This window comes from Dendrobates tinctorius, unplaced genomic scaffold (genome assembly GCF_039654945.1).
Source record: "Dendrobates tinctorius isolate UK_male_01 unplaced genomic scaffold, ASM3965494v1 ptg000005l, whole genome shotgun sequence".
Classification (NCBI taxonomy): domain Eukaryota; kingdom Metazoa; phylum Chordata; class Amphibia; order Anura; family Dendrobatidae; genus Dendrobates; species Dendrobates tinctorius.
In genome coordinates this window covers 27706885-27828780 of record NW_027361673.1, presented here as the reverse complement: position 1 = coordinate 27828780, position 121896 = coordinate 27706885, and the positions used below count along the sequence as shown (strand labels likewise).

The 121896-nt window shown below is 44.3% G+C and overlaps 1 protein-coding gene and 1 long non-coding RNA gene across 6 annotated transcripts; one reads left to right on the top strand and one right to left on the bottom strand.

Moving 5' to 3' along the window:
* The first annotated feature begins 11540 nt into the window (after positions 1-11540).
* ABHD5 (abhydrolase domain containing 5, lysophosphatidic acid acyltransferase) lies at positions 11541-113452 on the top strand. 5 transcript variants are annotated; one of them, XM_073568973.1, is made up of 8 exons: positions 11566-11584; positions 14466-14666; positions 89559-89644; positions 96067-96439; positions 99910-100064; positions 101536-101647; positions 102224-102410; positions 106875-113452. In XM_073568973.1, the coding sequence occupies exons 3-8, from the start codon at positions 89635-89637 to the stop codon at positions 106962-106964; spliced, it is 927 nt and encodes a 308-aa protein (XP_073425074.1). In that variant the 5' UTR covers positions 11566-11584; positions 14466-14666; positions 89559-89634; the 3' UTR covers positions 106965-113452. The 5 variants fall into 5 exon arrangements, with proteins under 5 accessions (XP_073425092.1, XP_073425074.1, XP_073425084.1 ...); XM_073568991.1 differs by lacking the exon at positions 14466-14666 and having other exon boundaries at positions 11541-11584; XM_073568983.1 differs by lacking the exons at positions 11566-11584; positions 14466-14666 and adding an exon at positions 11654-11824.
* Positions 57134-64661, bottom strand: LOC141084328 (uncharacterized). Its single transcript, XR_012230979.1, has 2 exons — positions 64375-64661; positions 57134-58139 (listed from the first exon to the last, which is right to left on the bottom strand). It is a non-coding gene; the product is annotated as an uncharacterized lncRNA (long non-coding RNA).
* Positions 113453-121896: the final 8444 nt, after the last annotated feature.

Genomic DNA, 121896 nt, shown 5'->3' with positions numbered 1-121896 from the left:
ATTTGAATGGGTCTTTCCAATCTAACTGTCCTTAATCCTAATTTAAGAACCAGTCCAGAATCAATGAAATTGGCAGCAGATCCACAGTCAATGAAAGCAAGAGCAGATAACCCCAGGTTGTGAAAACAAAGTTCCACGTTAAGCAATACCTTAGCTGAGGAGTAAAAGGGTACCTGGAAGTCTGGTTGACCTCCTCCAATATCACCCAGACTTAGATGTTTCCCAACAGCTTGCTGGCTTGAGAGCGAATGGAGCAGTCTTTGAGGAAATGTCCAGCACAACCACAATAAATGCAAAGTCCAATATCACGCTGATGCCTCCTCTCCACGACCAGAGAGCGGGGATGTTCCAACCTCCATTGGTTCCCTCTCAGGCAAGTGAACAGACTTGGGCATGACAACTGAAACCCACTGTCGTTCACTGTGTCTCTCACAAATTGGCAATCCATTCGAATGGCCTGGGTCATGGTCTCCTCCAGGGAACAGGGTGGAGTATGCAAAGCCAGAGCGTCCTTTAGAGTATCAGAAAGGCCAGTGTGAAACTGACACCTGAGAGCTGCATCAGTCCACAAAACCTCAGCGGACCATTGCCGGAACTCAAAGCTATAGTCCTCTGCGATGCAGCCCCCCTGCATCACGTTCATGATCTTAGCTTCTGCGACCTGGGCCCTGTCAAGTTCGTCATAGATCAACCCTAAGGCGTAAAATAAAAAAACATCTACAGAAGACAGTTCTGTGGCTAGTGGGGACAAAGAAAATGCCCAAGTCTGAAGACCCCCTCACAATAGGGACATGATTATTCCCACCCGCAGGGACTCATCTCTTGAAGACCGGGGTCGCAAGGTAAAAAATAGATTGCAGCTCTCCCTAAACTGATCCTTCTCCCCCGAGAATTTGTCAGGAAGTGCAACTACAGTTTCAGGAGAGACCAACTGCAAGTCAGAAGGTAAATGAGTCGTTATCACAGTTGATGGTGAAGAGCTTTGGGAAGCATCCATAGTTCTATAAAACTGACCCTGCAGCTGGGACTGTGTAGACTCTAGTTTCTGGTGTTCTCTTGTGAGATCCTAAACCACCTGGGTCAGATTCACCACCTGATCACAGAGTGCACAAATAGGATCCATTGGTGAAGGAAAAAAAAAAGTACTTTTGTGGCCAGTCAAAATGTGACGCTAGTCACAACCCATGGCTATGCCATGAATCAGCACAGTCAGACGTTCCGGGGTCAATACCAAAAGATGACATAGTAAACAAGGGAAAATATAAAGTAGTAAGTTAGGTCATATTCCAGCGTCAGAATACCAGAGAAATAGCAGATAAGCAAAGGGGCAATAACAAACAGGTAGTCTGAACACAGTCCAAAGGTCAGCAGCAGAATATCAGATGCAAAGGGGCAAATAACAAATGCCTAGTCTGACCATGGTTAAAAGGTCAGCAGTAGAAGAAGATCAGAATTTACAGCACAGGGTACAGGCGAACACACCTGAGAGCACAAGCTTAGAACATGCTTTTGACAGTGATTGTCCAATAGTGGGTCAGAGATTGACCAAGAGTGAGACAGAGGCTGCAAGGATCTAGACAGAGTTGACAGGAAGAACCGAGTTTGCCCGGACGGCAGGGAAAGGTAAGAAGATGTCTCTGTGTTTGAACTGTGCTGTCTGTGAGATGAATATGCTGCAGTTTAGTAAAGTTCAACAGATGGAAATAGAACACGTCTCTGAAGTGAATTGCGGAGCTCATGAATGAGGAGCCGACATGACAGCAGCCGAGAGGCCTCTGACAATAACCGTAAGTGTGTTGTTGCACATGCAGTACAAAAGACATTGTATTTCATCTGTAGGGCGCCAGGGTGTGGGGACCCTACAGCCTGTTGCCACGACTACGACCCTGCCCGCCTTACACCTGTACTTTGCTCTGCCCTCAAAAGGACAGATAAGAACGTCTGCGCAGAAGCGCGATGCCCAGGAGACTATGTAGATGATGCAGGTATGTGTCATCCACACGAAGCAAGCAGGAGGGTGGCATCGCAAGCAGATGGGAAGCATCGCTAGCAGATGGGAGGCGCCAGACCAGGAAGAGTGACACTCCTCGAACCGGACTGCCCCGCAGGTGAGTATAATAAAAGTTATTTTTCTTCTCTTCCAGGTCGGGTTGGGGGCAGCATTATAGAATGATGTACTGTATATCAGCCCTGAAAAATGATAGCCTTAATTCATATCGGCCAAAACTGCTGACAGGTTCCTTTTTAAAGCAATTAAATGTATTTAGTTTTGAGAAGAGAAGTCTAAGTGTGATATAATTAACTTGTTCAATTAGATAAATGGCCAATACAGAAAGTATGATCAAAAGTTGTTTAATGAAAAATCTTGTCAACAGACAAGGGGGCATTTCTTGTGTGCAGAAAGAAAGGTTCAACTTTCAGAGAAGACACAGCTTCCTTACCAATATACGGTAACTATTAATCTGTGGAACAGGCTGCCTCAAGAGCTGGCCGCAGTGGTGATCACTGTTGGTTTAAAAAAAGTGCTTAGGTGCTTTTTTTTTTTTTTTAAAGAAAATAAATGCTTATGTAAATATTTAATCTTATTTTCTGAATGTTTGGTGCAGTCAATCAACAATTTGGATCATGAGGGAAAGCTTATATTTTTGGGGGATGACTGGATCATGCATTGTGATTGTGTTTGTACCCCTTCCCCTTGTCATTTCCTATTCTCTTCATGGTCATTTGTTTTTTTTCAACCGTGTCAACAATTGAAATATCTTTGATTTTGAGCAAAATTCATAAGCCAATGTCTGCCATTTTGAAGAATTTGGTGCAAAAACGGGAATGAATACAACATGGCAGATTAGAAAGGTCACTTAGAAAAATGCAAATGATGAATCAGGGCCTAATGACTTGTACAGTATGCAATCCGTACTCCACTCTGTACCCTGTGTCGAGTACTCCGCTGTGTAGGCTTTCTAGTGAATCCGTAGTCTGTTTTGTTTTCTCGCTCTGGTAAGATCTGTGCTTTCCTTCATCCTGACTGCTACACTTCTCAGGAATTATTTGAGTAATTGGTGGGGTTTCAGGATCCAGATCCCATTGAGCAGTAGGTAATTAAAAGACCCCAAAAATGCTAAAAAAAAATAAGTCAAATAATCAGTTAATATATACATTTTTGCATTGAAGAAAATCTGGGACACTTTTTGATTATATAACATACATAGGCTATAGCACCTTTGTTGCCTATTCTTCCGAATGACTGATCCACAGTAATAGCATCTTTATGTCAACTGCAATATCTCAGTGAAATATAATGAAAATGCATCAAACTAATCTAAAAAAAAGCCAAACATTGGTTTTAGAAAATAAATGTGTGGTATCTTCCAGTAAGGGAAGTTTACCATTTCTGATCTCTGCTTGAAATTATCAAGCTTTATCAGTGAATTGTTAGCAGTTTCTATGTGGATTGCAAATGTGTCCAAGATGTTCTGATTTAATGACCTCACAATTATGTCTGAAATGAGCATTCGGTGCCAACTGAAATGACTCATTTTCAACCATCAGCTAAAAAAACTGACGCAGCACTTCTGCCAGATAAATGTAGTCTGTTACTAAGGGCCTAAAATAGAGACCGTCCAATTCATCAGTGGCTGGAATCATACCAAAAATCAGCACAACCTGCCTTGTAGCTCTCATTCCTCAAATGCTCTTTAGGCTGAAAGAATCGTGCCTCAATTTTGGAACAAGGTTTACAATCTGAATGCCATATGCTATGAGATTGCTAATAAATCGTTAATATATTTATCAATATCCCTTTTTCATTCAAAAGCAGACGAAATATGAAAAACATATACACACATGGGCAAAATTGTTGGTACCTTTCTGTTAAAGTAAGAAAAACCCACAATGGTCACTGAAATAACTCGAAACTGACAAAAGTAATTTCAGTTTAGATTTACTGACTATCAACCAATGACAATTAGACAATACTACTGAATTTTGGTTTAATAAAACATTTTAAAATACAAACTAAAGAAAATGGATTAGACAAAAATGATACGTCTACAAGAATTAGAGGAAGAGTATAATAGAAACACGTCACTGTGGCGCCCCGGAGGGTTCAGTCGCCACAGAGGTACTGCACCTCCTCCTGAGGTGTGGTACCCCACCATTCAGGTAAGGTGGAGACACCTGACCACACTCCAACACCTGCATCCCACACCACAAAGTAGTGTAGCAAAGCACCTTCGGCGGCTCCCTGCTTGGAGTGTAGCATAGCACCCATTGGTGGCTCCCTGCTTGGAACACGATACGTCCTGGGAGGTGGGTGGAGTTAGTTCACATAAAAGAGTGGGAAGAGTTGAGTCAGTCAGTCAGTCAGTCTTTCATTCAGTCAGTGAGTGAGGATGTAGAAGGACAGAGAGGAGAAAGAGAAGATCCCCAGGAGAGGGATGGAAGAAGGAAGTGCTGCAGCAGGCCACAGTGATCTGGGTCTGCTGGCACAGGAAAGAGACAGAGAAAGGAAGCTTGATTCTCCATTGGGAAGGATTAGCACGGAACGTAAGGAGAATAAGAGAACAAAGACCAGGGTTAGAGGAGAACCCTTTTCAAGGTCTAAGCGCAAGGCCGGGGTCCGGTCCCCGAGGTTGTACGGATACTAATGGTCCTGCAGCAGACACCGGAGGAATAGAAGTAGTGACCACTTTATTCCCACTCAAGACTTGGGGGCACAACAGCAACATATTAGTGAGCCGGGACTTAGTAGCAAGGAGTCCCCGAAGCAGGCTACAGCTGTCTGCCGTACAAGTAGAGTTCATAGGAACATCTGACAGGAGGAACTCCAGTGTAACTCAGTACTAGGAGTACTTCATTCAAAGGCGCTATAAGAGGAGACGTTCAGAAAAGGCACATATGTTGGCGGAGTGTTGGAAAGGAGTACTTCATCTTGCCTGGAAGTTGGCTGAGCTCCTGACCCGGAGGACACGGCACGAACGCGGGCACCTGTACCTGCAACAGACTGTGAGTAAAGCTTTGCAACTACATGCCCTGGTGTCCTCCACTTATTCCTGGGCTAACCTGTCCAGCACAGCTACATCCCTTGTGCCTGACACTTCACCATCTAAGTGTCACTTCACCTACACTGCCCTGGGACTACAGCCCTGCCTGTGGAGGGCTATAACATCACTGCTGCACCACACCATCTGTCCCAGAGGATCTGTCTGCAGCGTCGGCTTACATCTCTATTGCCGAACACCACAGGTGGCGTCTCGAATCACTCATCATAAACACACTGAACATTTTCCTTTTACAATGGGTGCCCAGGGCCACGGGCCAGGTCCCAGCTGCCGTGACATCTCCCATTGAAGCTCATCGGGCCCGGTACCGAGTTCCCCACAGCCCTGAGTGTGAGGGCGACCCATTTTTGGCGTCACGAACAGGATGACGAAGCCCGATGCCACCGGGTTCTGTGTGCCTACGATTTATTGGACTTAAAAGTTTGTGGAAATGTGCAGAACACCTAATTTGATAGACTGTAAAATGAATGCTAAAAATGGCCGCCAGCGTGGAGAAGAAGGGCGTGATAATATGGGTGGTCCTAAGAAAAGAGCGCGAACTGTCCTGGGCCTCCCCTGTCTGAACTTCTATGCGACAGCAACATGGCCCACCCCCCGAGGGGTTTGTATACTGGCCTGGTATGGAGGAGTAGGAAGAAGACGCCACCCTCAGAAGGAGGGGCGGGAGCCAGTGGCTGGAAAAGAGTCGAGACAGATAGAAGAAGGAGAGAACGCCATGATGGAAGGAGAGAGGAGGCCTGAAGAGCGAAGGGAGGTTAAGCTGAATCTCCCCGGCGCGATGGCTGAAGGCTCCGATCTGGCTTCCGGCATGAACCGTCAGCAGCTGGAGGAGGAAATAGCCCAGCTGACTACCCATCTACAATTGAGGCAGGAGGCGTTATGGAAGTTAAACTGGCAGCACACCCCGGAAGGGCCTACATCATCGGCACCTCTAGTCCCGGTACCTTCTCCCTTGGTACCCACTGCCGCTGCTGCCATACTGGCATCTTCACCGGCGGTACCCACCACCGCCACAGTGGACTTTTCTCGGGCAGCGCCAGTTTACATCTCTACGCTGTCAGTACAGTTGGTCGCGGCCTGTCCGGAAGAGCCACCAGAGGGCCTGGCAGCCGAGGCAGTGCTCCTGCCTGGACCTGACGCGGCTGCGCAGGTCCCACCGAAGACTCCTGCTGACCCGGAGCCGCAATCTGCTCCACCACCGCCGACGTCCAGACAGACTACCCCTGTGGACATCCCTGCAGCTGCCCACCGTCTCAAGCCTGCACCGGGGCCGGAACACCGCCAGGAGGCCTCAGGTACGTCTGCTGTCCATACACCTGGGAAGGCTCTGGGGTACGCCCGTGGCAGCGTCAGGACAGGTCGTGCTGGATCTTGTATGGGACCGGGACTCTGATCCCTGGGGGGGAACGCCTGAACCCATAGCGGTGGTACCCTTGTCCACAGTGGGAAAAAGCAGGTCCCGGGAGGAGGAAGAACCTTACTACCAACAGACCCTCCGCAAGCTGGCAACGGAACAGAGGGAGAGGGAGCAGCGGAGACTGGCGGTGCTAGGCCCTGCTCTGGACCGGTGTGACGTTCTGGAGTGGATAACGCCCGAGAGTGGACCCTCTGGGTCGCAGAACCGGAGACCCTGGGTCGAGCGCGCCATGTGATGACCGACCCCTATACAGGGACCGTTAGGGGCAGGACCGCAGAGGACGGAACCATGACAGCCGGTACCGAGAGGGACGGCTCAAAGGACTAAGTAGGCCCCAGGAAACTATAGAGTACCTGAGCGGGGTAGCGGGTGAGGAAGAAGCGAGGCAGCAGCCACTAGTTGGGACAGCAGGAGTGGCCTCCGGAGAAGAGGGTGTGCAAACGTGGTGACCCCAGCAGGAGATATAAGGACAGACTGGTAAGGGGCAGGGGAGCCAGGGGACAGGAAACGGAACAGGTAGACAGAATACCAACGGACCGGCTATGGGAGCGAGGAGAGGAATAAGAGGCAGGACGAGGCGGAGGCAAACTGAGGAGAACAGGAAGGAAGACAAACCAGAGAAACTATAGAGTAGCTATAGCGGCCTGAATAACGAGTGAGTATCACACAATCACCTTAAAATACCTTAGGGCCAGGAAGTGATCAGCCAGCACCGCCCCTAGTGACGCCCACCGCCAGCAGAAGAGGCAGAACGGGCAAGCGCCCGCGGCCTAAGGACAACGCGCAGGGAGGCAGCAGAGCGGGAGACCGGGTGAGAGGACGCGCACACAGAGACGCGCGGGCGGAAGGAGGCAGCAGCGGGTGCCGCCGCAGGCGAGGTAACGGCGGGCACCGCCGCCGATGTTACAACTGGAAGGAGAAGGTCCGTGCTGGTCACTACGGTCCCCGGGACTCAGCTGGATGGGGACAGGTCCTCAATGTAAATCAAGAGAGAGGATTCGGGGTCATTGCAGACCCCAAGAGGATTAGTGACTTGTTCTTCAGCAGGAGGGATGTCGAGTCATACCCGATGAAGGGTCACCCTGCTAGAGATCTGCAACCAGGGGAGGGGGAGTATGTGACCTTCACCCGGCATGAGGGGTTAAGAGGTTGGTACGCCATGAACATCCGCTGCATCCCTGAGGAATTTATTGCGGTCTATAAAAAGGAGAATGCGTATGTACCACAGCGGGAATACCCCTACGGTGGTGATCACCCCTGCCAAAGTACCTCAGGCAGCAATCCACCCAGCTGTCACCATCTCGTCCTATGTGAATCCGTCTGCAGGAAGAGGATGTCAAGAAATTCTTCCATGGAAGCAGCAGCCCAAGTCAACAGCTTCCAAAACCCCAGGAGGGGACAACTAGCCCTAATAACTAACTTTGCTACCCTGGAGGGTATTTGCATCGTTGTGCCTTTTTTTCTATTGTTTTTGTTCATCATGCTTTTGTTTTTCCAGTTGTTGCCCAGTTTTATTGGCAGCGTTTTTCATGCTTGAACTGTGGAGATCATGAACACTGAATGATCCAGAACTGTGTTTGTAAATAGTTTGCACCTCCTTAGGTGCCCTTTCTTGGTTTTACATAGGTCTTTTATGAATAAGAACTACATCATCGTGGAGCATGGCTCCTACCTAAGGACACTGCAAGAGATCCCGGCTGGGAGCGGTGTCCAGCACTTACAAGAATTATTGTGAAGTATTTTATAATGTGCCTTATGACAGTATTAGTAGAGAATAGCTTTTATCAATGACAGATAGGAATGTTTTAATAAAGAGATTTGAATAAAGATGAAGATTTGGAAGATGCAGGTGACGAACCAGGTATCCATGGTTGTCACTTAGGGTTAATAAAAGAAAGTAGAAAATGTGAAAGAAGGAGTGACGAAGAAATGTGTTGGTGATAATGCTTGAAATAGCACTTTAAATTAGGTAGCATAATTTTAAAGATAGTTAGTTAAAATTGTTTGCAACGTTCAAGAATGAGTGCCTCTCATATTGAGAAGAATAGATAAGAACTGTTTATTAGCATTACTAAAGTTTTGTATGTTCCTGTATTTGTCAACTTTTGTTTTCTTGCAGCCCGCGGACGTGCTGTTTTTAACGGGGGGTATGTGGTGCCCCTGAGGGTTCAGTCGCCACAGAGGTACTGCACCTCCTCCTGAGGTGTGGTACCCCACCATTCAGGTAAGGTGGAGACACCTGACCACACTCCAACACCTGCATCCCACACCACAAAGTAGTGTAGCAAAGCACCTTTGGCAGCTCCCTGCTTGGAGTGTAGCATAGCACCCCTTGGTGGCTCCCTGCTTGGAACACGAAACGTGCTGGGAGGTGGGTGGAGTTAGTTCACATAAAAGAGCGGGAAGAGTTGAGTCAGTCAGTCTTTCATTCAGTCAGTGAGTGAGGATGTAGAAGGACAGAGAGGAGAAAGAGAAGATCCCCAGGAGAGGGATGGAAGAAGGAACTGCTGCAGCAGGCCACAGTGATCTGGGTCTGCTGGCACAGGAAAGAGACAGAGAAAGGAAGCTTGATTCTCCATTGGGAAGGATTACCGTGTTTCCCCGAAAGTAGGACCCCCCCGAAAGTAAGACAGGGTGGGGGTTACGGGGGGTCCTTCAATGTAAGGCCTCCCCCGAATGTAAGGCAGGGTTGGGGGCCGCTGTGAAATGTAAGGCCCTTACCTTTGGGCCGCCGCTGTCCCCCATTGGGTCCCCAGGCTCCAGAGGTGTCCTCAGGTGCAGCTGGGTGGGTCCAGCGCTCATGGGGTTAACTCGCCGTGTTAACCCCGCAATCCGCCCAGCTCAACAGCTCATTGGCCGCCCCTGTTCCCCACGTCACCGCCGGCCCCCGGCTCGAGCACTGATTGGTCCAGCAGCTCGGGCTGTAATTGGCCGCCCCAGCCCCACGTCACCGCTGTTTCCCTGCTGATTGGCACAGCGTTCCCTGCAGCACAGGCCTTCCGCACCCACAGCCGCACCGCAGAGGAAAACGTCCAGCATTTAAAAACCAAGTAGGGAAACATGTACTGTATAGGGTATGGGGCTGTGTGCAGTGGGATACGGCACTGTTATGGGGTGTGGGGCTGTGTGCAGTGGGATACGGCACTGTTATGGGGTGTGGGGCTGTGTGCAGTGGGATACGGCACTGTTATGGGATGTGGGGCTGTGTGCAGTGGGATACGGCACTGTTATGGGGTGTGGGGCTGTGTGCAGTGGGATACGGCACTGTTATGGGGTGTGGGGCTGTGTGCAGTGGGATACGGCACTGTTATGGGGTGTGGGGCTGTGTGCAGTGGGATACGGCACTGTTATGGGGTATAACAGCATGTTAATAAATGTTAATTTATTGGTTAAAAAGAAATTGTCATTTTTTTTCGGCTAATGTAAGACCTCCCCCGAAAGTAAGACAGGGTGGGACTTTTTGGGGTAAAATTAATGTAAGACAGGGTCTTACTTTCGGGGAAACACGGTAGCATGGAACGTAAGGAGAATAAGAGAACAAGGACCAGGGTTAGAGGAGAACCCTTTTTTAAGTTCTAAGCGCAAGGCCGGGGTCCGGTCCCCGAGGTTGTACGGATACTAATGGTCCTGCAGCAGACACCAGAGGAATAGAAGTAGTGACCACTTTATTCCCACTCAAGACTTGGGGGCACAACAGCAACATATTAGTGAGCCGGGACTTAGTAGCAAGGAGTCCCCGAAGCAGGCTACAGCTGTCTGCCGTACAAGTAGAGTTCATAGGAACATCTGACAGGAGGAACTCCAGTGTAACTCAGTACTAGGCGTACTTCATTCAAAGGCGCTATAAGAGGAGACGTTCAGAAAAGGCACATATGCTGGAGAGTTGGAAAGGAGTACTTCATCTTGCCTGGAAGTTGGCTGAGCTCCTGACCCGGAGGACACGGCACGGACGCGGGCACCTGTACCTGCAACAGACTGTGAGTAAAGCTTTGGAACTACATGCCCTGGTGTCCTCCACTTATTCCTGCGCCAACCTGTCCAGCACGACTACATCCCTTGCGCCTGACACTACACCATCTAAGTGTCACTTCACCTACACTGCCCTGGGACTACAGCCCTGCCTGTGGAGGGCTATAACATCACTTCTGCACCACACCATCTGTCCCAGAGGATCTGTCTGCAGCGTCGGCTTACATCTACATTGCCGAACACCACAGGTGTCGTCACGAATCACTTATAAACTTTCCCCTTTTTACAATGGGCGCCCAGGGCCACGGGCCGGGTCCCAGCTGCCGTGACATCTGACATCTCCCATTGAAGCTCATCGGGCCCGGTACCGAGTATCCCACAGCCCTGGGTGTGAGGGCGACCCATCACCACTTCTGTATTTATCACCCACTCCTGGCTTTGGCTCACAAATACTGCAATAAAACTGACCAAATGCTGAACATGTGAACTTTGCCTAATATGGGTATATTCACATGGAGTAGTAATCGTGCTGCAGACTTCTTAGTGCATGTTTTTTTTTTTATGTTCTTTGACTCCCTGTGACAAGAACCCCCTTTAGACCTTTCAGTGGAGTTAATGTATAAGTAAATCCGAATTAATAATAATAATAATTGGGTATATATTTTCTGTTACATCTGAATTTCGATATTTTCAAGGCCAGAAAAGCTCATTTAAACAGTGATAATAACACCTATTAACTAACTTTGACGTTAGTTTGCCAGCTTACGTATTATGGCCATAATATCAATCAGTACCTTACATATATTGATATGTTTTTGTGCACTTTTTATCTTTTCAGGGTGCAGTTGGGCCCAAATGGTTCTGCTTACTGTGGCCTCTGTTCACACGGGATGCATTATAGTTGGCACTGGGCAGCCCCCCTATATGGTGTTACTAAGAGGCTGTGAACCAGAAGCTCTGCATTCCCTGTGTGAACACTGCCATATGCGGATTATTTGTTTGCACTGGTGTGCCACACGCCCAATCCCTGATTGTAGGCTGGCTGTCTCATTAGGTATTATTGCACCTGTGCAGTTGCCATTTTACTTGGGTCCGCTGCACCCTGATAGTGCATTTGTATTGAGGCCTGTCTATACAGGTAAGCATCTCTGCCTTTTTTTGTTTTTTTTCTCAAATATTGGAGGATTTTTTCCACTGTTCTGTGGTTTTCATAATAACACCTATGGCTAGGCTATGTGAGTCTTCGTAACAATGAAAGCAAAGGATTCTCTTGATCCATAAAGTTATCTGTATTCTTCTGCAGATAATATAGGGAAAGCATTTACAGACGTAGCTTGTCCCTTTGGTAGTACCCGACTAAAAATACTTCAGTCAAAAAGTAAGTATATGATTTGCAAGTAATCAAAAGAATGTACAAACCTTTCCATAGCAGTATTGTGAAAGAAACGTTGGCAATTTTTAGCTAACATTCATTGAGCCTCTGTGGTAAGCGCCAATATTTCCATGTTTCTTGTATTTAGTGGCAACTAAGACAAATTTAAAAAAAATATCATCCAAGTGCTGCAGAAAAATAAATTTGCACTGAAATTGAAATTGAGAGGTGAGGAAGTTGATTTATAAGGGAATGCGTCAACAGGGTTTTATTACCTAATCTAGGAGCAACATACTCCGTTCCAGTTATGTGTCACTTACTGGGTTGCTTGCTGTCATTTTGATAAAATCACTGTTCAGTCAGCAGGAGATTATCACTAGAGAACTAGTAAAGCTGCTGCTAAATGCACACAGAACTCAACCAATCTGTGGTGTGGGTGGAGTTATACAGAGCTCAGCAATCAGAGAACTGTTCGATCTGCAGCAGATAAAACTGTGCTTGTGTCAAAACTGCAGCAAGAAGTCCAGTAAGTGAAATATCACTGGATCCAGAGTCTCTGCCCCCATATCACCTCTGCTCTCAGATTACATAAAAACCTGGAGACAGATTCCCTTTAAATCCACAGCAAGTCAATTTATGCTGTGGATCAGGAACAGCTGCATATTTTCCTCAATGAGTTCAATGGAAAGCCTCATTTGTTACAGATTTTGATGAATATCCGTGTATCCACAGCAGAATCTAAAAGTCCTAAAAAAGATTTTTAAATATAAAAGTTTGAAAATAAGAAGCAAAAAAACCCCCTACAATACTATACTCACTACTCATCCCTATTAGTAACGATAGCCTGGTTTTCTGTCGGTCGCTGTACAATCCAAACTTCCCCTGATGATGTCTTGTTATATCTGACAGATGTTGCCTATTGTTCTGGCGCTAAGCTGTACGGTACTTAGAATTCGGTACTGTATGGTATGATCATTTCTATATTGTGTGCCCTAAATGGAGGATGCCAATAAAATGTATCCCACAGGTCGCCAACCACCCAAATATTGTCATCACATCCTGTTCGCACCCCCACCGATCAGACATTGATAGCCTATCCTGAGGATAGGCCATCAATACTAAAGTCCCAGACAACCCCTTTAATGTAAAATGTCATGCTGGTATATTATGTGACGCTTCTATTTACTGTTACTTTTTGCTGTTTCCGCGCTACTTGCTCGTTTTACCTTTTAAGTGTTTATACAGGTTATACCCTGTTAATAGAACGGTAGAAAATGAAAAACAGAGCCTATAAAAGAAATGGCAATTTTCTATTTCAATAAGTTATTATGTCATCCACTTCTTAGTATTCTTTCTAGGAAACTTTTTATTTATTAATAAAAAATATTTTCCTAAACATATTTTTTAGTTTGTTTTGTTTTTTTCATATAATTTTTGAAGAATGTCTGTCATAGCTAATGAAATATTTTACATTTTTTTTCTGAGTACTTATCTTACCGGAATCTCTCTTTGCATTTTCCATGTTCACATAGTTTTGCATTGTTGAGTGAAATTATAGCTGTCAGAGTAGGTGCTTGTTCCAATACTGCCAGATGAAATGCACTTACTCAAACAGGAGCAAGTTTTACATCAAACACGTAAAAAAAAAAAAATGAGAAAATGAAAATGTCTGGAACTCACTCACATAATGAGATTCAAATACAGGTTATGTCATTTAAGTAGCTCCTATTACTCCTATAGGACTTCAGTACTGATATTATTCTTAGAAAAAAAAAGTTTCTACTGGGAACATTGACTTTTCTCGTTTTATAAAACTTTGCTTTCAATAAATGTATCTTGCTTAGACACAGAAAGTATATTATTATTAACCCCTTCCTGACACCTTCCTTTTTTTTTCGGTTTCAGTTTTTCTTCCATTTCTTACAAAAGCCATAACTGTTATGATGGTTTTTTTTTGTGGGATGAGTTGTACTTTTGAAGGACACCAACCGTATTACCGCACAGTGTACTGGAAAATAGGGTAAAAAATTCCAAGTGTGGTGATATTACAAGAAAAAAACAAACCCTCAATTCTGACATTTGTTTTTTTGTGAATTGTTTTTACAGCATACATTTTGTGGTAAAAATGACCCTGCAGTATGACTGTCCTCATCAGTACGATTACGGTGATACCAAACTCGTCCATTTTTTTAAAATATTGTTTTTGTAGAGTAAAAAATCGAGAATTTGTTAACTAAAAAAAGTTTTGATTGTGTACCAATTTTCCTAGACCCGTTACGTTTGAATTTTTCATTAGATGCAGCGGTGTGTGGGCTTATTTTTTGTGGGGGAAGTCAATGTTTTTATTGATACCATGTGGGGTAGATTTGACATTTTGATAGCTTCTTATAGTTTTTTTTTTTTTTTTTTTTTTAAGCTGTTATGGTCACCATAGCACCCGCAATTTTGGCGCTTTTAATTTTTTTCTGTTTATGGTGTTTACCGATTGGGTTAATTATTTTTAGATTTTGATAGATCAGGTCTTTTTGGATGTGGTGATATCACATACAGTTGAAACCAGAAGTTTCCATACACTATATAAAAAGACACATATGCATGTTTTTCTCAATATCTGACATGAAATCAGAATAAACCTTTTCCGTTTTAGGTCAATTAGGATTACCATAATTATTAATATTTGTCAAATGCCAGAATGATGAGAGAGAAAATGATTTAAGGCATTTTTAGAGTCAAACGTTTATATACACTAAGATTACTGCGCCTTTAAATACTTCTGGACTACTTATTGAGAAAGCCAGTGGGCGAAATGTACGTTGGAGTCACAGGAGCCACGGGTTGCTTACTACAGGTATATTTTATTTAATCCCTTGTTCATATGCTCTTTATGCACTTTCAGACATGTTTGTCTTCTAGACTTTTGCACAATACTGATGGGATTTTTCCTATACCTGAATCATGTTATTTTTGTCAGTATTCCCATGTATAATATTTTCACTTGCTGTGGTTTATGCTCTTGTTTTTTGGTTACCCCTATCCACTATATGTTTTTAAATATTATGATTCACTAAAATGTATATATTTTATTATATATTCTCTGGGCTGTTCACTTTATTTTGAGGAGGATTTACTGTAGGTTACGTCTGGACTGCCCATATGATGATGTTGTGTATTTGGAAGCTTCTGGTGTTTTTTGGCAACATCTGTATTAATTAGAGACACAACTGTGGATGTATTTTAATGCACACTTGAAACACACTGCTTCTTTGTGTAGCATTATGGGGAAGTCTCAAGAAATCAGCCAAGATATCAGGAAGAGAATTGTGGACTTGCAGAAGTCTGGCTCATCCTTGGGTACAATTTCAAGATACCGTAGGTGCCTTGTTCATCTGTACCAACAATTATATGCAAGTACAAACAAGATGGGGATGTCCAGCCATCATACCGCTCAGTAAGGAGATGGGTTTTGTGTCCCAGAGATTAATGTGCTTTGGTCCGACATGTACATACCAACCCAAGGACAAAATCAAAAGACCTTGTGAAGATGATGTCGAAAGCTGGTAAGATTGTGTCAATATTCACAATAAAACGAGTACAGTATCAACATGGGTTGAAAGGTCACTGTGCCAGGAAGAAGCCATTACTCCAAAAGAAACATAAAAAAGACATATTAATGTCTGCAAATGTACACAGGAACAAATACCTTAATTTTTGGACACACGTCCTGTGTTCTGATGAAACTAAAATTGAACTTTTGGGGCATAATGACCATCGTTACGTTTGGAGAAAAAAGGGAGAAGCTTGGAAGCCTAAGAACACCATCCCAACTGTGAAACACGGGGAAGTCAACATCATGTTGTGGGGTTGTTTTGCTGCAGGAGGGACTGGTGCACTTCACAAAATAGATGGCATCATGAGAAAGGAAGATTATGTGGCAATACTGAAGCAACATCTTAAGACATCAGCCAGGCAGTTAAAGCTTGGGCAGAAATGGGTCTCCCAAATGGACAATGACCCAAAGCACACTGCCAAAATGGTAATAATGTGGCTTAAGAATAACAAAGTCAATGTTTTGGAATGGCCATCACAAAGCCCTGATCTCAATCCTACTGAAAATTTATGGGCAAAACTGAAAAGGCAGGTGTGAGCAAGGTGACCTACAAACCTGGATCAGTTACACCAATTTTGTCAGGAGGAATGGGCCCAAATTTCAACCAACTATTGTGAGAGGCTTGTGGAAGGTTATCCCAAATGTATGACCCAAGTCATTCAGTTTAAGGGAAACGGTACCAAATACTAACAAAATGTATGCAAGCTTTTGACTTTGCTGTAAATAATAAAAATTATTATTTTTATTATTATTCTGGCATTTGGCAAATATTAATAATTATGGTAATCCTAACTGACCTAAAACGGGAAAGGTTTATTCTGATTTCATGTCAAATATTGAGAAAAAACATGCATATGTCTTTTTATATAGTGTATGTAAACTTCTGGTTTTAACTGTATGTCTATTTTTTATTATCTCTACTTTTAATGAGGGAAAAGTAGGGTGATTTTAAATTGTATGCTTTTTTCATTTTTTTTGTTTTTGTTTTAATCTTTTACTGTATTACTAGTCCCCTTAGGGGATGGAAACCTGTGATCATCTGATTGCTTTTACTATACACAACAATACCATAGAATCATTTGAAAATCATAGTCTCTTTTGAAACCTAGCCACATGCTGGGTTTCAAAGGAACTCCGTGATGGCAGGTACGGTGATCTTCAGCCAATCCTGGCTGTCATAGCAATCTATCGGCGCCCCACATTCCTGTGGCAGGGGTGGCGATGGGCACAGAGAATGACACACTCCCATGCTGGGTGCTGTTAATGCTACAGTCATAGATTCACAGCAGCATATAATAGGTAGGCTATGTGCACACGTTGCAGATTTAGATGCAGATCTGCAGCATTTTTGGCCGCACGGATTCGCACCAAATCCGCAGTGTAGTGCACAACACAGAAATGTAAGAATAAACAAGGGAAAGGAAACAAACACACGATATTTGTATATAATTCAATAATCTCAACAGAGTATATAATAATAAAAATATCAAGAGTGTGATAGAACCAATCCCCTAAACAAAGGATGGCAGACCATCCGGATATAAATAAGAAAAATTCAAAGATGGATTGAAATAAAGAATCCACAGGATAAAAAAGGTGTAACAATGATGGTAAAAAATAATAACAATAATAATAATAATAAATAACACAATCTGTTAAAAATAAAAATGCCTTTATTGAAATATTGGCACAACAATTGAGTGCATTAAAAATATATATATGTATATAATAAAATATATAAGCAATATATTTATGGACAATGGAAAAACCAATCCGTAACAAAAGGCTTAATTAATAATCCAGGTACAAAAAGTGCATGAATAAAGTGACACAAAATATCTAATAAATGTGCCCAAAGTGCAAAAAGTGCTGTTGTGCAAAAAAATTATATATACGAATCGCCATGAGGCGTGTGCAAGAGACGCCCTTGGGGGCGCGTTCTTATACAACCCATATAGCGCCAATTGGCTTACAGGTATTTTATATTTTGTGTCTTGCACACGCCTCATGGCGATTCGTATATACTGTATAATTTTTTTGCACAACAGCACTTTTTGCACTTTGGGCACATTTATTAGATATTTTGTGTCACTTTATTCATGCACTTTTTGTACCTGGATTATTAATTAAGCCTTTTGTTACGGATTGGTTTTTCCATTGTCCATAAATATATTGCTTATGTGGTTGTATATTTTATTATATACATATATATACTTTTAATGCACTCAATTGTTGTGCCAATATTTCAATAAAGGGATTTTTATTTTTAACAGATTGTGTTATTTATTACTATTGTTATTATTTTATTACCATCATTGTTACACCTTTTTTATCCTGTGGATTCTTTATTTCAATCCATCTTTGAATTTTTCTTAGTGTAGTGCACAGCCTATGTAAACCTATGGGAAATGGAGATTTGTTGTGCTCATGCTGTGGAAAAATCTGCGCAGAAATGCAGTGTTTTTTTTCCGCAGTATGTCAATAATTTTTGCATATCTGCAGCGTTTCTGCACCCATTGACTTCCATTGAGGCACATCTGCATCAAAAATGCAGTTGTAAAAAAGATCTGGGGATTTGCTGCGGATGTGGGTGCTAGAAACGCTGCACATCGGGAGGAGGGAAGTGTGTGGGTGGAGACTGTGTGCGTGTCTGTGTGCGGGGTGGGGTCTGCGTGTCTGTGTATGTTTGTGTGTCTGTGTGTGTCCCTATGTATGTGCATGTCTGCTTTGTAAACAGCCATTGTCTGATGGGACTACTGCATTGCCTGTGATGGGAAAGTAGTCCCATCAGACAATGCATGTCAAGTGTAATGAAAAAATACATCACATACAGTACATATACACATACATTACACAGTACATATAACATAGAGTACATACTCACCAATCACCTAGTCCCCGAAGCCCTCGATCTCCTAATAAAAATAATAAACCAACCTATGCTTACCTTTCTGCCATAGTCCAGTTAATAACGAGTGTCCCACGACGATCTCCTGTGTAGAACACAGACATCAGGTGATGTCAGTGCTCTACAGGGGCTCCCGTGATGAACTGACAGGCGGAGGTAATCCTCCGCAATGTATCCATTCGCCGCCGGGAAAGAGGTCCCGTAACCCAGACCCTAACCCTAATTCTCACGCAGCATTGCTGCAAAGTGAGAGCCTGAACTCAGGTAACCTCAATGATGCACTGCAGGAACCATTGTCTCCTGTCAGTGTGACACTGGAGGCCCTGTAGAGAGGTCACATCTCCTGATGTGACAGCTCTATAAGGGAGATCGTCATGGGACACTCTTTATTAAATGGATTATGTCAGAACAGGGAGTATTTGTTTTTTTCAGGAGGTCGAGGGCGTCGCATGGATTAGGCGTACAATAAAATGGGAAAACTGTGTAGTGTTTTATTTCATTAAAAGACTTTTTTTCTGGCTGTGTGTGTGTTTATTTAACCCTTAACAACTATAGAATTAGTAATGGAGAGGTGTCTTATTGACACCTCTCCATTACTAACCAGGCTTAGGGTACCGTTACACTAAGCGATGCACCAGCGATCCTGACAACGATATGGATCGCTGGTGCATCGCTAAGTGGTCGCTAGTGAGCTGCCACACAGGCAGATCTCACCAGCGACATAGCAGCGGTCGGGGGTCGCTACTTACCTGTCAGACGCGGCGATCCTGACGTCCTCCCGCCCACGTCCACGCGTCACTCGTCGGCACCACAGAAAGCCCAGCAGGAAGCGCCTGACGAGAAATGATCCAGGACCTTCTCGTGCGATCAGCGATAACCAGCGGGGGAGCCGGTCGCGGGTAAGTATCAGACATAGCGATATCGCTGCTGCGTCACAAAGCCAGTGACGTTTCAGCGATAAATTGCTAGCGATCTCGTTGTGTGTAACGGGGGCTTTAATGTCACCTTACAATACAAAGGTGATATTAACCCATTATTACCCCATATGCCACCACTACAGGGCAGTGGAAAGAGAGAGGCTAAGTGCCGGAATTGACGCATCTTACAGTTGCGCCATTTCTGGGGTGGCTGGGGGCAGATGTTTGTAGCCAGGGGGGCCAATAACCATATGAATATCTGCCCCAGTCGCTGGCTTTCCCTCTCTGGTGCAGAAAATTGCACGGGAGCCCATGCCATTTTTTTCCGTTTTTTTTTTTTAAATTAAACATATTGTTAATTAATAAATATTGGTCTTGCTATTATATATCTATCTGTAGCTATATCTATAGATGGATGGATATATCTATCCATATATCTATCTATCCATATATCTATCCATAGATATAGATAGATATATTGATAGATATATCTAATATCTATAGATACATAGATATATCTATACATACAATCTATGTATCTATAGATATCTATATCGATCTATGGATAGATATAGATACACTACCATTCCAGATTTTGGAGTCACCCAAACAATTTTGTGTTTTCCATGAAAACTCATACTTTCATTAATCAAATGAGTTGCCAAATGAATTTAAAATCTAGTCCAGACATTGACAAGGTTCGAAAAAAAGATTTTTATTTGAAATAATAATTTTCTCCTTCAAACTTTGCTTTCGTCAAAGAATGCTCCCTTTGCAGCAATTACAGCATTGCAGACCTTTGGCATTCTAGCAGTTAAATTGCTGAGGTAATCTAGAGAAATTTCACCCCATGCTTCCAGAAGCCCCTCCCACAAGTTGGTTTGGCTTGATGGGCACTTTATGCGTACCATATGGTCAAGCTGCTCCCACAACAGCTCAATGGGGTTGAGATCTGGTGACTGTGCTGGCCACTCCATTACAGATAGAATACCAGCTGCCTGCTTCTTCCCTAAATAGTTCTTGCATAATTTGGAGGTGTGCTTTGGGTCATTGTCCTGTTGTAGGATGAAATTGGCTCCAATCAAGCGCTGTCCACAGGGTATGGCATGGCGATGCAAAATGGAGTGATAGCCTTGCTTATTCAAAATCCCTTTTACTTTGTACAAATCTTCCACTTTACCAGCACCAAAGCAATCCCAGACCATCACATTACCTCCACCATGCTTGACAGATGGCGTCAGGCACTCTTGCAGCATCTTTTCAGTTGTTCTGCGTCTCACAAATGTTCTTCTGTGTGATCCAAACACCTCAAACTTGGATTTGTCTGTCCATAACACTTTTTTCCAATCTTCCTGTGTCCAATGTCTGTGTTCTTTTGCCCATATTAATCTTTTCCTTTTATTGGCCAGTCTCAGATATGGCTTTTCCTTTGCCACTCTATCCTGAAGGCCAGCCTCCCGGAGTCGCCTCTTCACTGTAGATGTTGACACTGGCGTTTTGCGTGTACTATTTAATGAAGCTGCCAGTTGAGGACCTGTGAGGCGCAGCGGGGCCTCCCACTTCGGGACTAAAAAATAATGTACAAAATAAAAATCTTTCCAAAGTATGAAGAAATGTAAAACTTTCCCATTCTCCCATTAGAATTAAAGAAAGGTGGAAAAAATTAAAAATAGAAACATATTTAGTATCACTGCTTTCATAGATGTACAATCTATTGAAATATAGAATTAATTAACCAAATGTAACGGGGTTACAAGAAGAAAAATCAAACATTGCCTTTTTTGGGGGTTTTCTCACCTCACTAACAAACTGTAATAATAAGCAAAGTATCTTATGTACAAAAATAGTAGTATCAATGAAGCAAACAGCTCTCCAAGCAAAAAAAAAAGCTCTAACAGCCCCAGCCACAGAAAAATAAAAATGTTACGGGTCTCTAAAAATAGCGAGACAAATTTAACCCCTTCACTACCAAGGGTGGTTTGCACGTTAACTACCGGGCCAATTTTTACAATTCTGACCACTGTCCCTTTATGAGGTAATAACTCTGAAACGCTTCCATGGATCCCGGTGATTCTGACATTGTTTTCTCGTGACATATTGTACTTCATGCTAGTGGTAAAATTTCATTCATATAACTAGCGTTTATTTGTGAGAAAAACAGAAATTTGGCGAAAATTTTGAAAATTCCGCAATTTTCCAACTTTGAATTTTTATGCCCTTAAATCACAGAGATATGGCACACAAAAAGTTAATAAGTAACATTTGCCACATGTTTACTTTACATCAGCACAATTTTGGAACCAAAATTTTTATTTGTTTGTAAGATATAAGGGTTAAAAGTTGACCAGCGATCTCTCATTTTTGCAACACCATTTTATTTTTACGGACCACATCACATTTGAAGCCACTTTGAGGGGTCTATATGATAGAAAATACCCAAAAGTGACACCATTCTAAAAACTGCACCCCTTAAGGTGCATAAAACCACATTCAAGGAGTTTATTAACCCTTCAGGTGCGTCACAGGAATTTTTTGAATATTTAAAAAAAATTAACATTTAACTTTTTTTCACAAAAAAAATTACTTCAGGTTCAATTTTTTTTATTTTACCAAGTGTAACAGGAGAAATTGGACAGCAAAAATTATTGTGCAATTTGTCCTGAGCACGGTGATACCTGATATGTGGGGGGGAACCACTGTTACGGCGCATGGCAGAGCTCAGAATGGAAGGAGCGCCGTTTGACTTTTTCAATGCAAAATTGGCTGGAATTCTGATCGGACGCCATGTCGCGTTTGGAGAGCCCCTAATGTACCTAAACAGTTGATAACCCCCCACAAGTGACCCCATTTTTGAAACTAGACCCCCTAAGGAACTTATCTAGATATGTGGTGAGAACTTTGAACCCACAAGGGCTTCACATAAGTTTATAATGTACAGCGGTACAATTAAAAAATCATATTTTTTCCACAAAATGATCTTTTCACCCCCAATTTTTATTTTCCCAAGGGTTACAGGACCCTAAAAATTATTGTGCAATTTGTCCTGAGTACGCTGATACCCCATATGTGGGTGTAAATGACTATTTGGGCACATGGCAGAGCTCGGAAGGCAAGCAGCGCCATTTGACTTTTTTGGCTGGAATTGAGATCGGACACCATGTCACGTTTGGAAAGCCCCTGATGTACCAAAACAGTGGAAACCCCCCACAAATGACCCCATTTTGGAAACTAGACCCCCCAAGGAACTTATCTAGATGTGTGGTGAGAACTTTGAATCCCCAAGTGCTTCACAGAAGTTTATAACGCCCAGGCGTGAAAATAACAAAAAATTTTTTTTCCACAAAAATGACATTTTTGCCCCAAAATTTTTATTTTCCTAAGGGCAACAGGAGAAATAGGACCCCAAAAGTTGTTTTGCAAATTGTCCTGAGTAGGCTGATACCCCATATGAGGGGGTAAAACACTGTTTGGGTGCATGGCAGAGCTTGGAAGGGAAGGAGCACCATTTGACTTTTTCAACGCAGAATTGGCTGGAATTGAGATCAGACGCCATGTTGCGTTTGGAGAGCACCTGATGTGCGCAAATAGTAGAAACCCCCAATTCTAACCCTAGACCTAACCCTAATGGGAAAATGGAAATAAATAAATTTTTTTAATTTTATTATTTTTCCCTAACTAAGGGGGTGATAACGGGGGGTTTGATTTACTATTTATGGCGGTTTTTATGTTTGGCAGCTGTCGCACGCTAAAAGACGCTTTTTATTGTAAAAATAGTTTTTGCATCACCACATATTGAGAGCTATAATTTTTCCATATTTTGACCCACCGAGTCATGTGAGGTCTTATTTTTTGCGGGACGAGTTGACGCTTTTATTGGTATCATGTTCGGGCATGTGACATTTTTTTGATCGCTTTTTATTTCGTTTTTTGGGACGCAGAATTTACAAAAACCAGCATTTCATGAATTTCTTTTGGGTGGTGCGTTTACGCCGTACCGGGTGCGGTAAAATTTATAAGGCGGTTTTATTCTTCGGGTCAGTACAGCTACAGCGATACCTCATTTAGGTCGTTTTTTTATGTTTTGGCGCTTTTATGCAATGAAAACAATTTTATATAAAAAATAATTATTTTTGCATCACTTTATTCTGCGAGCTATAACTTTTTTATTTTTTCGCTGATGATGCTGTATGGTGGCTCATTTTGATGACGTTTTCAGCGGTACCATGGATATTTATATGCGTCTTTTTGATCGCGCGTTATTGCACTTTTTGTTCGGCGGTATGATAATAAATCATTATTTTTTGCTTCGTTTTTTATTTTTATTTTTTAAGGGGTTCACTTAAGGGGTTAACTATTGGGACAGTTTTATAGGGCGGGTCGTTACGGACACGGCGATACCAAATATGTGTACTTTTATTGTTTGGTTTTTTTTCTTATTTCCAAAAAATGAATTTATTGGGGAATATTTTTTTTTTTTTTTTTAATTTATTTGGCGATTTTTTTTTTTTTTTTTTTTTTAATTATTTTTACACTTTTTTTTAATTTTTTTTTTTACTTTATTACAATGTCCCAGGGGGGACATCACTGTCCTGTGACAGATCAGCGATCTGTCACATCACAGATCACTGTGACAGATCAGCGATCTGTCACAGGCACTGCACAGGCTTCCTCATGCCTGCGCTTTGCAGGCACTGAGGAAGCCAGCTTCCTGCAGGCCCCCGGAGGTCCCCGTCGCCATATTAGATCCGGGGACCTGCAGGAAAGGAGTCCCCCGCAGCAGCGCTGCACATTGCGCTGCCGTGGGGGGCTCAGGGAAGCAAGGAGGGAGCCCCCTCCCTGCCGATGCTTCCCTTTAACCCCCGGTACACCGCGATCGTGTTTGATCGTGGTGTGCAAGGGGTTAACGTGTCGGGGGCAGTCCGTGACCGCCCCTGACACATTGTGCCGGGTGTCAGCTATGATAATTAGCTGACACTCGGCCGCGATCAGCGGCGCTCACCACGTGGGCGCCGCTGATCGCGATGACGTAATATTCCGTCCATGGTAATTAGGTCCATGGTCACATGGACGGAATAATACGTCAATTGTAGGTAAGGGGTTAAAGCTTTATTTACTGTACAATATCCTGAATTTATATAAATTCATCTTTTTTTTTAAATATTTATTTAAAAATTATTAATACATTCAATTTAAATTAATCATTTAACTAGAAAGCAAATGATGGATGTTTGGTATTACCATAATTGTACTGACCTGGGCAATGATGTTTCCACATAAGAATAAAAAAAAGTAGGAATTAGGAAATAAGCCTCACTGTGTGATGTATAGTTGGTTGTTTCTCAATAGTGCAGCTAGGATCCAAGTCCGTTGACCATCGGATACATTTTTAAAAAAAGGAGAGGAAAAAGGATCCATAGATTGGCTATAAATAAAATTCGTTTTTCATTTTATTCCATTAAAAAGGAAAAAGGTGTTGTCCAGACAGATTAACCCCTTCCTGACATGAGACGTACTATCCCGTCCACGGTACCCGGGCCCGTATGACCGGGGACGGGATAGTACGTCTACCGCGATCAGCGGCGCCCACGTGGTGAGCGCCGCTGATCGCGGCCGGGTGTCACCTGATTATCACAGCTGACACCCGGCACTACGTGTCAGGGGCGGTCACGGACCGCCCCCGACACGTTAACCCCTTGCACACCGCGATCAAACATGATCGCGGTGTACCGGGGGTTAAAGGGAAGCATCGGCAGGGAGGGGGCTCCCTCCGTGCTTCCCTGAGCCCCCCACGGCAGCGCAATGTGCAGCGCTGCTGCGGGGGGCTCCTTTCCTCCAGGCCCCCGAATCCAAGATGGCGACGGGGGCCTTCGGGGGCCTGGGGAAGCTGGCTTCCTCAGTGCCTGCAAAGCGCAGGCATGAGGAAGCCTTGTGCACTGCCTGTGACAGATTGCTGATCTGTCACAGTGATCTGTGATGTGACAGATCAGCGATCTGTCACAGGACAGTGATGTCCCACCTGGGACTATGTAATAAAGTAAAAAAAAAATTAAAAAGTGTAAAAATAAATTTAAAAAAATCGCCAAATAAATTAGTAAAAAAAAAAAAAAAATATTCCCCAATAAATTCATTTTTTGAAAATAATAAAAAAAAAAACAATAAAAGTACACATATTAGGTATCGCCGCGTCCGTAACGACCTGCCCTATAAAACTGTCCCATTAGTTAACCCCTTTAGCGAACCCCTTAAAAAATAAAAATAAAAAACGAAGCAAAAAATAATGATTTATTATCATACCGCCAAACAAAAAGTGCAATAACGCGCGATCAAAAAGACGCATATAAATATCCATGGTACCGCTGAAAACGTCATCTTGTCCCGCAAAAAACAAGCCGCCACACAGCATCAGCGAAAAAATAAAAAAGTTATAACTCGCAGAATAAAGCGATGCAAAAATTAATTATTTTTTATATAAAATAGTTTTCATTGCATAAAACCGACAAAAACATAAAAAAACGACCTAAATGAGGTATCGCTGTAACCGTACTGACCCGAAGAATAAAACCGCTTTATCAATTTTACCGCACGCGGAACGGTGTAAACGCACCCCCCCCAAAAGAAATTCATGAAACGCTGGTTTTTGTTCATTCTGCGTCCCAAAAATCGGAATAAAAAGCGATCAAAAAATTTCACGTGCCCGAAAATGGTACCAATAAAAACGTCAACTCGTCCCGCAAAAAATAAGACCTCACATGACTCGGTGGGTCAAAATACGGAAAAATTATAGCTCTCAATATGTGGTGATGCAAAAACTATTTTTACAATAAAAAGCGTCTTTTAGCGTGCGACAGCCGCCAAACATAAAAACCGCCATAAATAGTAAATCAAACCCCCCGTTATCACCCCCTTAGTTAGGGAAAAATAATAAAATAAAAAAAATGTATTTATTTCCATTTTTCCATTAGGGTTAGGGCTAGGGGTGTGTTGGGGTAGGGTTGGGGTAGGGCTAGGGTTAGGGCTAGGGTTAGGGCTAGGGTTAGGGGCGTGTTGGGGTTCGGGTTGGAGTTAGAATTGGGGGTTTCCACTGTTTGGGCACATCAGGGGCTCTCCAAATGCAACATGGCGTCTGATCTCAATTCCAGCCAATTCTGAGTTGAAAAAGTCAAATGGTGCTCCTTCCCTTCCAAGCTCTGCTATGCGCCCAAACAGTGTTTTACCCCCACATGTAGGGTAGCAGCCTACTCAGGACAAATTGCAAAACAATTTTTGGGGTCCAATTTCTCCTGTTACCCTTAGGAAAATAAAAAATTGGGGGCAAAAATATCATTTTTGTGGAAAAAAATGATTTTTTTATTTTCACATCCGAGTGTTATAAACTTCTGTGAAGCACTTGGGGGTTCAAAGTGCTCACCACACATCTAGATAAGTTCCGTGGGGGGTCTAGTGTCCAAAATGGGGTCACTTGTGGGGAGTTTCAATAGTTTAGGTACATCAGGGGCTCTCCAAACGCACATGACACCCGCAGACCATTCCATCAAAGTCTGCATTCCAAAACGTCACTGCTTCCCTTCCGAGCCCCGACGTGTGTCCATACAGTAGTTTTCTCCCACATATGGGGTGTCAGCGTACTCAGGACAAATTGGACAACAACTTTTGGGGTCCAATTTCTCCTGGTACCCTTGGGAAAATAAAAAAATGGTGACTAAAAGATCATGTTTGTGGAAAAAATACGAATTTTTTATTTTCACGCCCGGGCGTTGTAAACTTCTGTGAAGCACTGGGGGGGTCAAAGTGCTCACCACACATCTAGATAAGTTCCTTGGGGGGTCTAGTTTACAAAATGGTGTCATTTGTGGGGGGTTTCCACTGTTTAGGTACATTAGGGGCTCTCCAAAGGCAACATGACACCCGCAGACCATTCCATCAAAGTCTGCATTCCAAAACGTCACTACTTCCCTTCCGAGCCCTGACGTGTGCCCATACAGTAGTTTTCTCCCACATATGGGGTATCAGCATACTCAGGACAAATTGGACAACAACTTTTGGGGTCCAATTTCTCCTGGTACCCTTGGGAAAATATAAAAATGGTGACTAAAAGATCATGTTTGTGGAAAAAATATGAATTTTTTTATTTTCACGCCCGGGCGTTGTAAACTTCTGTGAAGCACTGGGGGGGTCAAAGTGCTCACCACACATCTAGATAAGTTCCTTAGGGGGTCTATTTTCCAAAATGGTGTCATTTGTGGGGGGGTTCCACTGTTTTGGTACATCAGGAGTTTTCCAAACGCGACATGGTGTCCGATCTCAATTCCAGCCAAAAACGTCAAATGGCGCTGCTTCCCTTCCGAGCTCTGCCATGCGCCCAAATAGTGGTTTACCCCCACATGTGGGGTATCAGCGTACTCAGGACAAATTGCACAATAACTTTTAGGGTCCTGCTACCCTTGGGAAAATAAAAATTGGGGTGAAAAGATCATTTTTGTGGAAAAAATATGATTTTTTAATTGTACCGCTGTACGTTATAAACTTCTGTAAAGCCCTTGTGGGTTCAAAGTTCTCACCACATATCTAGATAAGTTCCTTGGGGGGTCTAGTTTCCAAAATGGGGTCACTTATAGGGGGTTTCCACTGTTTAGGTACATCAGGGACTCTCCAAACGTGACATGGCGTCCAATCTGAATTCCAGCCAATTTTGCATTGAAAAAGTCAAACGGCGCTCCTTCCATTCTGAGCTCTGCCATGCGCCGAAAGTCGTTCCCCCCCACATATCAGGTATCTGCGTACTCAGGACAAATTGCACAATAACTTTTGCAGTTCAATTTCTCCTGTTACCCTTGGTAAAATAAAAAAAATTGAACCTGAAGTATTTTTTTTATGAAAAAAAGTTAGATGTTCATTTTTTTTTAAATATTCAAAAAAATTCCTGTGACGCACCTAAAGGGTTAATAAACTTCTTGAATGTGGTTTTGAGCACCTTAAGGGGTGCAGTTTTTAGAATGGTGTCACTTTTGGGTATTTTCTATCATATAGACCCCTCAAAGTGGCTTCAAATGTGATGTGGTCCTAAAAATAAAATGGTGTTGTAAAAATGAGAAATCGCTGGTCAACTTTTAACCCTTATAACTTCCTAACAAAAAAAAATTTTGGTTCCAAAATTGTGCTGATGTAAAGTAAACATGTGGGAAATGTTAGTTATCAAGTTTTTTGTGTGCCGTATCTCTGTGATTTAAGGGCATAAAAATTCAAAGTTGGAAAATTGCGAAATTTTCGCGAAATTTCCGTTTTTCTCACAAATAAACGCAAGTTATTTGAACGAAATGTTACCACAAACATGAAGTACAATATGTCACGAGAAAACAATGTCAGAATCACCGGTATCCATGGAAGCGTTCGAGAGTTATGACCTCATAAAGGTACAGTGGTCAGAATTGTAAAAATTGGCCCGGTCATGAACGTGCAAACCACCCTTGGGGGTGAAGGGGTTAAAAAGAATCCAACATGCTAACGCGTTTCTATCAATATTCTGTGACTAAGGTTTAAGGCCAGAAATGCGTTAGAATGTTGGATTCTTTTTAATCTGTCTTTTTTATTCCTTTTTTAATGGAATAAAATAACAATTTTTTTTTATTTATATCCACTATATCGACCTTTTTTCCTCTCCTCCTTTTTTCTAGATGTTTCCACATAATTTTTACTGCACAATGAACGCCGTATAAACAATCCCTAAAAAGAAATAGCGTAATTGCATTTTTTTTCACCATTTCACCCCACTAGGATTTTTTTCCATTTTCTTGAAGTACATTATATGGTAAAATTGAAGCATTCAAAACTACAACTCTTGCAAAAAATATGCCCTCATACATCTATGAAACAAAAAAGTTATGGCTCTTGGAAGGGGAAGAAGAAACAAAAGCGCAAAAACGAAAAACTCCTTGGCCCTTAAGGAGTTTACAGGGAAATTAATAGGAGAAGCTTTGCCATTTAATTTATTTATTTATCCATGCGTTAAACATCACTGATGAAACACTGATGGAACAAATCGACAACTGACCAAACACTGATAATACCGGATCCGAAATAGTGATGAAAAATCACTGATATCTGAATGAGGCCTTAATGAAAGGAATAATAAAGAGTGCCTGGTCTTTGCCAAAAGTTGTAAATGCAAGCCACAATCCTCCTAGAAAAATATTTTATAGACAGATGAAAGCAGAATTCTTTGGTAATGCATACCAGCATTATCTTTATGGACAGCAAAATGAAACCAATAAAGAAAAGGGCTCCCTGTCGAACGTGAAGCATGGTGGAGGGTCTATAATGTTGTGGGACTGGTTTCTTGCCTCTGAGATTGTAAGCATTGAATATAGAAATATGAGATCAATGGATTATCAGAGCATTTTAAATACCGTAATTTTCAGTTACAAAATGGCATTGGGAGTCACATCTGATCCACTGACATTGACAGCAGGCCCTGACTAAAAGGGACTCATTGTTCCTCATTCTTGGAACCCTACATCTGATGTAATCTGTTACTGTTAGTTAATCATTTCCTGTCTTGTTTCACAAGTGTTCGTTCTTTTCCATGCTATGAACAAATAGCAATGTACAGAAAACTAGCTTACCAATATACAATATGATTACGCTCTAAATTATTGGTTTTTAAAGGGGTTATTCACCTTTTGGGGACAAATTTCTTTATCACTTAAATGCGTTTAATTGGAACTATGAATATTTTTTGGCAAATGGGTTTCATTAAAAATGTTGCTTCTCAAAGTCTCTATGTTGCACTGCCTATTGCGGGCTCCAGATTGTGATACTCTGACAGGCAGTTTGTAACACTTTTTTCTGTCTTTTGTTAGCAAAATATGCAAAAAAAAACAACAAAAAACAACAAATAGCCTGTAAATCAAAATGGTGCAACATTTTTAAATGAAACTCAGTTGCAAAAATTATTTTTAGAAATACATGCATTTGCTTAAAAAAAATTGTTCTGAAAGATGGCCAACCACAAATTAAAATCTCGTCATAACTCATGTTTACAGATAGGTATACCTTCTCAGTAATCCCAAGAATAGCAAGCAACAGAACCGCGGGTTATATACAACATGATTCAGTTTGATATTAACATTACATTACAGGGGTTGTCCACTTAATTTTTAATTTAACAGATGTGTTCTGGTCTTAGTTTTGTGGCACTTACTAATGTAAAGTATTACATGTTCTCCTACTGCACTTGTTGGGGCAGTTTTCTTCACAGACTGCAGACATTTCCTTTTCTCAAAATGGAAGTACAGGGAGGAGCATGTCACCAGATACTGCACATTACAATGAAACTGTACTTTGAACAAACATTGCATAAATAAATAATCCAGGCGATTATAAGAAACATTGCAGTGTATCTTATCAGAGAAATTAGCTTCTTTTCACTCTTATTAGACATTTCTTACTCCTCCCTCACGCTTCCTCCTGAACTCACCATCCACTGTGAGAAATTACAATATTTTTCTTACTACAAGATGCGCCGGACCATAAGACGCACCCCAAATTTTGGGGAGGAAAATAGGAAAAATAAGATTTTTTTTTTATAAGATTGGGGGTCTTTCTTATGGTCCGAATTTAAGATATTTTACTTGGGGGACGGCAACGGTGGAGCGGGGTCACAGGAGGCATAGTCTCTTGCTCAGGAAGCTGGCAGCAGAAGTGGAGCAATGCTGCAGGCCCTGGGTGGGAGAAATGGGTGCCCCGGTGGTGTGATGCTGCAGGCTGGTGTCAACGGTGAGGCCGAGCGGAGTGCATTGCTTTCCCAAGCTGGCTTTTTCCTGAAGCCATGTGCCGCTGGAGGCCAGAGCCCCAATTTTTTTTTATTTTCACAAGGGTAACAGGAAAAATGAACCACAAAATTTGTTGTGCAATTTCTCCTGAGTATGCCGATTCCCCATATGTGTGGAAAAACTACTGTTTGGGCGCACGGCAGAGCTTGGAAGGGAAGGAGCATCGTTTGACATGTTGAAGTCAAAATTGTCTGTAATCGAGATCAGACGCCATGTCGAGTTTGGAGAGCCCCTCATATGCCTCAACAGTGGAAACCCTCCACAAGTGACTCCATTTATGGAAACTACACCCCAAGGAATTTATCTAGTGGCATAGTTATAGTAATGATAATAATGCTTTTGGTTTTACTGGTGTATGAAGTGGTAGTATGTGTAAAATGCGCAGAGTACATCAGTTTATAAAAGTGTGAAGTGTCAACAGGGTAAAACAAATTTTATTAGTTTATAGACATGTGGTACGCTTTGAAGCAATCCTTAATGCAAAGACCAGGTTTCTTAGGGCAGGTTTCACTATGGTAAATTGTGTCCTTTCATTTACCCCTCTTGGAGCATACTCTGCACCTTTTTTGCGTTCTTCCCTTGTTCGCTGTTTGGAGAACGTCACTGGGCAGAACCTCACCAGGAAAATATTGACCTGCTACAATACTGGCACCATCAATTTTAGAAGTACTGGGACCCTCACCTTCCTGAATGCCAAACATTAGGGCCTTAATGACTACTTGCACACCGAAATGGCACAAAAGTGGATCGCCCGCCAGGGCAGTGGGGATACTCGGTACCGAGCCGCTTCTTAAAAGGGATGTGTCACAGCATCAGTGACCCGGTCCGTGGCCCTGGGTGTCCAATTAAAGGGGATATTTGCAAGGGATAAGAGTTTATAAACTTTATTACAGAGTGTTCGTGATGCCACCTGTGGTTTCTGGTCACAGGTGACCAGTGCTGCAGTGCAGATCCGCTGGGACAGGTGGTGCTGCAGCAGAGTTGGTATAGCTGCCCACAGGTGGAGCTGACTCCCAGGGCAGATGTAGTATATTCAAGGGACGTCCAGGGTTCTCCTCCAGCTCACACTCACAGGTAATTAACCCTTTATTTGTTAACCTGCCCTGCGGTTAACACTGTCAGGGCATCTATATGAGAAGGGATTGGTACTATTATGGATTGGTATATGTTGGTCATAGACAATGATATCCATTATATATACACCAATTGGTGTGCATTCTTGTCCCTTTTTCATTATATCTTTGGGTGCACTTAAATGTTTTAAACAAATTGCTGTGTAAGGACTTTCCATGGACTTTTTTAGTCCCTTTGTCATTTGTTTGAAACCTTTCTTATTGCACCTTCTTTTTTTATGTTTTGTATAAATAAACTGTGTTTTTAATTATAAGCCATTGTGTGGTGCCAAATTCCTTTTTCTACTTTTTTGGTTACCATAGAGTGATTAAGATAGTAATGATGTAGTATTTGGCAAGGGATGTAGCAGTGCTGAGTGGGTGTTGCAGGAAGAACTTGAAATGACAGTCAGGTGCAGTTTCCAACGTTTTACTCACAGTTCTGCAGGTAATGTGTCCAGGGCACTGGCTACAGATGGTGCTGGACAGAGGCGTATCTAGGCTTTTTAGCACCCGGGGCAAGAATTCGGTTCGGCGCCTCCCCCTCCAAATCCCACCACACATTAACCCAATCCCCACTCATCAACCCCCATCACCACTCAAAATCCCCCCACACATTAAATAACCCCCATCCCCACTCCAAATACCCCCACACATTAACCCCATCCCCACTCATTAACCCCCAGACACATTAACCCCATCCCCATTCATTAATCCCCCCACACCTTACCCCTTATCCCCACTCATTAGCCCCCCCACACATTAACCCCCCACACATTAACCCCCATCCCCACTCATTAACGCCTCCACACATTAACCCCATCCCAATTCATTAACCCCATCCCCATTCATTAACCCCCCCACATATTAACCCCATCCCCATTCATTAACCCCCATGCCCTCTACAAATCCCCCCACACATTAATCCCCATCCCCCCATCTCCCATCTTCGGTGGTTCTTCAGCTCCACAGTGGAGCACACTTACCACCAGGGTTCTCTCTGGGCGCCGGGGAGTGATGTCAGCAGCGTGACAATTTCACTGGCATCTATACAGACGCCAGTACAATTGCTCTGTGGGAGCCGGCACGCGCTCCTTCTCTGCGCCGGCTGTCAGCTTGACAGCTGACACAGAGAACCGCCGACTCCCAGGCCAGGGGGGTGGCGGAACACAGCCGCCAGGGAGGACACTGCGGACCACTGCATTAGGCGGCCCAACTGCGCCCCCCCTGCTGGCTGCACCCGGGGCAAATGCCCCGGCTGCCCCCCCCTAGATACGCCACTGGTTGCTGTAGATCCGATTGTCTGGAAACAATTTGGATTTCACCTTGCCGGGAGGATTTAGAGGTCTTCCTGCAGCGCTCTCTGTTTCTGGCCTCTCCTGCTTAAAGCTAAGCTGCAGCCCTCTTCTCTGTGTTGTTTTTCCAAACTGTATAGCAGGCAGAGTGAGCCTATCAAGGGCTCTGTCCCTTCTCACTGGAAGCCCTGGCTCTTGTGTTACTGCTGTGCTGGCAGGTGTCAGTGTGAACAGAGAACTTGCAATTCTCTGTTCTCCAGATACGACTGTCAGGCTTGAAGTCGCCAACTGGTACAGGACTCTGGCATCCTCTTTTATCAAAGCTCTGCTCTGTGTGAGCTATAGCATACAGCTCCTCTCCCACGAGCTTCTCTCCACACATCCTCTCTCCTCCCTGTCTACAGACAGACTCTCTAACTCCTCCCCAAGCCAGAATATTCTAAGGATGCTCACCTGAAATCGGGTGTTAGAGTGCCCTCTTCAGGTCTGGAGTGGGAAAAGTGTTGCATGCCGTGTGTTACCTGACAAGGGGTCTCCTCTTTGTTTCCAGGCATGGCATCACCCCCTGTGAAGGAAGCAACGTCACTGTGGCAACCGGACTCCTGGGGTGCCATACTCCCCCCCCCCCCCCCCCCCTAGTTAAATTCAGTGCTCCTGGACTGAGGAAACACAAAAGAAACATTTTAACAAGCAAACATCCAAAACAAGCAAAACTATTTACAAGATCTTAACATCAATTTAGTGAAGTTCTGAAATGGGGTGTCCTTTTTCACCATTCATAGTACAATATGGGGGACCCATCTCAAACCCCCACCGTAAGCCCTGGGTGTGACTACAAGGCATTAGTAGTCTCCAGGTTGGGCTACTTCGGTCACGACAGAACGTTTTTTTTTTCTGTAGCCATCGGTGCTAACTATTTATAATCATTGTCCTGGTCACTACGAGTCCAGTGACCCAATCGTCAATAAGAATGCTCAAAAGTTCATACAGTAGTCTCTGTAGGCTCATATGCTTAGTAGTTGGAGTTATAAACATTACTAAACTATTTACATTTTAGATTTACATACTGTTTGCACTTTAGTCCCTATACCGAGCTGCAATCTGACCTCTTGTACTATGGGTAGATCTACGCAGCATGGGTACCTCTAATGGCCTACTTTGGTCTAGTGTGCCTGTTGTTGTTGGTAAACTGGGCAACTGTCTGCGAACTCTGGGACTCATCATGGGTCTGACAGATTCACCGTTAGCAGGGGGAAGATTTTCGCGTTCCTCTGCTGATGTGGCATCTGTTACTGGAGCTGACAAGTCTTGAGTCTCTGCTACTTCAGGTGCAGTATGCTGGGGAAAGATTAGGACAGGAACTACGATGGCTTGATTCACCTTTGTCCAATTTGAAGGGAACTCACCAAGTACGGTGCTGATCTTTTCTTCCACTTTTTCTATTGACTGAGGAACGTCTTTGTCTTCAATCCTTTCCTTCAGTTGGTCAGGTCATGGTTTTAGGTGATCCCTATATTGTTCAGCTTCCCACTGATCATCAAGTTTGTGTACTTGTCTCTTTCTTTTGAGTACCTGTTCTCCAGGTGACAAGGGAAATGCAGGCGCGTGCTGATTATAGTTTCTTTCTTGCTTGAGACGAGCTTCGTTCTACACACTCTTGCACTTTGCGGTATTGTTGCTGCCACTCTGTATCCCAGTCTGCGTCTGGTGATGTCACCTCAGGTGTCAGGACTCCCATGTCCAAGTCAATGGGCAACTGGTCAGGTCTTGCTCTCATTAGGTATGCTGGTGTACAGTTGGTGGAGTTCACCAGAATGTGGTTGTAGCGATCCACCAGATCTGGCAGTTTTTCTGGCCACATGTTCCTCTCTTCCAGGGCCAAGGTCTTCAACAGGTCAATTACCACCTGGTTCATTTTCTCACATATTCCATTTGTCTGTGGATGGTAGGGTGTAGTCCTGATCTTCTTACAACCACACAGGTTACAGAACTACTGGAACACTTCTGCGTCAAAAGCTGGGCCTTGGTCAGTCAGCACTCAGTCAGGGTAACCATGTGGCCTACAAAAGTGTTCTTGGAACGCCTTGGCTGCTGTCTTCACTGTTTGTTCCTTAACAGGCACAACTACCAAGAACCTGGAGTAGTGGTCAACTATGGTGAGGGCGTAGACATAGCCTGAACGGCTTGGGGTCAGCTTCACATGGTCCAAACCTACCAGTTCAAGTGGCTGCTTGGTGATTATTGGCTGTAACGGGGCTCGCTGGCTGTTACGGTCTTTCCTGCGCAGGTTACACGGTCCACACTCTCGGCACCAGTCCTCAATGGCTTTCCTCATGCCAATCCAGTAGAACCTCATTCGAAGTAGGACCTCCAATTTCTTCCATCCAAAGTGTCCTGCTCCATCGTGGTACACTTCCGGGACCATTGGTGCATCCCACCTCGGGCCTAGTACCTGCCATACCAATTTGTGGGTTTGGGAATTGATACTTCTCCGACACAGCTTCCCCTCATAGATGAATAGCTTGCCCTTCTCTTTCCACAACTGTTGGGTCTCTTGTGGGGCATCTGGGCCAGGACATGAGTCAGCTTGCGTTAGCAGTTCTTTTACAGTCGGACCGCTGGGTTGCTATCCTACGTCTCTGTCCATCCATGGTGGGGCAATGATTGAATATGGCTTCCCGCTTGACATAGCGCCTGTCCCTTACACAGTGGGAGCACTGGGATGCTCCAGGGCGGTGGAAGGCAGGTAACGCTATCTCTTTCAGCTCTTCCAGATCTTCTCCCCCTTCTTGTAAGTTGGGCATCCAGGACAGTGCGTCAGCATTCGCGTTCTTGTGCCCTGCTCGGTACTTGATGGTAAACTCACAGCTAGACAGCCGAGCCATCCATCGCTGCTCCAGTGCACTGAGCCTTGCAGTTTCCAAGTGAGTCAGCGGATTGTTGTCCATGAAGATGGTAAATTTTGCTGAAGCCAGGTAGTGTATGAAGCGCTCTGTTACCGCCTAGACTATGGCGAGGAACTCCAGTTTGAAGGAGCTATAGTTGGCAGGATTCCTTTTAGTGGGACGAAGCTTCCTGCTGGCGTAGGCACTCTTTCTTTGCCTTTCAGCACTTGTAACAGCACAGCTCCCAATCCCACATTGCTGGCGTCAGTATACAGTATGAATGGTTGGTCGTAGTCTGGGTAGGCCAGTACTTCATCTCCTGTAAGGGCCAACTTCAATCGTTTGAAGGACCTTTCCAGTTCGTCATTCCAGTCAAAAGAAGGACTCTTCTTTTTGGCCTTCTTGGGTTGGCCCACAAGAAGTTTTTGCAGGGGCGTGGCTATTTCAGTGATGCCTTTGATGCACCTTCTGTAGTATCCTACCAACCCGAGGAACTGCCGCACTTCATGAATGTTGTTGGGCTTTTGCCAGTCCCGGATAACAGTGACTTTGTCGGGGTCTGGTGCTATGCCTTCTGCGCTCACTGTGTGGCCTAGGTACTGCACCTTGGGCTTTAGAAGGTGGCATTTGGATGGTTTTGCCTTCAGGCCAAAGTAGGAGAGGGCCTCGAACATCTCAGCCAGGTGCTTCAGGTGGTCTTCATAGGTCTTGGAGAAGACAATGATGTTATTAAGGTACAACAGAACTGTCTCGAAATTCTTGTGCCCAAGGCAACACTGAATTAACCTCTGGAACGTCCCTTGTGCATTGTAAAGCCCAAACGGCATGTAGTTGAACTCTGAGAGGCCCATTGGTGTTGCGAAGGTGGTCTTCTCCTTGTCCGCCTCTGCCACGGGGACCTGCCAATACCCACTGGTGAGATCTAAGGTAGAGAAATAGTCAGTGGTTCTCAGTGCAGCTAGTGATTCCTCTATCCTGGGTAATGAATAGGTGTCCTTGTGGGTAATGCTGTTAATTCGACTGTAGTTAACACACATCCTCATTGTACCATGTTTCTTTCTAATGAGGACTAACGGAGCTGCCCAGGGGCTACAACTGTCTCTGATCACCTTAGCCTTCTTCATGTCTCATAACATACTCTAGGCACATTGATAGTGAGCTGGGGGTACAGGCCAGGACCTCTCTTTAATGGCGGATGATTTCCAGTGGGGATATGATGTTGGACCCCTTTTTCCTGCGCAAAGTCGTAAATGGTGTTTGCTGAATACCCGTTCAAACTTTTGGGCTAATTGGTAAACCCCATTCCTTTGGTGTGAAGGGATGGAGTCAGTGCCTATGTGCAGCTTCTGACACCAATCCTCTACCTGTCCTCTGCCTGGTCAGAAGAGACCAAGGGTTCTGCTTTCTGAATTGCGTTGTGATTGACAGTGAACAGCTTAGCAACGGTGGCATACTGAGGTAGTTTGGCCTCCTGCTCCCCCCAATTTAAGATGCGTACAGGTACCCTCCCCTTGCGGACATCGATTAGCCCCCTGGCTGTCAGGACAGGCAGGCCTGCGATCAGAGTACACTGGTTCTACCAGGGCCTGGTAATCTTTACCTCTGATGCCTATGGCTGCCCGACACCAAATTAACATTTCACTCCTCGGGGGTATGACAATGGGGAACAGATCACTCACTCTGACACTGCCAACTTCTCCGCCAAACAGCTCTACCTGTTGTCTTTGCATCAGGGCTTTAATCTCCTTTTGCATGACCCGTTGCTCACTGGAACCAGCAGTTTCGGCCACCTGTTGCAACAAAACAATAACCTAGGCAAGACAATTTTCTATTACATTAGTACCTAAGGTCATTATTGGATTACATTCCCGTCGATCAATGTCTACAATTATCAAACCTTGGGCTTTTAATTCTACTCTCCCCACTTTAATGGTCACCTTCTTGTACCTCACCTGTGGCAAAGCCTGACCATGGCTGGTGACTACAGTCAGCGTATCATCTGGGGCATGGGTAATATCAGAGTCAGCCCAATATCGTTTGTAAAGAATGTACAGCATAGTTGTTACCTGAGAGACAGTGTCCAGCAAAGCGTTCATTGGATGCCATCAATCACAACTGGGAGGACCGGTCGTCCTGCATCGTATTTGGCTTGCCAGCTCTGTGGGCCTGGTCATCCTACTCCTGGGTGTTGGCTCTCTGCCCCAGGGGTTGCTCGTTTAAATTGCAGAATCTTGTGATGTGTCCCGCTTTGCTGTAGCAGCGGCAAATGGGTCGTCCGTTCTAGTCGTAGCAATCGTTATCTCTCCCTCTGGTTGGTGGGATCCTCTTCTGCCATCACCATGGGACGTCATCTGAACTGAAAGCCAACTGAATCTTTTCCTTTGGGGACACTTGCATGGACTGCACGGTTTTGGCTAGGGCAGCCACACTTTTGGTCAGCTTCTGGACCTGAAGACTTAGTTCTGCAGATGGATCATTATCCAGAGTCTGTCCGTCGCCCTCAACGGGGGCCTGAAGGAAGGATGCCACCTCCTGGTGGTGCGTAATTGCTGGGCACCTAGGTGGCACTGTGCGGCTAACATTTGGTTCATGCAGCACCCGTATGACCCTGTCTTTAAAGTCTGCAAAGTTCAGGTCAGGGTTTTGTAGAGCCATGATGCGCAGCTGTGTCCTATGAGTGCTGGACAAGAGTCCCTCAATAAATTGCTCCTTTAACAGTCTGTCTCCACCCTGCACGCTGTCTGGGTCAATCTGCTTTATGGCCCGCAGCGCTTCTTGGAGATTAAGGGCTGTGGTGTAGTGACCACTGTGTCCACTAGGGGCCGCTGTATGGATGTCCCAGGAGAGTGGATGAATGGCAAGATACTGAATGACCGTTATGTATCTCAAGGTGGGTGGCCTTGAGATGGAGATTTATGTGTGTTAATCAGCAGTGATACTGCTGAGGTGCTGGTTCAATGTGTCAGGGATTAGTTACCTACAAACCCACCCAGGGGGTGTGTTTAATAACGCTATTGTAAAGTGTATATGTGTGTGTGAAGGACCTGTGATGAGGTCATAGTCATGTGACCCAGTGGGCGTGGCTAGGAACCATGTAATGTGGCCAGGGTAGGTCACATGTGGTGAATGCTTGGACCCGGTTGGTCCAGTGTGGAAGGTCCCGCTGAGATGGGGCTTCCTGCCTGACAGCACGTGTGGACGCTGTGAGTAATGGCTGCAAGTGCCTGAGAGTTCCCTGGAGGGAATGAATGTCTGCAATATGGAGAAGCAGCAATGAGAGAACCCTGACAGGGTGAGATATAACTGTGAGGCTGAAAAGCCTGCGTATTGGACATTGCTAACAGAGTGAAGCTCTGTCATGGACACTATGCCGTTTATATATTGCTGGTCATGGTTTATGATGTTTAATAAACCGCATGGACTATACTGGTTTATGGAAAACCTGTGCCGGATCTCATTTTGTGGCTGCCAAGCGAGTGATCCCCTACTTAAATGACAGTGCTACCTCACAGGGCATAGTCCCATATACTGTCCTGCACCCTTTGTTTGCACCCAATGAATCTCATTTTTATCTCTGCTGCAGTGCGGGTGTCAAAGGTGTCCTTCAACTTAGCCAGGATTTGCTTAACAGTCTCTTTATCAGTGTCCTGTCAGGTCTTTTCTTTCTTTTGGTCCGCACCAGTTAACTGTCCCATGAGAATGCTGACTTTTTGGCTTTCAGTAAGGGGGTACACATCAAACAAACTACAGTCTCTCCTTCAAATCACTCAGGGTGTGCAACTCCCCTGAGTATAATCTTAGCCAGGCTCTAAGGTTCTGCTGGCCTACCAGTTCGTCGCTCCATCGGCAGGATGGATTGCGCACACCCCGGAATTCCAGGCCTCAGCTCCCGATTTTCTGCAAGCTGAGAGCAGAGCGCGTGCAGAACTTCTCTTTTCTCGCTTTTACTCAGGTTCCGCCCTTGACGGCATGCCTCCTCTACTTCCCGCGCGCTATGTGGAGTTGTAATGGCAGCAATTTTATAACTTTAGCAATGTCTCTGGTACACAGGACCCGGTGATACCGGGCTTCGATATCCTGTTTGTGACACCAAGATGGATCACCCGCCAGGGCAGTGGGGATACTTGGTACCGGGCCGCTTCTTAAAGGGGATTTGTCACAGCAGCAATGACCCTGTCCGTGGCCCTGGGTGTCCAATTAAGGGGATATTTACAAGGGATAAGAGTTTGTAATAAAGTTTATAAAATGTTCATGACGCCACCTGTGGTTTCTGGTCAGAGGTGACCAGTGCTGCAGTGCAGATCAGCTGGGACAGGTGGTGATGCAGCAGAGTTGGTATAGTTCCCCACAGGTGGAGCTGACTCCCAGGGCAGATGTAGTATATTCACGATAGTAATGATGTACTATTTGGTAAGAAATGTAGCAGTGCTGAGTGGGTGTTGCAGGAAAAACTTGAAAGGACACAGGTAGTTTCCAACGTTTTACTCACAGTTCTGCAGGTAATGTGTCCAGGGCACTGGCTACAGATGGTGCTGGAGATCCGATTGCCTGGAAACAATTTGGATTCCACCTTGCCAGGAGGATTTAGAGGCCTTCCTGCTGTGCTCTCTGTTTCTGGCCTCTCCTGCTTATAGCTAAGCTGCGGCTCTCTTCTCTGTGTTGTTTTTCCAACCTGTAGAGCAGGCAGAGTGAGCCTATCAGGGGCTCTGTCCCTTTCTCACTGGAAGCCCTGGCTCTTGTTTTACTGCTGTCCTGGCAGGTGTCAGTGTGAAAAGAGAACTTGCAATTCTCTGCTCTCCAGATACGACTGTCGGGTTTGAAGTCCCCAACTGGTACAGGACTCTGGCGTCCTCTTTTATCAGAGCTCTGCTCTGGGTGAGCTATAGCATACAGCTCCTCTCCCACGAGCTTCTCCCCACATGTCCTCTCTCGTCCCTGTCTACAGACAGACTCTCTAACTCCTCCCCAAGTCAGAATATTCTAAGGACGCTCCCCTGAAATCAGGTGTTAGAGCTCCCCCTTCAGGTCTGGAGTAGAAAAGTGTTGCATGCTGTGTGTTACCTGACAAGGGGTCTCCTCTTTGTTTCCAGGCATGGCATCACCCCCTGTGAAGGAAGCAAGGTCACTGTGGCAACCGGACTCCTGGGGTGCCACAAAAGTATTGTACTGTGCCAACTGCACAATGGGTATGGTCAACTTTTTGTACCATACTTTAGCTTTTTGCATAGCCTAGTATGGTTTGAGTACCTGATCTGAGAGATCTACAACCCCCATGAAGTAATTATAATGCAGGATACAATCTGGCTTTGGGATTTCTGTTGTGGTACCTTGGAGAGTGACAAAGGAGCTATTGTCATGATGTATGGTGGTCAAGATAAGGACATCCATCTTGTCCTTATACTTGACAACCAGCATGTTGTCGCTGCATTGGACTCTGCTGTCGCCCTTTCTCAGCAGTTGCCCAATTAGCAGCTTAGGGAGGCCTGTCTGATTTGTTCACATGATGCCGCATGTAACTGTACCTCTGATAGAGGGTCTTGAAGAGTAGGACGATGGTGTAATAGTTATCTACGTAGAGGAGAGGTGAGGTCATAACCGATATCCAGCAGTGGGTGCAGCAATTTGCACATAATTTTTCAAGTCACCCCCAGGACAGGGGGGTATTGAGGGGGATCAATTTGGGTGTCCTTCCCTTCATAGACCCTAAACTCGTTGGTGTACCCTGAGGTTACATAGGTTGAAAAAACACCTAGGTCCACCAAGTTCAACCTTTCTCCACCAATTCTTCATTTTGTCACTAAATTAACTATAATCCAGAATGTTATGTGTACTGAGGAAATCATCCATCCCTTTTTTAAAAGCTGTTATAGTGTTTGCCATTACTACCTCTTGTGGTCGGCATTCCACATTCTGACTGCTCTTACTGTAAATAACCCTTTCCTTATTTAGCTACCAGAATCACATTTCTTCCACTGGCAATGAGTGCCCCCTGGGCCTTTGTATGGTCTTTGGAAGGAATCAGTCATGTGCCAGTCTTTTGTATTGACCACACAATAATCTAAGAAGATGAGATGCATTGGAACAGCACTGGGAAGACCCCTGGAAGCATCTCTGAATCCCAGGTCGCTGCTAGGAAAAATGGTGTCATAGTATTACACCACTTTAACCCCTTCATGACCAGAGGTATTTTCGGTTTTGCGTTTTCTTTTTTTGCTTCCTTTCATCCCAGAGCCATAATTTTTTTAAATTTTCTGTCAATATGGGCGTTTGAGGGCTTTTTTGTTTTGCGGAACGAGTTGTACTTTTGAATGACACCATTGGTTTTTACCTTGTCATGTACTAGAAAATGGGAAAAAAAAATTCCAAGTGTGGTGAAATTGCAAAAAAAGTGCAACCCCACACTTGTTTTGCTTTTTTATAAGGATCGCTAAATGCTAAAACTTACCTGTCATTATGATTCTCCAGGTCATTACGAGTTCATAGACACCCAACATGTATAGGTTCTATTTTATCTAGGTGGTGAAAATTTTTTCCAAACTTTGTTAAAAAAAAAAAAAAAGAATTGCACCATTTTCCGATACTCGTAGCATCTCCATTTTTTGTGATCTCGGGTTGTGTGAAGGCTTATTTTTTGTGTGCTGAGCTGACGTTTTTAATGCTACAATCTTAGTGCAGATACGATCTTTTGATTGCTCGTTATTGCATTTTAATGCAATGTCACAGTGACCAAAAAAAGTAATTCTGGTGTTTTGACTTTTTTCTCGCAACACCGTTTAGGCCTGTTTCACACTTCCGTTTTTTCAAATCCGTCAAAATCCGTTGTTTTCCGTAAAAAAACGGATCCGCCATTTTTTGCAGGATCCGTTTTTTTTGTCCCATAGACTTCCATTACGGTTACCGCGGATCCGTCAAAAAAACGGATCCGTTTTTAAAAAAACGGATCCGTTTGCATCAGTTTCCGTCAAAAAAACGGAAACGGATCCGTTTGGCGGACACAAAAACGGAAGTGTGAAACAGGCCTTAGCGATCAGGTTAATCCTTTTTTAGTTTATTGATTGGGCGATTCTGAACGCAGCAATACCAAATATGTGCATGTTTGATTTTTTTTATTGTTTTATTTTGAATGGGACGAAAGGGGGGTGATGTAAACGTTTACATTTTTTAATTTTTTTTAAAAACATTTTTTTTAACTTTTGGCATGCTTCAATAATCTCCATGGGAGACTAGAAGCTGCCATAACCCGATCGGCTCTACTACATACAGGCGATGATCAGATCACCTGTATGTAGCTGAATTACTCACTTGCTATGAGTGCCAACCACCGGGCGGCCCTCCCAGCAAGCCGGCAGCCGGCAGTAACAATCATAGGTTCTTCAGGAGACCTTTGGTTTTCATGCCAACCCATTGGTGACCCGTGATCATATGATGGGGGTCACTGGTGGGTGGATTTCCGGCATGATTGCCGGAAGTGCATGTTAACGCTGTCAGCGTTTGACAGCAGCATTTAACAGGTTTTCCACCTGCGGCTGTTCTGGCACATGTCAGCTGTTCAAAACAGCTATCATGTCCTGGGAAAGATGTGTGCTTAGCACCGGAGCCGACATCAAAGGGAGGGAGTCCGACATCGGCGTACTATTTTGCCCGATGTCGGAAAGAGGTTAAAATAAAACAGACAATACCACACTTAAAATGAATTTGACTGGAAAAAGTCAGTAGCTGACACTCACCGGCGCCTGCGCATAAGTTCAATGCAGACACTGCCCTTAGTAGGGCTGACAGGGTTCGCCTAACCGCGTGCGTACATAGCGCATGCGCGGGATTACAGCACCAAATAGGTCAGTGTGACGCTGATGAGAGGGGGTACAATTATAATGAATCCATGCAAAGAGAAAAGGTCGCACTCATCGAGATGGAAGTTTCACTGATTTATTGACATATCATAAACATGTCAAGTCGGGGGAGTGACATAAGGAGTGCAAGAAAGGCTGACCACGGCCGTTTCGCGCTGCTCGAGCGCTTCAACGGATCCGTTGTCAGCCTTTCTTGCACTCCTTATGTCACTCCCCCGACTTGACATGTTTATGATATGTCAATAAATCAGTGAAACTTCCATCTCGATGAGTGCGACCTTTTCTATTTGCATGGATTCCCAGGATTGACTGTTTCCAGGTCTGGCACCCGAGATTCCCAGCTGCTGGGCTTCTGTATGCCGCACATCATTTGAAGTCATACGGTAACAGCGGTGCCGTCCGCTTTTTATCTTGAGTTTTGTGACAATTATAATGAAGTCAGGAGGCAGTTATTTCTTCCAGGCACCGCATGCCTCGGAGCCCGGAATAAATCATTAGCATATAATATAAATGAATTTCTTAAGATTTACACTGCAGCTATGAGGCATACAGGTAAGACTGGCTTAACCATTCTATTACCTATATGCCCATAGCAATAGATCAAAATTGTTCAGTGGGTGACAGATTCCCTTCTATGTGTTGAAATCAGCTTTCCTTAAGTTCCAGGTTTTTGCATTTCCCCTTTGAAATGTTTTATTGAATATTACATTGAAACTTACCTTATTATGGTCGCTGCTTCCCAAATGCTGCCTGACCTGTAGATCTGAAAATTGTATCTGGTCTATTTGACAGAACCAGATCAGTAGATCACCTCCCCTGGTCGGTTCATCTACCAACTGAGAGAGGTAATTGTCCTCAACTGTGGATAATAACTTGCAGCTTTTAGCACAACCAGAAGATTCTATGTCCCACTGAGTGTCTGGATAGTTAAAATCCCCCATAATAAAGACCCTAATATTATTTGCTGCCTTTTTAATTTGTTGCATTTCCTCCTCTACCTGTTTAGCTATATTAGGAGGCTTGTAGAAAATTCAAAAGCATTATTGCCATTCTCATGTATATTTATCCATACTGACTACACTGTCACAGGTCCTAAGTTGGATTTAGCAAAAATACACACCCTCCACCTTTTTTGTCTTTCCTGTCCTATCTAAACAGGGCCAGTGTCAGCACCCGAGTAAGTGCCAGGACCCTGGACAAAGGTGGGGGACCTACTTGCTGTCGGGGACACCACCCCGTCATCCATTTTTCAGTCCAAGGGCAAGCTTGGGCAGGGGGCAGAGGGCATGGCCTATCCTCCAGCAGCTGTGCAGGGCTGCCTGTTGTGAGTTCATTTTTCCTTTCACCATTGAGGTCTGATGAACTCTCTCCTCTGGTGAAGGAAGGTAGTGAGACTGATTACCAAACACCTGGGCAGCTAGATGATAACTGGGTGGCTGGAATTGAGGACTGGATATAAGGCTACCAACGCCCTTCTTCCTGGGTGGTGATTTTCCTGCTGGATTCTTGGAGACTGTATAATGCAAATTAAGGTGCCAAAAAAAACATATAGTGATTGTGCCGTGCAAACGTGCCCATAAAAACAAATTATAATGAGACGCCTCCTATTGTCCAAATATGAGCGGATTGTTATCCTCTTTAGTGTCTAAATATGGCCAGGTATTAATAATACCAAACACTAGCCATAGAACATCTCAGTATATGCAGCGACACACTTTTTTTAGAGGTTTTCTTAGGTAACTAAACCATTATTATAATTCCTGTTCTCATTTCCATCATTGTGAACAATTATCATTAGAAAGCGAATCATAAAAAAAATATCTATTTCTCCAAAATCAGATATCCATTACATTGGCATATTTTACAGGTCAAAATGAACAATATATAGCATCTATGGAGTCCAGTATAGTGTAGTGCCTATATTCCACAAAAATACTGAGTATTAAATACTCTCATGATGCGTTATTAATATGTCCTTATACTCATCTCATGTGTATTGGTCCTATACACTGATGCCTGTAAATGCGCTCTTGTGAGAAAGGCCCCCAGTTTTAAAAGAACTTCATATCTGCATTCATCTGGACAGCCTTAGTCCAACACCGTTCTCCCAACGCGTTTCATCTAATCAGGACTCATCAGGGGAGTTTATGGAGTTCAATTAGACACATGGCGCGCAAATATCGCCTTTCTTTTATATAACTAAGCACCACATTGTATCCTATCCATTTCCGGACGCCGGGTACCTCATTTCCGGTCCCACCATATGTAATGGCCCATCTCCATCTACATGCCCCACTTCCTGGGCTCGGCTTACGGCCATTTACATCACATCCGGTCTCGGAGGTACAGCGTCATCACAGCACCGTTCACATGACCCATAGTGTCCATGGTAACCCGACGCTGCATATCCTTCATCTGGTCGCGCTCTCTACCGCTATCTCCCAATTGTATCAATAAGCTTATTGATCAATCATATTAGAAGCGGCTACATCCAGATTATATATAATAATTTATTCAGACTTTTTCAATTTGCTGAATACCCTATTAATGGACACTTTGCATGGATTCCATAACCATCTTTTCATTCACATTTAAAATAGATAAGGGAAAAAACAGGACGTATCTACAGTATCCCTAACCCAGAGACAAATAATATAATATGAGGAAATCAAATACGGGGAGTCATATATTCAAATGGTATATTGTTACATAATATGGGGGTCAATTAGTAGTCTGATATAATGTTGCATGCTAAACATGGGACACCACGGATCTTCTTGTTATTAGAAGTATAGAGAGGGTGCTCACTAGGGCTCTCCCTGATAAACCCTCTCTACCCATTCCCTACCTCACGCGGAGGTTGGCACCCTAATATCCTGCGCAAGTGGCGCCCCCACTCAACGGCGGCTCTCCCTAATATACCTCACCCTATTACTCCCTCCCTACAAGAAGGAAGAAAAGGAGAGTATATCGTTTAATCCTTTAGGGTGCACTGTCTGTAGGGTAAATATCCAGAAAGTTTCTCTTTGGAGGATGTATTTGTCCCAATCACCTCCTCTCTGATTTCTGGGTACCTTTTCAATACCTATAAAGCTAGCCATCTTGAGATCTCCCTTATGAAACTGATTAATATGATTGGCTACCGGGGTATCACGTTTATTGATAGTATCCCTATGATGCTCTCCTACCCTTACCCTAAGCTCTCTTTGTTTTGCCAACATATTCTAAACCGCATCTGCACGTCATCTTATAAATAACCCCTACGGATCTGCAGTTAATAAATTGGTGTATGGTGTATATTTTTCTTGTATTGTTACTGCAGAATTCGTTGTTTTTTTCAATTGAAGTGCAATATTTGCAGCAACCACATTTAAAGCATCCTTTTGGTTGGGTGCCCAGCCATGTGGCGCTGTCAGCACTTTTTGGGTAAAATGGCTACGGACTAGCCTATCCTTTAAGGAACGGCCCTTCTTGTATGTAATCTGTGGGTGACTAGAAATAACTCTTGTGAGGTCCTGATCCATACACAGAATCGGCCAATGTCGGTCTATTATTTCTTTAATATCCTTGGCTCCGTTACAATATTTTGTGATGAATCTTATAGTTCCATCCTCCTCGGATTTTTGCCCGGGAGTGAGTAGGTCCTTCCTATCCCTAGCCAGGGATGTCCTATAAGCATTCCTTAGGATCCCATCCGGGTATCCCCGTTCTAAGAAACGGGATCTCAAATCATCGGCTTGCGTCTTATAGGTAACCTGATCCGAACAGTTCCTTCTCATTCGAAGGTACTGCCCCTTAGGGATGCCTTTTTTCAAGGGAACTGGATGGTTAGATTCCCATCTCAGAAGTGAATTAGAAGATGTAGGTTTTCTATATGTCTTAGTAAAAAGGCGTCCATTTTCACCCCGTTCAATCAGAACATCCAAAAACGGTAAACTACAAGCATTGACTTCACAAGTAAAGCTAAGGCCCAGATCATTCTTATTAAGGCCTTTTACAAAGTTACAAAAACCATTCTCATCCCCCTTCCAGATTACAAAAACATCGTCCATGTAGCGAAGCCACAGGACAATGTTTTCTTCCGCCACTTCTGAGTGCTCTCCAAAGATGGCATTTTCCTCCCACCAGCCCAGGAGCAAATTTGCATAAGATGGTGCACAAGGGCTACCCATCGCGGTGCCCCTGAGCTGGTGGAAGTACTTGCCATCAAATAGAAAAAAGTTCTTTGTTAAACAGAATTCAAGGGCCCTCATCACAAATGAATTGTGTTCCACATATTGTAAACCTCTCGTTCTTAGATAGTAGTCCAAAGCCATTAATCCCTTCTCATGGGGAATCGATGAGTACAAAGCCTCCACATCGATTGAACCCAATATCATATTGGTGTCCAACTCGATGTTATCCAGTTTCAATAAAAGATCAGTGGTGTCCCGTGTGTATGAACTCAGAGAGACCACAAAGGGTCTCAATATTTTATCAACATATAACCCTAAATTTTGGGTTAGACTCCCAATTCCAGAAACTATAGGTCTTCCTTTTAATGGTACCAGGCCCTTATGAACCTTTGGCAGGGCATAAAAAGTCGCCACTACCGGATGTGTAGGGATAAGAAAATCTTGTTCATTTTTATCAATCAATTTTGATTGAAAGGCCCCATTAACCAAAATTTTTAGTTCCTTTAAATATATTTCTGTAGGGTTACGTTCAAGTATCTCGTACCCCATGGATTTCTGCAATAGAGAGTAACACAGAGTTCTATATTGGGCGACATCCATCACCACTGTGTTACCACCTTTATCCGATGGTTTAATTATCCTGGTGGTATCCCTCTCTAATTCAAGCAGACCATCCATCTCAATTTTGGTAAGATTACGGGGTCTTCGTTTTTGAGATTTTTCTAAATCCATCAGGTCCCTAGATACCAGATTAGAGAAAACATCTATGGCACTTATATCATTATTGATTGGTGGCATACGTTTGCTTTTGTTCTTAAAGTCCGTAAAAGGACCTTCGCCATATTCATTGGGGTCCACATCCCCCAGATGATACAGAAACCTGACATCACCCAATAGATCCTCATCAATACCTAATTCAGTGCAGCTTTTTTTGTCTGCGTTAATAAAGTATTTCTTCCATTTAAGTTTACGTATGAACACTCAGAAGTGGCGGAAGAAAACATTGTCCTGTGGCTTCGCTACATGGACGATGTTTTTGTAATCTGGAAGGGGGATGAGAATGGTTTTTGTAACTTTGTAAAAGGCCTTAATAAGAATGATCTGGGCCTTAGCTTTACTTGTGAAGTCAATGCTTGTAGTTTACCGTTTTTGGATGTTCTGATTGAACGGGGTGGAAATGGACGCCTTTTTACTAAGACATATAGAAAACCTACATCTTCTAATTCACTTCTGAGATGGGAATCTAACCATCCAGTTCCCTTGAAAAAAGGCATCCCTAAGGGGCAGTACCTTCGAATGAGAAGGAACTGTTCGGATCAGGTTACCTATAAGACGCAAGCCGATGATTTGAGATCCCGTTTCTTAGAACGGGGATACCCGGATGGGATCCTAAGGAATGCTTATAGGACATCCCTGGCTAGGGATAGGAAGGACATACTCACTCCCGGGCAAAAATCCGAGGAGGATGGAACTATAAGATTCATCACAAAATATTGTAACGGAGCCAAGGATATTAAAGAAATAATAGACCGACATTGGCCGATTCTGTGTATGGATCAGGACCTCACAAGAGTTATTTCTAGTCACCCACAGATTACATACAAGAAGGGCCGTTCCTTAAAGGATAGGCTAGTCCGTAGCCATTTTACCCCAAAAAGTGCTGACAGCGCCACATGGCTGGGCACCCAACCAAAAGGATGCTTTAAATGTGGTTGCTGCAAATATTGCACTTCAATTGAAAAAAACAACGAATTCTGCAGTAACAATACAAGAAAAATATACACCATACACCAATTTATTAACTGCAGATCCGTAGGGGTTATTTATAAGATGACGTGCAGATGCGGTTTAGAATATGTTGGCAAAACAAAGAGAGCTTAGGGTAAGGGTAGGAGAGCATCATAGGGATACTATCAATAAACGTGATACCCCGGTAGCCAATCATATTAATCAGTTTCATAAGGGAGATCTCAAGATGGCTAGCTTTATAGGTATTGAAAAGGTACCCAGAAATCAGAGAGGAGGTGATTGGGACAAATACATCCTCCAAAGAGAAACTTTCTGGATATTTACCCTACAGACAGTGCACCCTAAAGGATTAAACGATATACTCTCCTTTTCTTCCTTCTTGTAGGGAGGGAGTAATAGGGTGAGGTATATTAGGGAGAGCCGCCGTTGAGTGGGGGCGCCACTTGCGCAGGATATTAGGGTGCCAACCTCCGCGTGAGGTAGGGAATGGGTAGAGAGGGTTTATCAGGGAGAGCCCTAGTGAGCACCCTCTCTATACTTCTAATAACAAGAAGATCCGTGGTGTCCCATGTTTAGCATGCAACATTATATCAGACTACTAATTGACCCCCATATTATGTAACAATATACCATTTGAATATATGACTCCCCGTATTTGATTTCCTCATATTATATTATTTGTCTCTGGGTTAGAGATACTGTAGATACGTCCTGTTTTTTCCCTTATCTATTTTAAATGTGAATGAAAAGATGGTTATGGAATCCATGCAAAGTGTCCATTAATAGGGTATTCAGCAAATTGAAAAAGTCTGAATAAATTATTATATATAATCTGGATGTAGCCGCTTATAATATGATTGATCAATAAGCTTATTGATACAATTGGGAGATAGCGGTAGAGAGCGCGACCAGATGAAGGATATGCAGCGTCGGGTTACCATGGACACTATGGGTCATGTGAACGGTGCTGTGATGACGCTGTACCTCCGAGACCGGATGTGATGTAAATGGCCGTAAGCCGAGCCCAGGAAGTGGGGCATGTAGATGGAGATGGGCCATTACATATGGTGGGACCGGAAATTAGGTACCCGGCGTCCGGAAATGGATAGGATACAATGTGGTGCTTAGTTATATAAAAGAAAGGCGATATTTGCGCGCCATGTGTCTAATTGAACTCCATAAACTCCCCTGATGAGTCCTGATTAGATGAAACGCGTTGGGAGAACGGTGTTGGACTAAGGCTGTCCAGATGAATGCAGATATGAAGTTCTTTTAAAACTGGGGGCCTTTCTCACAAGAGCGCATTTACAGGCATCAGTGTATAGGACCAATACACATGAGATGAGTATAAGGACATATTAATAACGCATCATGAGAGTATTTAATACTCTATTTTTGTGGAATATAGGCACTACACTATACTGGACTCCATAGATGCTATATATTGTTCATTTTGACCTGTAAAATATGCCAATGTAATGGATATCTGATTTTGGAGAAATAGATATTTTTTTTATGATTCGCTTTCTAATGATAATTGTTCACAATGATGGAAATGAGAACAGGAATTATAATAATGGTTTAGTTACCTAAGAAAACCTCTAAAAAAAGTGTGTCGTTGCATATACTGAGATGTTCTATGGCTAGTGTTTGGTATTATTAATACCTGGCCATATTTAGACACTAAAGAGGATAACAATCCGCTCATATTCGGACAATAGGAGGCGTCTCATTATAATTTGTTTTTATGGGCACGTTTGCACGGCACAATCACTATATGTTTTTTTTGGCACCTTAATTTGCATTATACAGTTTTTAATTTAAGATTAAAAGTTAAGTTTTAAAACAAACATACAATTATTTCCATACCAATTTGCTATATACATTTTTTGATCGGTATTGGTAAAGTAGACCCCCGCTTATATTATATGGATTCTTGGAGACCAGTCTGATTCCTGCGTCTCAAAGCTAAGTTTTTCTGCTCTTCTTTGTACTCTTCAGTTTTGTTTTTGTTTTGCCTTGTTTTTTGGGAGTTCTGCCATCCCCGGCCGGGGGTGAGCTGAATTCCATTTTTGTCTCTGATCTGTTGATCTTTTGCTCTGTCTTCAGAATATACCTGAGTGCTGATATAGTCTTTTGAAGCCTAGCGACTTCAGGGCCTGTTTTTCCTATCAGTCGGTTGGCTCATTTTGATAGGGTTTTTGTGGATGGCAGACAGCAGCTTTCCTATCCTGTCCTATGTAGTTAGCTTGGGCCCCATCATTTGCTCAACCTATCTTTCTATCTGTGTTAGTGTTTTCATCTTGCTTCACCGTCATTATATGTTGGGGGCTGCCTATTGCTTTGGGGTCTGCTCTGGGGCAGTTTAGTTTTTCCCCTTTCTGTCTTTAGGCTATGTAGCTCTCCGGCTGTGATCGAGGGGTCTAGGGCACCGTAGGAACCCCCCACGGCTACTGCTAGTTGTTGTGGATAGGTTCAGGGGTCTGCAATCCGATAGCTGCCAACCTCTCTGTTTTTTCTGGACTTAGCTGGTATTTTGTTTTTTTCCTCCTTCGGTGACTCATCATAACAGCTGCCTGTTTCTTATTCTACGCTGCTTGATGGCCGTCACTTACACAGACATGGATGCCCACAGTGCACTGTGCGACTGTGAGCCATGTTTGTAAAAGTGACGGCCATCAAGCAACGTGCCCTCCACAGCCACATGCCAGAGGAGATGGATGCGAGACAAGCGAGGCTTACTGCCGGCTTCCCCATATTAAAAATATTTCTAATGTGTCTGTATGTCTGTCTGTGTGCATGTATGATGTGTATAGCTATGTATGTCAGTCTGAACGACTTTATATATTTGTCTGTTTATATGTACAGTATTTTTGTGAATTTGTCTTTAAATAAGTATATTTACGTATGTCTGTATGTGTACATGTCTGTGTATATGTTTGTTTATGTGCGTATCTGCATATTGTATGCATGCAAATCTGCATACCATGTGCATGTATGTGTGCATGTCTGCGTGTGTTCACATGTCTGCGTACTGTATGTGTGCATGTCTCTGTACTGTGTGCGCATGTCTGTGTACTGTATGTGTGTGTGCATGTCTGCATACTGCACTGTATGTATGTGCGTGTCTGCATACTGTGTGTGCGTGTCTGCATACTGTATGTGTGTGCATAGTGTGTGTGTGCACTTCTGCGTAGTGTGTGCGTGTGCGTCTGCATATTGTGTGTGTGCGCATGTCTGCGTATTGTAAGTGTGCATGTCTGCATACTGTATGTGTCCCTGTGTTGTATACCTTATGGTGTAGTGACCACTGTGTCCGCTAGGGGGCGCTGTGTGGGTGACCCAGGAGAGAGGATGAGTGGCAGGATGCTGAATGATCGTTATGTATCCCAAGGTAGGTGGCCTTGGGATGGAAGCTTGAATATGTGTGTTGATCAGCAGAGGTACTGCTGAGCTTTCGTTACACTGTGTCAGGAAGAGCTTTCCAGGTAGCTGGTGAGACGGGCGGACCAGCTACCTACAAACCCACCTAGGGGCGGGTATCTAGAATGCCATAGTAATGTATGTGTGTGAATGATTGAAGGACCTGTGATGAGGTGATAGCCATGTGATCCGGTGGGCGTGGCTACGGACCATATAAGTTGGCCAGGGTAGGTCACATGAGTGAATGCTTGGACCCGGTTGGTCCGTTTGGAAGGTCTCGCTGGAAGATGTCTGCCTTCCTGAAGTGCCTGTGTGTAATGGCTGCACGTGTCTGAGAGTTCTGAGAGGAGGGAACGGACGTCTGCAGCGTGATGAAGCAACCATGAGGTAACCCTGACAGGGGATATAACTGTGAGGCTAGAGAGCCTGTGTGCCTGACATTTCACTACCTGTGTGACCACAGGGTTACCAGAGTGAAGCTCTGTCATGGACACTATGCTATTTATATAAACTTTCTGTTGCTTTGGTTTATGCTGCATAATAATGGACTGAGTTATGTTAAGAAACCTATGCAGGACGTGATTTATCGGCTGCCTAGCGAGTATCCCTTATCTGAATAACAAGCGCTACCTTACAACCTATATTTCTCCTCTGTATCTGTGCATCATGAATTGTGGTGTGTTAAAGGGGCCCATTTAGACTGTTTCACCCAATGCCGGCGAAAACCTGGAGCTGGCCCTGTTTCTACGTGTAGTGTAACCCTCTATGTTTGTCACCCAGTCATTGCTTTCATCAAGCCAGATTTCTGTAATGCCCCTCACATCGTATTTAATTCCTACTCTCCTCTCTAATTTTCTTACATATCCCAGTCTCCCTAAATCCTCATTGACCCCCTACTGTCTCACTCTCTGTCTACTTTATCTATACCCTTATTTGCACATCCACCCTCCCTCCCAAACAGATCATAGTTTAAAAGCTGCTCCTCCGTCTGTTTTACCATTTTTTCCCCCCAACCATAGCTGCAACCTCCCCACTGAGGTGCAGCCCGTCCCTACCTGTAGCAAAGAAGTTGACCCAGTTCTTCATGAACCCAAACCCTTCCTTCCTGCACCAATTTCTAAGCCACTTATTTATCCCCCTAAGTTCCTGCTGCCTTTCTAATGATGCCTGTGGTACTGGTAGTATCTCTGAAAATACCACCTTGGAGGTCATGGCCTTCAGCTTCTCTTCTAGTTCCTTGTTAGAATTTTTAAGGACCTTCAACCTCCCTCTAAATTTTTAATTGGCTCAGATGTCTACCATGACCACTGGGTTTTCCTCAGCTCCATCCAGCAATCTATTTGATCCTCAGTATAAAAAAAACACCCGAGCACCCGGCAGACTACACACCGTTCGGCATTCATGGTCTCTGCAGCAGATGACCCTGTTTGTGCGCCTAATTAAAGAGTCCCTTACCACCAACTTCTGTCTGGCCTTTGCTGCTGTAACAATTACGTGGGTACTATGGAATCTGATTACGTGGGATAAAACGAGTCTGAGGGTACTGATACACATAGCGATGCACCAGCGATCCCGACAACGATATGGATCGCTGGTGCATCGCTAAGTGGTCGCTAGTGAGCTGCCACGCAGGCAGATCTCACCAGCGACATCGCAGGGGTCGGGAGTCGTTACTTACCTGTCAGACGCGGCGATCCTGACGTCCTCCCGCCCGCGTCCACGCGTCGCTCGTCGGCGCCACAGGAAGCCCAGCAGGAAGCTGACGGCGAGAAATGGTCCAGGACCTACTCGCGCGATCAGCGATAACCAGCGGGGGAGCCGGTTGCAGGTATCACATGTAGCGATATCGCTAGCAATATCGCTGCTACGTCACAAAATCTGTGACTTTACAGCAATATTGCTAGCGATATCGCTATGTGTAACGGGGGCTTGAGACTATAGCTGACGCAAATAAGTGTATTTAGCTAAGCAAGAAGTAGAACGTGAACTAGCAGACACTTTCCTGCAATTGTAATGAAGTGACAGCAGTAATATGTAGCAAGAGTACGAGCGGCACTTATACGTGGAAGTCCAACAGTAGTATGCAATCAAGAGTGCAACCCGCACTTATACATGGAAGTCCCCCAGTACTATGCAAACAAGAGTGCGATGGGCATTTGTACATGGAAGTCCAGAATTATGCAGATAGAGGAGATGACACCTTTCATGGAAGTCCAGAAATACATAGGTGGAGCCTAACAGGGAATAGGTCCTTAAATGTACCTTTTGGGCTGAAAAGTCCCTCTCAAGTCCCACAAAGCAGCCCACAACAGAGCAGAGTCTCAGAAGTCAGGACAGCAGGTAACCCCAGCCAGGATCCGGAAGAAGCTTAAAAGACTGAAGGAAACTGGAAGTGATGAGACAGAGCACCGAGTAATGAACAGCAGCAGGAACTCCAGAGGCAAGCCAGTAGGAAGCTCAGAAGTAAACAGCAACAAAATACTCAGGCAAGGAGGATCTCCTGACCTGGACTTAAATAGCAGGGCAGACAGGAAGTTCCAAGATAGGGCGAAGTACCAGACTCCATCTTGGACAAGGGCAAAACAGGCTCCAAGGAAACATCCAGACTCCTTACAGCTGCACTCCTATCTCCCTTCTTCCTTCAGCTGTCATTTTCCTGGTTCCTAGATAAGAAGTTACCCGGCACTAGCAATTTTTTTTGCAAAAGAAAGATGAATGTCACTAACACTGGGATGTGCGCTCTTCTAATGTACTACCTATAAAGTAGTTTGGCTCTATTTTTTGGGGGGAAAATAAAAATGGACATAACTAGCACTGTGATGTTCGCTCCCCTAATGCACTAGCTAAGAAACTCGGCACATGTACGGCGGTTTGCGGGAACTGACTTCCCCCCCCCCCCCCCCCCCCAGCGTGGTACATGAACAGCACATGTCGTGAAGAGGTTAAAGCGGTTTTCAAATTGGAGAATGATGGACATGATGGTCACATGCTCCTCCATAATCGGATTTTTGAGAACTATGATGAAGACTGCTTTAACAAGCTGATGGCTCATAACAAAGAAGACTATTGTTATTATTTTTATCTCAGCAGTGTAAAAAAAATCATGTCACCAAGACATTTACAATAAAGTGGACAAGTCCTTTAAGAAATTGATAATAATGCTATCCTGTAATATACGTTTTAAAGCGTTTCCAAAGTGGAGCCTTAGTACGAGAATACGCATGTTAAGTGTTGTAGGCTAGCATTTATATACTTTAGTAATTGTAGTTGTCTCTGTGTGCTGACCCATCTAAATAAGGTGAGCTCACTGAACAGTATCACTGAGTAAGGATAATCTACTTGACTTGTTTATTTCAGTACGCCCGCAGCTGTGTGGATTTATTTACCTTGTGAAGAACAAATTGGACTTCCAGTTGAGTGAGTTCTGACATACAGTGACAGATCATATCTAAGAGGGACTTGAGAAGCATTGTACGAAGGCTGGGCACGTTTTTTTCAAGCTGTTGCGCTTCATTGGCTCTTTCTAGTAGTTACAACTAATGAGAACAGAGTTTCAGAATCAAGCATTATTCATATTTGACAATCGTTTAATGAGGCCATTTTTTACATAAGGTACTCGGTATTTAAAGTTATAATTAAATACGAGTGAATTCACACATTCCATATTTGTTTGTTGAAAACCAAATGTCACCAATGTGGTCGGCGATTCACTGCCATGTGCAGGTGTACTGTATGTAGGCCAGGACTGTACAGAGATTGCTGGTGGTCACCACTGTGACAAGTGATTGACTGCAGCAGTCATACGCCTGTCCAGGTTGGATGCGTCTGGCAGATACACAAGCAGGAATAGAAGATGAGTGTTAAGCATCAGCAAGATTAGTATGATTCTTTTTTTTAGTTCTATTTCTGAGAGCCTGCTGCATGTTTTTTCTTTGAAATCCTGTTTTTTTCACATATCAATATCTACAGTGCCAAATTTTAGGCAAAGTTTACATATTGTGCCAAAAATCTGCAGCAATTTACAGTTCTAAGCCGCCCCAGAAACGGCACATCCATTAGATGTGCCAATTCTGGCGCTTAGCCTCGGCTCTTCCCATTTGCCCTTGTGCGTTGGCAAGTGGGGTAATAGTTTAGAATTAATTTTCCTTCTTTGTGTTGTAATTTCCATAATGAGGAATGTACTTGTGTCACAGATGTGTCATATGCTGCAGACTGTTGCACTGCACCTGTCTGCAGAAGGTCTCTGTAGTTTGCTTTGCAGTCGAATGGCCACCTCCCCCGGTGCTAATGGCAACACCTGGACCTGAGTGCTGATATACTTCCTGTTTGCTACTTGCAAGCACGGGTGATATTTCCATTTGCATTTCCCTGTTGAGGCTTGGAGCTGTAGCAGTCGGCTATCATCCTTTTTTGGAGCTTGGCGGATATTGTTCTCTCTGAGTCTTCTCACGCTAAGTGTTCCTTTGTCTCGTCTATCCCAGTTGTCTTTAGCGGTAGTGAGGATTGACTAGCGCTCATCCTGTCCATCCTGATACGGGGCTTAGGTATGCTGCTCGGCGATAGTTGCGGAACCTATATAGGGACGATAGGACAGACAGGGTGACTTTAGATCTGTCTAGGTGTCTCCACTCCCCCCTTCCCCAGTGGTTGGTTCCCCTTTCCCTTTGTGTTGCACTTAGTCTGTCCTACACTGTGTGTGATATTTTACTTCTGATTGAGTTATGCAAAGTTTATAGTAATAACACTGACCATTTAACTCTGATTGGAGCTGGACAATGTTACTATCTGGGCACCTTAGAAGCAGCTATGGCTACTATGCACATCCAATAGAGAGATCTATGTGAAATAGACAGGTGGGAGTATAGACTGAGTGTGATCACTATAGGCTATTTTATCATCTTCTATTCACTATAATGCATGCAAACTCACCTGTCTGTTAGGCGTCGAGTTTCCCCCACTGCACAGGGGGAATCTCAAGCCATGTCCTCTGCAGTCTCCCATTCCTCTCCAGCCGGAGAGGAGGCTGCTCAGCAGAGGCGTTGGTCCCAGCACCTTGCCAGCCTAATGCTAGGCGTCTGGTTGCTTCTCCTGGCTCTGCTATTGCATCATGCATGAGTCAGCAGCAAGCAGACACTCCTGGGACTAAGTCCTGCTTTTCCCTTACTGAGCATACCCGTGGGACGACCTCTCATTGGAGGTCGGAGGTCACATGCGCAGGTTCCATTCCTGCTCGGATTGGTCCACTACTGTTAAAGTCCCTGAAGGACGCCACTATAAAAGAGTCGCATGGCCGCTCGGCCTTGCGCTAGTATAGACTCTTATGTTCTGTGTGAGTGATGATGGATGCATGTTTCTGGTCACTGACTCATTATGACTCCCCTCCCTTGGATACGCATATAGGGCTGTTAGAGTCAGAGTCAGCGCTTTGTAGTGGCTAAATCTAGTGCCACAGTGCTTCCAAGTCACAGCACCTTTCTAAGCGCCATATTGTGCCATTCAGCACAAGACACCTGTGTGACTGCATCTGCCTGCGTGACGCTGTGCGCAGTCTAGCGCTTTCCTTACCCTAGTCAGGGTGATTAGTGGCGTCCACCTGAGCGGTGCAGTGCGCACTAGGTGCGTTAATATTTCAGTTGCTTCCTTGCTGGCACCGCCGAATGCTAGTTGACTAGAGGGACTCTAACCCCGTGTCCTTGGGGCAGAGTCCTGTGTCTGCATACTAGCGCTCATACGGCTGAGACTGTGAGCTTAACAGGCTCCGCTGTTTACACTGTGCGGCTCCGCGGTTCTGTGTTTTCCTCCTTCTAAGGCCAGGGTCACACTAACCGACGCAAAATACGGTCCGTAGTTTACAGGCGTAATCCGGATGAATGACCCCTAAATAGTGCTCCGTATGTCATCCGTAAGCAAGGTGTGGTCGCGTATTTTGCGCATGTAAGCATCCGTATGTAATCCGTATGCCATCCGTATGCTGAGATTTTCTCGCCGGCTTGCAAAATGGACATATAATGGAGCCCCATGACAGGTTTTATAACACAAAAGAATAGATATAGACACATAGAATACACACACACATATATATATATATATATATATATATATATATATATATATATATATATTTATTTATATTTCACAGAGTTCTTCATAGCAGAATAGCCGCTAATTCAATTGCAGGCTTTTGTGAAATCATTCACCAACCCGACATGAAATGACACATGGTTTACATACAGTAAACCATTTCATTTCATGTTTTGTATGTCTTTCATTAGTAATGAGATGAGGGTTGATGTGTAAAATTTGGGAGGTGTAGGTGTTAATTTAAGGGGTTAATTCGTTGTAAAAAAATGTGTGGGCTCCCGTGGTAATTTGTCAATGCGGGAGCCCACACATTTTTTTTACAATGAATTAACCCCATAAATTAACACCTACACCTCCCAAATTTTACACATCAACCCTCATCTCATTACTAATGAAAGACATACAAAACATAACATGAAATGGTTTACTGTATGTAAACCATGTGTCATTTCATGTTGGGTTGGGGAATGATTTCACAAAAGCCGGCAATTGAATTAGCGGCTATTCTGCTATGAAGAACTCTGTGAAATATAAATATATATATAATATATATATATATGTGTCTCAATGACGTGTGTGTGTGTATATATATATATATATAATATATGTGTCTACAGTCATGGCCAAAAGTTTAGAGAATGACACAAATATTAATTTTTACAAAGTCTACTGCTTCATTTTTTCTAATGGCAATTTGCATATACTTCAGAATGTTATAAAGAGTGATCAGCTTAACAGCAATTACTTGCAAAGTCAATATTTGCCTAGTAAATTAACTTTATCCCCAAAACGCATTTCAACATCATTGCAGCCCTGCCTTAAAAGGACCAGCTAACATCGTTTCAGTGATTGCTCCATTAACACAGGTGTGGGTGTTGATGAGGACAGGGCTGGAGATCAATCTGTCATGATTAAGTAAGAATGACACCACTGGACACTTTAAAAGGAGGCTGGTGCTTGGCATCATTGTTTCTCTTCTGGTAACCATGGTTATCTCTAAAGAAACACGTGCAGTCATCATTGCACTGCACAAAAATGGCCTAACAGGGAAGAGTATCGCAGCTAGAAAGATTGCACCTCAGTCAACAATCTATCGCATCATCAAGAACTTCAAGGAGAGAGGTTCCCTTGTTGCCAAAAAGGCTCCAGGGCGCCCAAGACCAGCAAGCGCCAGAACCATCTTTTAAAAGTGTTTCAGCTGCGGGATCGGGCTACCAGCAGTGCAGAGCTTGCTCAGGAATGGCAGCAGGCAGGTGTGAGTGCATCTGCACGCACTGTGAGGCGGAGACTCTTGGAGCAAGGCCTGGTCTCAAGGAGGGCAGCAAAGAAGCCACTTCTCTCCAGAAAAACATCATGGACAGACTGATATTCTGCAAGAGGTACAGGGAGTGGACTGCTGAGGACTGGGGTAAAGTCATTTTCTCTGATGAATCCCCTTTTCGATTGTTTGGGACATATGGAAAACGGCTTATTCGGAGAAGACCAGGTGAGCGCTACCACCAGTCTTGTCTCATGCCAAGTGTCAAGCATCCTGAAACCATTCATGTGTGGGGTTGCTTCTCAGCCAAGGGAATGGGCTCTCTCTCAGTCTTGTCTAAAAACACAGCCATGAATAAAGAATGGTACCAGACTGTCCTCCAAGAGCAACTTCTCCCAACCGTCCAAGAGCAGTTTGGCGATCAACAATGCCTTTTTCAACATGATGGAGCACCTTGCCATAAAGCAAAGGTGATAACTAAATGGCTCAGGGAACAAAACATAGAGATTTTGGGACCATGGCCTGGAAACTCCCCAGATCTTAATCCCATTGAGAACTTGTGGTCAATCATCAAAAGACGGGTGGACAAACAAAAACCTTCAAATTCAGACAAAATAAAAGCATTGATTTTGCAAGAATGGACTGCTATCAGTCAGGATTTGATCCAGAAGTTGATTGAGAGCATGCCAGGGAGAATTGCTGAGGTCCTGAAGAAGAAGGGTCAACACTGCAAATACTGACTTGCTGCATTAACTCATTCTACCTGTCAATATAACCTTTTGTTACTCATAATATGATTGCAATTATATTTCTGTATGTGATAAAAAAATCTGACAAACACACATAAAAACCAGAGGGCAGCAGATCATGTGAAAATATAATATTTGTGTCATTCTCAAAACTTTTGGCCATGACTGTATATCTATTCTTTCATTTGTGTTCTAAAACCTGTCAGTGTGATTTTACTGTATCGCGCACTGAATTGCCGGCTTTTCTAAAGGACACTGGGTGCGTATTTCTCGCAAGTCACACATCTGGTCCGTGTGTAATGCGTATTTTTAGTGCACCCATAGACTTGCATTGACGTACTACGGGCGTAGTACGCTGATAATCGCAGCATGCTGAGAAAAACAAATGAGTGCTATCTGATAAAAAAAATTGGATTGCACTCTGACTAATGCTATTCTATAGGTTACTGCTCATCGGCAATTTTTTTTTCTCAGATCGGACAGATTTGTACTCATATATCGGACGAGATTCGCCAATGCAAGTCAACGGGAGCAAGATAAAAAAAAAATCGCACACCACTCAGACCATATAAGTGCGGTCCGATTTTTAGCCATAAAAAAATGCACATGTATCCAAACGGCAGAAAATTTCATTTGGACATCCCAGGAAGTTCATCATTTGACACAAGGGATGTTATAAATCGGAACTTAAAAAAAAAAAAAAAACAAGCCTTCACGTAAATTGGGAAGATGTCACACATCATTAATGTGGAGATACTGATACGGGGAAGATATATATCTTAGTACCGTGTTAGCCAGTAGACAGAAAAATATTAGTGAAAATTAGAAAAATATTTGTGTTTGATACCTTTAGTTAGTCATTAGAAGGTATCATCCACTGAGGACTCTCAAATCTTAATATTTTTGAGCTACTGATAGTTCTTGTGTATCAGCGTTCCGAATTGTGGGACAGCAGTGATGCAGGTTATGAGGACCTCAGTCGGCGCCAGGCAGCCAGGACCAACATTTGTATCGACCCGGCTTCCAATATTCACAGCAGCTCAAAAAATGTTCGGGATGATAGAAGTAAGTAGCCCAAACGTAACATTATGCTTGTCGTAATATATGTGTTGTGTACTTTTTGTAGCAGCCATAACATTTTGTGCCCAGTGTTGGATCTGCGACTGTAAGGCTGAGTTCACACGTTGCATTTTTTTGCGTTTCCGCGGCGGTTTTAACCGCGCGATTTTGCTGCGAAAACTAAGCATTCCATGCATTCCTATGGGATTCTGCAATGCTGCGCTAATGTGTGCGGTTTTTACCGCGGCGGAATCGCTTTGCGGTAAAAACCGCAGCATGCTCATTAATTTTGTGGAATCGCGGCGATCCCGCACCCATAGGAATGCATTGTTCTGCTTACTTTTCGCATGTGGCTGTGCACACCATGCGAAAAGTAAGCAGAACATTTGCGGATGGTACCCACGGTCCGGAGGAGAGGAGACTGGGCTTTGGGTACCATATCCCTGTAAAAAATAGAATTTAAAATAAAAAATGGTGTTATTCTTACCTTCCGGCGTCCCGCGCAGCCTTCCCGCTTCTCTCCACACTCCCGGTCCCAGTAATCCTTTGCGAAAATGCCCACGATGGCGTCCGTTCTCGCGGGATTGCGAAGTCTCGCGGTCATTCGCGCGACGTCATCGCGAATTACCGCGAGACGTCGCGATCCCGCGAGAATGTACGTCATCGCGGGCATTTTCGCAAAGGATTACTGGGAACGGCTGCGCGGGACATCGGAAGGTAAGAATAACACCATTTTTTATATTTTATCTTTTACTGCTGATGCTGCATAGGTGGCCTCAATAGTAAAAAGTTGGTCACACTTGTCAAACACTATGTTTGACGAGTGTGACCAACCTGTCAATCAGTTCTCCAAGCGATGCTACAGATCGCTTGGAAAACGCTAGCATTCTGCAAGCTAATTACGGTTGCAAAATGCTAGTTTTTCCGCGGGAAAATCACGGGAATTTAAAATGCGATTTTCCCGCGGAATGGAATTCCGGAATTCTCACGGTAATTTCCGCTAAAGTTCCGGTTTGTGTGAACTTAGCCTTGGTGTGGACACTTTTAATTTTTGTGATTAGAATGTTTTTAGCTTGAAAAAAAATAGAACTATTCGTATCTAATTGCTTACGTTACAGATCTAGGAAGGGAACTACCTCCAGTAGTGGAGTGGGAAGAGCGAGGCTAAGTGCCAGATATGGGGTATCTTATGGATGCACCTTTTCTGGGGTGGCGTGGAGCTGATGTTTTGTGTCTGGGAGGGTACCAATATCCATGGCCCCTTCCTAGCTTTTTAATATCAGCCTGCAGCTGTCTGCCTAGCCTTTTCTGGTTATTAATTATAGGGGACCCTACATATTTTTATTTGTTTTGATGGGGGTCCCCCATTTTAATAGCCAGTAAAGGCTAAGCATTCAGTTGTGAGCTGATAGCCTGGGAAGCTCCATGGGTATTTCCCCCTTCCCAGGCTATAAACATCGGCCCCCAGATGTCGGCTTTCCCTCTGCTGGTTAATAAAATTTAAACGTCTTTATATACGTATTGAAGAATATTTCCTTGGAAAACTGTGGGTAAATGACAGAAACACTCTATGTAAGAGCCAACGTTAAAATCACATTGCGTACGGATCGCATTCACGTGTCATACAGCTAGCGTTCGGATTCTAGGGGCTAAAAATTACATTGTACTCCCACAACGCTCATCCGACTGTTCAGGAACATCAGGGCTGCTGGGTGTGAGCCCCGTCCGCGATAGACTGCACCGATCCTCCCCGCGCTCAGACCACAGTCTGACAAGGACGGAGACTTCGGAAGCTCGTCGCATTTCGTGTGGCACACTTTACGCCCCTACGTCCAGCTGCCCACGCCGCTCCCTCAGCCTGCCCACTGACCCCACGGGCTCCAGTTTCCCTATCGTCAGTGACTCCTAATGTATTGTAAACAACCTGCCCTCATCCAACATGGCGGCTGTGCTCCGGTCACCTGACTCGTCGTGTCCGCCCCGTTCAGTGTGAGAGATGACGCAGAAAGGGGCGATTCCGACGTTCTCACAACAAACCGCAGCTGAGCCGGGGACGGCGGGGACTATAGAGCCGAGCGGGCAGCCGAGCGGACCGAGGAGCCCCGTCATGGCGGAAGACGCCGTAGTGTCTGAGGCCTCCGCGGACAGAGGACTGATCAGCAGCCTGACAGCGGCCGCCTGGTCTCTTGTGTACGTACCAGCGAGGCAGCTAGACCGAGAGTGAGTGCCCGGGAGCCTGTGTGGCGGGATAGTCTGTGACCTCTGTCGCGATAGGGGGCGGGGACTACAGGAGCTGACTACTAGTGACCCCTGAGCTGCCCGGGGACTACAAGGGCCAGCATGCTGCCACCTCTAGGTCTGTCGGGGGTATAGCCGCCCCCGGAGGCACAGGAATGTCTCCATTAGCAGTAGAGGGTCCTGCATCATCTGCAGTGAGAGAGTACAGCACTCCTGCGCAGGTGGTCGCAGAGCGGACATCAGGGGGGGCTCTAACCAGACATTCCTGTGTCACATGTGATTGTGGCCTCCTGTATGTCAGCGGCTCACAGATAAGGTGCAGACAAGAGTGAGCCCAGAGAGAGCCCCCCCCCCCAGTGACTGTCTCCCGAGAGATATCCCCCCCCCCCGGTGACTGTCTCCCGAGAGATATCCCCCCCCCCGGTGACTGTCTCCCGAGAGATATCCCCCCCCCGGTGACTGTCTCCTGAGAGATTCCCCCCCCCCCGGTGACTGTCTCCTGAGAGATTCCCCCCCCGGTGACTGTCTCCTGAGATCCTGAGAGATTCCCCCCCCCCCAGTGACTGTCTCCTGAGAGATCCCCCCCCCCCCGGTGACTGTCTCCTGAGAGATTCCCCCCCCCCGGTGACTGTCTCCTGAGAGATTCCCCCCCCCCCCCAGTGACTGTCTCCTGAGAGATTCCCCCCCCCCCCCGTGACTGTCTCCTGAGAGATTCCCCCCCCCCGGTGACTGTCTCCTGAGAGATTCCCCCCCCCCGGTGACTGTCTCCTGAGAGATTCCCCCCCCCCGGTGACTGTCTCCTGAGAGATTCCCCCCCCGGTGACTGTCTCCTGAGAGATTCCCCCCCCCCAGTGACTGTCTCCTGAGAGATTCCCCCCCCCCAGTGACTGTCTCCTGAGAGATTCCCCCCCCCCAGTGACTGTCTCCTGAGAGATTCCCCCCCCCCAGTGACTGTCTCCTGAGAGATTCCCCCCCCCCAGTGACTGTCTCCTGAGAGATTCCCCCCCCGTGACTGTCTCCTGAGAGATTCCCCCCCCTGTGACTGTCTCCTGAGAGATTCCCCCCCCCTGTGACTGTCTCCTGAGAGATTCCCCCCCCTGTGACTGTCTCCTGAGAGATTCCCCCCCCGTGACTGTCTCCTGAGAGATTCCCCCCCCTGTGACTGTCTCCTGAGAGATTCCCCCCCCCCTGTGACTGTCTCCTGAGAGATTCCCCCCCCCTGTGACTGTCTCCTGAGAGATTCCCCCCCCTGTGACTGTCTCCTGAGAGATCAACCCCCCCTGTGACTGTCTCCTGAGAGATCAACCCCCCCTGTGACTGTCTCCTGAGAGATTCCCCCCCCCCAGTGACTGTCTCCTGAGAGATTCCCCCCCCCCAGTGACTGTCTCCTGAGAGATTCCCCCCCCCAGTGACTGTCTCCTGAGAGATCAACCCCCCCTGTGACTGTCTCCTGAGAGATCAACCCCCCCTGTGACTGTCTCCTGAGAGATCAACCCCCCCTGTGACTGTCTCCTGAGAGATCAACCCCCCCTGTGACTGTCTCCTGAGAGATCAACCCCCCCTGTGACTGTCTCCTGAGAGATCAACCCCCCCTGTGACTGTCTCCTGAGAGATCAACCCCCCCTGTGACTGTCTCCTGAGAGATCAACCCCCCCTGTGACTGTCTCCTGAGAGATCAACCCCCCCTGTGACTGTCTCCTGAGAGATCAACCCCCCCTGTGACTGTCTCCTGAGAGATCAACCCCCCCTGTGACTGTCTCCTGAGAGATTTCCCCCCCCCCCGGTGACTGTCTCCTGAGAGATTTCCCCCCCCCCCGGTGACTGTCTCCTGAGAGATTCCCCCCCCCCCCCGGTGACTGTCTCCTGAGAGATTCCCCCCCCCCCCCCCCGGTGACTGTCTCCTGAGAGATGATCCCATCCCCCTCCCCCCCCCCGGTGACTGTCTCCTGAGAGATGATCCCATCCCCCTCCCCCCCCCCGGTGACTGTCTCCCGAGATAAACACCCCCCCCCCCCCGGTGACTGTCTCCCCACGTCGCTGGGGGTCCACGAGCACTAGAATGAATGGACATGAAGATCAGTAGTCCTGTCATGGCCCAGAAGCTAAAATCCAGCGCGATTGGTGGACCTTGCACCACAAGGGGCTGGTTACCTGCGCACCCTCCGGGCTCGGGCTGAAGACGCAGGCCGTCGATCTGAGCTCCTCCGTGTCGGCGACGTGGGCCAGTATAAAAATATTTATTCAGTGGATAAAATTAAAATGTACAAATGACGGATACCAGCAGCGTCGCTGTGTGTCTGGTGCATCGTGATGGGTATGGCTACTACAAACGCATCATTGCTGTTTTTAGCCTTCATTTGTACATTGTATCTTTCCATCATGGCTATCCTGTAATCATCCACCAAATAAATATTTTTGCACTCACGAGAAGCCAGATTTCCTCCTCCTTTCTCACAGTATCACTGACCCTAATGTGGGGGGCTACGGTGACCTGTGTCCTGCGACAGCGGCTCTCTGACGGAACATTTTTGGGACTTGCTGTTGCACGACTGTTACATCCCTGAATTTGCTGTAGATGAAGACTGAGAGGAGACTTAATAGCTGTCTACAAATATCTCAAGGGCTGTCACATTGTAGAAGGATCAACTTTATTCTCATTTGCACAAGGAAAGACTAGAAGCAATGGGATGAAACTGAATGGGAGGAGACACAGATTAGATATTAGAAAAAACTTTTTGACAGTTAGAGTGATCAATGAGTGGAACAGGCTGCCACGAGAAGTGGTGAGTTCTCCTTCAATGGAAGTCTTCAAACAGAGGCTGGACAGACATCTGACTGGGATGATTTAGCGAATCCTGCTTTGAGCAGGGGGTTGGACCAGATGGCCCAGGAGGTCCCTTCCAACTCTACCATTCTATGACATGTTGGTGAACGCTCGGCTCACAAGTGGGGACAGATCAGCAAACGCAATTGCTGGAAACGCCTCAATGCTCTAAAATACCTACATAATCACTTCCTATAACTAGCGCCTCTGCGGGTCCTGTAGCGGCCCCTCAGAGTTCAGTGGACGTGGCTGCATTGGTGACGTCCTGTCTACACTGATTAGCTGCAGCGGTCATGTATTGATAAGCAGGACCCCACTGATACAGCCCTGTAAAGGAAGAGGCAACCCCTTAGAACATTAACCTCTACACTCTTATGGTCTTTAGAGGTATTAAAAGGGGTCCTCGGGTTGGATGTGCGTTTAGGGTCTCTGAAGAGCTAGTGATTCAGTATAAGAATGAATGCTTTAGGTTTGCTTCTTACATGGTTAGTGATGGGATAAAGGACGGCAGTGAGCTGTGCGCCACCTGTGCTGTATGCTGGGAAAGCCGACCAGTGCACCTCCGGTCCTGACGTGACGCACAGCGGCGTTACTGGGATGTTTGTGCCTGTTACACCGCCCCCTACAGTCACCTCTGTGTGTGCGCTCAGTATTCATTGTGTGTTGGATCATATTCTCTATTTATGGTCGTGCCTTTTATTTGTAAGGTGGTTTATATGGTCAGTGTTATCTTTTTAATCCTTCAGTTTTTGGGACTCCTATGTAATTGAATGGAGAGCGCTATACAACTGTCCACAGGACGCAGCGGAGCCCCAGCGGTGGGACCTGCACCTATTCACATCTGGTGGAGAAGGCACAGCCCCTTTTAGGCCTGCCTGGCCTTACATGTGCAGGTTTTTTTATGCAGTTTTTCAAGAAAATATTTAGGAGTAGTTTATGTCCTTTAGGCCAAGTTCAGACAGTTGGCTCACACGGCCGTATATCACAGCCGAGTTCTATGCGATGTTTTATCGGCTAGCACTCGGCCCAGATCTGTGATTATTTTCTCATGCTGATTCGGCACGAGACAACAATCGCTGCATGCTGCGATTGGCAACATATATCGGCCGGCTCACACCCATACAACTGTGAGTCCTGTGAAACATCGGACTGCAATCTGATGTCATCCAAGTGCAGTCTGATTACCGCAGATGCCTGTAATGGAGAAAATGGAGAAATTACTTTCTCCGTCTCCTCCGCACCTGTGCTGTGATCTGTTTCTCTTGCGTGAGATAATCGCCGTAAAATGACACTCGGCTCACATTTGCAGCGCAGTTTGAGTCCAGAGTCACTTGCATATATCAACTGATGCTACTCGCGAGTGTGAGTGAGCCCTGACCGTGCGTCTTACTCCTATCCTGTGCACGAGACTAAATGGAGGAACAGAACAGGAATACCGGAGGCGCTTCCCTCTAGCAGGTGGGATCTCGTTTGATCTTCAAATTTGCAAATCTCCCTCCAGCAATCCACTGGAAAGGTAAACGCTTTTTGTGTGAAGGATAAAATCCTCTATTTGAAAAGGTTGCGGACGTGAGATATACCCTGCATACCAATGGAGTTCAGTGATAAAAATACCAATAAAATAGATATCTTAAAAACATGAAATTAATACACAGCACGTTTCTGCTCAGAAGAGCCTTCATCAGGTGTATGTTTGCATGTGTATTATCCCCCTGATGAAGGCTGTTCTGAGCAGAAACGTGCTGTGTATTTTATGTTTCTAAGGGTACTGTCACACTTAGCGATGCACCAGCGATCCCGATCAGCAATATGACGCGGTCAGGATCGCTGGTGCATCGCTAAGTGGTCGCTAGTGAGCTGCCACACAGGCAGATCTCACCAGCGACATCGCTGGGGACGGGGATCGCTACTTACCTGTCACACTAGGTGATCCTGCGTCCTCCCGCCCGGCTCCACGCTCGTCGCTCGTCTCTCCACAGGAAGCGCCGCAGGAAGCTGACGACGAGAAACAGTCCTGGACGTTCTCGCGCGATCAGCGATAACCAGCGGGGGAGCGGGTCGTTGGTAAGTATCAGACACAGAGATATCGCTATAACGTCACAAGTTATAGCGATATTGCTAGCGATATCGCTTAGTGTGACAGGCCTATAAGATGTATTTTTCTCATTGTACTCCATTCATTGGTATGCAGGATATCTTTGATGTCTGTAACCTCTTGGAATAAAGGATTTTATCCAGCACACAAAGTATTTTGTGCTTTTCCAGTGGATAGCTGGAGGAATATTTGAAGATCAATTGAGATCCCACCTGCTAGACGGAAGCCCCTCCGGTATTCCTGTTCTATTTCCTATCTGATCTTTACTTCCAACAGGTGGCGCTATAGAGTTCAAGTCCTCTTTGTCTCTGAAGAGGCAATTTGCATATTAAATTTCCCAGAGGAGCATTGCACGGCGAATAAGCCTTACCTTGACAAGCCAGAACTGGCATGTCACTCTCCACAAGGAGAAACCTTACCCCTTAGTCCTCAGTCCAGAGCCTCTCACCGAGCCAAATCAGTTCTCATACTTTGCATTGACGAGGGCCAATAGCACAAAACACCGTGTCTACAAACTGAGATTCTGACTTGGCTTTAATCCTAAGTCATATTACAAGACTTGTTAAAGGATTGATTGTGACTTGTAGGATCGCTACTACCAACAGGTGGCGCTATAGAGTTCAAGTCCTCTTTGTCTCTGAAGAGGCAAGTTGCATACTATCTGAGGCCTCTTTCACACGTCAGTGGCTCCGGTACACGTAGTGACATTTTTCTCACGTACCGGATACACTGACACACATAGACCCATTCAAATGAATGGGTCTATGCAGATGTCAGCGTGTTTTCACGGACCGTGTGTCCATGTTCAAAATACGCTGACAGGTCCATTTTAACACGGACACACAGCCTGCACACGGAAAACAGTTCACACTGTCCTCCGTGCTCACGGACGGCCGCTGGGAAGAAGCAGCTACTGTAAGCACTGTTCCCCGACGGCTGGTGCTGACCGCGGCTGACATTCTGCTCTCCTGCTCTGTTGGCACGAGAGAAGAATGAATGAAAACCCGGCGTGGGGTCCCCCTCATTTTATGCTCCAACCAGACGAAACTTACAGCTGGGGGCTGCATCCCTCAGCTGTCAGCTTCAGCCAGGTTGGTTGTGAAGAATAGAGGGGTCCCCACACTGTTTTTTTAATTATTTAAATGTTAAAAAATGGCATGGGGTCCCCCCTATTTTTCACAACCAACCTGACTAAAGCTGACAGCTGAGGGCTGATATTCTCAGGCTGGTAAGGGGCCATTGATCTTGGCCCCTCACAGCCTAAAAACAGCAGCCCCAAGCTGCCCAGAAAAGGCGCATCTATTAGATGCGCCTAATCTGGAGCTTTGCCTGCTTCTTCCCACTTGCCCTGTAGTGGTGGCAAGTGGGGTAATAAGGGGTTAATGCCACCTTTTGATTATAAGGTGACATTAAGCCCGGATTAGTAATGGAGAGGTGTCAATAAGACACCGATCCATTACTAATCCTACAGTAAATAAAGGGTTAAATAAACACACGCAATAAGAATAAATTATATGGATTAGGCTATGGTCAGAGTGACATGGGTTTTTTTTTTCCCCTCTATAGACTCATTGACTTGTATTGTCAAGTGTGATCCGAATATCGGATGCAAATTGTGCATGCTGATAGAGATATATATATATATATATATATATATATATATATATATATATATATATAATATTTTTTTTTGTCCTCTCTCTCTGTCCAAGGGAAATCCTGACATGTGCACGGCCGTATAGAATAACTTTGGTTGGAGCCCGATTTGACGTTTTGCTGTCTTGTAGTTGGAGTGGAAATACAGTCGTCTGCATCGGCCCTTACACTGGGAAAAATTGTACAAGAGTGTGGGATTTTTTTGCCCCATATGAAGCATTGCTAATAGGACTCCTAAGGTTATGTTCCTACAATGAGTTTTTGATGCTGCATATTTTCACTGTGCAAAAAAAAGCAGCGTCTTACAGTTCCAGCAAAGAAGTGGATGGGATTTACCGTATATAAATCTCATGCCCATTGTGATTTTTTTTTTTTTTTTTTTTTTTTTTTTTTTCCCATTTTATTTTTTATTATGCTGTGTAAACTCACAAGCATGTATGTGTCAAGTCTGCAACATTTAAACCAGTGAGTGTATACACCCTTTAGGGATGAAAAATTCCTAATTCCAAATTACCCAGAGGTTAAATAAACCTTAATTAAGGAATGCATTAAAATGTAACTTTTATTATTTTTTTAGTGTTGATTCAAATTAAAATTTCACCAGTGAGCCCTTGCTACTTCTCTGTAAAATATCATCTCTAGTACGTATCGTGTGTGTGTGTGTGTGTGTGTATATATATATATATATATATATATATATATATATATATATATATATATATATATATATATATATATATATATATATATATATACCGTATTTTCCGCTTTGTAAGACGCACTTTTTTCCCCCCAAAATTTGGGGGGAAAACAGGGGTGCGTCTTACAAAGCGGACATGCCTTACCTAGGCTGTGATCGGGGGCGTCCGGCGGTTGCTGGCCGCTGCTGCGGGTGTGTCCGGTGCCGCGTTGTGTGCCCGTCGATGCCCGGGGCTCTGCCAACATTGAGCGACAGGCCAGAGCCCCGGCATTTCCTCAGTTCCCTGTGTGCCGGTAAAAAGATGGCCGCCGGCGCGTGCGCAGATGGGATCTCGGGACCCAGTTCTCGAGAGATGAGATTTGAAATCTCATCTCTCGAGAGGTGGGTCCCGAGATCCCATCTGCGCACGCGCCGGCGGCCATTTTCCCTGGGTTCCCTGTGTGCGCGCGGTGGTGCCTGCAAAAAAATGGCCGCCGCGCGTGCGCAGATGGGATCTCGGGATCCAGCTCTCGAGAGATGAGATTTCAGATCTCATCTCTCGAGAACTGGTCCCGAGATCCCATCTGCGCACGCGCCGGCGGCCATTTTTTTTTTACCGGCACTTCAGCGCACATATACAGGGAACCGAGGAAATGCTGGGGCTCTGGTCTGTCGAACAATGTCGGCAGAGCCCCGGGCATCGATGGGCACACAACGCCGCACCGGAGCATCCGCAGCACCGGCTTCCAACCGCCGGACAAGTGGAGAAACCTGACACCAGCACAAGACTCTGCAGCAGCAACAGCACACATCGGAGCCCCCCCTCATCCCTGAATGCGGCCTGCAGCATCACTCCACGCCTGCCTCCTCCAGCAGCGAGCCTGGGATCCCTCTACACCGCAGCCACCAACCCCGGTAAGCAATAAGATGCAAGGATTATAAGAGGCACCACCATTTTATTAAAAAATATTTTTTTCTTATTTTTCTCCTCAAAAATTGTGGTGCGTCTTATAATCCGGAGCGTCTTATAAAGCGAAAAATACGGTATATATATATATATATATATATATATATATATATATATATATATATATAGAGAGAGATTTTTTTTATTTTTTTTTGCTCATCGATCTAAAGGGGGCTTTACACATAGCGATATCGCTAAAGCGTCACCGATTTTGAGACGCAGCAGCGATATTGCTACGTGTGATACCACTGACTGGCTCCCCCGCTGTCTGATCGCGCAGGTCCATTTCTTGTCGGCGCTTCCTGCTGGCACCGACGAGCGACGCGTGCGGAGGACTTCATCATCGCCGCGTCTGAAAGGTAAGTAACGACCGCTGCTGCATCGCTAGTGAGATCTGCCTGTTTGGCAGCTCACTAGCGACCATTTAGCGATGCACCAGCGATCCTGACCTGGTCGTATCGTGGTCGGGATCACTGGTGCATCGCTAAATGTAAAGGGACCTTAAGGCTATGTTATCTCCTCCATGGCTGCGGAACCATCTTAATCAGAGTATCTATTTACTACCATAAATGTAGGTTTCACTTGTGTTAATTAAAATATTCATATAGCCAACCCAACAAGTTTCCCCATGGATTTCTGCTCCGTTTATTAATTTTTTTTTTTTTTATACAGTTGTGCTCAAAAGTTTACATACTCTGGCAGAATTTTTGCTTTCTTGGCCTTTTTTTTTAGAGAATATGAATAATAACACCAAAACTTTTTTTCCGCTCATGGTTAGTGGTTGGGTGAAGCCATATATTGTCAAACTACTGTGTTTTCTCTTTTTAAATCATAATGACAACCCAAAACATCCAAATGACCCTGATCAAAAGTTTACATACCCCATTTCTTAATACCGTGTATTGACCCCTCTAACATCAATGATAGCTTGAAGTCTTTTTTGTTAGTTGTGGATGAGGTTCTTTATTTTCTCATGGTAAAGCTGCCCACTCTTCTTGGCAAAAAAGTCTCCAGTTCCTGTAAATTCCTGAGCTGTCTCGCATGAACTGTGCGCTTGAGATCTCCCCAGAGTGGCTCAATGATATTGAGGTCAGGAGACTGAGATGGTCACTCCAGAACCTTCACTTTGTTCTGCTATAGCCAATGACAGGTCGACTTGGCCTTGTGTTTTGGATCGTTGTCATAAACATCAAAGTACGTCCTTCCGGGCTGATTTTCCTCCAGTATTTGCTGATAACATGCTGCATTCTTCTTTCCTTCAACTGTGACCAAGTTTCCTGTGCCTTTTGTAGCTCACACATCCTCCAAAACATCAGCGATCCACCTCCGTGCTTTACAGTAGGAATGGTGTTCCTTTCATCATAGGCCTTGTTGACCTCTCTCCAAATGTAATGTTTATGGTTGTGGCCAAAAAGTTCAATTTTGGTCTCATCACTCCAAATTGCCTTGTTCCAGAAGGTGAGGCTTGTCTCTGTGCTGTTTTGCATATTGTAGTCAAGATACTTTGTGGCATTTGCACAGTAATGGCTTTCCTCTGGAAACTCGACCATGCAGCCCATTTTTCTTCAAGTGCCTCCTTATTGTGCATCTTGAAACGGCCACACCGCTAGTTTTCAGAGAGTCCAGTATTTCAGCTGATGTTATTTGTGGGTTTTTCTTTGCATCCCAAACAATTTTCCTGGCAGTTGTGGACAAAATCTTTGTTAGTCTACCTGACCGTGGTTTTGTTTGTACAGAGCCCTTTATTTTCCATTTGTTAATCACAGTTTAAACTCTGCTGACTGGCATTATCAATTCCTTGGATATCTTTTCGTATCCCTTTCCAGTTTTATTCATTTCAACTACCATTTTCTGTAGATCCATTGACAATTTTTTTGCTTTCCCCATGACTCGCAATCCAAAAACGTCAGTGGCTGGATGAACTATGCAAGAGTCTTTCTGGGACCCAGACACTCACTCGGCTTTTATACACACACTGATTACAAGCAAACGGGTCACAGTTGAGGATGTTACCTTTAGTAGCCAGTCAAACCTATGTGTGAACTTCTGTGCATGTTATCAGGCCAAAATCACCAGGGTATGTAAAAATTTTGATCAGAGTCATTTGGATGTTTTGGGTTGTCATTAAGATTTAAAAAGAGAAAACACAGTAGTTTGAAAATAAATGGCTTCACCCAACCACTAACCATGAGTGGAGAAAAAGTTCTGGTGTTATCCATATTCTCTGAAAAAGGGACAAGAAAGCAAAAATTCTGCCGGGGTATGTAAACTTTGGAGCATAACTGTATGTCATTTTTAAATAAAACTGGTTTTAAAACTTTTTAAGTTGCCACACTTTGATAAAACCGCAAGGGAAATCGACTTGACTGTGAATTTCAAAACCACACCACAAGTCAGTTTACTCTGGGGGGAAAAACTTCACGTTGTGCATGAGAATTTTTCCACTTAGCTGCAATTGTAAGACTTGTTTTTTGCTTGCCAAAAAATGAAAATGTATTAAGTGCTCATTGAGGGACCTTTTAGGTAATGTTATTTGCTTTCCTTTTCAGCAAGTTTTTCTAGGTATCCACTCCAAAACACAATTGCAATCTGCTCTGATTATTGCCTTTTTTTTATAAGCGTCTTTGATTTTACAATTTGTAATGTGTGTTTTTTAGTGCGGAAACTGAGATTTTTCAAGCATCTTCATGAAATCACATCCACCTGGTTTTATCTGTTAAATACAAAGTATTTTCGGTCCAAACACAAATGTAGAGTGGGAAGGGAACATTACCTAAAGGGTTCTCAGGAGCGTCCCAAGTTTCCAAGCCTGAAGAGCTATAGTAGATCTGAAGCCTCTGACACTCCAGCTCCCTTCTCGGCTCAGTGCTGCCTCCTTCTGCATGACTGACAGCTCCTTTCCCTGCAGTCACACAGCATAGTGGCTGTCGGTCAGGTAGGAGGTAGTGCTGGGTGGGGAATGTAAAGGTATTGCTGGGCTTGTCTTTGATAGAGCTACATGCACTTCTTGGGTTTTTTGGGGGGAGGGGCTGTGATTGGATGGCATTTATTTATGAAATGTGGGATTGCTTTAAAGGGAATCTGTCATCGGAAATTTGCTGGCTATGTAAATGGCCTGTGTTCGGTCCGTTGGGCGGTGTCTTTTCTTTTCTCTCTCCCATCCGTGGCAGCCGTCCGCGATATTTTCCGGAATTTGAGTAGTTCTCCATATTTCACGCGTGCGCAAAGCAATCTTGTCTCGCGCACGCGCAGTATGCTTTGCCCAACTGCGGGCAAAGGTGAAAATCATTACTGCGCATGCACCGGTACACTATGTCCTGGAAGTATTTCGCTGTGTTACGGGACATAGTTCACCAGCGCATGTGCAGTAATGATTTTCAGCTTTGCCCGCAGTTGGGCAAAGCATACAGCGTGTGCGTGAGGCAAGATTGCTTTTCGCACGTGTGAAATATGGAGAACTACTCTAATTCTGGAAAATATTGCGTACGGCTGCCACGGATGGGGTGGAGAAAAGAAGAAACAACACCGCCCATCGGACCGGACACAGGCAATTTACATAGCCAGCAAATTTCCGGTGACAGAGTCCCTTTAAAACATTCATTGGATTTTAAGTTGCTGAACTGCAGTTAAACCTCTGACCTGAATACATGTATTTGCACATTTAAACCTTGAAACTTCACTGTGAGAAGCTAAGAAGAGAAATGAAGGAAAAGTGCAAATACATGTATATAGGTCACAGCTGAGTCTTGGAAGCTTTATCGCCTTTACAACTAAAGATTAGCTGCTACCTAGCTACACCATGCGCGGCGAGGTATTGTTATACATGGGTTGTGTTAGCTGCCATTTTACTTTACTAAACCTCACTGAGACATCGGTTTTTCTTGAACGCGTTCTGGCGTCTAGAACTCCCTATCAGTTGGAGTCTATACAGCAGTTAATTTTGCTACCTGAGTGGTCTGCACAAAATCGCAGAGCCATGTGCAATTTTTGTCCGACTCTCAGATCAAACCTACCAATGCAAATCTACGGGTCCTCAAAAAAAAAAAAATCGGACAGCACTCTGATGCCGTGTGTGTGTCGCACTCTGATGCTGCGCGTGTTCCCTTCGAGTTGCGCACTCTGGTGCTGTCCATTTTTCATCATAAAATAATGAAACTGATTTTTGCATATGAGAAAAATCACAGCTATCTGAATGAGCCCTTAGAGCCTATTCACACCAGTAACGTTCAAATGGGGTGTCCAAGTACAGCTCAGACAGCACTACAGAATTCACATTGATCACCGACATATTACCAGGTTTTCCCCTCTTTTAATTTACAAAAGTCCTCAAAGTATTATTAAATCTATATGCTATGGCACACACCAGCTTGTGGCTCCCCTGCCCCTCTGTTCTGCTGGCCAGGCCCTCTGCTGTTGTTTGCCATTCTCCCAATCAGTGGCTGCAGGATTAACACTTTAGTGTAGATGGTTAAAGCTGTTAGTGTCTCTGATCTCAGAGTGTATATAGGGTTGGGATGACTGATATTAGTGGCTCATCCACAGGATATGCCATAACCATCCCATAGATGTGGGTCTAACTGTGAACCCGCTCATACTTCCATAGTGGGGGTCCCCCAGACCCCTGCTCTGACTGGACCGGTGGCCCTCATGTGCAGCTCTCCCCTCGCTGTAGAGGCCACTTTTATTTTACATTTCTCCTATTTTGCACCACTCTTTTTCAGTCTGTGATCTTGCCATACTTGAGAGAATTTACCTTTTCGAAAACAGTTTCAGCATTTATCACCAGAGTTGTGTTTTCTTTACATCCCAGCGTGTGAGATGCTGAATTTCTCAGTTTTAGGCTCAGTTTCCACTTGTGCTGCAGCTTCCATGTATTTTCGAGTTGTGAAACGTAATCTCTTTGCAGAAATAATCTCTGAACTAATGCGGAGTAACACTGTTGTCTAAAGTCCATGTAACGGCAGCGGCACCGCACACCTCATAAAAAGGGTTAACAGCCGCATTGCTGACATTCATTATGCTCCATTAGCTATGTTTTAGTTGCGCTTTCTCTTTTTGGTCTTGGGTCAGACCAGACTTCACATGGGCCGTTATGTATATTCATCCATTAACAAAGTTGCGCGCGATTCTAAGCGCACTCATTGCCGATACTCTGACCGTGTAGATGACAAAATGCTCAGTCCGAAGATTGGATGACTTCTGCTGTACGTGATGGAGTGACGCTCATACATCCCCAGTAGTCACTGTCAGTAATCAAGCGCTGACTGGCTTTCATCTATTCGTTGACCGCTCTTTAGCGGGTCGAAACAGCCAGTGTTGATGGCCTTTTTATATACGGTAACTCTCAGCCACATTTGTTGTCTGCAAAAAGAAAACACAAGCACTAACAGGTGTTTCCGTACCATATTGTATTATAGTGCAGTCAGTGCCATAGTATTACCACCGCCATAGAAAGGTGAAAAGCAAAATCACTAGCTCACCTCTGTCTCCAACTTTACATTTTGGAGAGCCTGGAGCAGAAGCTGTTGCAAGACGATGATCAATTGAAAAAGAAAAAGAGGTGGTGTTGTCCAGCTCCATCCTGTGGGTTCAAATGATCCTTTTTATTTGAAGCCTTTGAAATCTCTAGAAGAGCAGTGAATGGACACTGATCAATGCGCTTTAAAAGCGCTATATCCATTCTTAATCATGGCGAAAACCGAAACGCGTTGATCAGTATTCATTCACCACACTTCTATGGATTTTACATACTGCACAAGCATGGGATTTTATAGCGGATTGCAGTGATGTCGACATATCCCGGAACATCAGTCAAATTGCGTGGGCAGGGGCGCCTGTAACTGAAAATGAAGAACACCCCTATGACTAAATGACCTTGTACAATCTAACTATATAAAGTTCTTTTTGCACATCATTACTGCGCCGTTTTTAATGAAAAAAATGCATGTTAGTGATGCCCATTGCCCTATAAGATAAGTCATAGAATGGTAGAGTTGGAAGGGACCTCCTGGGTCATCTGGTCCAACCCCCTGCTCAAGGCAGGATTCGCTAAACCATCCCAGTCAGATGTCTGTCCAGCCTCTGTTTGAAGACTTCCATTGAAGGAGAACTCACTACTTCTTGTGGCAGCCTGTTCCACTCATTGATCACTCCAACTGTCAAAAAGTTTTTTCTAATATCTAATCTGTGTCCATTCATACCTTTACCATGGCCAAGCAATTCATCTGTTATTGACAAACATTTGAATTGATGTGCAAATGAGGCTGAAGAACTATGGTAGATCTGAAGCTACTGTCACTCCAGCTCTATTCCACACCCAGTTCTGCGTCCTCCAGCTTGACTGAAGACCTCTATGCTGTGTGACTTCAGGGAGTGGAGCTGGTAGTCAAGAAGGAGGAGTCTGCTCTGTGTGGGGAATAGAGCCTGAGTGACAGAGGCTTCAGATCTACCATAGACACTTGCACATCAATTAAAATGCTGATTTGTCAGTAATGGAGGAAAGGACCGGCCATGTAAAAGTATTATTGGACCTGACTGTAAGAGCTACATTTGGATACAAATAGTTTTGAGGGGTGAAATCCTGTTGACAGATTTCCTTTAAGCAAACTGTTGGAAATTTGTGACCAGATAAGCAAGCTATCTGGTCTGTGGCCAGCGTTATCGGACTTGTTGACATCCCACGCAGGGCAGCTGTCCAACATATATGTACGAGATGTGATTGTGTTGGAATTCATTCCTTTGTGGTTAAAACTAGAACACAGGTTTTAGTAAGTATTGCAAATAAACCACTAATGATAGAGCATGCGGGCGGTTCTTGGAAGAGCTGAGCTGCCAGAAGTTCTTCGAAAGAATCTCTGGGAATATAACCTTGTACAAACTGTCCCTTTCCTAATCTGGACGCTGTGTGACGAAATCTGCCCAACTTGCCAACAACCATGTGAACAAATACGGGTAAAGCATCTGAATATCTGCTCATTAATGTAAAGCAAAGGTTCTTCCAGTTCCCCAACGTCCAAAGCCAGTATAAAACGAGACCTAGGTTTACGGTATTTTTAAAGTGAACCTGTCAGCAGGACTGTACACAGTAACCTACAGACAGTGTCAGGTCTGCACCGTTATACTGATTACAATGATACCTGGGATGATGAAATCCGTCTTGTGGTTGTTGTTTAATCTGTATTTTAAATTTTGAGTTTCTTGTGCTCCGGGGTGGCCTGTGGGTGGGGGGGCTTCACTTGGTGCTCTGCTTAGGTATTCATCAGTATGGCTTCTGACAGGTCACTGATCCCTTACTTTACATAATGAATCTTTGTTTTCAGTTTTCGGCTAATGATGTGCCTGTGGGTGGTCTTGATGTGGTGCTCTGAGGCCACCCCAGAGCACGAGCAGATCATTAACCAAAAACTGAAAATAAAGTTTAAACCACAACCACAAGAAGGATTTCATCACCCCAGGTATCATTTTATTCAGTATAACGGCGCCAACCTGACACTGTCTGTAGGTTACTGTGCACAATCCTGCTGAAAGGTTCCCTTTAATCGTTTGTTGTTGTTTTAAGTAAAATCTGTATCTAGATGTGTGGTGCTCTAAAGGTCACGTCCTAGAAATCTAGAGCCTCGGCCTCCCCTCATTTTTTACTACATTTAGTAAGTTTTTCTTATACCAAGATTAGGCAGGGTAAGCATTTACATTTTTTTAAGAATGATGTAATCTCAGGGTCACTAGCATCAGAAAATTACCTATTTTTGTTTCATGTGGATTTTTTTTTTTTTTATACACCTTTTGGCAAGGTTTTTCTCCTGATACAATCTTTTTCTAAAAGATAAAAAATTGTAATCTTTTACTTTTCATGCTAAGTACTGAGGCTTTGTCAGACTAGTACTTTAACTTTAAGGATCGGTACACAGAAGTTTTACTTTTAGTAGAGGTAGGATTATAATGACCGATAACCTCTCCACACACAGCTGATGACACAGGATCCACCAATCACAGTAGCTGTTGTCACACCCCACCCTGCCCCCTTCCTCCCTTCACAATGATCTTTGCACACGCTCATTAGATGCTTCAATACAAAACAAGAGACTACAGGCAGCACTCTGTAAGCTCTAAGAATATGCCAACATTGTATGTATGAATTTTCAACAGTATTACTGCTATATAGAATATACTTACCGTAAATGCAATAAAACAATTTGACAAGTAATAAAGGATCCACCTTATAAGTACATGGACAACCTGGGTTTGCTAGTGGAAGTGATGTTCTCCACTACATCTAATAAGAAATATGGATTTTGTAGCGTGGGGTCCTTAGATGGGTATATAAAGCTCAGTTATCATATTGTAAGTTTATGTTCTTCTTTTCCCTTTTTTTTTTTTTTTTTTTTTTTTTTTTTTCCTTTTTGTGATATGAGCAGAACTTTGACACCACAACCTTCTGTCCACTTGCACAATAGAAGTGATCAGGGTACGTGTAAGACTAAAGGGCCTGTCACACTAAGCGATATCGCTAGCAATATCGCTATAACCTCACTGGTTTTTGTGACGTTATAGCGATATTGCTAGCGATATCGCTATGTCTGATACTTACCTCTGACCGCTCCCCCGCTGGTTATCGCTGATCGCGCGAGAACGTCCTGGACTGTTTCTCGTCAGGCGCTTCCTTTGGCGCCGACGAGCGACGCGTGGACGCGGGCGGGAGGACATCAGGATCGCCGCATCTGACAGGTAAGTAGCGACCCCCGACCGCTGCGATGTCGCTGGCGAGATCTGCCTGTGTGGCAGCTCACTAGTGACCACTTAGCGTTGTACCAGCGATCCTGACCGCGTCATATCGCTGGTCGGGATCGCTGGTGCATCGCTAAGTGTGACAGTACCTTAAGGTACATTTTCCTGATCCGACCTAGGGAAATGCAAAGTACAAACACAATTCTTGACCTCTTCCCCAATGCAGTTCCATCATTAGTTTTATCGTGTAAGAATCAGCATTTCTGACGTCGGTTGTACATTGCAGTAAGTGGCTACACACAAACCCCAGATAACAAAACATGCGACTCGCACCATCCGGGCAAAGGTTTCATGTTTTCATCTTCTATGCAGCGCAGAACAAATGTGTTTCTTTTTATTGTATGTTTTTAACTCTCTCTGTGACCACTATTTCAGACTTGTGTTCTCTTTCAGACTCCATTTTACAATATAATATATGCAGTTAGGTTCAGATATATTTGGGCAGTGACTGAATCTTTGTGACTTGGGCTCCGCACGACACTAATGCTGCATTCTGTCAAGGTGGCTCTTTTATTTAGCGTCCCTTCCACCGCCGAAATAATCATTTTTAAAATTGGTCAGACATACCTGATATTTGTCAGGGGGGCAGGGCTTTCCCCCCTGGACACACAGCCTCACATAAGTCAGTCATGTCCTGCTTTTGAATTTGGCGTTCATTTCTTCTGTGCCTGCTGCGCCGCTGCCCTGCTTAGCCCCGCCCCTACTGGTCACATGGTACTGATGTCATCACAGGCCCTGCAGGCACCACTGCTTGCTGAGCTCCGCCCCTACTGGTCACATGGTGCTGACGTCATCACAGGTCCTGCTGCACCACTGAAAGAATATTACAGCGCAGGTACGAGAAAAAGAAATGAACGCTGAGGAGGCGGTGCCAAATTCACAAGCTGGATATGACTGACATATGTGAGGCTGTGTCCAGGGGGGAAAGACCTGCCCCCCTGACAAATATCAGGTATGTCTGACCAATTTTAAAAACTCTTATTTTGGCGGTGGAAGGGACGCTAAATAAAAGAGCCACCTTGACAGAATGCAGCATTAGTGCTGCACAAGGTGGCTCTTTTGCTTAAAGGGGTTGTCCGGGCTTTTCACGTAATCTCAATACATATCTGGGCTGCAGAATTATGACAATAAGTAATTTACTTTCTGTCACTAGTTTGCACGGTTTTCTAGATATTCTGAACAGAACGTCCAAACGTGTGTTATGGCATTGAAATGAGAACTAGTCGTAACCTCCTGCTCTACTCCAAACATGCCCTCTATAGCAACAACCCCACCCTCCATAGCTACAGGCCCTCCCCGTCCACATGAAGCAGCCCTCATCACACAGTAACGAATTCTTCCCCTCCAGCAGCCTCAGTGCAGAGAGCAGCTGCTCCTCCCCCAGACACACACTGAACAGTTATCTATGGAAAGTGAAACTAGTGAGGAGTGAAAATCGTCCTGTATTCTGGGCCACTCCATGATTACAATACATAACTCATTATCAGTAATTCCTTCCCTCACTGTCCCAGGCTGCTGGCAGCAGTGAGAACAGACTGTGTGATGGCCAGTGATGGGGGTCTGCAGCTTCTAATCTGCACAGGGGATGTAATCTGTTGTGTGACAAAGCCTCTGCTGTGTGAATGAGACAGCTCTGTGTCACTGATGTCTTCACACAGCAGCAGATTTAGTGCAGTGTATGTGCGAAGCTCCACCAAACTCCCAGCAAGCTCCAGTGACCAGCACCACCCACTGCCCACTCATTGGCTGGCAGTAAATTGCACCAGCACTCATCTTTATCGTTATTCCAGCATTGGAAAGAACACAGAAGTGATCCTGTATTTGTGAAAGCAGCACAATACATACAGTACATACACCCCCCAACACTTCACACTGTTACAGCTGCTGATTGGACAGGCTGCTCCCATCAGTATTTGTGTCATTAGAGACACAGTGCTCACACATATTTTCCCTCCTCCTCACTAGTTTCACTTTCCATAGATAACTGTTCTGCGTGTGTCTGGGGGAGGAGCAGCTCTCTGCAGTGAGGCTGCTGGAGGGGGAAGAATTCGTTACTGTGAGGGCTGCTTCATGTGGACGGGGAGGGCCTGTAGCTATGGAGGGTGGGGTTGTTGCTATAGAGGGCATGTTTGGAGTAGAGTAGGAGGTTACGACTAGTTCTCATTTCAATGCCATAACCCCCCCCCCCCCCCTTGGACGTTCTGTTCAGAATATCTAGAAAACCGTGCAAACTAGTGACAGAAAGTAAATTACTTACTGTCATATTTCTGCAGCCCAGATATGTACTGAGATTATGTGAAAAGCCCGGACAACCCCTTTAATAATGCCTGGAGGGGGTGACAGGTGCCCTTTAAAGTTTCATTAAAGAATTAAAGTTTCAATTAAAAGATAATTTTGGGACTTCATCCCTGAAGAAGGAATCCGTTGATTCAGAAACGCGTTGGATGTTTTGAGCTTCCCCGCTCTCTATAGCTAGTCACGTGAGTCATCACGTGACTGTGATGTCACGCAAGGTCCTGTGAACCTTGTCAGCTATACACTGCGTGCGACGCTACCGCTCCTAACTGAGGCGGCCGCACTGCAGACAGGACGCTTGTCTCCGGCCGGGACAGCGTCCATTAGGCCTGTTTCACACTTCCGTTTTTGTGTCCGCCAAACGGATCCGTTTCCATTTTTTTGACGGAAACTGATGCAAACGGATCCGTTTTTTTGACGGATCCGCGGTAACCGTAATGGAAGTCTATGGGACAAAAAAAACGGATCCTGCAAAAATGGCGGATCCGTTTTTTTACGGAAAACAACGGATTTTGACGGATTTGAAAAAATGGAAGTGTGAAACAGGCCTTACCCAAAGCATCAGTTCCCTGTTCTTAATTCAGGCGACTACATCCGTTGACGCTATACTGGACATTGATATTTTTACACTGGAATCCCTCCCTCATAGGACCTGTGCTGGTGAGCACTTCACTATAAAGCTGCTGATCTCCAGGTAATATCCTCACCATCTTGTGGACAGTTTCCTTTATTCATTCCAAACAGTGAATTTTCTATATGCCGCCTATGCATGTGATCTGGAGTACACCCCTCTATTTTTGATTTTTATGTTCATGTGAAAGTGTCAAGAGGGCGGTGCCTGACTCTTAATGTCTCTCTGTTTCGTCCTGAACTCAGTTTTCCATCTTCATATCAAGGGCGAGTTCATCCTTTATACAGATCTATCTCTGAGCGCAGATATTGAAATCTTTATATATTATTATTTATTGGACTAATTTTGTGGTATTGTCCTAATATCTTGCTGCTGAGTAGTCTGTAGCGTTAGCGCTGTCGGCTAGGTTATTTAAATTTTGAGACTTGGTGCTTAGGTCGTTGCTACCTACCTGCCTGTTGTGCCCAGCAAGGAGCCATCGCTAGCCACTCCTGCCAGCAATTTGGCTGCTTGTGCTGATGTCACGTTAAGAGAGTGGTGGCTTATTTTCCCCTCCGTTGAAGGGGCCAGACTGCCGACATCATTCTGATTGGCAGCTGGATTTTCCCTAACTGACGGAGCCGACTGTCAATCAGAATGACATCAGAAGCACCGCCGACAGAGCATGGCAGAAAAGAAGCAACCGCTTTATCAACATGACATCAACAGAAGCAGCGGATTTCCCAGCAGGAGCAGTCATTGACCTCTCTGTGCTGGCAATGAACGGCTTCGGGCACAACTGGCAGGTAGGTAGTCACTACCTACTGATTTGTGGAAAAACAAAAAATGTGCTTAAGCACTAAAGCTAGGTTCACATTAGCATACCGTGGCTCTGCGGAGGGCTGCGTACTTCCTCCCTGAAGCTCCGCCCACTTCTGCACTTCCGTTTAGGTCCGCCTACTTCTGCATGCGTCCTGCGTACCTATTTTTAACATTGGGTACGCAGGCCATGTGGATGTCTGTGGATGCGTTGTTTTGACGTGCCGACCGACCGCACAGTAAAGGAACAAGTTGTGTTTTGCGCAGACGGCGGGCGCATTAAAACGACGCATCCGCATGTCCTGCGTATACCCAATGTTAAAGATATGCAGGACGCATGCAGAAGTAGGCGGACCTAAATGGAAGTGCAGGAGTGGGCGGAGCTTCAGGGAGGAAGTACGCAGCCCTCAGCAGAGCCCCGGTACGCCAATGTGAAACCAGCCTAAGTCCTGGATATATCCTTTTTTAAAGGAGTTGAACAAAAATATCCTGTGAAACGTGTAGGAATTGCAACCATTTTTCTACAAACTCCTCATTTCAGGGGATCAAAAGTAATTGGACAAATTAACCCCTTAGTGACAGCCAATTTTTACAACTCTGACCACTGTCACTTTGAGGTTATAGCTCTGAAAAACTTTAACGGATCCCACTGATTGAGATTTTTTCATAAATAAATGCAAGTCATATAGGAGAAATTTTACCAGTAACATGAAGTAAAATATGTCACGAAAAAACAATTACAGTGATCAAAATGAACCAATAGGAAAAGTGTCCTGTTGTTGCCAGGTGCCGGCCAGCAGATCTCGGCGGACGAACTGCGCATTAGCGTGCCATTTTCTTGAAGATGCCGTGGGTCTCTTGTCTGGTATGCTAGATCAGTGTTTCCCTAACTCCAGTCCTCACGGCCCCCACAGGTCATGTTTTCAGGATTTGCGTAGTATTGCGCAGATGGTGGGAGTATCATCAAGGCATCCAGTAATTCTCTCACCTGTGCACCTCTATGGAAATCCTGAAAACATGACCCATGGGGGCCATGAGGACTGGAGTTTGGGAAACACTGTGCTAGATAATATCAGAGGAGCGAGAAATGAATGGGAAATCAGACTTTTTTTTGCAGTCACCGTTATTCAGTGAATACTGGTGATCACGAGACTGGGGACGGTAAAAGCCGACCAGAATCATGTTCTCCGGGGTCTCGGCTACCCCTGGTAGCAGAGACCCAGGAGATTTTCGAGGCTGGGGGCGCTATAACCTTATTTCTCCCATGATGATCCAAGAATCTGACGTCCAAAGGATATGGAGCCTTATTCAGAAAACAACACTACATAGACTGTAGCAGCAACCACTCTGGGTCCCACTGCTCTCCACGAGACCCGGCGGCTGTGATGAGCAGTGAGATCTGTAATGACGCTTGTCATCAGTCGCCAGGCCCTCTGTATAATGGTCCCATGTAGTGTGCTACAGTATGATGGCGCCCCACGTAGTGTGCCACAGTATGATGGCGCCCCACGTAGTGTGCCACAGTATGATGGCGCCCCACGTAGTGTGCCACAGTATGATGGCGCCCCACGTAGTGTGCCACAGTATGATGGCGCCCCACGTAGTGTGCCACAGTATGATGGCGCCCCACGTAGTGTGCCACAGTATGATGGCGCGCCACGTAGTGCGCCACAGTATGATGGCGCCCCACGTAGTGCGCCACAGTATGATGGCGCCCCACGTAGTGCGCCACAATATGATGGCGCCCCACAGTATGATGGTGCCCAACAGTATGATGGTGCCCAACAGTATGATGGTGCGCCACGTAGTGCTCCACAGTATGATGGAGCCCCACAGTATGATGGAGCCCCACGTAGTGTACCACAGTATGATGGCGCCCCACAGTATGATGGTGCTCCACGTAGTGCTCCACAGTATGATGGCGCCCCACAGTATGATGGTGCTCCACGTAGTGCTCCACAGTATGATGGCGCCCCACAGTATGATGGTGCCCCACAGTATGATGGTGCCCCACAGTATGATGGTGCTCCACGTAGTGCTCCACAGTATGATGGAGCCCCACAGTATGATGGAGCCCCACGTACTGCCCCACAGTATGATGATGCTCCACGTAGTGCCCCACAGTATGATGGCCCCCACAGTATGATGGTGCGCCACGTAGTGCTCCACAGTATGATGGCGCCCCACAGTATGATGGAGCCCCACGTAGTGTACCACAGTATGATGGTGCTCCACGTAGTGTACCACAGTATGATGGCACCCCACATAGTGCGCCCCAGTATGATGGTGCCCCACAGTATGATGGTGCTCCACGTAGTGCTCCACAGTATGATGGCGCCCCACAGTATGATGGAGCCCCACGTAGTGCGCCCCAGTATGATGGTGCCCCACAGTATGATGGTGCTCCACGTAGTGCTCCACAGTATGATGGCGCCCCACAGTATGATGGAGCCCCACGTACTGCCCCACAGTATGATGGTGCTCCACGTAGTGCTCCACAGTATGATGCTCCACGTAGTGCCCCACAGTATGATGGTGCTCCACGTAGTGCCCCACAGTATGATGGTGCTCCACGTAGTGCCCCACAGTATGATGGTGCTCCACGTAGTGCTCCACAGTATGATGGCGCCCCACAGTATGATGGAGCCCCACTTACTGCCCCACAGTATGATGATGCTCCACGTAGTGCCCCACAGTATGATGGCGCCCCACGTAGTGTGCTACAGTATGATAGTGCCCCACAGTATGATGGCGCCCCACATAGTGTGCTACAGTATGATGGCGCCCCACGTAGTGCCCCATATATGCACTATACTATAATCTTGGTATATTTGGGCCCATATATTCAACATATCCGACGTAGTGCTGCCTCCTGTTGAGTGTGTTAGAGCACAGCAGTGTGATGATATCCCTGCTGAGCCCTGAACAGGTCGGTGATGAGCAGTGATCTGCAGCTTGTACTGTAATACTGATGACAGGCTGTGATCGCCGCTGCCATTACCCACCTCACCCGGCACTTCCTCCCCCCTACAGCTCCAGTCATTGCACATACTGAGCGGTGTGTGTGATGACAGGAAAATGAAGCCCACCGCTGTAACCTAGACAGCCCAAGTGGCGTGCCCAGGTCACAGCTAAGGCAGTCTAATGTAAGAGATGCGGTCGGCCGGTAACTGCACTCTAATGCGCTGCGACTGCCGTATTTAAGGTGTGTAATTGTCGTGCTCATACATTTACTCGCCCCCAAAATGAAAATGGCACCCCCCGCCCCGTGGCTGGAATAAAAACTATATTAAAGTTGTACATTTAATTTTGTATTGAAAATAATTGATTACAGTATATAGTTAATGGCAGGTGCTGTGATTTTTAATTTTGTATTAATAATGATTATATAATCAATAATTATTAATAAAAAATGAATTGGGCCACCTTCCCATTTTAAAGAGCTGTGATTCCTAAACCCTTACTCCAATTAGGATGCGATTACCCTCAAATTTAGAGCGGAGAGTCAGCACTATTAGTCCATATTGATTATATAACTATCTTGAATATGTTTTGGTGAACAGCTAAAATTCTAAAACTTGTCAATGTCCAGATATTTTTGGACCTAAATGTAAGTGGGGGGGGGGAGTACCTCTGAGTCTGCGCAAGTAATTTACGGCGTTTGACTTTGTGTAGATGGAGTCTGTGCACGCTGTAAAATAGTGACTCTCACCAGTTCTGTTTTGTCATTTGTGCATAGGTGAGAATTTACCAAGTTGGGAATTGTTCATTTACTGGGTTTTTACTGCCATTTAATGACATCAGATTTTATCACTTTTTTTATATTCTGATTGTACGAATGTACTACTTTTTTTTTTTTTTTTTTCCTCTGCTATAGATTAGGTTGGCTTTCCAGCTGGCTCCCTACTTGGTGCCCAACGTCTCTGGATCATTTAAAGGAGGCCGAAGAGAAAATGCTAAAGTGTAAGTAAAAATGTTCTAGGAAGAGCATGCGGACAGGACGACGTAGGTTACAGTATGCAGGTTGGAGATGGACGAGTGTCCTGAGATTCGGTTTGGCCATATTCCCTCAATTCAGGGAGTGGGAGATTCGATGTACAGTTGAAACTAGAAGTTTCCATACACTATATAAAAAGACGCACGTGTGTTTTTCTCAATATCTTGACATGAAACCAGAATAAATTTTTCCTGTTTTAGGTCAATTAGGATTACCATAATTATTAATATTTGCCAAATGCCAGAATAATGAGCGATAATGTTTTAAGGCATTTTTATTACATACTGCAAAGTCAAAAGTTTACATACATTTCATTAGTGCTATATAAATAATAATTAGTATTTGGTGCCATTGCTCGTGAAACGTTTGGGATATCCTTCCACAAGCTTCTCACAATAGTTGGTTGGAATTTGGGCCCATTCCTCCTGACAAGACTGGTGTAACTGATGCAGGTTTGTAGGTCGCCTTGCTCGCACCGGCCTTTTCAGCTTTGCCCATACATTTTCAGTGGGATAGAGATCAGAGCTTTGTGATGGCCAATCCAAAACATTGACTATGTTATTCTTATGCCACTTTCTTACCATTTTGGCAGTATGCTTCGGGTCATTGAGCATATGGAAGACTCATTTCTGCCAAAGCTTTAACTTCCTGGCTGATGTCTTGAGATGTTGCTTCAGTATTGCCACATAATCTTCTTTTCTATTGATGCCATCTATTTTGTGAAGTGAAGCAGTCCCTCCGGCAGCAAAACAACACCACAACATGATGCGGCCACCACCGTGCTTCACAGTTGGGATGGTGTTCTTGGGCTTTCAAGCTTCTCCCTTTTTACTCCAAAAATAACGATGGTCATTATGCCCAAAAAGTTCAATTTTAGTTTCATCAGACCAAAGGACATGTCTCCAAAAATGAAGGTCTTTGTTCCTGTGTGCATTTGCAAACATTAATCTGTCTCTTTATGTTTCTTTTGTAGTAATGGCTTCTTCCTGGCAGAGTGGCCTTTCAGCCCATATTGATACAGTACAAATATTAATAATTATGGTAATCCTAACTGACCTAAAACAGGAAAGGTTTATTCTTATTTCCTGTCAGATATTGAGAAAACATGCATATGTGTCTTTTAATATAGTGTATGGAAACTTCTGGTTTCAACTGTATATCAAATAAATGAAGTGATAATTGAAGGGGGAAAAAATTCTAAACTCTTATCACCCGTCCTCAGCCTTTCCCATACTTGTCCTGCTGCTCGGTGCCTGGTCCTTCCATTTTCTCGCCCTCCTTTTTAATTCCCCTCAGTCTTTCTCGGTGTGCGATTTTTTTTTTTTTTTTTTTTTTTTTTTCCAACAAAGTGAAATGCTATCACATGGGGTGCAAGACTCAGTGATAAGTATTGTTCTCCATTTAACTGCCTGGGACCTAGTAAGTAATGACAATGCCAACTAGAAGACCCTTTGGGTAAATGAGTATTTATTTGGAGGGCCGGGTGGTGAGCAGTGGTGTGACAGTTATAGGGATGGTGTATAAGTTTTATTTTAATCTAGTTCCGGACCCGCGAATGTAGAAAAATTGCGACTGCCCTTAATTTTGCTGGATTTGCTCATAATGCATCATCCAAAATTGGGAATCACTTGGATAAGCAAGTTTTGGGAAATTTGAAGGAAAAAAAAAAAAAAGCAAAATCTCTTAATACCTGTAGTTTAAATTTCATTTGCTCATCTTCAATAAAAGTACAAATTTAATGCTTGAAAACTGTGTAAAGGGAGTCTTTCTTTCACCAGGTTTTTGATATCCCAGCTGACAGTAGCATGATGTAGAGACAGATGCCCTGATTCCAATGATGTGTCACTTAATGGGCTGTTTACTGTAGTTTTGATGAAATCGCTGGTTAATTAGCAAAAATTATCACTGGAGAACTACTAAACCTGCGGCCAAGTAGCTCTGTATAACACTGCCACCTCCACTGATTGGCAGCTTGCTGTGTACACTGTGCATAGGCAGAAAGCTGCCAATCGGTGGTGTGGACGGGGTTAGACCGAGCTCAGTATTCAGAGAACTCCTAGATATGCAGCTGATAAATATGACCCATATGACAGCAAGCAGCCCAGAAAGTGATTTATAGCTGGAATCATGGTCTCTGTCCTTATATTAAGCTGTTCTAAAATGGTGGTAGCAAACACCTGGTGACAGATTCCCTTTTAGATGCCTCTGCCTGCTCATTGTGCTCTGTTATGATTGGGTCACTGAGGAGGAAAACAAAACCAAGCTAAGTCACAGAAAAACGAGAGAGGTTGGTAACTACGAGGATTGCAGACCCCTGATCCTAACCACACAACTAACAGTAGCCGTGGAGCGTACCTGCGATGATTCTAGATGCCTCGTCACAGCCGGAGGACTAAATAAGCCTAAAGCAAGAAAAGGGGTAATCTAAACTGCCCCAGAACAGACCCCAAAGGAATAAACAGCCCCCATATATGTATTGATGGTGAGATAAGATGAAAGCACAAACACAGGTAGGAAAATAGGCTGAGCAAATGATGAGGCCCACACTAACTAGAAAGGAAAGATACTGTCTGCAATCATGCAAAAAAAAAAACCCTGCAAAAATGTCCACTTCTGATAGCAAAAAAACCCCTGAAGTCACTAGACTTCTCCCACTATATCAGCACTCTGGCATATTCTGAGAACAGAGCAAAAAGAGGCCAATCTAATAAGGGACAAAAAGCAAACTGGCACATACAGTAACATAAGAGTGGAAATTCAGCACAGCCCCAGCCGGGGGCTGGCTGACCACACAAAAAACTGAGTAGACCACACAAAAAACTGAGTAAACCAAACCAAACCAAATCAAATGTGAACATTAGCAGAGAACACTTAGTTTCCAGTTCAGCTCCTGCATTCTCAAGCTAAGACCTCAGGAGGCAGGAAAAAATCACCAGCATGGGAACAGGGAGTCGGCTGCCTTAAATCCAGTCTGAGACTCCAGATGTCCAATCCTCATCAGGTGGCAGGTCTCTGTTAATTAGATCAGCTTCATTACTTCCTGCCACCACCAGAGGGAGCCCGGAAAGAGAACTCACAACTCCTCTGTCAGCACAACCAACTCCCTCACTAGAAACCAGAGGCAGACCAGAAAATGAGTTCACAACAGTGCTCACAGTAGGCTATCAGATAACAGAGGTTCAGACTCCTCCAGGTTTGCTGCAATGTATATTTTCATTACCGCAATAATCCACTAAAAATGTATAGATAATAGATAACTCTTGTATAAAAGCCAAAAGGTGTAACCCTACCGAAAAAGAAAATGTTTTTGCTCCCACTAATCTCCTGTGGGAATAACGGGGTCTGTCTAGTGATCTACATACCACGGTCAGCTGAGCTGTGTAGTCATGCTTACTACTGCACTTCTGAGGGTTGTGGCTTTATTATTTTCTGCTTGTTCTGTTATGTTCTTGTTAGCCATAAACCCTTATAATCGGCATGCATTGTTGAGCTAAATCCACTTTAATTTGATGATTCACTTAACCATGGCGGTTAGATACTGTCGAGCCTTCCAATATTCATTTTTAAGAAATGTTGAAAGCAAAAACGGTTAAATAGAACAGTTCTTCAAATTTTTTTTATGTTGAACTGGTCACAGGATATACAGGTGCTTCTCACAAAATTAGATCATCAAAAAGTTAATGTACCGTATTGTGCAGTTTATAAGACTTACCAGATTATAAGACGCACCCCAAATTTTGAGGCGAACAATAGTAAAATGTATTTATTTTTTTTTTTTTAAAAATGGTGCTGCTTATAATCCATGCGTCTTTATTGCTTACCGGGATGGTGGCTGCGGTGCAGCAGGGTCTCTGCTGGCGGAGGCAGGAGTGGGTCGATGCTGCGGACCCCAGACTGGGAGAAAGGGGTGTTCGGATGTGCGACGCTGCACATGTTTGGTGGTGCGGGGGTTCTGCCGACATTTTATGAAAGCTGGGAGCCCCCGCCCTTCCATAGTTTTACTATGCGATGGACTCTGGGAAAATGGCTGCCGAGGGCGGCGCTTGCGCAGATGGAGATCTCTGTTCCAAGATCTCCATCTGCGCATGTTGCCGCCCCAGCAGCCATTTTCCCGGAGTCCACCGCATAGTAAAACTATGGAAGTGCGGGGGCTCCCGACTTTCACAAAATGTTGGCGGGACCCCCACACCACCAAACACCCGCAGTGTCTGATATCTGAACACCCCCTCATCCCAGTCTGCAGCAACGCTCCACTCTCGCCTCCTCCAGTAGCGACCCTGGCCGGTAAGGTATATTGGCATTATTAGACGCACACCCATTCCCCCCCCCCCCCCCCCCAAATTTTGGGGAAAAAAGTGCGTCTTATAATCCGAAAAATACTTTTTCAGTTCTTCAATACAAAAAGTGAAACTTATATATTATATAGTCATTACAAACAGAGTGATCGATTTCAAGCGGTTTTCTGTTAATGTTGATGATTTTGGCTTACAGCCAATGAAAACCCAAAAGTCATTATCTCAGTAAATTTAAAATACTATATAATAAGAGTTTCACTTTTTGTATTGAAGAACTGAAATAAATTACTGTATTTTTCGGATTATAAGACGCACCCCAAATTTTGAGGCGAAAAAATAGGAAAAAAATTTTTTTTAATAAAATGTTGGTGCTTCTTATCCATGCGTCTTATTGCTTACCGGGGGGGTGATGGCTGCGGTGAAGCGGGGTCGCTGCTGGAGGAGGCAGGAGTGGAACGTTGCTGCAGGCTGGGATGAGGGGGTGTTCCGATGTGCGGCACATCGCTGCCTCTGCACTCTGTCTCCGGTGCTTGGGCCGCACTCTGTCTCCGGCACGACGCCGGCACTGGACACTCACAGCGGCAGCACCGATATCCGCATTATAAGATGCACTCCTATTTTCCTCCCCAAAATTTTGGGGAGAAAAGTACGTCTTATAATCCGAAAAATACGGTAACGTTTCAATGATATTCTAATTTTGTGAGAAGCACCGGTTGTAGCTGCAGAGCGAAAAAAAGTGTTGTGTGGGATTTTTTCCTTTTTATTTTGTCTATTTGTTTCAAGCAATGGCAATCAAAAAAGTTAACTCATCAGGTGTCAAATACTTAAAGGGAACCTGTCAGCTGTTTTGGCCAATATAAGATACGGCCACTGCCTTTCAGGGCTTATCTACAGCATTCTATAATGCTGTATATCTGCCCCTGATGAAACCTGAAAGATAAGAAAAATAAGTTTTATTATTACTCACCTGTAGGGCGGTCCGATGGGTGTCGCAGGTCCGGGTCCTGCGCCTCCAATCTTCTTGCGATGCTGCCCTCCTGCTTCCTTCATCGCTCTCCGGCATCGCGCTCCTGCACAGGCATAATTATCTGCCTTGTTGAGGGCAGTGTACAGGCGCCGGGAAAGGTCAGAGAGGCCCAGCGCCTGCACACTGCAGTACTTTGGTCTGCCCTCAACAGATAGATAAGCCTTGAAAGGTGATGGCCGTATCTTATGTCGGCCAAAACTGCTGACTGGTTTGCTTTAATTTGTAGTGGGTGGTATCAGTTTTTACTGGGGGCATGTACGTGTACTTCTTCACCCTGTATGATGCTGACCAATCATAAGGAGGCAGCAGCACTTCAAGGAAAGAAGAACATACCTCCATCATGGATTTCTCAATATACGCCCCAAGTGAAAACTATCTGACAGAGTTAACTTTTTTTTAACTCATTGGGTGTCAAATATTGCTGATATCTCTGCAGCGGAGAGGCAAAATTTTTCCGACAGAATAATAATGTAATCCATGCACGGGGGCTCAGTGGTTAGCACTGCAGCCTTGCAGCGCCGGAGTTCTGGGTTCAAATCCCTCCAAGGACAACATCTGCAAGGAGTTTGTATGTTCTCCCCGTGTTTGTGGGTTTCCTCCAGGTTCTCCGGTTTCCTCCCACACTCCAAAGACATACTGATAGGGAATCTAGATTGTGAGCCCCATCAGGGACAGCGATGCTAATGTGTGCAAAAACTGTGAAGCGCTGAGGAATATGTTGGCGCTATATAAATAGAGATTATTATTAGAATTATTATTCAGGGTTTTCTAGGATTTCTCTGGATAAGTCCTCAATATCAAATCGATGGGGATCTGACATCAAATCGATGGGAATCTGATACCCACCAATCATCTGGCATTAGCTGTGGGAACTGCTGGAGTTGTACAGCTCCATTCAATGTGTAGCATCTGCTGCTGGGTACTGCAGATCAGTTTCCGTTCTCGAGGATCTATTTGCCGCCACCAGATATAACATTCAAGATGATTCTTTCATCAGTAAACATAGAATTCTTAATCATGCCTAATACTTGTATCCGTTGTATTCATATATTTCTTCTATGTGTAGGTATTACAAGTTCCTATACCAAGGACTACGTACTTATTTCTGGTGGAAACCAGGTTTGGACCCTGTCATTTGTGCAGCCGCTGTCATCAAAGACTCCATTAGTTTTGCTGCACGGCTTTGGAGGAGGCGTTGGACTGTGGGTTCTCAACTTTGAAACACTTTGTCGAAATAGAACTGTGTACGCCTTTGATATCCTGGGATTTGGACACAGCAGTAGACCCCACTTTGATGATGATTCAGACAAGGCTGAGATGCAGTTTGTCCAGTCACTAGAAGAGTGGAGAATGGCATTAGGGCTGGATCATATGATTTTACTGGGACATAATCTGGGAGCGTTTTTAGCTTCTGTTTACTCTTTGAAATACCCCTCAAGGTAAGTTTTATAGTGCGCATATTGGTGTTTTTAGAGAACATAACGTATAACATGTTATGTATACAGTATATACTCGTGTATAAGCCGCCCCCCCACTTAATTTTGCCACAAAAAAACTGAGAACTTATTGACTCACGTATAAGCCTAGGGTGGAAAATGCAGCAGCTACTGGTAAATTTAAAAAATAATAGATACCAATAAAAGTACAATTAATTGAGACATCAGTAGGTTAAATGGTTTTGAATATCCATATTGAATCAGGAGCCCCTTATAATGCTCCATACAGTTTGATGGCCCCATAAGATGCTCCATACAAAATACACAGCATATAATGCTCCATAAAGGTTAACAATGGTCCCATAAGATGCTCCATAGAATAATATGCCCCATATGCTGCTCCATAAAGGTTATGGCCTCATAAGATTTTTGAAATAGCAAGTGGTATACTAGCCAAAATTGTAAGAAGAGTAGTAGCAAGCTAGTAAACATAAATATTAAGAATAAAACTAATAAACTTTATTCTAACCACTTAAAAAGGAAACACCTGTTCCTAATTAAAAGTGCACGTACGACTAAAGATAACACAAAACATAGAAATTGCTGCAAAATTGGTTATGCGGTGGGTGGAACGCCAAAAGCTCTTCTCTACCAGATTTTTTAAGATATACCAGCACTTCAAAAATGCTTAGCTATTCACATTCAAATATATGGAAGGATCTCACCCATATCTAAGTCAGTGAAGGGTTCCCCCATGTAGATAACACTCCCTTCTCCCCTATCTACATGGAGGAACCCATCACTGACTTAGATATGGGTGAGATCCTTCCATGATTTATGTGAAATATGCAAACCTGTGAAAAGAGAGGGTGAAAGAGTATATTTGATATACGCCCTGCAGGATTGAATGTATATTGAAATAATGAACCCTAGTTTGCATAGTTTTGCCACCTTTTTTTGTTTGCTGCTTGATTTTTTTTTTTTTTTTTTTTTTGATACTGTGAGTGATTTGAGTGTATGGGTACAATATTACGTTGCTCATATTGATTTGTGATCTGTACCATATCATGTTTGAATCATTCCAATACATAAATACTCTCTGTGGGGAAATGAGAGGAATGTTATTGGTGGATCTATTTGCTCATTTATAAGCTAATTGGACATCAGAGAATATAATTAGTGAATATCTCGAAGCATTCTTGTAGTGCTGGTAGATCTTAAAAAATCTGGTAGAGAAGAGCTTTTGGAGTTCCACCCACCGCATAACCAATTTTGCGGCAATTTCTATGTTTTGTGTTGTCTTTTGTCGAACGTGCACTTTTAATAGGAACAGGTGTTTCCTTTTTAAGAGGTTAGAATAAAGTTTATTAGTTTTATTAATATTTGTTTACTAGCTTGCTACTACTCCCCATAAGATGCTCCATAAGATGCTACATAGATTATGCCCCATAAAATTATCTATACATTATGCCCCATAAGATGCTCCATAGATCATGACCCCATATGCTGCTGCAAGTAAAAAAAAAAAAAAAAAGACATAGTCACCTCTCGTCGCTGGGGGCCAGGTGCCTGTGTCCTGAGCAGGCGGGGACACTGGCGCGCTATGGTAGACAGGTGCCGGTGTCACCGTTGGCTCCTGGCCCCGGCACCTGAGATATTTGCCTGTCCCCGGTCCACCGTTGCGCACTGCTCTGTCTGCCGGGTCCTCTGTCAGTGAAGTTCAGGCAGCAGAGGTTGCGGCATGCACTAACTACGTCATCGCGCCCTCTGCTGCCTGAATGTCACTGGCAGAGGACCCGGCAGACAGAGCGGTGCGCAGCGGTGGACAGGTGAATTTTGCATATACTCACCCCCTCTTGGCGCGGTCTCTGCAGCCCCCCTGCTTCACTCCAGCAGCTATTCCTTCCTTCAGCGGTCACGTGGTACCGCTCATTAAAGTCATGAATATGCGCATTTTAAAATTAAATTCACAAAGTCATTCATGTGTTCAACCCATAATGAATAAAAATACGATAATGTTGAAATGCCCCCAGGGGCCTTTTGCAAGGGATGCAATGTGTGAAATTTAAGGAAAACAAACAACCCTACAAGCTCAAACAATTACCGTATTTCAACCCTACATCTTCCCAGTCACCCTACCACCGCAAGAATGTACTACATTATATATAATAATAATAATAAAAAAAAAAAAAAGTAACCCTAACAAAGATAGGAACAATTTAATTTGTATGGTATTGGTATATCATACAGAAGTAAATAAACATATTGTGAAGAACAAACCCATATAAATATATATATATATATATATATATATATATATATATATATATATATATTATAATTTTTTTTTCTTTCATTCATTTTCGCAAAGAAAATTTAAAAGCCCTTTCACTATAAGAAGAAAAAAAATAGTGGGGTCTCTTTAAAACGTGAACTTGCCTAAAGAGGGTGCCACTACAGCATCAACCCTCCTGTACCGTCTATAAGGGCATGTAGGTCATAGGAAGCTGAATAAAGTGATGACATCAGATCGCAGATATCAATGTATCTTCCAGAGAAATTATTTTTTTAATTTAATATGTAAATGAGCTGTTAAGAGCTCTGGGCCAGACAGAGGTCTCCCTGAGAATCTGTTACCATTGTTAGACATGTAGATCAGGAGAGCAGCCATTCCATGTCTCAGACTGGTAACTCCCAGTTATTCCATGTCTCACACTGGTAACTCCCAGTTATTCCAGGACTCACACTGGTAACTCCCAGTAATTCCAGGTCTCACACTGGTAACTCCCAGTTATTCCAGGTCTCACACTGGTAACTCCCAGTTATTCCAGGTCTCATACTGGTAACTCCCAGTTATTCCAGGTCTCACACTGGTAACTCCCAGTTATTCCAGGACTCACACTGGTAACTCCCAGTTATTCCAGGACTCACACTGGTAACTCCCAGTTATTCCAGGACTCACACTGGTAACTCCCAGTTATTCCCGGACTCATACTGGTAACTCCCAGTTATTCCAGGTCTCACACTGGTAACTCCCAGTTATTCCAGGTCTCACACTGGTAACTCCCAGTTATTCCAGGTCTCACACTGGTAACTCCCAGTTAAAATTTAAAAAAATAAATGAAGGCAAATTCTTGTAGAGATCTGTGTCTGGCCCAGAGATCTTAACATGTCATTTATATTAACAAAAATGTGTATTCCTCCAGAATAAGACCTCAGGTCATAGATATCGGGGTATCATTATATTCAGCTTCCTATGACCTTTATGCCCATATAGACGACCTAGGAGGCTTGATCTTACTGATAGATTCACGTTAAAAAAATGTACAGTTCCTTGTCACAAAATGATTCATTCTTGGACTGGTTAAGTGTGTTTAAATAGTATTTTGAGCTTTTTTTTGTGATTAGTCTTTATAGTTTGACTTTATATTAAAAGAAATTATCCTTTTTTTAAAATTTTATTTAAATTTTAGGGTAAAAAGTTTAATTTTGGTAGAACCATGGGGATTCCCAGGAAGACCTGACCATGCGGATGAGGAAAGGCCGATTCCTATTTGGATTAAAGCAGTTGGTGCCTTATTAAGTCCATTTAATCCATTAGCAGGACTCCGCTTGGCTGGACCACTGGGTGAGCAAGCTGACTGTAGATCAATGACTGCTCATTATTGACTAGTGGGATCAACCGTGGATGGAGCAGCCGTATTCACATTCCCCTACAGTCCCCACTGTCAGGGACACGAGTCCATTAAAGTAGAAGCGGAGTATTTTTTTTGTGCTAGCTGGAAGATGACGCTCAGGTATAGCTGGAATTACTTTTAGGCCGGGGCTAAATTATGACGTTGCGTTGCCAAATATCGCTGTACGCCGCTGCTCCATCACAGCACAAATCGGATAAATGGGATCGCATTACTACCTGCCAAGTACTGCAGCAAGGAGCCGATCGCAACGTTTCATGACTTATTGGTTGGGCTATCTAGCGGATCACATCCAACCCAATCGCTTGCATGGTGTATAACGATTGGGTGTAACGGCCAAAGTCACCATGTAGCCCCAGTCTTCATCTCTTACCACCCCTGAGGAAGGTTACAGAAGGTGATGGTGCAGGAGCTGACATTTCCATGTATTTTTATGCACAAAGTATGAATGACTGTAGATGGTATTTCATTACACTGTAATATTCTGAGATTATCCCTCTCACTGTGGGTTTCCTGTATTAAGTTTGATCACCAGTAGTTCCATTACTACTAAGTAATTGCTTATTTTTGTCAGGCCATAGCTCCTTTTTAAGGGGATAGTAGCAATCTGCCGAATGGAGAACTTATCTTACCTAGCCATAAAAATTAAACTAATGTAGGCTGAACCTGACAATTTCAGTGGGACTGACCATCTAGTATGTGTGATTATGGCCTCCCTTCGTTTATTTTATGTCAGATGTCAGTGTGGGAAGAAGGATCAGGCAGATGGATTACAACAGGCCTGTTCCTTTTTTTGTTTTTTTTGTTTTGTTTTTTTTGTGTTCTTTAAATTGGGGAACATTTTAGCTGTGATTTTACTCCATTTTTCCTATTAAGAATACATGAAGTCTCTGACCATCTGAGCGTGTATGGGGTAGGGTCAGTAGGATTAGCTCCTGAGTGCACAAGGACCCAGCAAGTAGCACAGTGTATGGCGGAGCGGAAATCCGATGGCACGTCTGAGCTGTAGCCAATTAGCAGCTCAGCATTGCAAGGGTCAGCGCTGGGGAATAACGTAACCGGATTTCTGAGTAAATGATGCATGTGCCCACAAGGTGATCATTGTTTTATGAAGAGACTTTGTCCTAATTAAATTATCACAATGTTCTCCTCTTCCAGCAAATTAGTGCAATGCTGTCATGCCCTTAGCTCCCTTAGTCATTCCCTGATTTCATTTTTTTACAACCTGTTTCATGTGAAACCTTCTCTAAGCCAGTCTTGTAGGTGTAAAATGTTCAGTGCATGCATAATAAATAGAATGAAAATATATATATATATATATATCTATATATCTCTCTATCAATCATTATATGGCTTTTAATAACTTAATTATCATCTTTTTTTTTTAATTTTTTTTATTGCCAGGTTTGAGTCTTGTTCAAAGGCTGAGACCGGATTTCAAGAAAAAGTATTCATCCATGTTTGAGGATGACACGGTGACAGAGTATATTTATCACTGCAATGCACAGCCTCCAAGGTAAGTAATTCTCTGCATGTAGGGGGAATCTATAACGAGTCTTCCCTTGTGTATTGCAGTTTTTTTGTTCCATGTATTTTGTCATTTCGATTTCCCATACAGACAGAGACAAGGCTGCATGTTCTCTTCCTGAGGGACCGAAGCCCATGACAAGTTGGCTTTTAAAACCACATATGCATAACCTGCTATATAATGAACAGTCACTCCTATAGTGAATTGATTCTTGCAGAAAAATGGACATAGAGAACAAAAAACTTTTTAAAAAAAATTGCAGGGAGGTGTGACTATTAGTGATGAGCGAGTGTGCTTGGACACGCTTGCCTTTTCGGTGTGGTCGAGAAAAAAAACAAAAACGCTTGAGTTTGTTTTACAGCCGCAACACATGCAGAGATTGCCTAACACACATACAATCCCTGCTTGTGTTTCACCTGTCGAGAAACCATGAGGTTTGGAGCCGCAGCGACTCAAGTATTTTTTTTCACTAGTACTTAGGTGTTTTTTTAAAAAAGAAAAAAAAAAAGAAAAAATCCTTGCAATAGACAGATGAAAACTCACATTATTATTTCATGGTTGCAGTGGCGAGACAGCCTTTAGGAACATGACCATCCCATATGGCTGGGCTCGTAGGCCAATGTTGCAGCGGATTGACAAGATGGACCCGGACATCCCAATCACAGTCATATATGGAGCGCGCTCTTGTATAGATGGGAATTCCGGAAGCCCCATTCAGTCCCTGCGGCCAAACTCCTACGTGGAAACAATTGTAAGTGCTTCAGAAGATGCGACAAACATATTAAATTCCCAATATAAACTGCATATATTAAATGGAACTTAAACCTGAAGAGGATGTTGTATTTACCTTGAAAATGTGTTGAAATGGCTGTATAATACGGGTTTTTTTTTATCAGTTGACATAGAAAACAGTCAGAAAAACAAAGCAGAAGCACAGCAATTTCTGAAATATAGTACACCACAAAATTAATATACCGTATATACTCGTGTATAAGCCAAGATTTTCAGCCCATTTTTTTGGCCTGAAAGTCCCCCCCTCGGCTTATACGCGAGTCATATACCTGGGGGGGATCGGAGGAGGAGCGGGGGTGTCAGAGATCATACTCGCCCCCTCCTGGCTCATCTCTGCAGCCCTCCTGCTTGTTCTATGTTCTCGGCGCCCCTGCTCTTCCTGCTTCAGCGGTCATGTGCTCATTAAAGTCATGAGGTCGGCTTATACATGAGTATATACGGTATAAATACTCCCGCCCGAGGATTATACATAGGTTCAGTGATGCTTGAAAGCTTCCATCTTTTTACATTGATTCCACATAAAACTACATTCGATTTTCACACAACTCCTAAAAATGAACAAGAGACTCAAATTCAACAAATAATTAAAAATATTAGGCCTTGTCCCCTTTTTATTTTTTTAAAGAAGCACTCCAGCCTTTCTAAATCCGTGTGTAGTGCAGGTGCATTGAAGTGGTTACTGATCACTATCTTCTCCGGTTTCCCGCACCGCTCTGCTCCTCTTTGGAGTCGCGTTACTTGAAATTCCAGCGGATTACACATGGGTTTATATGTGAACTGTAAGTCGCTCTTACAGTGTAAGCCTAAGCACTACGGACCTGCGTTGGAAAATTGATTTCTGGTTCACACACACACCCTTGTGATCTGGCAATGGAGTCCCGTAAATCAGAAGGTCGGAACGCTGCTGGACACCAGAGACACTGATCAGATCAGTACACTGCATCATATCCTGTGCCTATGAGCCAGCCGGAGAACTAGTATAAGAAGGGAAGCGGTGCTCAAGTAATGACTAGCCGCGATCAGCAAGTCATTTTTCATGCTGTGGATGACTTTTTTTCAGGACTAGCCCTTTTAACTTGTCCCCTATGCATTTTTTAATCTACTAAGTGTCAATGGGGCAACAATTGTTTTGACTTGGTTTTAGTAGTTTCTTCTTCAGATGAACGCCGCCCCATAACGTACATGCACAGCTCAACCAAGTATAGATGTTTTCTCTACAGGAAGCATGAAGTAGGCACTGCCGTATCACCTGTGAGACCGAGCAGTTCAACATCATTGATCCTCTTTTCGGTCATGAGATGTCAGCGCGCTCTATCTAATTAAAATGACCATTCCCGTCACGAGACAGACCTGGCACTGACGTCAAAGCAATTAAGAATCTGCTGTGAATGAAGCCTTATAACGTTGCTTTGATGCTTGTCCCTATTAATGCTTCACTTATGACAATGAAGCTTTGCCCAATAGTATTTAATCAAATCACTTAACCGTAATTTAAAGTAACTTTTCAGAATAAGCCATCTTGTGTGTGCATGAGAAATAGCAGTATTTCTTACCATTATGTGACTTGTATACTGCATTTTTCAGCATTTTTTCACTCTTAAGGCTCGATCTCCAGTTTACAATTGACTATGAGCGGATAGGTGGAAACTGAATGCTATATTTAGTCCCTTATTGTAAACACACAAAGCTGGATTGCTATTTTTTTTCTCTATTTATTCTCTTCTTTGGTAAAACACACACACACACACACACACACACACACACACCAGCACTGTGATAAGCGAACAGGAATCTTCATTATCTTTTCCCTTCCTTTCACTTTGCTTGTCTCCTCCCACTTGCACTAACAATATATTTCAAGTTGTGTAACATGAAACATCGTTTAGAATCCATCTTCTCTCGAGTAAGACTGCTTTGAGGTGGAGTTTCAAAGTGAATGATCAGTTCAGGAGGCTGGGGGATTGGAAGAAATGGGGAAAGAAGCTGTTAAAAGATATTCCAGAGTAACTAATGTTTTCGTATATTATGTGTTATTTAATTGATATTTATATAATTCCATACAGATCTTGGTAAGGTTAATAGTGCTTAAAGGGAACCTGTCAGCAGTTTTGACCGATACAAGTTACGGCCATAACCTTTCTGGGCTTATTTACAGCATTGTGTAATGCTATAGATAAGCCCCAGATCCGACCTGCAGGAGAAGAAAAATAAGTTTTATTATACTCACCTGCCTGGCGGTCCTGTCCGATTGGTGTTGCAGGTCCTGGTCCGGAGCCTCCCATCTTCTTGCGATTCTGCCCTCCTGCTTGCTTCATGGCTCCCCGGCATCGTGCTCCTGAGCAGGCGTACGTCTCAGCTCTGTTCAGGGCAGAGCAAAGTACTGCAGTGCGCAGGCGCTGAGGCCTCTCTGACCTTTCCCGGCGCCTGTGCACTGCAGTACTTTGCTTTGCCCTCAACAGGGCAGATAAGCTCGCCTGCGCAGGAGCATGATGCCGGTGAGCCTGTGAAGTCAGCAGGGGGGCGGAACGCAAGAAGATGGGAGGCGTCGGACCAGGACCTGTGATACCGACCGGACCGCCCCCCCCCCCCGGGTGAGTATAATAAGTTATTTTTCTTCTCTTTCAGGTGGGATCAGGACTCTGTAGCGGAATAAGTGGATATTTCTTTGAAGGGGTTGCAAAAAACCTTGAAACACGTAGAATAAACCACTGTCAACTTTAATTACCGTCTGGAACTTCATCTTTTGGGCAGCGCGGACAAAAATCCACTTATTCCTCTACAGAGTTCTGTCTCATATAGTCGGTGACTGACTTCTGGATCTGCTGCAGCCCTTATCTATACATGTTTTCACCACCTAATACCAGGTGAGCAGGTTTTTTGGCAAAACCGCTTATTGTATATGTGGGATAAGACCCTATTTTGCGCTTGTGTCTCCCTTTTCTTCACAATGCAGGTCGGATCAGGGGCAGATATACAGCATTATAGAATGCTGTATATCAGCCCTGAACGGTGGTGGCCGTAACTCGTATTGGCCAAACCTAGTGACAAATTCCCTTTAAGATGCACCTAAGCAGATACCCAACACTTTTGTTGATGGTTATTTTTATCTCATAAGACAGTCTTTATAGAAAACAATTTAAAAAACTATTTTGCACATTGCAAGGTGTCTCAAGAAAAGGCAACCAACAACATTGTTGGCAGACAGAGTAAAAAAAATAGAAAGCAAGATGTGCAGACTATCAATACAACGCTTGTAGTGGTGAATGGAGCGAGCGTCGGCGCCTATTGCTGTATGTTTTATATTATAATCTTTATATCTAGATATACGGTAAGCTTTTCTTTCCAGCAATAAAGTTAGTGGTTTATTCTATTCGCTGTTGCCAGTGTATTTCTCGTCAGTACATCATTATTTATTGTTGCCTTGTTGCTTACAAAGTGTGTTTTTTACTTTATTTTTTATAAAGATAGCGACTTATGATCTAGTCCGCACCTTTTTGTCTTTGGTTGGTAACTATTTTATGCAATATTTATTTAAGATGCAATTCTGATTTAAAGCAGATCGGTCGCCCAATTTCACAGTATAAACTGCATGCATTAAATAAATCTTACACCTAATGAGGCTGGTGTAGTTCCTGTGCAAATCTGTTAGAACGGTTTGTATAATCTTGAAAAAGAAAATGAGCACTTTACAACTTCAGCTACAGCTGGGACACTTGTACGGCAGGAAAACTTTTCAAAAGGGATTATACAGCCATTCTGTCATGGATTTTCAGTGCAAGTACACCAGTGTCATCAGGTCTATATAACTAGTGTATGCTGTTTGTATAGTAAAATATAGCACCATTCACTTTAGGCTTTTTTTTTCGCAATCCTTGTAATGTCTTTCTGCTAACTACTTTTATGAAAATGACAAGTAATCTTCACGGTTTGTCACCTTTACCACGGCAGTATTGCTGCAGCGCAGATTTATTACAATCCCTCCTAATCCTATTTTCTGTTAAAAGTTGACCATAATAATCATGAATCAGTTGAATTCTTTCCACTTTTTTTTCTTTCTCCATAATTCTTCTTTCTGCTGATTTTTTTTTTTTATTATTATTATTATTATTATTATTATTATTATTATTATTATTATTATTATGACATGCAATGGCTTATAAATGTCTTACAAAACCCCAAAATGTCTCATTGATTACTGACCCATGCACATAGGGGGTCAATAGGGAGTGGTGGGGTATTTCTAAGTAAATGGAGTGGCCTTTCCATAACTCCCGGGATGCTGGCGGCTCCTTGCCCCGGTGGGATGCTCGGATGTAAATGACAAGTCTCCTTCAGATTTCTGTCTATATGCATTGTGTGAATGGTGCTATAAATCTATGGTGACCTGGTGTTTTTCTCCGGTTAATGTGTATTTGTTCTGTAGGCAATTCGAGGTGCCGGCCATTACGTTTTTGCTGATCAGCCAGAGGATTTTAACCAGAAAGTAATCGAGATCTGTGATTCTGTGGACTGAACTCTCCAGCTCCAGCCACGTTCCCTGTGTGAAGAGTGTCCTCATCGGGCGGTGGTATATAACCCACATGATGCAATCCACAGCGTTTGCCCCATTTCATCGGTGCTTTTTCTCTTCCAGACATTTGCACACGTGAACCTGAAATGTGCCTTTTCCCCCCCGTAGGAGCTGATTTTAGAGATTTTAGATGGACTCTGTACAGTTTTTACAATATTCAGAGTGCTTATATTTATGCGACATTTATAATACAAATAGCTATATATTTCCAGAACAATATAGAAGTCCTATATGGCTTTTTAAACTGGACGTAAGGCCGACACGGCCGATCTACTCCAAGGACTCGTCCCAGCTCTGCCTGTGAGCGGTCTGTGTGTTGGGTGGACCTTATTGTATTTATTTTGGTAATGTGAAATACTCGTGTTGTGTGTGCCAAGTTCTGCGTGTGATGTTTGCCTGCGGGTCGCAACGAGGAAGTGTCTTTATTAAGACTGGAAGACTTGAGCAATGCTTGAAAACACTACCTGCGACCAGGAGACTAAATGTCAGTGCCACATTCATAGCAATAAGTGTGTGGTCTGTAGTGATAAGCGTGCGTGTGTGTACAGGGCTCTAATGACCTTCACAGCCTATCAGGGCAGGCGCTGTAGACGAAATGCCCGACTGTGGCTTTACATGGCAAAATCACCTGTTTTCCAAGGACTTTGGGCTGGGACCTTTTACTAGGTGCCACTGTGAATGACTGGGGGGGGGCGCATGATATTTCCCATTTTACTGACTGGCACTGAAAAAGGTTACTTAGTGGATACTATTATCTCACAAATTTGTGACCTTGTAGGAGCCTTATGTGTAATCTGGCGCTCCATTGCCCTAAAATTCGTGTTTGATTCATATGTAAGTTGGGCCGTTAAATGCTCTGGAGAGCGCATCGGTGCACTTGCAGTCCACTCTCCTATGTTTCTCCCCGCCGGTGCTGCCTCCAATTCTCGATCGACGGTGTAGAGCTATAGTTATGTCAGGCAGCAGGGCCTTTGTCTCCACTGGCAATCAAAAAGTGTGATTGTTGTGCCGGTGGGGAGAAGAAGGAGCCAAGGACTGCAAGTGCACGGAGATTCCTACCAGTGCACTGGGGACACGCTGCCCTACACTGCAGAACCTCAGATTTCTAACAGGTTTGTTAGGCACATTTTAAGGCCTCTTTAGACATCGGTGATTTTTCAAGCTGCAGACTGCGTCCAAGGGGCCGTCACAGAATGACGGCACATCGCTAGCGCATTAAGATTTATGGCATGCGCTAGCGATGCGCTCCTAATGGGAGTGAATGGCAGAGCTAACGGATTGCGTTACATCGGTGTAACGTAATCTGTTAAACGGACTGCATTAACGCTGTGTGAACTTCACTGATGAAAAAGTAAATTGCAAATCTTCACCTATTTGTTATAATTACTGTTGATCGAACGGGCTTGGATGCTAAAGTGTTATCTTAGCATGCTTGGGTAATAGCAGGGAACCTTTGATGTGCTCAGATACGATGTTCGAGTCCCCGCGGCTGTTCAACGGCCGCAACCCATGCAGGGATTGCCTAACAAACAAGCAATCTCCGCATCTGTTGTAGGTGACGAACAGCCGCTTGGACTCAAGCTTTGTATTCAAGCACACCAAAGGTTCTCTTATTACCCGAGCATGCTAAGATAACACCTTATCCGCGCACTTTCACTCAACAGTGATTACAATGTAAATCATGGATTGCACACTGCTGCCAGCCATGTGCGGCCGGTATTTATACTGCCCCATACACTTGTGTGGGTAATTTTGATCTTTGATTTTATTCTATAACAGACATGTTTCGTGTTTTTTTTTTTGTTTGTTTTTTTTTTGTGTTTTTTTTTTTTGTTTTCTTTTGTGGTCAGTCCTGAAAAAACAAAAACATGTTATTAGCACCATAGGCTTGATCTGTGTACAGCACAGAACATGTCCATAATTCACGGATGTAGGAATAAGGCCTGGCTGACAGGTTCGTTTTAAAAAGGATTTCACTCCAGCTCTATAGCTAATGAGCATATGAATTGTTACAATAGCTGTGCATGATGTGACTTTTTTTTTCTTTTGTGTGTTTTGTCAATTACATTTTTTTTTTTTTTTTTTGTCTCGTTTCATAGAATTGATATTTACACAGGACTTAGAAAATTTTCTAACTTCCCATAGGGGATCAGGATGGGAAATCCTTATATATTCCACACATGAACAAAGCGATTTGTGCTGCCCTGGTCCGGTCCTCTATAGCAGGCACGTTAGGATGGACTGAAGACTGCCCTTCCCTGATTACCACGGAGGACCAATCTAGAAGTCTGATCAGGGCAGCACAAATCTTTGGGAACGACTCTTGCTCTAGATCCCCTCTACAGCTTATAACCCAGCCATGTGGCTGCTGTGCATAGATTGTCCTGCACAGCAATGAAAATCTTGTGTCTTCCTCGCATGATTATCAGTTAAGAGAGAAGTTAATCCTCTTCTTTGCTAGGCTCATTAATTCTGTCCATATAGGTGACGTTTTCCTGTATGGAAACAAGTAGACGGTGACAGTATTTATAGGAGGTCAGGTTAGTAAAGAAAATAACTCTGGAATAATGTGATACTTGTTTCTCTATAGTGATCTTTACAGACCCAAAACTGTAAGACTATATGATGGAGCTGAATAGGATTCTTTCTATGCTGCTGTTTCACACAAGACTCTGTGCAAATTTCTACTTTCATTTGGTAAAATGGATTTACTAGAGTTATTACACATGACGTACCCCGGCCATCTAGTTATTTCTCTCCGGTCCTTCAAACGTAAGTTTTGCATCTGCTCGTTGCACATTAGGCCCACAGTCTTTTTAGAATCAGCACTTACCAGACCTGTGGACAATTGATAAGTATCAGATTCCTGGGGTGGGGGGGTCTGATCACTGGGATCCCCATCAGTCATAGAAATTGGGCTTCTGTGCTCCTATTTGCATGGAGTGTCAGTTAAGCAGGTGTATTGATGCTTTATTTAAAGAGGTTGTCCACTACTTTTACATTGACCTATCCTAGTGTCTAATTGTACAAGGCTCTGTACCCCCACCGATCAGTGAGCGGTGTTGGCCTGAAGTACTTGCTTGCAGAACTGGCTGTCTACTTGTAGTGGCTAGGTCGTGTTACTGCACATCCGCCTGCTATTGCTTTGTATAGGAGGCAGATGTGCAGTGCCCTGCGGAAGCCACTAGAAGTAGACAGCCAGTGCTTCTGGCCAACACCGATAACAACTGATCGGTGGGGGTGCTGTGGGCTCTCGGCCGATCAGACATTGATGACCTATTCTAAGGATAGGCCATCAATGTAAAAGTAGAGGACAACCTCTTTAAAGTCTGCCACTGATGGACATGGCCAAACATACCCTTGATCACTTCCCATTTAGCCTGCAGGAAATCTGTGAGTTGTAGGTTCAGCAGAGTCATGGTATTTGTTAAATAACCTTAGTAAGTTTAAGGCTATGTGCACCCGTACGGAATTGCCATGGAAATTCCCACGGCAATTACGCAACTCCCTCCTGCGGGAAATACGCATGCGGAATTCCTGCAAAAAAACTAGTGTTTTGCAAGCGTAATTGACTTGCTGAATGCTAGCGGTTTCCAAGTGATCTGTAGCATCTCTTGAAAAACTGATTGACAGGTTGGTCACACTTGTGAAACATAGTTTGCAGCATCAATAGTAAAAGATAGGATGTTAAAAATAATAAAATAAATTGATATTCTCACCTTCTGACGGCCACCTGAGTCCTTCCCGCCTCTCCAGCGTGGTGAGAGGCGGGAAGGACTCCTGTGGCCGTCAAAAGGTGAGAATAACAATAATTTTTATTTTTATTCTATTTTTTACAGGATTATGGTACCCAGGGCCTGGAGAACAGTCTCCTTTCCTCCAGACCCTGGGTACCATCCACACATGAAGTGCTCACTTTACGCAAGGTGGGCATAGCCACATGCGAAAAATGAGCGTTTCAATGTAATCCTATGGGTGCGGAATCGCCGCGATTCCACAAAAAGAATGAGCATGCTGCAAATTTTTCCGCTATGCGATTCCACAGCAGAAAAATCCGCAGCATTAGCACAGCATTGCGGAATCCCATAGGATTGCATGGGATGCGTTTTTTCTTTTGCGTTTTACGTAAAAAAGCCGCGAAAATGCAAAAAAAAAAATGCAATGTGTGCACACAGCCTAAAGGGTATGCTCCCCTTGAAAGCCATGAGAGGTTGTGTCACAATGGGCAGTTATGGCATATCCTCAGGCAATCCCTTATTACGTCTGGCTTTTTATCACCAGTGACTGGAGTGGTGTACTGTTTCCCTTACATTGTCAGAATGTATTTAATAATACAGTATTTGCTAATTGCACTTTGTAGTCTAAGAAAGACTGAGGCCATGTGCCCGAGAATCATATCCCCACCGCTACAGCTAAAAAGCCTAGAAAAGCCAGCAAGGGGAAAAATAGCCCATATTATGTCAAGCCAATATAGGTAACAATTCTATCATGGCCTCTATGATTGCTATGACATGATGGTCCAATTTCCTGAAATTGGAGGAGAAACTATATGTGACGGTGAGGTATGAAACTGCATCATGCCAAAAAGCATGCTATGGTTTGTAGTATGGGGATAGAATCCCTAACCATTCCATACACTTCAATGGCCGCTGTGTGAACAGACCCCATGTCAGGAGTAAAGGACAATCTCAAATCATTTTAAACATAGATTATACATTTGTTTAAAATTGCTGCTTTCTCCCCAACATTGTGCCACTTCTGTCAACCAGTATTATTTGGTGTTACACCACCGCTCCTTATGGAAAAAGAAGAAACTGCGATACCAGATTCCATCGTCATTTTTGTAAACCTGGACAAACCTAATTCTAGAGTTTCCCTTTGTTGTATACAAATGTTCTGCACATGTTTTGGAGTTCCTTCATAGCTGCTAGACTTTACACCAGCCTCTGCTAGAATACGAATGGTAATCTAGATTTCCAGTTCATTTCAGTAAATCCGATCATGTCGGTCGCCTCTGTAGAATTGCTCTGTCCTGTAGGCGTTCTATGAAGATGATGCATGAGTGTGACTGCGAGACATCTCACTTCACTCTTCATCAATGCACAAAGAAATGGATCGATGCAAAAGCCCAATCTATAAGCCAAATAATTGGACGGAAGTGAATGAAGAATGTTAATGTTTTATTTAAATACAGATTATCGTTGACTCTTTATTTCTTATACATACAGTTAAATATGTAAATGTATACTCTTCTAAGCTGTGAAGTCTCGTTTCTAAATCAAATAATAAGTTTAATTCAGAGGACCACTCTGACCTTTTTTTTCCATTACCCCCTTTGTTACCAACCAGTTTGGAGTGCAGAAATACTTACCAGTTTCCCGCGGTGCTGCGGCCCTCTCCAGCATCATGTGCCTGCAGTTGTAACCTGTCGGCTCATGTGCCTGCAGTTGTAACCTGTCGGCTCACACAACGTTTGTGTGGACTGCTGAACACGTTCTCGTAAGTCTAAGAATGAGACTTTCATATACTTACAAGTGGTGTAGAATAGGGCATAACTTTCCAATGGTTTAGTGGCTGAATGCCTTGGCCCCCCACCGATCTTGAGCATCGGGACTCTGAAGAGCCCTGGCTGAATGGAACAGAAGTTGATCGTGAGTAGACATGAGGGAATATCGTTGGATCCCTCCTTACTCGGCTGACTAATAGAAGTTACCGAATAGCTGCCGTGGGAACCCGGATACATCCCGATAATCCAGCGCCACAGCTGCATGTGTTGTGGCAGTCACAACACAGAGGCTCTCCATGCATGTGTTGTGACTGTCACATGCAGCTGCGGCGCCAGACACCTGATTATCGGGAGCGCTCCAGGTATCCGGGTTCTCACTGGTGCTGTTCGGTAAGTGCTATTAGCCCAATAAGGAGGGATCCAATGATATTCGCTCATGTCTAATCATGAGCCCTACCACTCCATTCATTCTTAATTGGAGTGCAGAGTTCACCAAGCGCAGTGCTCGACTGATCTTCGGCACTCCTGCTAGGCTTGATTACTGGGGGCCACGGAGATCAGACCCCCAGCAATCATAAAGTTATCCTTGTGGATAGGAGAGAACTTGCAAACTTGAGAACAGCCCTTTAAGAAAGGAACAGAAAGTTTTCAGTGTGAGGTGGCAAGAAAGAGCTGCAGTCACATGATGCAGGAGAGGGCCAGACCTGCGCTGGAAATGGAAAAAACGGCAACTAGTAAGTATTTTAATGCATTAATTACACACACGATGCTGCTTTTATAACAAAGGACATAAAAAAAAAAGCCCTAGAGTCCTCCTTTATTCTTAAGTCATTGAGTTAATTGAATATGGTAAGAAATACTTCAGGTTTATGTTTCTGAAAATAAATGTTGCTGAACTGCAATAAAAGTATAAATATATATTTGACGACATTCTTGTTTTGTTATTAATTGAAAGCAATTGTTTAATATTGGGCCAAATGTGGGATTAATGACCATGAAACAGGTACTACTTTGTTAAATATGTCTTAAAGGCTATGGACACATTTTTGACATGCAAAAAACAAAAGCATTGAGTTTGCAATCTTTCCTTTATTCAGCTGAAGACACTTCCCCCCCCTCTCCATTCTGGTATGCAGTGTGCATGCTTATCCAAATGCAAAATGTTTTCTTGTGGGAGTGTCTTTCTACTGACCAAAAAATGTGATCACCACTGGAAATGACAACATGTACTATTTTTATTAAGTGTCAATCAAACCCAAAACACATTAAAAACATTAAAAAGTCACAGAATGACACATTAGACCCTTATGGGTTAGTAATATAACCCTAACAGGTTCCCCAATCATCCAAGGTATAGATAATAAGCTTACTACTGGTCCAGAAATTGAACAACACAGCCATATGATATCAAGCATACTTATCAGGCATGCTGTTAATAAAAAGCCTCAGTTGGCACATTATAAGCTGTTAAACTGTTGCATATAAGAAGTGCAATGTTTATATCAAAGATAACACCATATAATATAATACAGCACAATGATAACACTATCGAACCAGTGTTCATATAAATGCAGCATGCTGATCCATGCACCAGGCAATACAACCTAACCCCTAAATCAGGGAACAAAAAAATGTCCTATGGGGGTAAAAAAGTATACCTGCTTCCCTGAAATAGTAAATTCAGAACTAGATAGACAACCTCCATGAAGTACATAAAGTGTGCACTGGGTGCCGTGGCAGCATACTATACCCAAGATGGGGGGAGCCTGTCACCATTAACACTTCATTAGATTAACCCATTCGCCACCGCTACAGGGCAATGGGAAGCACACGCATTTTTTAACAACGAATTAACCCCTTAAAATAACTACAACTCCCAAATTTTGCACACAAACCCGCATCTAATTATTAGTCAGGGACATATAAAAAAACATGAAATGAAATGGTTTACTGAATGTAAACCATGTGTCATTTCATGTCGGGTTGGGGAATGATTTGATAGAAGCCGGCAATTTAATTAGCGGCTATTCTGCTATGAAGAACTCTGTGAAATAAACATATATATATATATATATATATCTATATATCTCTCTCAATGACTTGTGTGTGTGTGTGTATGTATATGAATTCTATGTGTCTATAAATATTTCATTTCTGTTAGAAACCCTGTCATAGGGCTCCATTATATGTCCATTTTGCAAGGCGGTGGGAAAATCTCGCCATACGGATTACATACGGATGCAGACATGCGCAAAATACGCGACCACACCTTGCTTACGGATGACATACGGAGCACTATTTAGGGGTCATTCATCCGTATTCCGCCTGTAAACTACGGACCGTATTTTGCGTCGGTTAGTGTGACCCTGGCCTAACACAGTGAATTTATGAAAACTGCAGCAAGCAGCCAAGGAAGTGATACATCTATGGAACCAAGTCTATGCCCCTACCTAATGCAGCTCTCAGATGAGACAAAAACCTCTGGACAGATTCCCTTTTAAAAGGGCCTAAAATATATTCCAAAAGTTAAGTTGCTCTTTAAATGTTTCTTAGGCTACTTTCACACATCAGGTTTTCGGCGTCAGGCGCGATCCGGCGTCGTGCCGGAACGCCGGATCCGGCAAATGTTTAGTAAAACCTGATGTGACGGATCCGGTTTTCTGCCGGATCCGTCTTTTTCTTGACAGACAAAACCGGATCCGTCTCATCCGGTTCATCCGTTTTTCTATCCGTTTTTCGACGGATTACGCCGGATCCGGTTTTTAAAATTGACCCTTGTGGCCTTCCGAACGGGATTGGCTACTGGAAAACTATATATAGCATGTTCCTACAGCCCTTCTTTGACAGGTTGTAGAGGAGAAAGTGCAGGTTGGAGAGAAGAGCAAGTACTGGCGAAGATGGATGTTGTCATTGGAAATATTTTGAAGAATTTGGCGGGTTTTACAGCGGAGGCAAATCGTTTGAGGGTGATTGTTCTGGAGAAGGAGAGAGCGAGACAGCAGCGCATCAGGCATCGTAGACGACGTTTGTGGATCCACCCCATCACAGCCAAGAGAATGACGCGTGGGGTCTATTCTACACTATGCATGGACCTTCGACGAAACCCGGATAAATTTTTTGGATATGTTAGGATGAAAATGGAGAATTTTGATTACTTGGTGGAGCGCATTGCACACCTCATAAGAAAAGCGGACACCTATTGCCGCTTCTCAGTTTCACCCGCAGAGCGTCTGATGGTGACTTTAAGGTAAGCCACATTTATTGGATATGATCGCATCAGAGCACACTTTCACTGCAATCTTGTTGGTGGTAATTTGTATCTCCAAGTGTTATAGGTCAGTTTTGGTATGTAATGCTGTGATTTAAAACTAATTTATTGTTTGTTAATTCCCCACAGATTTCTTGCAACTGGAGAATCCCTTTCGTCACTGCATTTCCAGTACAGACTCGGGATTTCCACCATATCTGGAATTGTGAAGTACACATGCCGTGCACTGTGGGACTCCTTAGCTGAAGAGTTTTTACCAGAGCCCACAACAGAGAGGTGGATTGAAATTGCTGACAAGTTTCAACAGATATGTCAGTTTCCAAACTGCTTCGGCGCTGTGGACGGGAAACATATCCGCATTGTAAAGCCAGCTGGATCGGGATCGGAATATTTCAATTACAAGAAATATTTTTCAATTGTCCTCATGGCCATCGCTGACGCGGAATACAAATTTATTGCGGTTGATATTGGGGCCTATGGCCGCTCCAATGACTCTCAAGTTTTCAAACTGTCTGCCATGGGGCGTAAACTGTATGGAAACACCTTCCAGTTCCCACCACCTAGACCGCTGCCGCAAACATCTGGTCCACCTATGCCATTTGTCTGTGTAGGGGATGAAGCCTTCCAGCTGTCAGAACACCTTTTGAAACCGTACTCTAGCAGAGGATTGACGACCAAAACGCATTTTTAATTACCGCCTCACAAGAGCAAGAAGAATGGTTGAATGTACCTTTGGTATTCTGACAGCCAAATGGCGGGTCCTATTGACTGCGATCAACCTCAAGACAGAAACTGGACGAGGTGATCAAAGCGTGCGTGGTACTCCACAATTTTGTTATCTGCAAGGAACCCATTTCCATTGAGGACACCTCTGAAGAAACCACCTTGCAAGATTACCATGACATTACCACTAGAAGTTCTGTGACGGTTTCAGTAATGAGGGACAATTTTTCACTATACTTTGTCACCTCAAGGCAGAGTACACTGGCAGGATGACAGAGTGTGAAAGATTTGTGCCCAACCAAACTTGTGTACCTTCTGTACCAACAGTATATACCTTTGCCAACCAAAGTTGGCTATCTTGTCATGGTCTCTATTTTTAGCTTTAGGCCACAGGTGTGTACCTGGTTGTGTTTTATGCAAAGTATTTCACCTTTTAACAAAAGTTGTGTACATTGTTAGGAAATCACCAACAATAAACACAACTTTTTAGGTGAAATACTTTGCTTCAAACACAACCAGGAACACAACTGTGGCAAAAAGCTAAAATTTACCCACAGTTATATACCTAGTTTTGAATACCATTTCACCTTTTAAATACCCTGTATTTAACCTTTTTCGCCGCAGAAAGAAATGACAGACAACCAGTGTAAAATAATTTAACTTTTATTGAAAAATGTTTTTTTTAGTAAACTTTTTTAAAATTTTAATAAACATGTTTAATAAAAATTTGAAACTATAAAACTGAAACCATAAAACTGGTCATTTTTATTTAAATACACACATTATAATTCGGTGTAGTGTGTGGTGGAAATACTGCTGTAGGGGCTGCGGGACACTTCGACACTGGGAGTGTGGAGAGAGGACTGGGATCGTGGTGGGGAAGGAACAGTTAGGTGAAGGTGTGGAAAAAACTACAGAATGGGTGGACATGTGGGAAGCAGAAGAGGTGGTGTGTGGTGGAGTGGAGGGTTGGGCAGGGACTGTAGGAGCAGATGATGTTGATGGCAAGTTGTATGGGGAAGGAGTTTGGTACGGGGCAGGTTGCTGGAAGTGGGGAGATGTCTGGTACGGGGCAGGTTGCTGGAAGTGGGGAGATGTCTGGTACGGGGCAGGTTGCTGGAAGTGGGGAGATGTCTGGTACGGGGCAGGTTGCTGGAAGTGGGGAGATGTCTGGTACTGGGGAGGTTGCTGGTACTGGGGAGTTTGCAGGTACTGTGGAGGTTGCTGGTGCTGGGGAGGTTGCTGGTGCTGGGGAGGTTGCTGGTGCTGGGGAGGTTGCTGGTGCTGGGGAGGTTGCTGGTGCTGGGGAGGTTGCTGGTGCTGGGGAGGTTGCTGGTGCTGGGGAGGTTGCTGGTGCTGGGGAGGTTGCTGGTGCTGGGGAGGTGGATGGTGCTGGGGAGGTTGCTGGTGCTGGGGAGGTGGATGGTGCTGGGGAGGTGGATGGTATGTAATAGGAGGGGGAGGATGGAAAGTGGCTGGAGGTGGATGGTATGTAATAGGAGGGGGAGGATGGAAAGTGGCTGGAGGGGGTGTAGATGTAATAGGAGGGGGAGGATGGAAAGTGGCTGGAGGGGGTGTAGATGTAATAGGAGGGGGAGGATGGAAAGTGGCTGGAGGGGGGTGTAGATGTAATAGGAGGGGGAGGATGGAAAGTGGCTGGAGGGGGTGCAGGTGGAGGAACTACTGTGGTGGGAGGTAACTTGCTGGAGAGCAGCGTGGCATGAATGCATTACATGCATCTGCTGGGCAGGAGAGAGCGTTTCCATGCGCTCCACAACAGACCTGAAAAAGGTGTGGTTTGGCGAAGATCTTGCTTCTGAATGCATGGTTTGCAGAAGTGTCTTCACCTCCAGAATGCTGGAGTTGATCTGCTGATAGCCTGCGGAGATTTGCTCTGACAAGACTTTTAGACCGTTCTGGAAAGATGCATTCAGATGCAAGAACTCTGGCGCATAAGTCTTTTCCTGACCCCTCTGCCGCTGCCGCCCAGTACCCGCAGGTGTACTAGAGGTGGCAGGGGCAGAAGGGTGGGGTAAAGGGAAAGCGATCTCCTCACCAGCAGCTTCATGTAATGTAGGCGGCCACGATGCTCCTGTGCTGGTGGATGGGACAGATGGGTCGAATGTGTGGGAAGGCTGGGAAGGTGCAGATGTACCGGGGAGGTCGAAGTGTCCCTCGGTGCCGGTCTCCTCAGGGATCGCCTCAGAAGGGTCCAATCGTGCCGGCTCCCGAGTGCTGCTCACCGTGCTGTGGAATAAAGAGAAAAAAAAACAATTAAAATAGTGACATGGTATGGCCCTGGCTGAAAAAAAAATTTACATCTAACTTTTTTTCACATGTGGTGTGTAATATTTACCTTCTGGTGACCATTGTTTCCCGGAGGAACGACAGGGCTTCTGCGTACTTGTACTTGCTCCTGCGTCCTCCAGATCCACTCGGGGCCCGCATCTCTTTATTGAACTCCTTCTTGAAACGATCCCTCACAGACCGCCACCGATTCACAATTCTGTTCCCTGAAACGAGAAAGGAGTGGTTAGTATACAACATCAGTGTTTCCCAAACTCCAGTCCTCATGGTCCCCAGGGGTCATGTTTTCAGGATTTCCATAGTAAATAGAAATCCTGAACACATGATCCGTGGGGACCACGAGGACTGGAGTTCGGGAAACACTGGTTTAAATCAAGCAACCGGTACTGTATATACTTACGCTCTGTAATCTGGGCCCGAACATCGAGGTCCTCCCCAGCGGCCCACAAGGAGCGAACAGATTTCCTCCCAGAGTCGTCGGGTAACGATCAGGTCAGCGTGGCGGCGGTCAGCCATATTCCAGAGCGGCTCCCTTTCTCTGACGAGATCGATGAGGCGGTCCACATCAATCCCTCCATCCTCAACGTCAGAGTCGGGAGCACGCTGTGAAGGCTGTTAAAGAAAAAGACAAAAATAACATAATTAGCCTCCACAAAAGAAATGAAATAAAAAGTGCAAAAAAACAAAGCAAAAATATTTATACTTACACGCTGGTGACCGCCGCGTTGCTGTCGCCGACGACCCTGGGAGGCACTGCGAGGACCTCTTGGCCAAGCACCAGATTGGGAAGACTAGAGAAGAAAACAAAAAAAGTTATGTCTTTGGATGTAGGCATTTGTTTGCTGTGTGTGGTCTGCAGAACATTGTTTTCTATGTGTTGTGTGTAGTGTGATGTTGTGTTTCTGCGTTTGATGCAAAAAACTTGCCAATTGTGAGCCCACTCCAGGTGTCTGTCCACCCCTTCCTTCTTCTGGGAGCTCCTCTTCATCTTGTGATTCCTGTTTTGAAATAAAAGGCAATGAATAGACATATATTACAGAGAAGATGGATTTTGGAAATAAAAACTTACCGTCAAACGCTGACGATGCGAGGGAGGGCTCCCAGAAGATGATGTGCTGTCTTCCTGGTGGCCACAGTCCATGCCTGTGGGTGGTGTTCCAGCTGCTGCCATTGCTGCTGCTGCTGCTGCATCTATTGGGCGGCTGTTGAATAAAGAGAAACAAAGGGCCAATGAATATCTTGATATTCAATAGCCCTAGTTTGGAGGAATGGGTGATTTGATAATTACCGTCTCTCATCTGCTGGACTCCCCTCCCGTTGTTCAGCATACTGCTCCAATTGGGGTGGTGCTGATGGTGCTGCTGCAGATGTCTCCTGCCTTCTCCTGCGCCTGGTTGCTGTCTTGGGTGGCATGTTGGGTGTGGCTGTGGGTCCCACTGTCTTGCTTTTATATATGTCTTGTGGGCAGAGCTACTGAGCATGCTCAGACCAAAAAACCGGATCTGGCCGCCGGATCAGGCTTTCGCCGGATCCGGCGCATTGCGGCGCTCATAGGCTTTCATTGTGTGAAAAAGCCGGACGCGCCGGATCCGGCGTGTCCGGCTTTTTCGCCGGAGACAAAAAACGTTACAGTAGACGTTTTTTCCAGACGCCGGATCGCGACACATTGCGACACATTGCCGGATCCGGCGAAAACCGGATGAAACGCATGGCCATCCGGCGCTATCCGGCGCAAATGCAAGTCAATGGGGGGGGAAACCGGATCCGGCATTGCATTTCGCCGGATCCGGTTTCTGTCAAAACCGCCGGATCGCGCCTGACGGCGAAAACCTGATGTGTGAAAGAGGCCTTAGTATTACTGCCAGTTCTTTGGTCCCTGTATGGTCTGCTGTTCGTTAGATGATGACTATCGGTCTAGTGTTATTAAGGATATACTGGAACCTTATGCAATATAATTGTATATGCAGCAGACTGACCTGACATTACAATTGATTGCTGTACTAAGATTTGTGCTGTATTAATGTACTGATGATGGTTCTGGTGCTGTATTTATGTACAAGGAAGAGAGGTCCAGCTTCACAAATATGCAAATAGTTCTTTGTGGATGTGTAAAAAAGCCATGCATACCAGATTAAAATATGATAGATAAATTCTTAAACATCAACGCGTTTCTGGTGCGTGACACTCTTAATCATGGGACTCTATGCGTCTAAGCTTAGATGCCACCATTGCTCCAAACTGCTCAAGATCAGATGTGTGTGAGCTGGACATTCTTTCTCTGCTGTATTTATGTACTGATGGTGGTTCTGATTCTGTATTAATTTAGATATAGTAACCTATAATTTATTGGACTTGAGTCTAGACCATTATCAGTGTGCTATCCCTTGCACATATAGATAAAACAACACCAAGGCTGAAAATTCAGCCATCTGAGTTAGACCATATACAGTGGGGGAAATAATTATTTGATCTCTTGCTGATTTTGTAAGTTTGCCCACTGACGACATGAACAGTCTATAATTTTAAGGGTAGGTTAATTTTAACAGTGAGAGATAGACTATCAAAAATAAAATCCAGAAAATCACATTGTATAAATTTTATATACGTTTATTTGCATTTTGCAGTGAGAAATAAGTATTTTATCCCCTACCAACTATTAAGGGTTCTGGCTCCTACAAACCAGTTAGATGCTCCTATACAACACGTTAGCTGCATTAAAGACAGCTGTCTTACATAGTCACCTATATAAAAGACTCCTGTCCACAGTCTCAATCAGTCAGATTCTAACCTCTACAACATGGACAAAACCAAAGAGCTTTATAAGAATATCAGGGACAAGATGGACAAAGCTGGAATGGGCTACAAAGCCATAAGACCCTGGGTGAGGAGACAACTGTTGGTGCAATAGTAAGAAAATGGAAGAAATACAAAATGTCTGTCAATCGATATCGATCTGGGGCACCATGCAAAATCTCAACTCGTGGGATGTCCTTGAGCACAGGGCTGGTGTTAGGGGCAAGCAGACAAGGCACACCACGCTGTTGCTATGGGGCCCAGTGGCGCCTCCCCCC

Excerpts from the sequence above, each read along its gene's own strand:
- ABHD5 (XM_073568954.1), top strand. The coding sequence starts at position 64,711 with ATGACGCAGAAAGGGGCGATTCCGACGTTCTCACAACAAACCGCAGCT. Across the intron at positions 89,645-96,066 it reads CGAAGAGAAAATGCTAAAGT|GTATTACAAGTTCCTATACC; the intron begins GTAAGTAAAAAT and ends TTCTATGTGTAG. Across the intron at positions 96,440-99,909 it reads TCTTTGAAATACCCCTCAAG|GGTAAAAAGTTTAATTTTGG; the intron begins GTAAGTTTTATA and ends TTTAAATTTTAG.